The sequence below is a fragment of the Somniosus microcephalus genome, chromosome 6 (genome assembly GCF_052327205.1).
Source record: "Somniosus microcephalus isolate GS21.2 chromosome 6, FLI_Smic_1.0, whole genome shotgun sequence".
NCBI lineage: Eukaryota > Metazoa > Chordata > Chondrichthyes > Squaliformes > Somniosidae > Somniosus > Somniosus microcephalus.
The window spans coordinates 254876404-255020582 of record NC_140992.1 but is presented as its reverse complement, the minus strand read 5'-3'; the positions used below and the strand labels follow the sequence as shown (position 1 = coordinate 255020582).

Here is a 144179-nt window from a genome sequence, read left to right as displayed (position 1 = left end):
ATCTCCAGCACTCACTGGCAACTATAGCTTCCTCCATGGACAGGATGGCCACTTGCATGGAGGAGACACGGCGCCAGTCGCATGAGAACATGGTTTCTCTTCAAGATAGATGTTCATCTATGGAGGAGATATGGGCATCTAGGGAGGAGAGATGGACATCTATGGAGGAGAGAAACCAGAGGCTCATAGACGTTCTTTGTTGGACGGATGTCAGTATAGAGGTGGGCTCTCATGGCCCCACTGAAGTGCAGCAAGGTGCTCTCCAGTTGCTTGCTAGCAGGGAAGTGTGGGTGGCCCATGAGAGGGATGTTGGTGGGAGGGGACATGGAATGGGGGCTCCGCTCCAAGCACTCTGACTTCCAACCCCTTACCAACCTCTCGGTCAGAGCCCCAGTTGCCTCCCCGGACAATGATGGCCGAGTCTGCGCATGCACAGTCGCAGGAGGAGCAAACTTTGGTGGAGCCATCAGTGGCTCCAAAACTCAGAGGATGACCACCAAAGGCATCTAGGCAGGCGCAGCAAGGAGATGAGGAGGCTGTCTCTACCTCTGCTGAAGCCGCAGGGGTAGCATGACGTAGAAGCACCCAGAAAAGAAAGATCCCACACAAATAGTCACAAGGGTAGTCACTCAGGTGTCTTTTTCATTATCAATGTCATGTTAATATTCTATAAACTCTTTTTAATAAATCATCTAATTGTCACACTTGGAGGTCTTTGCCAAATGTGTGTGATCAAATGGAAGTGGCAGAGTGAAGGGTCGGGGCTCATTTCACATCCAGAAATGGTGCCGAAAGTCAAAACGAGGGAGTAATCATTGTTTGACTGCTCTATGGTGTTGGTGTCGGGTGATGCCAACCTGCGCATGTGTGTGGCAGCCACATGTATGAGCTGCATGAAGTTATTGAAATCTGCCATTGATTAGGGTATTCCTGGTGTGACAGGCAGCAACGTGCTCACGTACTGGTCGCAATAAGACCGCCGGGTCGTCCAGGTGTTCCTCATCCTCATCACCAACCTCATGGTGCTCCTCCTCATCCTCTGATGAGGCTGTGCGCTCAGTGCCATCTTCCTCATCCAGTGCCAATCCTCGCTGCTGCGCTATGTTGTGCAGGGCGCAGCACACCATGACTATTCGGGAGACCCTGGCTGGTGTGTACTGAAGGGCTCCTCCAGACCTGTCCAGGCATCTGAAGTGCATTTTGAGCAAGCCTATTGTCTGCTCGATGACATTTCTCGTGGAGATGTGGTTTTGATTATAATGTTCCTCAGGCTCGTTTGTTGGCCTCCTCAAAGGTGTCATGAGCCACGTCTTCAGGGGATAGCCCTTGTCTCCAAGCAGCCAGCTGCCAAGAAACTTGGTGCACACATGGATGATAATCTTCCTATGGTTGCAGACCAGCTGAACGTTGAGGGAGTGGAAGCCCTTGCGGTTGACAAATGCTACTGGGTTGTGATGGGGTGTCCTGATGGCCACATGTGTGCAGTCGATGACTCCCTGCACCCGTGGGAAGCCAGCAAGAGCTGCAAAACCAAGCGCCCACTCATTGACACTGCCTTCGTCAGTGGCAAAATGGATATCATTTGCGGACTTGTTAAAGAGGGCATCAGTTACCTGTGCAATACATTTGTGTGCAGCCGACTGCGAGATGCCAGAAAGGTCTGCTGCAGATGCCTGGAAGGAGCTTGAGGTGAAGAAGTTGAGGGCAAGGGTGACTTTGACAGCCACTGGTAAGGGCGGTCCACCCCTTCCTCTGGGCTGCAGGTCTTGCTCCAGCAAAGCGCAAATGTCGGCGACGACCTGGCGCGATAGCCTGAGCCTCCTTTGGCACTGCTGCTCAGTCACGTTGAGGAAGCTCATCCTCTGCCTGTATACTCTGTTCTGTGGGTATCACCTCCGGCGTGATGCAGCCCTGCGCTGATGCCCCCTGCCCTGTGCAGCATCAGGTGGTTGAGGAGAAGGTTGGCGCTCTTGTTGTTGCTACTGCTGCTGCTGCTGTGGCTGGTTCTGCTGCTGCTGCAGCTGATCGTCATCAGATTCTGAGGACCAAGGTGAGAGAGCATAAACCGTGCCCATTGTGATGTTTCAGATGCCAGATGAAGTTGAGATGACAGAAGCAATCTATCAAGGGTGAGATATGATGTTGCAAGGAGGTGACAGTGAAGAGAGAGTTTACTGCAAACACATCCCAACTGCATAAAGTTGAAAAATTTCTTCCAAATACTGAAGGCTGAAGCTTCTGAGATTGGAAAGTGACCAGTTGTAAAATGGTAGTTTTTATACCACCTTTGCAGCTGTGACCTAATGAAAGAAATGGAGAGTTGTTCAGAACCCGACATACTTACCTGGCGTGATCCCCGAGCGAAGGAAACCTCGAGGAAAACATGGGAAAATGCTTTGTAACTGGTAAAATGGTGATTAAATTGCTTTAAACACCCTCTTAACTAGCACAATTGCCTGACCCGCCGCTTAGTGCCGTGTCTGCAAAGCGCAGGCAGAGCCGACACTAGGGAAACTCACAAGGAGGCGGGTTCAGTGCGGGATACCGACCCGCTGTCAATCTTTTGGATTTTGACAGCGGACCCACCTCCAAACCTGCCCTCTGAGCGCCAGCAAAATTCAGCCCAGAGAGGGGTGTTAAGATCGGGAATGCACTATCTGAAAAGATGGTGGAATCAGATTCCATTGGAACTTTCAAAGGGCAATTGGACATGTACATGAAGAGGACTCATTTTCAGGGTTAGGGGGAATAAGCTGGGGTGTGGAACTAAATTGGCCAGCTCTTTCAAAGAGCCAGCACAGACATGACAGGTCGAATGGCCTCCTTCTGTGTTGTAAGTTTCTCTGGGCTAGAAATTCATGTACTCACCGCCACTCCATAACGCCATGAAATGGTGAGAAAATGGCGGCCGCCGCTCTTTTGCCAGCTGGTGGCGGTTCCCGCGGCGGCTGCCATATTGCTCTCCCCCTTTGTTCTGCCAGTAACTGGCAGCACCCTGTAAAAAAAAAAATGGCGGCATGGTGGCGTCAATCGGCGTGCAATGCCGACTTAACGTCACCAACGCGAACTTCGACCTTAGCACTGAATTTAGAGTTGAATCCTAAGCGCACCAGGTTAACCTGGCATGCAAGCAGGTTGACAATGTTTGCAGCTCTTAAAGGGACACACACATCATTCAGGTAAGTTTGAATTTCAGAGTTTGGACTGTTTTTTTGAACTTCTATTGCTGCAATAGATGTGAAAAGTTTTTAAAGTGTGTAGGGAGTGCTGCTGGACACTTGCAAGGGCTTGGATGGTAAATAAAGGCCTTTGAGAAGACAGAACATGCTGCGAATACTCAGCAGGTCACGCAACATCTGTGGAGAGAAAAACAGAGTTCATGGGCTGGATTTTCATTGGGCCGTGGAGGCAGGATTGGAGGCATGTGGGGTGTTAAAATCTCGAAATGGGGGGGGCACGAACCCATCCTGCCCCCAACCCGCCTCCATGCCAGTTTCAAAGGAGGCGGATACCCGACCTGTGCTGGGACCCGCCTCCCCGAGGCGGGAAGGGGATTAGTGCCAATTAACTGCCTGTTAACAGGTAGTTAACAGGCAGTTTTTAGCCTAATCCCTATTTTTATTCCTGAAGTGTGGGATTCCTGATTGCTCCAAACCACGGCAAGTTAGCGAGGCGGACCGTCGGGCTGAAGGACTTGGAGGGTTCGAGATGTCCGGTGTTCAAGTGAGTGATGGGTGCATGAGTGAAGAGGTAAGTGTGTTTGGTGTGTAAAGTGTTTAAAGAAGTTTTACTTACCTTTACAGCCTTCCTTCCTGTCTCGGGAGTCCCTCATCTCACCGGCACAGAAAGCAGAATGGCCGCGAGCTGTCAAAAGTTGCAGCATTCAGCTTTCTGTTCTGGAGAGACCTCTAAATCATCCTGAGAGGAAGGAATTAACTTAGAGTACAGATTGTCAGTGTTTGACAGCTTCAAAGAGCTGTCAAAAGCTGATATTTCATCTGTCAAAAGCTCTTGACAGATGAAATGTCAATCTGTGACGTCACCTGTTGCCGGGTGGCCCTTAATTGGCCTGCTGAGCCCGCTGGGCGGGCTCAACAAGATCAATCAAGTGAAAATCGCGTGGGTTGGCCACAACTCAATGGAGGCGGGGCTACAACCCCAAAAATTGTAGTCCCGCCTCCTACACACCTCCAGAATCAAAATCCAGCCCCATGTCTCTGGTCGACATGCTGCCTGACCAACTAAGTATTTCCAGCATTTTATGCTGTCATTTCACATTTACAGTATCCGCTTGCAGAGGGAAGAGGAAGACGCAGAAGAGGAAGACACAGAAGAGGAGGAAGCTGAAGAGGAGGAATCAGACAGAAGGATGATCCCAGACAGCCCATTTGTGGCCGAGATATCCGGGATGGAATCCTTTGCCTGTGGTCCCACTGGCTGGGCAGGCTGCCTCTTCTTGTTGACCCACTGGCTGGACAGGCTGCATTTCTTGGGTGTGTGATATGAGGAAGGCACAATGATGGAGTTGTGCTGACGGGAGGGGGGGAAAGCGAGATGTGCATGCCAGGAGGAGGATAACGTTCGAGGATACCCTCATCTTGTATCCTTTCAGCTGCTGACCAAGGGCTCAACCATGCCCTGCCAGGAATGGCCTGCACCGTCTACTCCAAGGGGGTGAGGTGATGGTAGGATTGGGAGATGTGCCTCGTCATTGATGCAGATTGTTGGTAGGTGAGTGATTGGGGGTCCTGCATTGAGCAATGTTTGAGGCTAGTGGTGCAGTTGGTAGAAGCCGGCTTTTGAAGATGCATTCATGGACCTTGACCAATCGTCTGAGGTCCTGAAGCTTCTTTGGGCCCTGGAGCCAGGTGGTGGGGGCAACACTGCTGGCAGTGACGGCCTTAGTGATGTGGTTCCACATCGTTCTTTCTGGAGGGCCTCCTGGCCCCTGTGAGCCCCCGCTCTTGCAGTGTCGACCCCCTGCACAAAGCTGGAGTGGTGCGTGTGAGACCCTTGGTGCCCCTTCCATGGTTTGCTGAGCCATTTGTGTTAGTGCTGAGGCAGTTTTCCCATTTGTTGAGGTTTGGAAGGTAATTCAGCTTTAACAGCTGAATATTCACATTTGGAACTTCTTTTAAATATTGAATATTTCATAAAAGGCAGAAAGGGCTGAAAAGTGTATTGATTCACAGCATTTTAATTTGATTTGCTTCAGTGTGCATGGCCCCTTTAAATCGCAGGCCTCCTCATTACCCACAACTCCTTGCAAGCTCCACAGCTTTGCTCCCAGAGGCTGTGGGAAGCTGCAATGCCGGATCTGGACAGGAACTTCGTCCCGGACCCTTCCAACAACACCACCAGGACGGCATTGCACAGCAGGTGAGCGCTGCGCCACCTATCTGCGTGCCCCCTGTTGTGTATGTACCTTTAAGAGAAGAACTGATTTTATACTGCAGTACCGGCAGTGACCACACCTGTATAAAAAGCCCTAGCAGGCTTCTGTACTTCAGTCTTGAGTTACCCTCTGTTCAGTAAATACCTGTTTTATTGTTCTCCTGCAGTCCGAGTATTATTGATACCCGGACACTACACTGGCGACGGGCAGGTTCGAACTCGCCTGCAGTACTGCATCACCTCACGGGGATCTTTTCCCTGAAGAGAAGCTTCATGAGGGTCATCTGGGAGGGGTAAAAATGAAAAGCCTAGCCAGGGCGTTTGTGTGGTGGCCGGGAATCGATAAAGAAATCGAGGATATGACCAAGAGATGCACAGGATGCCAGAAGGTCCAAAACGCTCCACCACAGGCCCCGCTACACCCATGGGAGTGGCCCTCATCTCCATGGCAACGGGTACACATAGATTTTGCTGGTCCATTTATGGACTCAGAGGCCTAGAAATTCATTGTAGCCACTTTTGGGGCGGTAAAGTCGGGCGGCCGCTAAAGTTTGCGCCCGCCGCCAAATCGAGGCCACTTCTCCGATATTCATTAGCTTCGCCCTAAGAGTTTGCTCGAGCGCTAAAACTGGCGCTGAACGCCTCTCTTTAGGCGGTAAGCCGGCGGGCCGGGGCACTAAACCGGAAGTTGGGCGCAGGGCAGGTGCGGCGAGCTGCTGATTGACGGCAGACACTCTGGCTCCGGTGAGCTCTTAAAGGGGGAGGGTGGATTTGTTTTTTTGAAAGGCCGACACTGGTGTATTTGTGGTTTTGGGGAGGGTTTCTCTCCATCGGTTTGTTATGTGTTCCCGGCACACCAGTCGTCGTCATCGTCCTCGTCCTCGTCCTCGTCCTCCCAGCCATACCATTTCTAGTACAGGAGGGCCCTTTAATTTGCGCTCCCCGCGGCCCGCATCGGCTGTGTACCGTTCCACTTCACAGTCGTTAGGGCCGCCCGGCGCACAATGGGCCGGCGCGAGTGAAGTTCCGGTTCGGGGCGCACAAAGGGCGTTGCACGACGAAATGACGTCATGATCTGCGCGCGCAGCAGGGCGCGCGCTAAGACTTTGCGCCGGCGCTAAATGTGTACTGAAGTTGGGGCGAGGCGCAGATCGCGCTGCGCCCGGGCGCTAAGCGCCTACGCTCGAGATCTACTCCTCCTAAGGCGCTAACGGCTGGCGCGCCCAACTGAATTTCTAGGCCAATGTTTCTAATCGCCGTGGATGCCCATTCGAAATGGCCAGAGGTCATCAAAATGTCCTACACCACCACGGAGAAAACTATTGCAGTCCTACGGACCATCTTCACCAGGAATGGCTTGCCAGAACAGATTTGCTCCGACAATGGGCCACAGTTTGTGTCCGAGGATTTCCGGAGGTTTCTGAGGAATAATGGGGTGAAACATTACACATCTGCCCCATATCATCCAGCCACAAATGGACTGGCTGAGAGGTTTGTTCAGACCTTTAAAAAGGCAATAAAGGCGATGTATAATGACGACATACCACTACAACACAAGGTGGATAATTTCTTGTTTGCTTACCGGAATGCGACACATGCAGTCACCAACCAAGCTCCAGCCATAATGTTCTTCAACCGAAGGCTAAGATGTCGCTTGGATTTGCTCAAACCAAACATAAGACGAGATGTTGAGGATAAGCAATTCCAGCACATCAATGAGAAGCCAACCAGGAGCTTCAAGATAGGGCAACCAGTCTTGGCCCGCGACTACCGAACAGAAAAATGGCAACCAGGAACGATATGCACACAGCAGGGACCACTAATGTACACAGTGGACGTTGGAGAGAGCATCGTGAGACGCCATGCTGACCAGATTCTAGAGTCACAGGAACAAGCCAAACCTATACCACGAGCATGTGCACCTGGTAATGAACCCGAAGTACAGATTGCGTCTACCTCAGAAGCAGTGGTATTGGAAGCTGATGAACCAACCAATGACAATGAGCCAGAATCGACTCCGCCACAAGAACAGGATACTCGAGAAAGGCGCTATCCAGTCAGGATCAGGAAGCCTCCTCAAAGACTGAACTTATAAATAATTATTTCAGTTGATGTATATAGTACAGAGAAAATTGTAATTGTAATTAGTTATTATTAGTTGTTAAATTAATGTTATGTACTGTTTATCTAAAAGGGGAGGAATTGTTGTGTATGTACCTTTAAGAGAAGAACTGATTTTATACTGCAGTACCGGCAGTGACCACACCTGTATAAAAAGCCCTAGCAGGCTTCTGTACTTCAGTCTTGAGTTACCCTCTGTTCAGTAAATATCTGTTTTATTGTTCTCCTGCAGTCCGAGTATTATTGATACCCGGACACTACACCCCCCAGACCAATTTCACTTGGTTAGCGCTGCGGCCATTTCCAGCAGCTGTTAACTGCAGTTGCCGGTGACACCAGCAATTTTGCTGGCGAACACAAAGGGCTGGATTTTCATTCAGAAGTCGGGAAGGAGGCGGGACTACAACTTTCGGGTTTTAGTCCCGCCTCCATCGAGATGCGGCCAATCCACGCGATTTTCACCTGATTGACCTTGTTGAGCCCGCCCAGCGGGCTCAGCAGGCCAATTAAGGGCCACCCGGCAACAGGTGACGTCACAGACTGAAATTTCATCTGTCAAGACGTGTTGACAGATGAAATATCAGTGTTTCACAGCTGCTTGAAGCTGTCAAACACTGACAGTCTTACTTCTAACCTGAGTCCTTCTACACAGACTCAGTTAGAAATCTCGCCGGCACTGAAAGCTGCAGTCTGTCACTTTTGACAGATTGCAGCCATTCTGTTTTCTGTGCCGGCTGAATGATGGACTCCCGAAGCCTAGAGGAAGGAAGGCTGTAAAGGTAAGTACAGGTAATTTAAACTTCTTTAGACACACCAAAAACACTTACCTTTGCACTCATGCACCCATCACTCACCTGAACACCGACATCTCGACCCCTCCAAGTCCTTCAAACCGACGGCCCGACTCCTCTAACCTGGCGTGGTTTGGAGCCGTCGGGAATCCCACACGACAACCTTCAAAATAGGGATTAGGCTAAAAACTGCCTGTTAACTACCTGTTAACAGGCAGTTAATTGGCACTAATCCCTTCCCGCCTCGGGTTGGCGGGTCCCAGTGCGGGGCGGGTACCCGCCTCCTTTGAATCTTACATGGAGGCAGGTTTTGGGCGGGATGGTGTTGGGTCCCCCGAATTCGGGATTTTAGCCCCCTGCCTGCCCAAAAGCCCGCCTCACGGCACACTGAAAATCGACCCCAAAGTTTCCCCCCTATGAGTCTAAGCTCTTGCCTCCCCACAGCAGCATGTCTGATATCAGAAGCTCGTTATATGGGAGCTCCTGGGTGCAAGCACTTCATTGAACAATACTTTGAAGCTGCAACACCCGCTGTCACTGAGACATCGTAGAAAAACTGCTGTTTAAAATTAAAATATAAAACCAGTTTCAACTTGTCTTTAGTCTTTTAAACTTAAAATAAATGATAATAGAAATGCATTATATAAAAAGCACTGAATCACATGATATTTAACTACCAACGGCACTTGTTATATTTGCTCAACTCATTGCACATAGAGACACGGATTGCAGATACATAGAAGTGACTAGAGCTGGGATGAATTTTAATATTCAAAATTTACAGCTTCCATAAGTAAAATCAAAATCACAGAAAGCAAACAATGAATACATTCAGCAGTCTTGCATGTATTTTAATAGTACACACAAATAGCAGGATTCTGAGCCGATTTTCATCGTAGGGGCACTGAGCCCATTTGTCGGGCCTCTACTGCTATTCTAGCTGAGGTCAGCTATCTAGCCATAGAGTCATTGGCCTAGAAATTGGGTTGAGGTGCCAAACTGGCGCCAAGTTCGCCTGAGCGCAGGATTTAGCGCAGCGTTCGAGTCTTCAGCGATCGTCCGATATTCAGTTTCATTGCCCCTAGAGGGAGACGGGGTGAGGCTCGAGGCGCTCCGCGTCCCTCTTAGGGCGCTGAAACTGAATATCGCAGCGCAACGTGCCGCAGCGCCACACGCTGCGGCACAGCACGCTGCGGTACTGCAGGCCTTCCTCCCATTGTTAAGGGGGAGGGGCCTGCAACAGCGCGATCCCCGATCGCGAATGCCGGCAAAAGAGCCCGGCACCGAGGAGAAGTGCTGGGCTCTCGGGAAACAGCCGACAATGCCGCGGGGGGTGGATCAGGAGGCCGGGGACGGAGGTGCTGGCAGGCGGCCGCCCCGCACCTCCACCTTAACTTGCGCCTCTGCCGGCGCAGCAAGGCCCCGTGAACCGGGCGCGGGTAGCGAACGGCACTACAGCGGCGTTTGCAACCAAATATCGTGAACGGGGCGCGAATGGGGCACTGTGCACACCGATGACGTCATCGGTGGCGGCGCAGCGCAAAAGGCTAACGCCACCATTAGCGCCCCTGCTCAATATCGCGGGAGGCGCAGCCAGTGGCACTACAGCCACTGCCTGCCTCTTTAGGCGCTAACAAGTGGCGCTACTCACCCAATTTCTCCCCCATAGAGTTATACAGCACAGAAAGAGGCCCTTCGGCCCATCGCATCCGCGCCGGCCATCAAGCCCTATCTAATCTAATCCCATTTTCCAGCATTTGGTCCGTAGCCTTGTATGCCATGGCATTTCAAGTGCTCATCCAAATGCTTCTTGAATGTTGTGAGGGTTCCTGCCTCTACCACCCTTTCAGGCAGTGAGTTCCAGATTCCAACCACCCTCTGGGTGAAAAAGTTTTTCCTCAAATCCCCTCTAAACCTCCTGCCCCTTACCTTGAATCTATGCCCCCTGGTTATTGACCCCTCTACTAAGGGGAAAAGTTCCTTTCTATCTACCCTACCTATGCCCCTCATAATTTTGTATACCTCAATCAGGTCCCCCCTCAGCCTTCTCTGCTCCAGACTAGGAATCAAATTTGGCACCTTCACAACCTATATGGCTCAATACCACAGCATACAGTGTAGTTATTAAGTGTGCCATATCTCACATCAAGCATTATACTCAATAAAATTTATAATTTTACAAATTATCAAAGAGAATTAAAATAACAAACTGAGCAGAAAGTCAGTTTCCTGTTGATAAGTATCCATTGAAGTTTAAATCTTTGTGTAGGATTTGGACAGCTTTGAGTCCAAAAGCAATTACGCAGACCCTTCAGAATGAATCACCTTCACTTGTTCGGTTTGGCAGTATGTTCCAGTGGGTGGTTTTACTTAAGGAGTTGGAGTTTAGAATTTAATTGTTTTCACATTAAACAGGGCTGGTTGTGCATTCTGTCAATCTTGTGCTCCCCTTGATGCTTGGCTTGTTTGACTTGTATGGAGGGGGAGAGGCAGTAGAATGATTGGCCTAAGTCCAGTTCTAAGCTGCAGCACGTCGGCCGGCAGCTCCATTTTGGGTCACTCGCAGTCCGGATGGGAGGAGAGGAGCCGGGCATGGTGGCCAGAGCAGGAGAAGCAGGCCACCACACGTGGAGCCGGCAACAGTGAGGAGGAGGCCGCGGTGAAGAGGAGGACGGAGCGGCTGAGGGACATCGTGCTCCCACTGCCACGGGAAGCCATTGTATTGACTCTGAACGCAGCGCTGTGTGTATAGCTGACGCGTCCCTACGGGGAACAAGCATTCCATTGTACTTGTTACATATGGCAAATAAATCTAATCTGATCTGATCTGATCTAAATGCTCCAAACTAAAGAGGACTTTGGCTTCAGGAGGGTCAAAGGATACACAGTTAGATTGAATGCTACATGATTGTTATATCACAATAAACCATACTCTATAAACAATGAACACATTTGCGAGTTGGTTGAGGTCATGGGATGTATTATAATCATAATCAGTTGTAGGCTGCTGGCCGCTTCATCCCATTTCTTATTTTCAAAGGGGGAAAATTTCGGTTGATTAGCACCTCCTGTTAGCGCCCTAGGGCGCTAACGGGGCGCAAAGCAACTAGCGCCCGAGCGTGGCAATGTTTGCGCCGCTCGTGATATTAACCAGACATTTTGCGGTGGCATTAAACACTACCGCCACGATCTCCTGCGCCCGCAGATCGTGATGTCAGTCACGCGTGCAACGTCCCGGACCGGATATTGAGTCGCACCCCCTGTCTTAACGCCTGCCGCTAAGAACGAGAGGTAGAGGGGAACGTTTTCAAGTCAGGAAGGGGCTGAGGGAGCGCTATTTAAAGGTGGGTTCTTCCTGCCTTTTCTTGAAGGCAAAACTTTTGATTTTAACGCTGTCCTAAGGAGTTTTGGCCCTCAGCACCACCTTAGAGGTTCCTAAGCGCCGAGCTCTTTCCCTGGGCCTATCCATTAGTGCTTCCAACACAATTGCTTTAGAGGTCTGTCCAGGCCGAGATTCAAGGCTGCAATGAGCAGGGTGTGGCTGGCCAGCAAGATGGCCCCTCCCCTTTAAGAACTGGATGGCGCCATTCTGTCTGGCTTCCATGGTAACTGACATCGCCTGAGCTCCCTGACGTTTGCGCCTTAAGAGAGATGTGTAGCGCCTGATTTAACGCTCAAATCACCTCCGGGGCGATAGAGGCGAATTTTGCAGTCGGAGGTGATAATTAGCGGCAGGTGTTAAACTTTGTGCCCGGCCGATATTAGCGCCCCAAAATGGGCGATACCCAATTTCTCCCCCAAATTTCTTTAACAATAGTTTCTATTGAAAGAAATCAGTATTTGTAGGGAAACGGTGTTAAGGAAATTGATGGGATTGAAGGCCGATAAATCCCCAGGGCCTGATAATCTACATCCTAGGGTACTTAAGGAAGTGGCCCTAGAAATAGTAGATGCATTGCTGGTCATCTTCCAACATTCGATGGAATCTGGAACAGTACCCATGGATTGGAGGGTAGCTAATGTTACCCCACTATTCAAAAAAGGTGGTAGAGAGAAAACGGGGAATTACAGACCGGTAAGCCTGACATCGATAATGGGGAAAATGCTAGAGTCCATTATAAAAGATGTAATAGCAGAGCACTTGGAAAACAGTGACAGGATCGGACAAAGTCAACATGGATTTACAAAGGGTAAATCGTGCTTGACTAATCTACTGGAATTTTTTGAGGATGTAACTGGTAGAATAGATAAGGGAGAACCAGTGGATGTGGTGTATTTGGACTTTCAGAAGGCTTTTGATAAGGTCCCGCATAAGAGATTAGCGTGTAAAGTTAAGGCACATGGGATTGGGGGCAAGGTACTGACTTGGATAGAGAACTGGTTGGCAGACAGAAAGCAAAGAGTTGGAATAAACGGGTCTTTTTCCGAGTGGCAGGCAGTGACTAGTGGGGTACCGCAAGGATCGGTCCTTGGACCCCAACTATTCACAATATATATTAATGATCTAGACAAGGGAACTAGATGTAACATCTCCAAATTTGCAGACGACACAAATGGGCGTGTGTGCTGTGAGGAGGATGCCGAGAAACTCCAGGATGATTTGGACAGGTTGGGTGATTGGGCAGAAGCATGGCAGATGCAATATAATGTGGATAAATGCGAGGATATCCACTTTGGTAGCAAAAACAGGAAGGCAGATTATTATCTGAATGGCAATAGATTGGGAGAAGGGGAAGTGCAACGAGACCTGGGTGTCCTTGTGCACCAGTCGCTGAAGGTAAGCATGCAGGTGCAGCAGGCGGTTAAGAAGGCAAATGGTATGTTGGCCTTCGTAGCGAGAGGGTTTGAGTACAGGAACAAGGACGTCTTGCTGCAGTTGTACAGGGCCTTGGTGAGACCACATCTTGAGTATTGTGTGCAGTTTTGGTCGCCTTATCTGAGGAAGGATGTTCTTGCCATGGAAGGAGTTCAGTGAAGATTCACCAGGCTGATACCTGGGATGGCAGGAATGATGTATGAGGAGAGATTGGATCGATTGGGCTTGTACTCGCTGGAGTTTAGAAGAATGAGAGGGGATCTCATCGAAACTTATAAAATTCTAACAGGACTAGACAGACTAGATGCAGGAAGGATGTTCCCAATGGTCGGGGAGTCCAGAACCAGGGGTCACAGTCTAAGGATAAGGGGTAGGCCATTTAGGACAGAAATGAGGAGGAATTTCTTCACCCAGAGAGTGGTGAACCTGTGGAATTCTCTACCACAGAAGGCAGTCGAGGCCAATTCATTAAATATATTCAAGAAGGAGTTGGATATATTTCTCAAGGCTAAAGGGATCAAGGGGTATGGGGAGAATGCAGGGACCGGGTACTGAATTTGGATGATCAGCCATGATCGCATTGAATGGCGGAGCAGGCTTGAGGGGCCAAATGGCCTACTCCTGCTCCTATCTTCTATGTTTCTATGTTTCTATTCTGCAGATGGCAGAACAATGTCCAATAGCTTACTGCGATGCCCACCTGTATATATGAATATAGACAATGAAGGAGAGCTACTTACTGCTAAGATATGATAGATGCATGGGGGTCTACATTATGAGTGTGTGAATAAACAGAAAATCATGAGAAAAACCAGAGCCGCGAGAGACCTGAGGCTTGGGAAGAGCTGGCTGATGAAAGGCAGGTGTTTTTAAATGTAACCTTGTACCTTTACTAGGCTAATGGATTTGTTTTGTCATTTTGGTGATACTTTTAGTTCATGTGAGTTTAGAAGAATGAGAGGGGATCTCATTGAAACTTATAACATTCTGACAGGACTGGACAGACTAGATGCAGGAAGGATGTTCCCGATGGTCGGGGAGTCCAGAACCAGGGGTCACAGTCTAAGGATAAGGGGTAAGCCATTTAGGACAGAAATGAGGAGGAATTTCTTCACCCAGAGAGTGGTGAACCTGTGGAATTCTCTACCACAGAAGGCAGTAGAGGCCAATTCATTAAATATATTCAAGAAGGAGTTAGATATATTTCTTAAGGCTAAAGGGATCAAGGGATATGGGGAGAAAGCAGGGACAGGGTACTGAATTTGGATGATCAACCATGATCTCATTGAATGGCGGAGCAGGCTCGAGGGGCCGAATGGCCTACTCCTGCTCCTATCTTCTATGTTTCTATGTGAACAAGGACCGTGGAGGGAGGGGAGGGGAGGGGAAGCAAGTTAAGTGTAGGGGGGTAGTTTAGATTTTAGGAAGACTGCACAGAGGGTGGGAGGTTGTGGAATGGTATTGACTGTCTGTGAAAGGAGTCTGGCTTTAAAGGGAACTATACCCATGGGTGCCTCACCAGCCACAAGTAGTTCAGAAATAGTCCCAGTCAATGTGTTGTATTATCAGTGCTATACCATGGTTGCCATGAACCAGAACCACAGTAAAATGTATCCTTCTGACTAACAGCAGAGACAGTGGGGGCAATTTTAACCTAACCCGCTTGCCTGGGAACAGCTGGGTTCAGGTGGAATGCTGATTTTAAACCTCACCCATTTTACTCTCCATTTAAGTCATTGGAGAGCAATACAACAACAACTTACATTTATATAGCATCTTTGATGTAGGAAAATGTCCCAAGGTGCTTCACAGGGATGTTAGCAAACAAAATTTGACACCGAGCCACATAAGGAGATATTAGGACAGGTGCCCAAAAGCTTGGTCAAAGAGTTAGGTTTTAAGGAGCATCTTAAAGGAGGAGAGAGGGTAGAGAGGCTTAGGGAGGTCATTCCAGAGCCTAGGGCCCAGGCAGCTGAAGGCACGGCCACCAATTGTGGAGTGATGAAAATTGGGGATGCGCAAGAGGCCAGAATTGAAGCAGCGCAGAGATCTTGGAGGGTTGAAGGGCTGGAGGAGTTTACAGAGATAGGGAGGGGTGAGTCCATGGAGGGATTTGAAAACAAGGATGAGAATTTTGAAATTGAGGCATTACTGGACCAGGAGTCAATGTAGGCCAGCAAGCGCAGGAGTGATGGGTGAGTGGGACTTGGTGCGAGTTAGGATACGGGCAGCAGAGTTTTGGATGAGTTCAGTTTATGGAGGGTGGAATGTGGGCGACCAGCCAGGAGAGCGTTGGAATAGTCAAGTCCAGAGGTAAAAAAGGAATGGATGAGGGTTTCAGCAGCAGATGAGCGGAGGCAGGGACGTAGACAGGCAATGTTACGGAGGTGGAAGTAGGTGGTCTTGACGATGGTCAGAAACTCATCTCCAGGTCAAATAGGGCACCACAGTTGTGAACAGTCTGGTTGAGCTCAGACGGTGACCGGGGAGAGGGATGGAGACGAATGGAGACGGATAGAGCAGGGTGTAAAGCGGCGTTCTACCCGATCCCATGGTTTTCCTGCTTGCGAGTTAGGTTAAATTTACCCCAGTACTTCTGTGATCCTCAAGAACCTAGAAAAATGACAGTTTGAGTCAAATTACTCAATGATATGATACTCAAAGTGTTAAATTAAAAACCAACATTGAATGTTTTATTAAGCAAGATGTATTGTTTATACATCTTTTGCCTCCCTAGTCATATTAGTCCCTCAGTAAAGCATGTAAACAGGGATGTTGGCAGTCAGGTTGATACTGATACGTTTCTCAAAGGGTGGAAAGTTCTTTCATAAAGGATATCAGTCTCTGTTGTTTCCTGTATGAGTTGGTAGGCATGCCATGGGGAATACAAGCAAGCAGGCTGGGGGGCGACGAAAGGGAAATAGACGAAACTAGCTTCAAAGCTGGAAAACATAAACTGACAACGCAGTTAGCAAGTGCAAGAGGAGTGAGACTGAATGCTTCTTAAGCTAATACCAAATTACTTTATTCTTTGATGGCTGTCAGATGAATCTTTAGGTTTAACAATAATTAAGTACTTTCCACAGCTGCGTGCTTTTTGAAATTTGAGAGATTTGAGTGTGTGTTGCCACTAAGGCAACACACACTTGAACCTACCACAATTTCTCATCTCCCACAAGATATAAGCCTGTCAATTTTCTTTGGGCCTCAGTTACTACTGAGAGAGCCAGGCTTCAAAGCAGTACTCTTTATATTCCTACACTTGACAATTGCTACATAGTTTTATGATTCGATCTTGCCGAAATTGAGATTATTGCTCTTTCAGCCTTGAGATGAATGTACTGTACAGTTTGCGCTTAGAATAATATTTGGAAAGCAGACTTGGGTTTTTTAGCAGTGTTCTGAATAAAAGCACTCATAATATACTAAATTCAGATTATTATCATGCATGTTAACCGTCAACTGCTTAAGTAAAAGGTCAGCATTCAACCCCTTTGTCAACTTGTGTCAGATTCATAAGAAAAATCATTGTTTTTCATTGGGATTGGAGATGCTCAATAATAACCAATCAGTTCACATCAGACCAACCAGAGAACAAATAAATAAGTAAATAAAAGTGATCAAATATAGAAAGAAAAAGACTTGCATTTATATAGCAACTTTCATGACCACCGAATGTCCCAAAGCACTTTACAGCCAATTAAGTACTTTTTGAAGTGTTGTAATGTAGGAAACGCGGCAGCCAATTTGCACACAGCAAGCTCCCACAAAGAGCAACGTGATAATGACCAGATAATCTGTTTTTAGTGATGTTGGTTAGGGGATAAACATTGGCCAGGACACCAGGGATATCTCACCTGCCCTTCTTTGAAATACTGCTATGGGATCTTTTACGTCCACCTGAGAAGGCAGACAAACCTCGGTTTAATGTCTCATCCGAAAGACGGCACCTCGGACATGGCAGCATTCCCTCAGCACTGCACTGGAGTGTCAGCCTAGATTTATGTGCTTAAGTCTCTGGAGTGGGACTTGAACCCACAACCTTCTGACTCAGAGGTGAGGGTGCTACCAACTTAGTTGGCGGACAAATATTGGTTATACCTGCAGCTTAAGTTATGACAAATCTGTGTCCACTACACGTTCAGTCTAACTCCTTGTCTTCATGTGTCAAAGGATATATTTTCAGGGCTCTTTTTGAGCTGTTAGGTTTTTTAGGGCTCCTGTCAGCTTTGTGGAAGCTGTTCCTTTTGCGAGTTTTCTAGATTGGCACCTATATATTATGCAGGATCCAGCTAGACTTTATAACTATCCACTATGGGCTATGTGCTCTCTCCAGCTGGATTTGTTCCAACATATGTTGTTGAAACATATCGAACACATTATTAACCTGACCAAGACATTCACAAAGGAAGAAGAAGAATAGATGAACATAGAAATTATTCAGTTAATGTATTTTTCTTTATAATCACCTCAGGTTCTTTTGGTCACGATGGGTTATATTTGCAGTTGCTTGTGCATTGCTACATGATTGTATCATGGAGGGGTTCGAAGAACTCGTAGATGCTCTGTGTTCTATGCTCATACAGATCACTAGATATTGCGAGGAGATGGCTTTTAGGGGTGCCATGCATGAGGCAGCCAATTGCCACTCATACCCCAATTGAGTATCTGTGTGGTCATCCAGCAATGCACAAATGAGAGCAGGCACTACCTTTGAAAGTAGTTAACCGGCAGGAACTCCAGGAAAGGAGACTCCTGTCCCTGATGCAAGTACATCAGGGACCACACTGCAAGTATCTCCGAGGAGTGATCCAAGCATTCTTTCTTCCTTTTTCAGGAGCTGTCTTTACATTTTATTTCCTCAGAATGAAAGTATTTTGTGTACCCCTGCCCCTCCTCTCCTCCAACAGAAAGCATGCATTATTTTGGAGCTGGAGTCACTAGTTTGCATAGTAATGGAATAATAACCCTCGCTCTTAGATATGCTACAGGATTGTTGCTGGGCACACAAATGGCTACATGCTCTAGTCAATGATGCTCTGTATCTTGATATAATGGCCCTGGAATTCCGTGCGGCTGCTTCCAGTGTAACTTTGGTGGGAGACCAGTGGAATTTGTCGAGAAACGGAGTAAAAAACATTTTCAGCCATTTGTGTTGTTTCTCTGGAGGTTCGGCAGTGCGAGACTGGGAAAATCCCTGTGGAATTTCAGGATCAATGTAATGGGCTAATTACAGAACTAATCAAAAATAACAATATTTAAGTTAATCAGTTGTACTTAGATGATGGTTTCTCTTATGGTTTATGTCATCTGAATGCCTTAACTGCCTCTTAACTCACCATATCTGTGTTATATTGTAATGTTCTGAAATGCTATTAGACTTGCCTTTTTTCTTCCAGTAGAAGACAAATATTTATACAAACATTGTACATTTGACTTTCAGCTGTCATAATATATTCAAGTATTCCTTTGATATTTCCCCACAGATAAAGACGGCATAAATATTCATCAAACTTCAAACTATTGACAACATGGTTGCTTATGGAGAACTAATTTGGTTGTCACTTTTTTTATTCAAAAAAGGTTTTCTTCCCCCAAAACATAAAAGCACATATATATTATACATAAAAGGATTTGTTCTACTGGGGAGCGAAAGAATCTAGATGAACTGCCCATTATGACGATGTTACAATATAATGATGTTCTCACAATGAGAATGGATTCATCAGCTTACGTTTATCAACAGAAGGAAAAACCTTTCCCAACAACTTTAAAGGGGCTACCATGCCCTTTATGTAGGGTCCAATGGTTGACCTGAAACATATATACATGCCATATAGCAGAAGAGGCACCAGTGATGGTTTTCAATGTTAAAATGTTACATTTTTAGCCAAATAAATAGCTTTTCAACAAATGCTATTTGATTTTTCTCCTCATTTTCCAATTTTTGAGCCTCTCCTGTTGTTTTCCAACCTTTAACCTCCACCATTTTTAACTGTCAGCCAGATATGTGTAGTTATAGTAAAACACGGCACTGTTTCACTAATATTGCTCTCTTTATATCTAACCAGATGGTTCAGGCTTGTTTTAAAGTAGAGGTGATTGAGTTAGTTCTCTTCCTGTGGGGCTGTTCCCTAGGCCCAGCCATTCATGACCGCTAACTGAAAATACTTTGTGTATCTCACTGCCAGAACAAGATATAAAATACACCCGTGTGAGCAATTAAAAAAAATATATGTGTTGCATTCTATTCTATATGCCAGCTAGAATATGATTTGTGTTGGTACATTAAGTACTTGTTGGAATAAATGATTTGTAAAAGAAGCCAATCAAGAAAGTGAAGAAACAAGTAAGAGAATAATTATCAGTTCTGACGAAGGGTCATTGACCTGAAACGTTAACTGTTTCTCTCTCCACAGATGCTGCCTGACCTGCTGAGTGTTTCCAGCATTTTCTGTTTTTTTCAGATTTCCAGCATCCGCAGTATTTTGCTTTTGAATAATTATCCCACACTGCGATGCAACTCTTCAAATTTATTGTAGATAAACAGAAGCTACAAGTAGACCCGACTCTCCTTAGTGAGAAACCAACACTTCAAGAGGTATCACATTCCTGTTAGCATTTAGAAGATTCGTGTGATATTTGCGGACAGGTCATCCTGAAAAAGTACAGAATTTGGCCTCTGATAAAATGGACTAAATTGTTAACTAAAAGTTGACCTCAAGCAGTAAAGTGATCTGATTAAGGACGATATTCTATTAAAAGTTAACAACAACTTGCATTTATATGCAGCCTTTAAGATAGGAAAATGTCCCAAGGGACTTCACAGAGATGTAATCAGATATAAATGCACGCTGAGACAAAGAAGGAGATGTTAAGAGGGGTGACCAAAAGGTTGGTCAAAGAGAGGGGTTTTAAGGAGGGTCTGAAAGGAGGTGAGAGAGGTGGAGAGTCAGAACGGTCTAGGGAGGAACTTCCAAATTAAAACTGGTGAAAAATTAATTTATTTTTTATTCATTCTCGGAATTTGGGTGTTGCTGGCAAGGCTGGCATTTACTGCCAATCCCTAGTTGGCCTGAGAAGGTGGAACTTCTTGAACCGCTGTAGTATGAGGAAGATGACTGTGTCAAAAGTAATTTTGTAAGGGGATGAAATTCAACGTAATGTGATGTTTCTGAGAAATGTGATATGGTGATATATAAATGGAAATTTTTTATTTATAAACCTCTGATATTTGCCATATGAAGGTACAAGTTACTCTCTGCTATTTTCTAATGAACTGGTAGATGTATTCGAATGAATCTTTTGTGTTCACTATTTTAATGAAGTCACTATCTGTTTATTTTAAATGGGTTAATGATTTTGTTAAACTATTACACACACAAATAAACAGATTGGTTGTAAATAATGGACAGAATAAGTTCTACTCCATACTGAACATAGCTCTGGCTTTTCAGGTGAGGTATAGTTCACTCTTGACTGTGCACACAGCAGTGTAAATTCAACAATCTCGTATTCCCACTGCTCTTGAAGGGATGTGGATTGGAGAATCAGCGCTACAGAGTTACAGCCCTATCTTCAATCTACGTTCTCTTCAAGCCTGGGATCATTGAATTTACCCCTAAATTTAACAGATACTCCTTCTCCCCACTAACTGTCTTGGAAGCCGGTCTATTTTCCCCTTCAACTTTCTCCTTTTACCCCCTTCTCTCCGAAGGCAGTGACACATTCTGAAACATGGCCAGCAGCAGCCCTTTAGTACCTCCCCCAGCCTACTGAAATAATTGTTGCATCTCTTCAGCAAAACCCGAGACTTCCAATATGATATTAATCATATAAGATGCTCAAAAGAGTCCCATAGGATTAAAAATATATTTAAGCTCTTACATGAGTTTTGAGTAAGGTATGGTGCATGAGGAGACTATTTTACTAAGTACATTGCAAACTATTACACTTTTTACTGGAGCAGGTAAGTAAAGCAAGCTTTCAAAACCTGAGTTGCCGTAAAGTATTTATCAACATTCAGACTGAACTGGAAGTGAAAATTATGCACAGTGGTGAAATTAGTACACCAAAATAATATTTAGTTAAGTTATATGGAGAAGGTAGGGAGGATATTTTAGTGAGAAATACTTATCAGAGTTATTGGACTTGAGTGCGAGAGTTGAATAGTGAGACATGATTCTGCGGAAGTGAAGAGCTCACTGTTTTGAGGCCCTGGTAATGCCCCTTGTTAAATTTGTTGCTGGCATCCTGTAGTTTTCAGCCTCATTATAACTTTGAAGTGTTCAGCCTGTGCGTGATTCTCCTGAGAAGCTAGCTGAACTCCTGCAGCCCGATTCCAGACCTTGTTAATATAATTTGCTGAAGATTAGCAGACCTTCATTCCGCCTGATTTCCTCCAGGAATATAATTGCTCCCTTTGATCTACATTTTAGCTGGGGTATTGTACAGTTTAGTTTAATGCTATAGTCAAAAGTTTTGAAATGCTGCAATGAAATGGTTTTCATTGCAATAACTGGTGTTTGATGGGTGTCCTTGACTGTAATTGATAATTATCTTACAAAACAGAAGCTTCTGAAAACATTTATTAATAAATAAAGTTTCCCAAATTTGTAGCAATTGCTACAAAATATTTTTTCCAGAACTATTGTGATTTAAAGTGTGGTTTGGTTTACCAAAAGATTCGGAACGACTGACCCTTTGCAACACTATGATACATGTACAGTTTTACGTAGTTTTAGCATCTTTTGTTCTTCTTTGTTCAGAATATGGGAGGAGGGATAATTAAAAAAGTAACACCAGAAAATACGTTGATGAAAAGTGAATAAAAATCAAAGTAAGCATTCATAATTTAATGGCCTTCATGAACTCGACTGTGGTTATCTGGGTTGTAACACAGTAGGGTAAAATGTAATACTTGGGTTTGCTTGCAGTTAAAACGGTACCATATGTACTGAGACCCCTTCAACTAATTGTGGACCATATTGCCTAGGTAATCTGTGTAAAGCTAGCTTTACTTCAAAACTTTCAGTCACAATTTTCAGACGCTTTTATGCTTTTTGCATAGAAATATAGAAGATAGGAGCAGGAGTAGGCCATTCGGCCCCTCGAGCCTGCTCCGCCATTCAATGCGATCATGGCTGATCATCCAAATTCAGTACCCGATCCCTGCCTTCTCCCCATACCCCTTGATCCCTTTAGCCTTAAGAAATATATCCAACTCCTTCTTGAATATATTTAATGAATTGGCCTCTACTGCCTTCTGTGGTAGAGAATTCCACAGGTTCACCACTCTCTGGGTGAAGAAATTTCTCCCCATTTCTGACTTAAATGGCTTACCCCTTATCCTTAGACTGTGACCCCTGGTTCTGGACTCCTCGACCATCGGGAACATCCTTCCTGCATCTAGTCTGTCCAGTCCTGTCAGAATTTTATAAGTTTCAATGAGATCCCCTCTCATTCTTCTAAACTCCAGCGAGTATAAGCCCAATCGACCGAATCTCTCCTCATACGTCATTCCTGCCATCGCAGGTATCAGCCTGGTGAATTTTTGCTGAACTCCTTCCATGGCAAGAACATCCTTCCTCAGATAGAACATCCTTCCTCAAATTAAACTGGCTACTTAACACTAGTTCTTGGATCTTTGAAGTGCCTTGTTGTGTTTCTACTGATCTACGCAGAATGTTGTCTTAAAATAGAAGCTCCCACAGACAGAGGTGTACTTTTCAGACAACCCTGTATCAAATTAGTTTAAGTAAAGCTACAATTCTTAACTGTTGTGTATATAATAATAAATTGGAATAAGTTAATTATGCATTTTTTTATTTGGTTAACTATTTCTGGTATTTAATTTCTATGAAGTCAAATTGATTTAGAAAGGAAGAAGTAGCATTCACATAACACCTTCCACGACATGAATGAAGTAATTTTAATTGTAGTCACTGTAATAACATAGGGAAATGCAGCAGCCAATTTTCACATCACAACATCCTACAAACAACAATGAGATAAATGACCAGGTAGCCTGTTTTCAGTGGATGTTGGTTTGAGGGATAAATGCTGGCCAAGACTCTAGGAGAAACCAAACCCAATTCTGTCCTCTCCTGGAATCTAAAGGCACACACGCACTCCAGAAGTTAAATAGTGACCAGGAGCATGAACCCTGGCTGATTTTCTCTTCCACAGCACAAGGGCTCTGAGGCTACTTACACTAAGGGTAGGGTCACCTAACCCTGCACTGACTGGCATTCAACCCTAGGACCTTCTAATCTGTATGGATCTGTCACATGTTGTCTTTAGTAACTCAGGCATCTTGTTTACTTACCACTCCTACCTTGCTCAAAAATCGGAGACATTTTCCCAGGTTATTTTTAAATCTGACATTTATCTACATTTTTAAAAGTGGGTTGTGTTTAGATACCTAACTTTTCTATCTCAATTTCCAATCAGACAGATTACTGCAAGAGCCATTTTAAGAAGAAAGCTTTTCTTAAAATCTGGGTGGTCTAGTTGCAGTTTCTGAAACCACAGAGGAAGGGTAAGTATATAGACGAACTGAACAAATGATTTATGTCCATTCAGCTCACACAGAAGAGTAAAAAAAAGAGGCTCCATGTGAGCGACAGATGAATAGTCAGTACTCATTCATTAATGTGTAAACCAGATTTGCAAAACACATTTTGTAATTCCCATAGGATCATGGTGCTGTCTCAGGAAAAGTAAATGAAAAGTGTGAACTTCAGTGCAGGGTAAATATGGCATTTTATAACAACAACTTGCATTTATATAGCACCTTTAATGTAGGAAAACATCCCAAGGCACTTCACAAGAGCGTAATAAGACAAACATTGACACTGAGCCAAAGAAGGAGGTATTAGGATGGGTGACTAAAACTTGGTCAAAGAGGTAAGTTTTAAGGAGGGTCTTAAAGATGGAGAGACAGAGAGGGCTAGGGATGGAATTCCAGAACTTAAGGCCTAGACAGCTGAAGGCATGGCCACCAATGGTGGGGTGAAGGGAGTGGGGGATACGCAAAACTCCAAAGCTCGAGGAACGCAGAGATCTCAGAGGGTTGTAGGGATGAAGGAGATTATAGAGATGGAGAGGGAGAAGGCCATGGAGGGACTTCAACATGAGGATGAGAATTTTAAAATTGAGGTGTTAGTGAAACGGGAGCCAATGTATGTCAGCGAGCACAGCGATGGATGAACAGGACTTGGCGCGAGTTAAAATAAGGGTAGCAGAGTTTTGGATGAGTTTAAACTTATAGAGGGTGAAAGATGGGAGGCTGACCAGGAGAGCATTATAATAGTTGAGTCTGCAGGTAACAAAGATGGATGAGGGTTTCTGTAGCCGATAAGCTGAGGCATGAGTAGAGACAGGCGATGTTGCGGAGGTGGAAGTAGGTGGTCTTTGTGATGGTGACTGATATGTGGTCAGAAGCTCAGCTGAAGATCAAATAGGACGGCGAGGTTGCGACAGTCTGATTCAGCCTGAGACAGCGGCCTGGGAAGGGGATGGAAATGGTGGCGAGGCAACGGAGTTTGTGGAGGGGGCCGAACACAATGGCTTTGGTCATCCCACTGTTGATTTGGAAAAAAATTGCAGCACATACAGACCTGGATGTTGGACTAGCAATCTAACAACATAGAGGAAGTGGTGGGCGAGAGAGAGAGAGAGAGGTGGTGGTGAGGTAGAAATGGGTGCCATCAGCGTACATGTGGAATCTGACGTCATGTCTTCAGATGATGTCGCCGAGGGGCAGCATGTAGATGAGAAATAGGAGTGGGCCAAGGATAGTTATTGTGGACTCCAGAGGTAATGGTGCAGGGGCAAGAGTAGATTTGCAGGAGATTCTCTGGCTATGACTGGATAGGTGAGAGTTGAACCAGGCGAGTGCAGTCCCATTCAGTTGGACTACGGAGGAGAGGCGTTGGAAGTGGATGACACGGTCAACCACATCAAAGGCTGCAGAGAGGTTGAGAAAGAGGAGGAGGGATAGCTTACCATGGTCACAATCACAGAGGATGTCATTTGTGACTTGGATTAGGGTCATTTCAATGCTATGGCAGGAATGGAAACCTGATTGGAAAGATTCAAACATGGAGTTGTGGGAAAGATGGGCACAGATTTGGGAGGCGACAACACGTTCAAGGTCTGGTCCTTGGAGAGGAAAGGGAGGTTAGAGATAGAGTTGTAGTTTGCAAGGACAGAGGAGTTAAGGATGGGTTTTTTGAGGAGAACGGTGATGATGGAAGATTTGAAAGGGAGGGGACAGTACCTTATAAATAAAGTTATGCTATTTGACTTCCAGACAAGAGAAAACATGCATCAAAGAAAACAAAAGATATATTTAATGTCAACACTTCTGATATGTTCGAGGCCAAAATTCATAAAAACAGTAGCCACTACTTACTATTTATGTTGGAAGTCTGACAAATGCAATACATGCATTCTGCTGGTACCAAGGCATTGCCATGAAATGAAAGACAAAGAGGCAAGTTTTCATAACCCCAGGGGCAGAGCGGATCACTTGTCCTCTGTAGAACCCGCCCGATTACTATTCCATTGAAATCCATTATCAATCATTAGAAATTTCTATTGTAAATATGGAGACAGGATTTTAAAATGTAAAAAGCTGACAATAGGAAGATGGATTTTGTAGACAGGAAGTGCGTGCAGACATCAAACTTTTAATATATTACTGATCAGTCTCCCATAGTGTTGCACACGATGATTAATAAGGCCTGATTAACATTTTTTTCTCAGTTTCCCCCTCACAGCCAGCCAGATTAAAAGGCTGGCTGGCTGTTGGGTGGGTAGGCCTGCGGGACTGGGAGCCGAGGAGCAGAGAGGAGGGAGGGAGGGAGGGAGGCTGGGGTGAGGGGTCAGAAGGCTGCAATCAGGGGTTTGGGGGGTGGTGCAGTCAGAAGGCTGGGATCAGGGGGCGTTGGAGATCGGGGGAGGAGTCGGAAGGCTGGGATTGGAGGGGTGTGTTGGAAGCTGGGATCGGAGGGATTTGGAGATCGGGGGAGGGGTCGGAAGACCAGGAGCTGGGGGCTGGGGGGATTGGACGGCCAGGATCAGTAAGTCAGAGTGGGGATTGCAGGCTGGAAGGGGAGTTGTAGACCTGGGATTGGAAGCCGGAGAGGAGTCGAAGGCCGGGGGCTGGGGATCGGGTGATGTGCCTCAATAATTCCGAGACTCGATGTTAGCGAAACAAAACAAGGCTTTTATTAACTTAGAAAGTAACACATAAGAGAGAGAGGTATCTTCCTTCTGGAGACTGAGGCCAGACTGAGCTAGCTTACAAAAGGGGCCAGGTATGGGCGGAGCCCTACACACAGCACATTCCAGCACATTCCAATAAACAATACAATGAGGACTGGGGGAAGGGAAATGACACTGAAACCGACCACAGTCACAGGCAGTGATGAATGGAATATTTCATCACATCGGGGATCAGAAGGCAGGTGGTGGGGGAGGTCGGGGGATCCTCTGGAAATTCCTCTCTTTACACCCTTGTCAGGCCGCAATGGAACTCATATCAGTTGAAACCTGGTGTGAGTCCCTTTGAGACCTTCTGAAAGCCCCAACCCTTTACTAGAATTTCCTCTATCTCTGGGGGGAGAAATTCGGTATCGCCCTGTTTGGGGCGCTATTATCGGCCGGGCACAAAGTTTAGCACCCAGCGCTTATTATCGCATCCGACTACAAACTTGGCCTCTATTGCCCCTGGAGGTGATTTGAGCGCTAAATCAGGCACTACACACCTGTCTTAAGGTGCTAACGCCGAGGAGTGAGGCGCTACCTCAGAGCGCTGGCGAAGCTCATGTGATGTCAGTTAGCAATGGAACACAGACAGACTTAAACCGGCCAGTTCTTAAAGTGGAGGGTCGATAGATGTTGCTGTCCAGCCACACCCTGCTCATTGCAGCCTTGATTCTTGGCCTGGAGAGACCTGTACATCAATTGTGCTGGAACCACCAATGGATAGGCCCAGGGAAAGAGCTCAGTGCTTCAGCGACTGGGCCTTGGTGGCTCTGGTTGGCGCTGTGGAGCGGCGAAGGGCACTGCTCTAGCCACAGAGTGGCAGGAGGCCATTGCCCCGTGAATACAGAAGTCTGGAGGGAGGTGGCTCAGCACATCTCCTCGAGGAGCCTGGTGCCGAGGACCCACACCCAATGTCGGAAGAAGTTCATTGACCTCACTCGGGTGGTCAGGCTGAGTGGCTGCTTTTCAATACCTTTACATCCCTCCATCTCAACCTCACTCTATGCCCAGAGGGTTTAAAAACCCCAAATGCCCAACACTCATCCAAGACCTATGGCCATCTCATAAAACACACGCGCACATTCCACACCTTGCATACATTAAGGGCTACTCAACTATGGGAGGCACATCAGGCTTGGCTGATACATTAAGGGCTATTTAACTATGGGAGGCACATCAGGCAAGCACATGGCTGCACATTCACTCAGACGCCGTCCTTTTTCTTGCCAGCCAGGCTATCTTATAACAGGCGGCAGCAGCAACGCACGGGAGGAGGACCGGCTGACCTACACACCCTCAGCGATTTGGAGGCGCGCGTCCACAGGATCGTTGCCAGCCAGATCATAGGTGCCGTGGCCACTGGAGAGGTCGAGCCCTTTGTGAACAGCAATGGTAAGTTCATCAGCTTTCTCTCCTCTCTCATTCTGTTATGTTCATTAATAAATAGACATTCTTATTATGAACACAGCTAGCTTTTGCTAGTTACTTTTATTGAGCACATGTGGACTTGTACAGCATCTTGTAGAGGCTTCCATCTTGACTGCTGCCTTGTGGGTAGCCTAGCCTCATGGGTAATGTAGTCTTAATATAATATATAGCTGGGTAGTGTAGTCTTATACATACAGCTATATACAGCTCTACTGCTCCACCTAGTGTCCACCACAGAATGACATGTTATTGATCACTACACATTCCACTTGCCCCTCATAACGCCAGCCTGTTACACTTTCAATCCAACTTACTAAATGTCTCCAGCCCTTGCTCCCTTACTGCCCCACTATCCTGACGCTAAAGCCACTCTTGTACCTCACTGCTTTCAGATAGTGAACCACCAGCTGACCAGCCTGTCCCTCAACCTACCAGTGGCAGCGACGCCCTAGGCGAGGAGGAAGAGGAAGCCAGAGCCTCACCGTCTGCGTCTCCCGAGGGAGCCCATGCCGACACTGGGACCACGCCTTCCCTGGAGGGGAGCAGGGGGATAGGGTCTGAATAGGGCGAAGCTCCAGGACCCAGCGGGCTGCAGCAATGCCATGGGGGTAGGGAAGCTCGGGGACTTTCTCCCCGGAGGGCGAGTAAGCAAGTGAGTCCTGCTGCACTGGATTCAGAGGAGGACCACGTCATCGTGGCCATGAATAGCCAGGCCTTGAGCATGCACACTGAGCTCATGGGTGCAATGGCAAGGGTGCCCGAAAGCATGGATGGACTGGCTAGGAGTGTGGAACAATCCGCTGCAGCACAGGCCGTCACAACGCAAAGGCTTAGTGCTGCAATTCAGTCATTGGCTGGTGCCATCCAGTCTCGGACTGCTCTCATGCAGTCTCAGATTGATGTCATGCAAGCACTGACTGCTGCCATCCTCGCTGGGTCGGGCACATTGCCCCGGGGCTCTCACGGTGCCACAGCAGGCCAGCAACCTGTGCTCCAGCAGATTGCTCCGGATGCTGAAGTACTGCCCCGTGGGAGTGCCAGTGTGTCGGTTGAGCAGGAAGGTGTCGTCCTCTCTCAGGATGACAACATTCCTGCTCCCACCACTGGCACTTCCCCATTGCACTTGCCACTGCTTGCAATAAAGCCAGCCCAGACTGCTGCTGCCCATGCAGAGTTGGTGCAGTCTCCAGCCGGGGCCTCCAGACCCAGAGCTGGTCGAGGGCATCCTTCAAGGGCATCTGTAATCTCTGCATCTGACATTCAGCAGCCTTCCACCAGCCTTGCTGCAGCCACTGGGGCCCCATTACAGAGGAGCAGTAGGGTGGGAAGGGGGGAAGTGCGCAGGGGATGGAGATCACCCTCGAAGGGCAAACAGTAGTAGGTCTAAATAAATGGTGGGAATGTTTGTAGTAAAGGCCGAGGTTCATGTGATTACATTTCTTTACTGTTTTTGCATTTTTCACCATCTTGTGAGAACCAGTTCTGTTATTTCATGATTTGTTGTGTTTGTTTCTAATTGCTTGTCCTGAATAAATGACACACACAGAGTTTGTTAAAGAAAAAAGTTGTTGTATTCAAAATTTACATTTTTGGCCTTTGCAATCATTCCAGTTTCGGCCGGCAATAGGGGGTGCGGGTTGCTTTCCACCATATTGTTCTCCAGGCCAGAAGCCATCTTCTGAGTAGGGGCCTAGAAGCGGCTTATCATCAGCCATTCATGGACTGCCCTTGCAGTGGCAACATTGTGCACCTCCCTTCCACATTGGTGCTACTGCTGATCATCCTCCTCATCCTCATCCTCCTCCTCCTCTTCCTCCTCCTCCTCCTCCTCCTCAGGTGGTGCACCAATCCCTGGTGGCATTGGCTGGGTCCTCAGGATTGCCAGGTTGTGAAGCATGCAGCACACAACTATGAACAGGGAGACTCGCTCAGGAGAGTACTGCAGGGCTCCTCCTGAGTGGCCCAGACAGCGGAACCGTTGCTTCAACACGCCGATCGTCTGCTCAATTATGTTCCTGATGGCGATATGGCTCTCATTATACCGCAGCTCAGCAGGGGTGTTGGGGTTACGGAGCGGTGTCATCAGCCAGGTGCAGAGTGGATAACTCTTGTCCCCAAGGAGCCATCCATTTCGGTGATGCGGTGCCTAGAAAAGGTCTGGCACACCAGTCTGGCGCAGGATGAAAGCATCATGGCTGCTGCCAGGATAGCGGGCATTGACGGCAAGGATAAACTGTCTGTGGTCACAGACCAACTGCACATTTACGAGTGGTAGCCCTTGCGGGTTTGGAATACCTTGCAATGCTACATGCGCGTTCATGCTGTTTGGCCCGGGTCATGGGGAAAGAGATGTACTGGCGTCTCCTTTTATAGCGGGTGTAAAGTCTGTGGGTTGTGCAGTTAATAAATACACAGACTTCAGAAGTAACAAACAAACAGGTCTTTACTATTCGAAGGTCCGGGCGAATCTGCCCCAGAAATCCTGCTACAACACTTATATACTGGTGTGGTCACTATCGGTATTACAGTATACAGAAGCCAAACAAATAGTGCCACACCTAAAGTAGTTCCCTTAAAGGTGAACGGTTACATTCAATAGTTCCCTTAAAGGTAGGCGGGTACATACACTACAATCCTCCCTTTTTAGCTTATTACTTACAGAGTCTCCGTTAAACATACATATCTTCAACTTCCTATAAACAAATTACAGATATAATCTCGGTGGAGTCAATGTCATATAAAACAATTTACAGATATAATCTCGGTGGGAACAGTTCACAGGTTCAGTCTCTGCGGAAACAGTTCATAGATTCAGTCTCTGATCCTGACTCGTTCCGAACAACATTTCTTTGGTGTAGCCGGTTCACCTGGCTAGCGTGACTCCTCCATAGCCTTTTTCTTGACGTAACAGCTTGAACTTTCGTCCTGTTGAACCAGCAGTGCGGACTTTTACAACCAACTGGCTGCCTTGACATTTTCCAGTTTTTCAACTAATTTAGCTCCTTTCGTAGTGCCCCGCCTGAGATGGTAGAAGTGCTAATATTTTAGACAGTTATTATCTTCTGCTTCTTCTTTTTCTTTTCTGCCTTTTTGAAACCCTCGGAGCTCCTTTCTCGGCTGCCAGCTGTAGCGCCACCAACTCTCTATGTTCCTTAGACCTTAAGTGCTTCCTCCGGATTTCAACACTTTGGGAGTTTTCATCACAAGCTGGGCAGACCACATCCTCGTAATATTCAGTGTCACTCAACAGGTCATGGTAATATTCGGGTTCGTCCTGAGTTAGGCCAGCGAGAGAGCCTTCTTCTTCCTCCTCACCCGTCTGGACATTAGCTGACGGTGGTTCCTTCCCTAGACATCTTTCTTGAAAAGACTTCTTCATGCATTCATATTCATCCCGCTCTTCCTGGGTTGTCTGCCATTCCTTCACTACTGACCTCATTTGTGAGTTCAATACCTTCCCTTCCACCGGGGATTGCGGTATCAGGCTATTTAATCCTTCTACTGAAGCAGCTGTTTCAACATTCTTCTGTTCACATTGACGTGATTCAACGAACTCTTCATAGAGTAAACTGTAACACAAAATCTGTGTTGCCACCTCAGTTATTTCCGTAACTTTTGGGAGCTCCGAATTCCTTCCCTTTGCAGATTGAAGCTCGTGTTCCCATTGTGGAGTCTTGTCTCTCAGCATGGGAAGGAGTTGGCTGACCATTAACTCTTCCACGGGGACTCTGTGGATCAGAGTCTTCACCATTTCATCCACCTTTCCCTCCAATGCTTTCACCTTCCTTTCCTCTTGTACTTTGGTTTCAAGCGCTCGAAGAAGTTGCGCCTTGATGCTCCCAAGCTCATGTTCAGAGCCCATTCTTACAGTCTCTGTGTTTCTTACAGTTTCCTTCCCTTCCACTGAAAGGATTCCCAGTTGACTCTGCTCTTCAAGTCGTTGAACCTCGGTCATTGCCGCCTCATATTTGTCTTGGGTTTCCTTCAATATTTTTATGAGTTCTTGGACATCTTGTCTTTCATGTTCTGCCATGTCTTTCACCTTGACTCTTATTTTTCCCATGGGGTATACTTTATGCCCCGTGTATGTCTGCAATACGAACTTGGTATCTCTTAAGGGTATGTGTGAGAATAGCCGGTGGTAATCCCCTCGGTTTATGACTGATACAGCTGATCCAGTGTCCAACTCCATTTTCACTTGGACTCCAGCTATTTTTAGCATGACCCAGATAGTTTGTAGGTCAGCTTCCTTACTCACATGGTGGATACTCAGACTACCCAGCTCCTGGCCGTTTGGATCTGAGTCTGGATTCTGTTCGTCTGAACTCTTCTCAGCCCCCTTGTATACCTTGTTGTACTTTTCTTGTGATGGCTTCCTTTGGTTGTTGGTCTTCTTCCCTGACCGGCATACCTTAGCGATGTGACCCAGTTTGCCACATTTCCTACATTCTTGGTTCTTAAACCAGCATTGATTCTGGTCGTGTGTTGTCTTCCCACAACGATAGCATTTTGTTGTACTCGAGGTAATTTGGTCCACCTCGAGCGCCGCCACCTTTAGTTGCATTTCCGCCGTTCCTTTCGCTGCGGCTTCATGTGATGCGGCTATAAGGACAGCCCTGTCAAGTGTAAGGTCGTTCTCTTCTAGTAGGCGCTTTTGCGTCCCTTCCTTGGACAATCCGCCTACGAACTTGTCTTGCAGTGCCTCTGTCAGATTCCCTCCAAACTGGCAGTATTTCGCTAGCCTACGCAGTTCGACCAAGTATTCTGCGTTGTTTTCGTCTTCCCGTTGCGTTCTTGCATAGAATTTGAATCGTTCAGCCAACATCAACGGTGTGGGGTTCAAGTGGTCCTTCAGAACAACCACAATCTCTTCGAAAGACTGATCCGCCGGTTTAGCTGGTGCTAGTAAATCCTTCAAGAGCCCATATGTCTTTGCGCCCATCGAGTTTAACAATGTTATCGCCTTGTCGTCTTCCTCTATTTTGTTGGCTTCACAATAGATCTCGATGCGTTCCACGTACGTGGCCCAGTCTTCTATCTCAGAATTAAAATCATTAATATTCCCTCGCTTAGGCATCTTTCTTCCCTTGGGAGCAGCACCAGTATTTCTTTAAGTATTCTTATTTTTTTTGTTGTTGTTTGTTTCTAAGATGCGGTTTTCCCGCGAAATCGGCGGTTTCCCGCTCTTTCCTTCTCTCCCCGCCCACTTCAATGGCGGTATGTCAATCAAGATGGCGGTTTTCCCGCTTCTGGCGTCTTCTCCGCCTAATGGCGGCTTCCCGCGTTTCTTCCGGTGGAAGGGGTACGCTTCCCCCACAGCGGACAGGTTCAGCCGCTGGCTGGCTACCGCACAGCTCCCCTTACTCGGCTATGTCTTTTCCTCCCGCTCGCACGGCTCTACCGGCGCTGGGTACACCCCGTTAACGGAGGACAGTTCAGCCGCTGGACTGGCTCTCGCGCAGTCTCTCTCTCCGTACCCGGCTCTGTCGCTCTCTCACCCGCACGTTCGGTGCTACCGGCCCTGGGTACCCCGTTGGTGGAGAACAGCTCAGCCGCTGGACTGGCTCTCGCGCAGTCTCTCACCCCGTTTTCGGCTGTGTCTCTCACCCACTCCCGCACGTTCGGTTTTGCCGGCTCTGAGTACCCCGTTGGTGGAGAACAGCTCAGCCGCTGGACTGGCTCCTTGCAGTCTCTCTCTCCGCACCCGGCTCTCACCCGCACGGTTCCCGTTCGCCTCCCCAGCCCTCTCGCAGACCGGTGTTTCCCTCCCCGGCTGCGGCTGGGTTTATCTTCCCGCGCCTACTCGCAGGCTCAGCGCTTCGTGGCTGCGGTCGCTGCCCGGAGTTTTCCCGCCGATCGCGGTCCGGCTGTCACCCGACGCCGTTGGACCCGACTTTTGGCCGACACAGCTCCCCCTCGACCGAGGTCGAGTGCTCTGCCCTTATCCTCCGGATACTTCTACACCTTCCCCTACTCACAGTCTCTTCGGCCACCTTGTTTCTTGCTGGTCGGCTCACTCCGCACCGTGGCAGAAGGGTAGTCAGTGCCTGTTGCTGATACAGCTTTTGTTGTTAGTCTTCCTGCTTTTCTCCTGCTGCAGCCTCGTGTTTTCTTCCGGCAGCACGACGAGGGCGGTTGCCTCTCTTCGACGCTCTTCTTGCTTTGGTAATCTTGCCGCAGGGTACGATCGGACTCGTCGCCACTGTAAAGTCTGTGGGTTGTGCAGTTAATAAATACACAGACTTCAGAAGTAACAAACAAACAGGTCTTTACTATTCGAAGGTCCGGGCGAATCTGCCCCAGAAATCCTGCTACAACACTTATATACTGGTGTGGTCACTATCGGTATTACAGTATACAGAAGCCAAACAAATAGTGCCACACCTAAAGTAGTTCCCTTAAAGGTGAACGGTTACATTCAATAGTTCCCTTAAAGGTAGGCGGGTACATACACTACAGCGGGCATTTGTCACCTCCCAGATACAACAATGGACAGTGAACTAGGAGATATTGGCGATGTCCCCAGTAGATGCTTGAAAGGAGACGCTGGCATAAAAATTCAGAGCCACTGTCACCTTCACTGCCACCGACAGAGATGTCCTGGTCCTCAGTTGAGGCTGCAGATCTAGTTGCAGCAGGTGGCAGAGCTCAGTGACCACCTCTTTGCTGAAGCGCAGCCTGCACAAACACTGCTCCTCAGACATATTAATGTAGGAGAACTGTTGGCGAAAAACCCTGGGAGGGTAAGGTCTCCTGTACAGAGGCCTGGTGGCCCTCCTCCCTCTGGCCATGTTTGCCACTCTTTCTCTGCGTCTCTGCTGCCTCCGATTCTGCAGGTGCAGGACGACGCCCCGAATCAGTGCAGCCCCCTTAAGTCTCTTCTAAATCACTGCAATGAAGGTCAAATCAAAATGAACCTGCAAAGTGCTGCTCAGTACCCAAAGCTCCTTCACACAATGTTGAATCTCTCCAGAAGCCTCTCTCTCTCAGAATCTCTCTCTCTCTCTGAATGCGTGGTGCAAAAATGTCGCCGACAAAAAAAGGCAGGAAGTGGCCACCGTTAAATAGCGCTCCCCCAGCCCCTTCCTGACTGCAAAACGTTTCCCTCTACTTGTCGTTGCTAGCGGCAGGTGGAAAGGCAGGGGGCGCCACTCAATATCCGGTTCAGGGCGTTACCGGGGCGTTGCACGCTCGAATGACATCATGATCTGCCGGCGCAGGAGATCGTGGTGGTAGTGTTTAACGCCGCCGCAAAATGTCTGGTCAATTTCGTGAGTGGCGCAAACATCGCTGCGCTCGGGCGCTAGTTGCTTTGCGTCCCGTTAGCGCCCTCTTAGGGTGCTAACGGGAGGCGTTAATCAACCGAATTTTCCTCCCCTGGCCTCTTGTCCATCCCCCACTCCACCTCACCGTGCCTTCAGCTGTCTAGGTCCTAATCTCTGGAATTCCCTCCCTAAACCTCTCCACCCCTCAAACTCTCCATCCTCCTGTAAGACTTTATTTAAAACCTATCTCTTTCCTGTCCTAATGTCTCCTTCTTTGGCTCAGTGTCAATTTTTGTCTGATTATGCTCCTGTGAAGCACCTTGGGATGTTTTACTAAGCTAAGGCTGCTATATAATTGCAAGTTGTTGTTGTAGAATAAGGTACTCTATCCTGGAGAGGATAAATTACCTTATCTAGTCAGAGTAGTAGATTCTTTTAAAATTAATTCTTCGGTTCACTTGGACCTCTTGATGGGCAATTGGCTTGGGATGCTGATGTACCCTTGCAAGCGCAGAAGTCCGTCACCACTTATGCAGGCGACGCCATCTGCGGGATTTGAAACGCGGTCTACAGTCTTGGACAAGGGCAGATGGGGAATTCCACTACAATCGCACCTATATCTTCTGTGTAATAAGTTGGGGGGTAGGAGCTGCTGAGATGCCCTGCTTTAGTTTGTTTTCCTAGACATTGCATTTTTCAATATAAAAGAGAATAGTCTTTTGATCAAAAAAGTACTTCCTGTACACTTTAGCTTAAGCTGTTGAACGAAAAATAATATAACTATCTGAAATCTCTCGTAACTCAGCTACTTATTTCTGAGCTTGAACTGCAATTTTGGATTTTTTACTGTCGTACAATTCTTCAGATCAGAAGCAAGAAACCTTTAATTGAGGCTTGAGTTTTTAATATGGGAACCACTGCTCCTCATTGGCTTAGCTTTACCTTTAAATGAGCTCTAACAGTAGTAAAACTTCAGAAAGCTACCACATGCCTTGGGGTGGGAGGATGTAATCTAATCTAATTATGATTGAGGGGATTGCATGGGGAAAGATAATCAAGGAATCTTCAAAGTGAATCAACTGTGGCTCCACATCACAAACTATGGGATATACCCTCTGTTCAGGAAGTGGAAGTAATGGCTAATTTCAATTTTGCTGTATTTCAAAGGAAAGTTATAGGAGGCTTTATATCTTCCTGTGTTGTCAGTGGTAATGTTTTGGTGGGCCACAATTCCTGTGGTATGGCTGGACCACATGTAACTATAAAGCTGCAGAGTTCAGCATTAGTGTTATTTTATTGTTTTCCTGTGGCCGTTTATTTTAATACGCTGATATAACGATCATTCGTGACTTCCTCGTTAATAGAGAATGTGCATTAAAAAAAAAGCCTTGATACAACATGAGAGAGAAGAAATATATTGTACTTCAGGCATAATGTTTAACTAGAACTATACCTGACTACTAAGCTCCAGTTCCTTTTCAAAAGGTGTTACCACAATCCCCAGTGAGAAAGACCGGTGAATCTTTGCGACTATGCAGGGAAACATACCTTCCCCTCATCTCCCCCGACCAGTGCAATGCACTATTTTTAAGGCATTCCACTATTTTTATATATTCCACACTGACTTTTTAGGCATATTACACCAGACAAGCATGCAAATATCCTCACTTTTATTCTTAGCTTTTAAGGGACAGCGCATGGTAACGGGGCATAAATAGGGCTCGATTGCCATTTTAGGTAGGAACTGGTCGCATAGGCGATGGAAGAGAAGAGGCCCTCTAAAGTTAAATGTTCAATTACTTTTGTTGTCCCCGGAAGATCAGGAGTGCCTCTCTGAATCCCACAAAAATAATCTAGGCTGCTGCCACTCCGGGAACCCCACACGCTATGATCGCGACCGCCCCTAACCCCAAACAATTCATCTTTAAGCTCCAGCCCGATTTTCAGGCTTCAATCTGGTGAGCTGTGTCGGTGCCCGTTTGGCGTCCTGCAGCTCGCCTGGTGGATTTAAATGAGGCCGGGGCCTCAAACAGACAGGGGCCTTTTCATCGCCAGAATGGGTGGCCGACCAAAAATCAGAATCAACCCACATGTGTTTTTTTTTAGCTAATTTCTGCCGCCATTTTTATCCATTGTGGTTTTTTGTATCGTCGACTCTTTTTAGAAGTCTAACTTTGGAAGCAAATTGGAAAGAAAGACGCAATAGAAACATAATAAAGACACACAGAGAATTCTGCTCCCTACTCCCCCTCCTAGTCGATTAAATTCACTAAAATTTCAACGGAGATGAAGATTACTTTGGTGTCTCAGTGCCTGATGTAGACCCTCTGTTTGCACTGGGGGCCCAATCATATTTTGTGCCCTTTATCCAAACTGTGATACCATTCTGTGTCAACTGAGGATTCCCTCCACCGTGGTTGACAGGGTCCTCGACTGTGTTTGTTCTGTTTCCCGCACTTCTGCCGTCACCCCTTCCCCTCCCTCCCAAAACCACAATAGGGTGCCCCTTGTCATCACATTCCACCCCACCAGCCTCCACATTCAACGGATTATCCTCCACCATTTCCGCCACCTCCAACGTGATTCCACCACCAAACACATTTTCCCCTCCCCTTTCAGCATTCCAAAAGGACCGTTCACTCTGCGACACCCTGGTCCACTCCTCAATCACCCCCTCCCCTTCCCACGGCACCTTCGCGTGCAAGTGCAGGAGATGCAACACCAACTTCCTCCCTTCCCACCGACCCGGGCCCCAAACGCTCCTTCCAGGTGTAACAGCAATTTACTTGTACTTCTTTCAATTTAGTATACTGTGTTCAGTGCTCACGATGCGGTCTCCTCTATATTGGCGACACCAAACACAGATTGAGTGACCACCTTGCGGAAAACCTCCATTCAGTCTGCAAGCATGACCCCGATCTTCCAGTCACCTGTCACTTTAATTCTCTGCTCCACTGACACTCTGACCTCGGCCTCCTACACTGTTCCAATAAAGCTCAACGTAATCTTTTGATTAGGCACTTTACAGCCTTCCGGACTCAACATTGAGTTCAACGATTTCAGATCATAACCTCTGCCCCCATTTTTTCAGATGGCAGCTGTTGATGATTCTGCTATTCCCATTTATACCTCTTCTAGACCCATCTTTTGTTTCTTTATTTGTCCCATTACCATCTCCTTTTGCCTTGCACCATCATCCCTTTTGTCTTTTAATCTTTCCTGCCCTCCACCCTATCACAGACCTTCCCTTTTGTTCTTTTCTCCCCTCCCCCTTTTCCCTGCCTCTGCACTTGCTTATGAACTGTTATATCTCTAACTTTTTCCAGTCCTGACGAAAGGCCATCGACCTGAAACGTTGGGGGGAATTTTAACAGGAAAAAACGAGTGGGTTGGAGGAGGCGGGTTGGCAATTTAAATATTATAATACAGCCTGAAGCCTCTGCTTTAACCTGCTTTGCAGATTTAACTGCTGGTGACTGTAGTGTATGTACCTTTAAGAGCCCCTGTGTACTGTAATACCGGTAGTGACCACTCGGGTATATAAGCCTGTATAGCGTCTTGTATCTTTTAGTTCACCTCCAGACTTTGTTCAGTAAACACCTGTTAAACCAACTCCTGCATTCCGTGTCTCCATTAACACACGGATACAACAGTGGCGACGAATTGGAAACGGACTTACCTGCAATTCGGCAGCACCTCAAGGAGATCGATTCCTCAGACGAAGGTCGAAGAAAAAAAACAACAACAAAAAACTGTGGTTTCACCAGCTAGCCGGGCTGGTGGCAGGTACTGCACTAATCCTTCCTGGGCGGCGGGCTGGGGCTCGATCGGGTGGCTCTGCAGCGGGGCCGAGCAGCGAGTTGGAAGGCGGAGGCAAACAGAGACGGAGGGTGGAGCACTCGGGAGACGACCGGCGCTGCAAAGCAGGTCGGCGTTCGGACCAAGCAGAGGGAGGGAAAAGTCCCAGAGAGTCCGGCGGGAATGAGTCTCCAACTATTAAGAATATCTGTGTAAATAAAAACTGCGGAGAACAGCGTTGTCAGCAGCGGCAGCGGCGGGAAAGCGCAGGAGGCGCCATTTTTTCTCGGCAGGGAAGAAAGGAAAGCGCGGGAGGCGCCATTTTTGATTTTCAGGATGCCTAAGACTGGCAATATTACTGCTTTCGATAGTAATATAGAGGATTGGACTACATATGTGGAAAGAGTGGAGGTATATTGCACAGCGAATGAAGTAGAGGATGATAAAAAGGCATCGGTACTTCTAAATCTGATGGGCGCAAGGACATACGGGCTGTTACGAAACTTAATCACTCCAGCCAAACCGATGGACAAGAATTTTAAGGAGATTGTTGATACCCTACAGGAGCACTTAAACCCAACACCGCTGCTGATAGCGGAACAATTCAAATACTTCAGGAGGAATCAGCACAAGAATGAAAGTAACGCTGATTACCTCACCGAATTAAGAAAGCTGTCAAAGCACTGCCAATTCGGGGCAGGACTGGCAGATTCTCTACGAGACAAATTCGTCTGCGGTCTCCTAAGTGAAGGAACACAGAAAAGGCTACTTTCTGAGAAAGATTTGACGCTGGACAAGGCTTTCAGTGTAGCTGTATCATACGAAGCAGCAGCAAGAGGAGCTGCAGAGATACAGCAAAAGCCACAGGACTTCGGCACCCATGAAATGACACGGGGTTTCGAGAGATGTTATCGCTGCGGCAGATCCACCCATGACCAGAGGGACTGCTGGTTCAAGGACAAAGCATGCAGGCAATGCGGAAAGATGGGACACATTGCACGTGTATGCCGATCTGGAAACAAAAAATCCACTGACAGAAAAAAAATCAATAAGGAAAAGTACAGAAAGGTACAAATGATAACGGACAGTAGCTCCGAAGAACAGAAGAGCGATAGCGACTCCGGAAACAAGTGACTAAGCTGTCTCAAATTACATGATGTAATTGCCAAAGAAGATTACCAGACCATTTGGGTTACCCTCACGATAGCGGGGTCCCCAGTTAAAATGGAGCTAGATACAGGATCAGCTCTGACCGTCATAAGTCGACGGGATTACGAGCGGCTATTTCCGCATATACCTTTGAAAGACACATCCATTATCTTGAAGACATATACGGGGCAGAAAGTATACCCCAGAGGGAAAATAAAGGTGCCTGTTGTATACAACGGCAAGGAAATACAGAAGTTGTATTTATACGTTCTGCAAGATGGTGGTCCACCGCTGTTGGGACGTGAATGGATCAGGAAGATACGTTTAGACTGGCACTCATTCAGGCACTGACGGTGACCAGTAAGAAAAAAAATGATGATGACGTCATACCTGAACGATTAAAAGACATCTTGGCCAACGCCAAAGAAGTGTTTCAACAGGAACTAGGAACCTTGAAAGGCGTCACCGCCTCAATAAAAGTGGAAGATGCGGCAATTCCCAAATTTTTTAAGGCAAGGCCGGTGCCATACGCAATTCATCCAGCAGTCGAGGCAGAGCTGGAGAATTTGGAAAAGGCAGGCGTGTTATCCAAGGTAGATTGGAGCGAGTGGGCAACACCCATCGTCCCGGTCATGAAGAAAACGTTGAATAATGATAAATCTGAAGAACAGAGAAAAATTCGCATCTGTGGGGACTTCAAGGTGACTGTAAACCCGGTCCTTCACATGGTACAGTATCCTCTTCCGAGGATAGAAGATATTTTCACCTCACTATCTGGAGGGAAATGTTTCACCAAAATTGACTTGGCACCGGCATATCTACAGATGGAGGTTGAGGAGGCCTCTAAAAAGTATCTCACGATAAACACACACAAAGGCCTGTACCAGTACAATCGACTGGTTTTCGGAGTAGCATCAGCTCCAGCTATCTGGCAAAGAGCTATGGAGCAAGTCCTGCAAGGGATTCCGGGGACTCAATGCTACCTAGACGACATCCTTGTAACAGGAGAAAACGACAATGAGCACCTTGCCAATTTGGAGCAGGTGCTCACTAGGCTGAGAGAACGGGGCCCACGAGCAAATCGCCCCAAGTGCGAATTTTTCCAGAAACAAATATCATATTGTGGCCATATAATTAACGAAGAAGGGTTGCATAAGTCACCTGAAAAAATTGAAGCGGTCATAAAAGCCCCAGCACCTGAAAATGTCTCACAATTAAGGTCGTTCCTGGGATTGATAAATTACTATCATAAATTTTTACCGAACTTGTCAACTGTTCTGCACCCTCTTAACGCACTGCTACAAACGGGAGTAATTTGGAAATGGAGCGAAGACTGTAAACGTGCCTTCCATAAATGCAAAGGCTTGATCACGTCCAAGGAAGTGTTGGCTCATTACAACCATCACTGCCAATCAGACTGGCGTGCGATGCATCCCCTTATGGCATAGGAGCGGTATTATCGCATAGATTCCCTGATGGCTCGGAGCGGCCAATAGCTTTTGCGTCACGCTCATTGAACTCAGCTGAGCGTAACTATGCCCAGATCGACAGGGAAGCACTCAGCCTGGTGTGGGGAGTGAAGAAATTCAACCATTACCTACACGGACAAAAATTCACCTTGTTGACTGACCATCAACCCCTCGTCTCCATATTCAACCCTAAAAAGGGCGTTCCCATTATGACAGCGCAAAGGCTACAGAGGTGGTCCCTTTTCCTAGGGGCACACCAATGTGACATAGAATACAAAGGATCAAAACAGCATGGGAATGCTGACGGTTTATCGCGCCTACCGTTGCCAACGGTAGAAGAGGCACCTACAGTGGACCCAGTGGAGATGTTCCACTCAACCATAGTGGAATGTCTACCTGTAACAAATTCTACCATTGAAAAGGAAACGAGAAATGACCCGACTCTCTCACGAGTCTACGATTTAACGGTGAAGGGATGGCCAGCACATGGCGAACCACTGTTGCCAGCATTCTCGCAAAGAAGAGAACAGCTGTCAGTGTGCCGAGGAACCTCGATGTGTGGATCCAGAGCGGTGATTCCACCCAAACTCCAGGATAAAGTGCTAAAGGAGCTTCACGAGGGGCATCTGGGTGGAGTGAAAATGAAGAACCTAGCCAGAGCGTTTGTGTGGTGGCCAGGAATGGGCTGCCTGAACAGATCTGTTCTGATAATGGACCGCAATTTGTGTCCGAAGAATTCAGGAAGTTCTTAAAAAACAATGGGGTTAAGCACTACACGTCCGCCCCATACCATCCCGCCAGCAATGGATTAGCTGAAAGGTTTGTCCAGACCTTCAAGAAGGCCGGGTTCGAATCCGGCCTCGGGTGACTGTCTGTGTGGAGTTTGCACATTCTCCCCGTGTTTGCGTGGGTTTCCTCCGGGTGCTCCGGTTTCCTCCCACAGTCCAAAGATGTGCGGGTTAGGTTGATTGGCTATGATAAATTGACCCTTAGTGTTAGGGGGATTAAATACGTGGGGTTACGGGGATAGGGTGGGATAGGTGTTGGTGTAGGGGTTACGGGGATCGGGTGGGATATGTGTCGGTGCAGGCTCGATGGGCCGAAATGGCCTCTATCTGCACCGTGGGGTTTCTGTGATTCTGTGATTCTGTGAAGGCCATAAAGGCCATGGGTAATGAAGACATAAATCTACAACATAAGGTAGATAACTTCTTGTTTGCATACAGGAATGCAACACATGTGGTTACAAACCAAACTCCCGCCATGATGTTTTTCAATAGAAGACTAAGATGCAGGCTGGATTTGGTCAAGCCAAACACCAGAAGGGACGTAGAGAACCGACAATTTCAAGGCATGAATGAAAGGCCAACTAGAACCTTCCAGATAGGTCAACAAGTTTTGGCCCGGGACTACCGTACCGAGAAATGGCAGCCTGGAACTATTTGCACACGACTAGGACCACTGATGTATACCGTGGACATTGGAGAAAGCATAATAAGGCGCCATGCTGACCAGATCATAGAGTCATCCGAAAAGGGACAACCTACACCACAACTCTATACGCCTAATGTTGAAGCAGAGATACCCATAGTATCTACCTCCGATCCGGTGATACTGGAACCAGATGAACCCGACACTGGCATTCAAGCCGAATCGACCTTGCCAAAAGAACCTACTACACCACCGAAAACTACTACACCACCGAGGCGTTATCCGGACCGAGTCAGAAAGCCTCCAGAGAGACTGACTTATAATTGATTAACTGCAGCAAATGTGTAGATTATTGTTCTTGTAAACATGTTAATTAATGATTACTTAAAATGTTATGTACTAATTATCTAAAAGGGGAGGAATTGTAGTGTATGTACCTTTAAGAGCCCCTATGTACTGTAATACCGGTAGTGACCACTCAGGTATATAAGCCTGTATAGCGTCTTGTATTTTTTAGTTCACCTCCAGACTTTGTTCAGTAAACACCTGTTAAACCAACTCCTGCATTCCGTGTCTCCATTAACACACGGATACAACAGTGACTGGGGATCCCGGGCCTCGGGACTCTCGGTAGCTAGAATGAGGCAAGCACGGCCTCGGGGTGCAATACTTGTGGGCCATGGGGGAGCACGAGTGCTTCCTCCCTGCCCGCCAAGCTCACCCACCAGCAGCCTGCCCCACCACCACCACTCCCACTGGGGTCGGGGATCAGACCGCACCCCCAAGATCGGGTTTGAAACCCCTCCTCTGGGGTGAGGGACCAAACACCGCCCCCCCCACCCCTCAGGATCGATCGCCCCCCTGGGGATCAGAACTTACCCCCGGGGTCGGGGATCGGATCCCCCTCCCTGGATCATAGAAACATAGAAGATAGGAGCAGGGGTAGGCCATTTGGCCCCTCGAGCCTGCTCCGCCATTCAATGAGATCATGGCTGATCATCCAAACTCAGTACCCTGTCCCTGCCTTCTCTCCATATCCCTTGATTTCTTTAGCCTTAAGAAATGCATCTAACTCCTTCTTGAATATATTTAATGAATTGGCCTCAACCGCCTTCTGTGGTAGAGAATTCCACAGGTTCACCACTCTCTGGGTGAAGAAATTCCTCCTCATCTCTGTCCTAAATGGCCTACCCCTTATCCTTAGACTGTGACCCCTGGTTCTGGACTCCCCCGCCATCGGGAACATCCTTCCTGCAGCTAGTCTGTCCAGTCCTGTTAGAATTTTATAAGTTTCAATGAGATCCCCTCTCATTCTTCCCGGGGTCGGGGATCGTACACCGCTCCCCCCGGGATCGGACCACCCCCCCAGGCTTGGAACCCCACCTCACTGGACCCCGCTGCACCTGCCTGGTCCTGCGGCATCCTGGTCAGCATTTCCCACCCGACTGGAAGCCAGCCGGTCAACCAGGCTGGCTTCTGATTTCCTGCGGGCTAAAGACAAAATCCAGCCCGTTAAGTCTGTTTCTCTCTCCATAGATGCGGTCTGACCTGCTGAGTATCCCCAGCATTTTCTGTCTTTATTTCAGATTTCCAGCATCTGCAGTATTTTGCTTTTGTAATACCATTCTGTACGTTTCATTATCTGAAAGCTGAACATAGGGTTTTTGCTGCCAAGTCTCATTTTCCGTTACTGCTGCAGTCTGCCCACTTGTTGGAGGGAAAGGAACATTTATGCATTCTTTTCAGTCCCGATAGAATCTGCATCATTTTATGTGAAGGGGAAACTGTGTTGGAAGTAAATAGCAGTTCTGACAAAGCACCTTCATAAAATTAATAATATAACATTGTGCTTGTGGAGCACCAGTTTAAAATGTTACAGGAATTTTATGCAGGTTTTGTGGGAATACAAAGATCATGTTTTCCAAAGGTTTCCCGATTGAGAGTAAACAAATTTTCACTAAAATCAAGTTCTACACTAAATTACAAAAAATTCAACCATGTAATTAATTAGCTAATGATAGTGTTCTAATGCCAATTTCCTCTCCCCTCCCATTTACTCCTGTAGCAGGTTGTCTGTCTAGAAGTTAACTTTCGTAAATAGAAAGATTAGAGACCACTTAAGAAGGACAGTACACCAGATATTTTCCATTGGTTTGACAATGTATATAGCAGCCTAGGTTGGAATTGGCCAAGTCTATCGTTGATGTTGCTATTTTAACTGGTTGTTATTACGAGCTTTGTTAGCACTTGACGTTGGGACTGCAGTTGCGTTCCCAACTGAAATATCGCCGGCACTCTCAAGTTAATCAACTGCATTGACTGATTAAGCTTTTAAATCATTGCAGTATTACTGTCCATTATATTCTGAGTTAAGAACTGCACCATGCAGTGTTTATAGTTCCTTGCCAAAATACAATTGTTATCATTCCCATTTTCTCGGAAAATCTTAATGTGCTGTTGAATGTCAACTCTTGGCCCCATTTAGTTATTTTGATTTCTTGGTGATTTAAGCCAGCTGTTTGAGTAATATTCTCCTGAAAAGATTTTTGACTTGCGCTAGGGAGCAAGCAAACCTTTTTATGAAGAATATGGCAACTTTAAGAACTCTCTTAATGGAATAGTAGAAAAATGCATTGTGTGACGTGGCATTGACCCCTACCGATATGGACCATCCCAGGCTTGAATAGTGTTTATGATGTTAATTAATCTCAACCAAGGCAGCAGTGACAGTTCAGCAATTGGTTTCACCGTCCCTGGGATAAAATTGGCAGAGTTCCTGGCAACTATATCATCACCTTTGCGGAAGTACCATGAGGGGATGTCAGATGAGGACAAGATGCTCTTTCACCCAATCCAGAAGGACACAGTGGCTACAACCTATAGGGGACTGTCAAGCAGTGAAGCGAAAATTCAATTTTTATCAGATGCAAGTAGTAAGAATACATAAGAACATAAGAAATAGGAGCAGGAGTAGGCCATTTGGCCCTTTGAGCCTTCTCCACCATTCAATAAGATCATGGCTGATCTTCTACCTCCTCTCCACTTTCCTGCACTATCCCCATATCCCTTGATTCCTTTAATATTCAAAAATCTATCGATCTCTGTCTTGAATATACTCAATGACTAAGCCTCCACAGCCCTCTGGGGTAGAGAATTCCAAAGATTCACCACCCTCTGAGTGAAAAAATTTCTCCTCGTCTCAGTCCTAAATGGCCGACCCCTTATTCTGAGACTAACCCCTGGTTCTAGACTCCCCAGCCAGGGGAAACATTCTCCCTGCATCTACCCTGTCAAGGCCCGTAAGAATTTTGTGTGTTTCAATGAGATCACCTCTCATTCTTCTAAACTCTAGAGAATATAGGCCTAGTCTACTCAATCTTTCCTCATAGGACAATCCCCCCATCCCAGGAACTAATCTGGTGAACCTTCGTTGCACTCCCTCTATGGCAAGTATATCCTTCCTTAGGTAAGGAGACCAAAACTGTACACAATACTCCAGGTGTGGTCTCACCAGGGCCCTATATAATTGCATATATATAAAAAAAGCTATCAAAGGAGAGTATTCTACTTTACACGTTATCGTAGTTAGAATAATAAAAACTACAGCACAGAAAGAGGTCATTCAGCCCAACATGACTGTGCACGCACTCACTCTTCTGGAGCTTTCCATTGTAATCCCATTTCCATGCACTTTTCCTGTCTCCTTTTATATTTTTGCCCATTCAATTGCTCATTCAATTCCATTTTAAGTTATGTTGTAGTCTCTGCCTCAATAGCCACTTGTGATAAAGCACTCCATATTCCGATAACTGTCTGTGTGAAAACATTTCTTGTAAGTTCCCACTTCATTCTTCCAGTGATAATCCTCAATCTATGTCCTTTTATTACTGATTTGTCAATGAATGGAAACAATTGCTCATTGTTTACTGTCTCAGCTTGGTTCAGTTGCCTTTGAGCTAGAAGGCTATGTTCTCAAATAGCACTCGAAGGACTTGAGCACCGAATCTAAGTTGATATTTAAGTGCCGTACTGAGAAACTTGAATGATCAGAGGTGCTATTTTTCAGATGAGACATTAAACTGAGGTCCTACCTGTCCCTTCAGGTGGACGTTAAAGATCCCATGGCACTATATCAAGGAGAACAGGAAGTTCTCCCAATGTCTTGGCCAACATTTAATCCTTTAAACACCACTACCAAAGCAGTTTAACCGGTCATTCATATCACTGCTTTCGTGGAATCTTGCTATGCGCAGCAGTAACTGCACTTCATCATAGATATATTTCTTAAGGCTAAAGGGATCAAGGGGTATGGGGAGAAAGCAGGGACCGGGTACTGAATTTGGATGATCAGCCATGATCTCATTAAATGGCGGAACAGGCTCGAGGGGCCGAATGGCCTACTCCTGCTCCTATCTTCTATGTTTCTATGTTTTTATAAATAATTTGTATTAACTGCATTGAGATGCGATAAGAAACTGTATACATGTAAGGTTTTTTTTTACCCTCTTAAAACCTTTCATAAGTTTTACAAGACCTCCTTAACCTTTTCTGTTTATTTCAAATAAATACTGAGAAACATAATTGTGACGGTTTCACATGAAAACACATTTTTTACATCCAGTCATAGAAATGGTAGTTTCAACCCAACCTGAGGCTTCAGCACATTCTGTGATGAATCTTAATGGCAGCACAAGAAACTTCAGTTCCATGGGTGGAACTTTCAGCTTTGGCAGGGGATTTAAACGAGCGATATTGGATCGGACGCCCGTTATATATCCTGCCCGAGTTGCCTTTTCCAATGTATAACATGTAGCCAATCTGATTTCACCCATTTATATGCACCCGCCAAAGTTGAAAGTTCAAAGTTCAGGAGATGGTGCTGTCATTATCAGGACTAGTATATGAAAAACATGAATAAAATGACCCCTCTGTTCTTGCCAGCTACTGGTTCATCTCCAGCCTCCCTTTCTCATTCAAAGTCTTTGAATGTGTTGGCGCTTCTCAAATCCATGCAAATCTTTCCCCCAACTCTCCATCAAAAACATTGTCTATTCCCACTTCCGTAACATTGCCTGCCTTTTCCCTACCTCAGCCTATCCGCTGCTGAGAACTTCATGAATTGTCACCTCTAGATTCGATGATTCCAATGCTCACCGGACCAGCCTCCCATTCTCTACCCTCTGTAAATTCCAGCTCATCCAAAGCACCGCTCCCCATATCCTACTGCACAGCAAGTCCCATCACCTCTAACCTTGCTGATCTACATTGGCTTCCAGTCTCCCAATGCTTCAAATTTAAAATTCCCATCCTCATGTTTAAATCCCTTTATTGCCTTGCTCTTCCCTATCTTTGTATCTTCCTCTAGGCCTACAACCACCCCTGAACTCTCTGTTCCTCTGACTCTGGTCTCTTGTGCACCGTCCCCTTTGTTCACCACACTACTGTGGCCATGCCTTCAGCTGCCTAGTCTGGAATTCTGTTCCGAAACCCTTCTGCCTCTCCACCTCCTTAAACTCTAATGCTTGAACTAAGTTTTTGCTTACCCTTCCTAAAATCTTTTTTGGCTTGGTGTCCAAATTTTTCTTTTTGATTACAGCTCTGTGTAGCACCTTGGAATGCTTTTCTGTGTTTAAGGTGCTTTACAACTGCAAGTTGTTATTATTGTTCTTGTTGATTTTTTTGGCTGCGCTTTAAGATAAATGAGACAGCACTCGCACCTCTGGTTGAGTACCACCTTGAGAGGTGTTTCATCCTTCCGAGTCATCAGAGATACAGTACAACTATTGGCAAACACAAACAGCTGCCAGTTGTGGCACTGGAATCCACAGGCCTTTGGAATCCACTGGTAGGGTTGCTAACCTTCCAAGATTGCCCGGGAGTCTCCACGAATTGAAGTCTAATCTCCAGGATACAGCTGCGAGCAACCCAGGAGACAACTCATCGGGGCAACAAAACATAGTATTTACTAGTTATAAAAATATTGGACACGGGGGAAAAAAAAGTCTGTTTGACTGACAGTCAAGAATCATCCAATGGGTTAATGAAGAGTCTATTCGCTTTCCAATTGGCCGTGGGAAGGCGGTGCACCACGAGAATGGACATGTTGGGTGACCAATGGCAGGAGTGTGGGGGCGGGGTGGTTGGAGGCAGGCGTTCATGTGATACATCCAGGACTATGGCCATGTTTGGGTTGATCACTCCGCCTGCAAGTGCAAGTAGGGGGAAACTGCCGTGTGGTTTTTGCAAAGTAAACAGGGTGAAATCCACCCCATCGGCAGCCAAGGCTAAATTCAATTTCGTGCAGCCCTGTATAATGTACATGTGGCATAAGACTGAACGTAACCAAAAAGCTGTAAACTGAATACAAGAGAAAGGTCAGTAGCTGCAGCTGTATAACCCATCGCTGTGTACACAACGCTGTGGAAAGGAATGTTTTTTTAACTATCCAGGAGGAAGACTAAGAACAGATCTAGCAATGGGTCCATTCAGGTTGTCAGTACTCTTTGGCCGCAATATTTAGCTGAACTCCAGCTGGGGGAGTAAGCTTTCAATTAGTCTGTACATTTAACCGAGTGAACGCTTCAGCAGCCAGCTATTTGCCTCTACTTCACATTCTTTTGTAAAACCATGTTGGCTGCCTTGTCTCGTGTTTGGTTCTTTAAATCACTGCTTAAACTGGAAGGGATATCGAAGAAGAATTGAAAGAGGGTATTTTCCATCAATCAGCTACCAATGTTGCCATTTACATTAGATTAGTACAACTTTCCAAATATTCTTTTATTATTATGCGAAAAAATGTTTTGTATAAGTTGCGTGTCCAATTAATGATGCTGTAATGGGAACATTGTACTCCTGGGAGAAGCTAATCAACAGGTGATAAATGTTCCCTCCCTCCAGTTATCCAAGCAACGCAAATCACAGCAATAGAGAGCCATCTGGAGGCTGTGTCTCTATCATTGCTTCTCTGGTCTCTGCAATCTCTGTACCCGCCAGCTGCTGCTTCAGTTACTCATGCAGTCCATAGGGAAGATAATCAACCCCTGCCACTCATTTACAATATTTTCATCCCCGACTAAATTCTATGAGAAAACGCTTGGCATATTAGTGTAGAAATTCTAACTGGCAAAGTTCATATACAAACGCTTAACCTGCATGCAGAAACGTGGGACACATTATAAATAAATAAACTTTGCTGATTGGAAATTCTACCCTTTCTTTAGTGTGTCCTGTAGCACAACACATTGTATTCCACAGTTAGCCTCAGGTACTTATCCAATTCCCTTTTGAAAACCACGGTTGAATCTGCCTCCACCACCCTCTCAGGCAGTGTATTCCAGATCATAACCATTCGCTGCATAAAAAAGTTTTCCCTTATGGTTCTTCTGCCAATCACCTTAAATCTGTGCCCTCTGGTTCTCGACATCTTCCGCCATGGGAACAGTTTCTCTCTATCTACTCTGTCGAGAACCCTCATGATTTTGAACACCTCTATCAAATCTCCTCTCAAGCTTCGCTGCTCTAAGGAGAACAATCCCAGCTTTTCCAGGGGAACTTTTAGCAGGCATACTCATTGTTGTGGAAGTTTGGAGCCTGACACCCATCTCCAGTGTGACGTCCTGGGAAACCCCTCTCCCCACCTTGACTGAGCGCTTCCTCAACTGAGGTATATACCAGAAGCATGGGAACCATTTATTTCCTTTCCTCCTGGACATCAGATTCGGACAAAGACCAGCCACGGCAGCAGCAGAACCCTGAACAACAGCAGCAGCAACAGCAGGAGCTCCAAGCTGCTGCTCACCCACCTGAAGCTGCACAGGCCAGAAGGCGCCAGTGCGTGACCACATTGCTGCCCAGGGTGCAAGGGACACACTCATGTTGGCCAGATTTGCTTAGCCTGCACAACCAAACAGTTTTGCCTCGCACCTTCTTACCAGTGCATCAACAATGGACAAGAACCTCCGGATTCCTATCACTCTGACCGCTATACTGACAATTGCAAGTCGCCCTAAGCCCTCAATGTGGAAGTCCCATTTGCGAAATGACACAAGCCACAACTTCAACAGCGCTTGCCATCAAATCTGTTTATCATAACAGTTCAAGGATGGCTTGTCAAAAATCAACACAACAGAACACCCAAGTGTCTACCCTTTTGACGACTTGTGCTTTATCTTCCTCTTACGCGTGCTCCTACGTGGTGCTTCCCCCATGGCTTCAGCTGATGTGGAGGCCCCTTGCTCACTTTCTTGCTGCTCCAGTCTCAACACCTTTGGCGGCCGTCCTCTGGGGTTGCGAACCTGTGAGGGCTCGGCAGCAGTCTGCTGCTCCTGCGGCTGTGCAGGGGCTGAGACGCCGATCTCAGTTGGGTGAGGACTCTGGTGGAGCTCTGACCGAGGGCTTTGCAGTGGCATGGTCATGTGAGTGCTTGGAGAGGAGCCCTCACTTGTTGTATGCCACCAATATCCCTCTCATGGACCAGCCACACTTCAGAGCTAGCAAGTGGCTTGACAGCACCTTGCTGCACTTCAGAGGGGCCATGAGGACCCATTTCTGCACTGGAAGTCCTACTCCAGAGGACTTCCATGAAGGTCTGGTTTCTATGCTCAATAGCTGACCATCGCTCCTCAAGAGATGTCAGTCTATTCTGAACAATGACCACGTTTTCAATACCCTGGCGACTAAGCTCCTCCATGGCCGTAGCCATTCTCTCCTCTACCGTAGCCATCCTCTCCTCTACAGTAGCCAGCCTTACCATGGAGGTATTCATCCTTTCCACGGAGGTTGCCATCCTTTCCGTGGTGAAGCGTTCAAGTGCCAATGCCTCCACAAAGGCCCTCCTCCTGTCCTCGCTCTTTCCTTATTGTGGTTTCTCTTTTCCTGCAATGAGGAACACAAGTGGAGTTTGAGTGAGAATGAAGGAGTGAGTGTAGAGAATCCATAGCATAGATGCTTAGAAGGAGACAAAGGGCCCTCCCTGTGTGTTGTAAGTTGTTGTCATTGCATCACAGTGATAGGGAGTGTGAGGGCTGCATGGTCGAATAGTTAAGTGAATGTGACCATAGAGAGAGAGGGAATGGGTAAGGGTGCAGGGATGTAAGTGTCAAGAGGGATGTGGAGGAAGAGGTTGGCAAAGCAGAGTGCTGGTGATAAGATGCGGATCAGATTGAGGGTGATGGGAAAGTCATACTCACTTTTCCTGTGCGGAAAAGGTCATGAAACCTCGTCCTGCACTGCAGCCAGGTTCTGCTGCACATAGAAATTGCGTTTACCTCTTGGGCCACTTGCAGCCACACAGCTTTAGTCTGCTGGGGAGGCTTTTTCCTCTCTGAGGAAGGGAAGAGCACCTCCTTATTTGCTCTTGCTCCCTCCACCAGAGCTTGGAGGGAGGCCTCATCGAATCTTGGAGCACACTTTGGTCTACTGGTGGACATAATTGGTGAAGGAAGCGCTCAGATGAATGGGCATAAAGTTTAAAGGCTGGAAAAGAAGCAAGGCTGCTTGGAGGCCTTAAATCCAGCAGCATTGATGACGTCATCAGAGGCGACTTTCTGTTTTAAAAGGCTCATTGGGCCAAGGGTTTCCACACGCTGGAAATCAAGTGCCCAATTAGGGCAAAATCGCACTTTTGTTCCACTTTACATCGAAGTTGGGATCCTGACACGACAACCACCTGACACACCCCAGCCCGCCCCCAATGGCAAAATCGAGCCCATTAGTTACGGAAATTTCTGCAGGTCCTTGTTGAAATTATTTTAAAGGAACAAACAGCCCTCTGATTTTCCTATTTGCAAATCTTCGCTTGCCATTTGTAATCCAGTATAAACCTAATAATTACTGTTAATGATATTTGCATACAAGTGCTTAAAGTGTTTAAGGGACATTTCTCTGCCTTGTATTTTAATGGAGATGTTAACCTATTTAAACTAAACATGATAACACTTCTGTTAAAAATAATGGACAGAGAAATGCCTTAAGAATGTATTTGGTGTTCTTTGGCTAATATCGCCAAGGGTAATTCTAGGCTTATAGTCTTTATTCAAAGAATGTTGACAGATAAACCCAAATGTGAAAGATAGTTTGGGGTTCTCCTGATCTCCTGCCAGAACTTCAGCAGAAGAGAGGCAGACCCCCCCCCCCCCGCCCCTCCACAGAGACAAGCACAAGTGGCCTTCTCTGGGAGTTGTCAATCTTCCACTGGAGAATCCCTGTGGAAATTTTTAGGCAACTGTTTTTAATATATTTGGTATAAAGTGATGGAAGAGATAATTATTATTTAGAATTAAAGAGTCATTTTACTTCTTCCTGAGCGATTGTGGTCAGAGCACTGCCTTGCCACTGATAATCTACAAAAGGGAAAGTTCAATGGGTCCATATGCTTTCATTATGCAGTTGAGCTACTACGATAGGCAGTTTGAAGAATCTCTGGAATGTTATGCTTCCTTAACATATAAAGGCGACCAACATCAACCCAACCACCATCAGTCCAGCTTCTGCTAACTGGTTCAATAGATGTCAGTCTTGACTTAGTTGTAGCACTTTCGCCTTTGAGTCAGAAGGACGTAGGTTCAAACCCCACTCCAGAGCACATAATCTAGATTGCCACTTCTGTGTAGTACTGAGAGAGTGCTGCACTGTTGGAGGTGCTGCCTTTTGGCTGAGATGTTAAACTGAGGTCCCGTCTAGTAAGAAGTGCTTCTTGTTTTCACTCCTGAATGACCTGGCTCTAATATACCTCACTGGACCCCTCCACTGTCTTTGCTTTGCCACACTGCTTGTCTGACATCCAGTACTGGATGAACAGAAATTTCCTCCAAATAAATATTGGGGAGACTGAAGCCATTGGGCAGGATTTTCATTGGGCCGTGGAGTCGGGATTGGAGGCATGCGGGGGGTTAAAATCCCGAAATCAGGGGTCCCGACCCCATCCCGCACTCAAACCCGCCTCCATGCTAGTTTCAAAGGAGGCCGGTACCCGCCCCGTACTGGGACCCGCCTACCCGAGGCGGGAAGGGATTAGTGCCAATTAACTGCCTGTTAACAGGTAGTTAACAGGCAGTTTTTAGCCTAATCCCTATTTTTAAGTTTGAAGTGTGGGATTCCCGAAGGCTCCAAACCACTCCAAGTTAGAGGAGGCGGGCCGTCGGGTTGAAGGACTTGGAGGGGTCGAGATGTCGGTGTTCAGGTGAGTGATGTGTACATGAGTGCAAAGGTAAGTGTGTTTGATGTGTCTAAAGTGATTAAATAAGTTTTACATACCTTTTCTTACCTTTTCAGCCTTCCTTCCTTTAGGTCTCGGGAGTCCCTCATCTCACCGGCACAGAAAGCAGAATGGCTGCGAACTGTCAAAAGTGACAGCCTGCAGCTTTCTGTGCAGGAGAGATTTCTAACTGAGTCTGTGGAGAAGAGTCATGTTAGAAGTAAGACTGTCAGTGTTTGAAAGCTTCAAACAGCTGTGAAACACTGATATTTCATCTGTCAAAACCTCTTGACAGATGACATTTCAGTTTGTGACGTCACCTGTTGCCAGGTGGCCCTTAATTGGCCTGCTGAGCCCGCTGGGCGGGCTCAACAAGGTCAATCAAGTTAAAATCGTGTGGATTGGCCGCATCTCGATGGAGGCGGGACTACAATCCCGAAAGTTGTAGTCCCGTCTCCAACCCGACTCCTGAATGAAAATCCTGCCCATTGTCTTTGGTCCCCACCACAAACTCTGCTCCCTAGCCACCGACTCCATCCCTCTCCCTGGCAACTGTCTGAGGCTGAACGAGACCGTTTGCAACCTTGGTGTCGTACTTGACTCCGAGCCGAGGTTATGACCACATATCCGCTCCATCACCAAGATCGCCCACTTCCACCTCCGTAACAATGCCCGACTGCGCCCCTGCCTCAGCTCATCTGCTTCTGAATCTCTCATCCATACCTTTGCTACTTCTAGATTTGACTATTCAAATGTTCTCCTGGCCGGCCTCTTATCTTCCACCCTAGATAAACTTAAGTTCATCCAAAACTCTGCTGCCCATATCCTAACTCGCACCATGGGCTGGATTTTGCCAATGCGGAGCTTTTGGAGGCGAGACTCCCACTTGTCGGGTTTTAGTCCCGCCTCCATTGACGTCCGGCCAACCCACGCTATTTTCCCTCGATTGACCTTGTTAAACCCGCCCAGCGGGCTTAGCAGGCCAATTAAGGGGAAGTCGGTTACAGAGAACGTCAGCGTATGACGTTTCATCTGTCAAAAACTTTTGACGGATGAATTGTCATCGTTTGACAGCTCTGTGAAGCTGTCAAACACTGACAATCTCTGTTCTTTGGTGAGTTCTTGTATTCAAGACCCATCAAACCTCTTTTGTGAGCAGAAATTAGATGGTTGTTGCATCGGAGAATGCAGCAGCCGTCTGTCACCTCTGCTGGTGAGATGCGAGACTCTCTGCATCCCCAATGGTTGAAGCCTGCAGGAAGAAACAAAGGTAAGGAAACATCTTCTATCACTTTCCACTCACCTCACATACTTACCTCTCCACACTTACACCCATCACTTACCTTCACAGCGCACTTTTGCACCCCTCCGACCCCCGCAGACCCACTACTCGCCTCGGTGACTCTGGCGGGGTTCGCAGCCTTGGGGAAGCCCACACTTGTGTGGGTAAAATGGGGATAATCCTCTTATCTGCCTGTTAACTACCTTTTAACAGGCAGTTAAATGGCTGTAATCCCCTTCCCGCCTCCAAGGAGACGGGACCCAGCGCAGGTCGGCTACCCGCCTCCTGGCAAGATGGCACGGAGGCGGGTTGGGGGCGGGATGGGCACCCACCCCCAGATTCTGCCATTATCACAGCAGTCCTGCCTCCATACCCGCCTTCCCAGGGCTGGCAAGATCGCGCCCAAAGTCCTGTTCACACATCATCCCTGTGCTCGCTGATTTACATTGGCTCCTGGTCCGGCAGCGCCTCAATTTTAAAACTCTCATCCTTGTTTTCAAATCCCTCTATGGCCTCACCCCTCCCTATCTCTGTAGCCTCCTCTGTCCCTATAAACCTTCAAGATCTCTGCGCTCATCCAATTCTGGCCTCTCGCATATCCCCGATTTTAATCATTCCATCCTTTTCGGCTGTGCCTTCAGCTGCCTAGGCCCTAAGCTCTAGAATTTCCTCCCTAAATATCTCTACCTCTCTACCCTCTCTCTCCTCCTTTAAGATATTCCTTAAAACCTACCTCTTTAACAAAGCTTTTGCTCACCTGCCCTAATATCCCCTTATGTGGCTTGGTGTCCCATTTTGTTTGATAACGTTCCTGTGAAGCCCCTTGGGACGTTTTACTACATTAAAGGCGCTTCACAGGAGCGCTAAATGCAGGTTGTTGTTGTTGATGTTGTAGACACTCCCTTATCCACCAAGTTAGTGACCTTTGAAAATTGAACTAGATTAGTCAGACATTACCTATCCTTCACAAATCCACGCTGACTCTCTGATCAGTTCAGTCACTTTGGGCTAGAAATTCATTATAGCCCAGGAATGGGCGGTATCATTTGAAAAGTTTGAAAATTAGCCCTGCACACAAAATTCATTCTCACTGCTCAAAGAAATGATTGGAACGCTAAATCAAGCCTTAAAGTGGCGTTACACTTAAAGGCTGGACCAATATCGGGTGCAGTCTAATCGCAACTCATCATTGCCACAGGCTTAAAGGGGAGGTTCATTGATGCTGCAGCACTTCATTCTCAGCATTGCTGGCTGTGCAGCTGCCTCAGCAAGGAGAAGCACAACAAGGAGAAGGAGCTGGAGGACTGAAGCAGGTGTGGTCATGGCAGAGCCACCTCAGTCAGGTGGTCAGGGTGATTGAATGCTTCAACAAATACTACATCACCAACTGTACCACGAGCTTCACACACTGCCCAAAGCACCACACCCACAGTACTCACACACCAACAATCTCTACCTACCAACACTCACACCCACATCTCATGCCTTGCACACAATGACAGCTATTCAACTATGGCAGGCATTAGGGTAATCAGTTATTAGAATGAATCACAGAATCACAGAAATCCCACTGTGCAGATAGAGGCCATTTCAGCCCATCGAGCTTGCACCGACACATATCCCACCCGATCCCCGTAACCCCTACACCAACACATATCCCACCCTATCTCCGTAACCCCACCTATTTTAATCCCCCTAACACTAAGGGTCAATTTATCATAGCCAATCAACCTAACCCGCACATCTTTGGACTGTGGGAGGAAACCCACGCAAACACGGGGAGAATGTGCAAACTCCACACAGACAGTCACCTGAGGCCGGATTCGAACCCGGGTCCCTGGCGATGTGAGGCAACAGTGCTAACCACTATGCCACCGTATTGATGCAGAATGCATAGTATAACTGGCCTATTAATTATAAACAGATTAATGGATAGGGATTTATGACTGAGGACAGACAGTGTGTACAGACTGTGGTGTTTTTTTTAGAGCATATCCTGTTTCTGTTTTACACACATAGGCCTTGATATTAACGGAGGAGGCGGGAAGTGTGCGGGCGAGGCTGGTAGTGGACAATGAACCCAGCAAGGCCAGGAACATGGAGGCCCTGCCGATCCTAACGACGGGCCCACACTTAAACATAACAATGCAGAGTTCCTCCCGACACCCGGCCAAAATGCTTACCTGGCCGACGGGCTGGAGTGTGCATCTGGTGGCAGGAGGCTGCCACCATCGTGTGAACAGCCCCCAGTAGTCAGTGGGGTGGGGGCAAGGCTGTGGAAGGATCGAGAGGGGGAATTCTGTCAGAAAGTAGTGGGGGGAGCAGGGGGAAGAGAATCCTGTGGCAAGGGATCGGGAGAGGTAAGGCTGTTGACAGGTATCGAGGCGGCGGGGGAGAGGGAAAAAGCCTGTGAGAAGGATCGGGAAGGCGGGGGAAGGGGGGGGTAGGCTGTTGGAAGAAACTGGGAGGGTGGAGAAGCCTGTAGCAAGGGATCGGGTTGCGGGGGGAAAGGCTGTCAACAGGGATCGGGTTGGGATCAGAATGGGGAAAAGCCTGTGGGAAAGATTGGTGGTGGGTGGGGGAAGGATTTGGTCATGTGCCCCTCCTGGACTACAAGGAAACCTGTAATATAACTTTTAAGCTTACCTTCTGGTCCTCTTCTGGCCCAGGATCCGGCTCCTGACCAGTTTGCCCGATGGGGGGAACCAGCACTGGCCACACCCCCACTCCGCACAGGCTTCGGGTTAAAATTGCCGATCAGGTCTTGATGACATCATCTGATCTGATCTGCATATTTACAGTAGGACCCCACTTCCTTCCTGACAGTGTCCTGCTTGCCTGCTCAAAAGAGCAGGTTAATATCGGGACACGGCAACCACCTCACCGCCCAGTTCCTGCCTCGCGGGGGCAGTTAAAATTGGGGCGGGCACAATTTTTTTTGTTACATGATGAAACCATTCATAAACTGAACAATAATCGCTGCTTTGTTTGTGAGGTGAATCATTGATGGAAAGAGTTGGCATCTATATTTCCTTTCCCACTGCAAACAATGGATGTGTGCCTGTGCATTTTAAAGTCACCCTGCCTCAAGATACATTCTTTCCTCCCCCATCATGTTTCTTAATAGATACATGCTCATGGGGCAAGTTATTATTCCTCCTCTAGCCTTTTTAAAAAACTATTAAAAGAGAACATTGCCTAGTGAGAATACCTTCACTGCAAAGTTCTGCCTTCTTTTAAATCCTTTGAGAATGTTTCCTTTAAATCTCCTGCCAATACGAGAAACTCTCATTTTTATTCCTCCTCCAGCATGCCAAAGTTGGAAAGTCGTTGGGTAGCCCCGTGGCTGATATCAGCTGGGGCCTCAGCAAGTGGTTCCATTCAATCAACAGGGATCAGCATCCTTATCAGATTTGCCAAGGCTCTCTCATTAGGAATGGCGATCATTCATTTCGGTTTAAGAATGTAAACTATTTTAATGCACTTGGCTCCTAAAAATAAACAAAGCTTCATATGTTCAAATGAGTCTGCAATCTGTCCTCCTCTTGCCGATGATTAATTCACTCCTGGTGTATTTTTGTTGGGGGCGTCTACCACTGTGAGTTGAAGATAGTCTCAGTTCTGTCAGTCAAAATGCAGCTTCCTGAAGACCCGCCATGTCGGGTGTCTTATTTTGGAAAAGATCTGCTTAGGTGATATACGCAGGTCTGTCCCCAACCACTGCCGTTAAACAGAACTGATTGAAGCTGAACTTTTGAGTGGATTTGTGTGGCAGGCTTGGCAAGTAGGGTAATGCAGGATTGCTCAGCTTTTATCAAAAACCTACCAAATATGTCGCGGCTGACCTGCAAGAGTCAGTACATTGTGACAGTACTTTCAACTATTTGAATAGATGTGCAAGTCCCAACAATCCAGTCAGGTAGTCAAATGCTGAAACATCTACCAAGTTGTTGCATGGTCTGTTCTTTTATTCCCCACATTTTATTTTACGAAACTACAAATGACACATGTACAGGTTACAAACTGAAACAGGGAAACTGGCAAAATAAACAGTCTTGTGCAGAAAAAGTGACCCAAACCGAAACCACCCTGGAGCTGGCAGGCTAGCCCCTGTGTGGCACTGTCTGGTCTGCTGCCCCCACATTGTCTTGGATCTGAAGCGTGTTAACATACTTTAAATATGCACAATTAGGCTGCCATTGCACCCTCAGTAAATACCGTGTTGAGACCATACACCTGTATGGTCGCCGGGAGCAAGCGGAAGCCAAGCGCAGGGAGCACACGTCAACCCAAGCACCCCACCCACCCACCCCTTCAACCACCATCTGCCCCACCTGTGACAGAGACTGTAGGTCCCACATTGGACTCATCAGTCACCTGAGAACTCATTTTTAATGTGGAAGCAAGTCATCCTCGGTTCCGAGGGACTGCCTAAGAAGAAGTATGGAAAGCAATATAGAAATTTTCTTTTATTGTTAAAAAAAAACCTTAAAAAAATGTTAACCTTGAACATTTATTTATTTGCAGTGCATTCTCTTGGAAATAATTAGATCGGAGCTGAACAGCTTTGAAATTTTAATCAGAAGCCTATTTATTAAATTGGAAATATCAACAGTTGCCCTTTGACATAAATTAAGGAGGATTCTACTGTGCAAAAGGTGAGCTTTTACTTTTGGAATTAGTAACATTCAGGTATCTTGTGAAGTGGAACAGTGAAATTAGATACTAATGCAAGTAATGGGGGAAGATTTTAACTCTACTCGCCCAGTAGAAACCGGCAGATGGGCAGTTAAAATTGCCCAAGTTACCCACCCTGGAGCCACCTGGGGCTGACAGGTTTGTATTTTAATCTGCTCCCTGAGCAGGCAGCAAGGACTGCCACCCAAAGTCGGTTGGGTCCTTTTTAATTTATGCACGGTGGGTCCTGATGACATCATTGGGGCCTGACTGCAAATTTTATTAGGAGACCTGAGCGGGAAATAGGGGCCTGGATATTAACAGGTAGTGTTAGGTAGGCGGAGTTTTGGATGGGGGTCGGATCCCTGACTCCGGGTGTCTTTGTATGGGGAGGGCTCTCATGGGGGGAGCTTGGGGGGCCGGGGGGGAAACACTCCTGCTCCTCCTGGCCCACAGGCAGTGCAGTAAAGGCATTTACCTTCTTCCCAAAGCTTTCCTCGCCTCCCTTCAGCTGCCGGGTTTCCTGAGGCCTTGGAAATCTGGCCGGCCACTGTTAAACCTGTAAAGCAGGTTAAATCAGAGGCTGTCAGCCAAATTAAAATATATAAATTGCCAACTCGCCTCCTGGGAGTGGGTAGACTGGCTGCCCATGTCCCACCTCCGTTAAACCTGGAAGTGGACAGGTTGGGGCCGGGTTTCAGATTTAAAATTTTTTAACATCTGTCCCGACCCCCAATCCACCCGTCTTTGGGTGTTAAAATTCACCCTAGTGAGTTTTACACCAAGCCAAATCAACACGCAAGTGGATCGAAGCCAGAAGTGGCCTGAAAAGGTAAGCCAAGAGTAGTCCATTGCTTGTGAAGCATTTGGGATGTCCTGAAGATGTGAAAGGCACTATGTAAATGCAAGTTCTTTATTTATTTATTTATTTATTTTAAATTTCAGGCAATTATGTCAAACCAGGTTGCCCTTTATTTTTGCATCCATCATTTATCTGTGACTTGTGAGTGGATCAGGATCAAAAGAGTGAAAACAAATCTGATGTGAATAATTATACACTGATGAGTGATGATTTTCCAAAATGATATTTTTGGTATTTCACAGTTTGGACTGTTATTCCCCACTGAACTCTAATGGACCTTACACTTTCACTGCCAAAGTAACTAAACAAACTGTAGTGTCAGTCACTCATTGTACAAGGGGGAGGTTTTCTGTTCTGAGGACAAGAGCTGCAGGCGCATGGGAACACCACCACCTCCAAGTTCCCCTCCAAGTCACAAACCATCCTGACTTGGAAGTATGTCGGCCGTTCCTTCATCGTCGCTGGGTCAAAATCCTGGAACTCCCTCCAGAACAGCACTTTGTTTTTATTTGTTCATGGGATGTGCCCATCCCTAGCTGCCCTTGAGAAGGCGGTGGCGAGCCACCTTCTTGAACTGCTGCAGTCCATGTGGTGAAGGTGCTCCCACAGTGCTGTTAGGGAGGGAGTTCCAGGATTTTGACCCAGTGAGCTTCTTCAGTGTTGTTGGAGCTGCACTCACCCAGGCATGTGGAGAGTCTTCCATCACACTCCTGACTTGTGTCTTGTAGATGGGGGGAAAGGCTTTGGGGAGTCAGGAGGTGAGACACTCGCTGAAGAATACCTAGCCTCTGACCTGCTCTTGTTGCCACAGTATTTATGTGGCTGGTCCAGTTAAGCTTCTGGTCAATGGTGACCCCCCAAGATATTGATGGTGGGGGATTCAGCGATGGTAATGCCATTTAATGTCAAAGGGCGGTGGTTAGACTCTCTCTTGTTGGGGATAGTCATTTCCTGGCACTTGTGTGGTGCAAATATTACTTGCCACTCATTAGCCCAAGCCTGAATGTCATCCAGGTCTTGCTGCATGATGACATGGACTGTGTTCTGGACCGATGGACTATTTTATGTGCAGATAGCACCCTCTGGTGGTGGTTATGTGTTAGCAGTGTGTTTGTATGAAACAGAGGTCATTTGACCTTTGTTCCTTTCTTCCTGTGTGAGGTCATTTGACCTTTGTTCCTTTCTTCCTGTGTGAGGTCATTTGACCTTTGTTCCTTTCTTCCTGTGAGAGGTCATTTGACCTTCGTACCTTTCTTCCTGTGTAACCCAGGAAGTAGAATCCCAGGAAGTAGAATTCCAGGAAGAACCTGGCAGTAATGGAGGATTCCATGAGGGTTTCACAATCCAATGTAATCTGATTTCATATGTTAGGCCAAGCGCAATATCTGTGAGTATCTTTGTTTGTTAGCATAATAGCAACGTTGTCAGAGTAGTATTTTGACAATAATATGTTTATAAAAGGTTAATATTTGATAGTTACAGAAGTTAGTCTAAATGTTAGTTAGTTATACAATTAATCTATTCTACTGTTGTAAATATGTTATATCTTATGTAATATCGAATGTATAGTACTCAGTTTATGTACAAAACATACTTTGTCTTTGTTTACAGTTTCACAAAAATTGTTCAAGTAAAGGCTTCAAACAGCAAACGGCTTCACGAAGAATTATTTTGAATAAGTGTTTAACTTGCTGGATAACTAGATAGGAGCACGTCTAGCGCGGCCAGTACAGACTGCTTCATTGTCTGAGGAGTGGCAAATGGCACTGAACCCTGTGCAGTCCTCAGTGAACATCCCCACTTCTGACCTAATAATGGAGGGAAGGTCATTGAGGAAGCATCTGAAGATGGTTGGTCCTAGGACACTGCGCTGAGGAACTCCTGCAGCAATGTCCTGGGGCTGTGATGACTGACCTCCAACCACCACAACCATCTTCCTTTGTGCTAGTCATGATTCCATGTGGGAGTACCTTCACCACACGGACTGCAGTGGTTCAAGAAGGTGGCTCACCACCACCTTCTCAAGGGCAACTAGGGATGGGCAACAAATGCTGGCCTTGCCAGTGACGCCCACATCCCATGAACGAATAAAAAAAAGTAAGGTTGTGCAGTGGAGCATTCATCTGATGCACCATGCATGGTCGCTCCCACAAGAACTTTGGTCCCAATGAACTATTCATTGGAAGGTTTCACCTGTGCAGCAGGCTGCTTATGGAGCTCATATGTGTAGGCCATAGCATTGTTATCAGGGCCCTGGATAACCACTTGGGTGGTATCAATGACCCTCACTACTTGGGGAATCCAACAATGAAATTGAATGATCCTTTTATGCGACTGTTGCTTTCCAATGGGAATAGTGACAAATTCACTTAATTGAACAATTCATCAGTCAGCTGATTGATGCATCTATGTACTGTACTGCAAATTGCCCTACATTGCAGACAATCTGTGGTAGGCTGGAAGAAGCCAAAGGCCTAAATGTCAAGGGCTTTGGTGACCTTGCTACTCGTAATGTCGACCCCTCTACTGTCTCTAAATTGTCACACTGCTTGTCCGACATCCAGTACTGTATGAGCAGAAATTTCCTCCAAATAAATATTGGGAAGACCAAATCCATTGTCTTCGGTCCCTGCCACAAACTCCATTCCCAACCCACTGACTCCATCCCTCTCCCTGGCAACAGTCTGAGGCACCAGACTGTTCACAACCTTGGTGTCATATTTGACCCCAAGATGAGCTTCCGACTACATATCCACGCCATCACTAAGACCGCCTATTTCCATCTCCGTAACATCAGCCGACTCCGTCTCTGCCTCAGCACATCTGCTGCTGAAACTGTCATCCATGCCTTTGTTACCTCTAGACTTGACTCTTCCAATGCACTCCCAGCTGGCCTCCCACGTTCTACCCTCTCTAAACTTGAGGTCATCCAAAACTCAGCTGCCCATGTCCTAACTCGCAACAAGTCCCATTCACCCTTCACCCCTGTGCTCGCTGACCTACATCGGGCCCCGGTTAAGCAATGCCTCGATTTAAAAATTCTCATCATTGTTTTCGAATCCCTCCATGGCCTAGCCCTTTCCTGTCTCTGCAATCTTCTCCAGCCCTACAACCCTCTGAGATATCTGCGCTCCTCCAATTCTGGCCTCTTGAGGATCCCCGATTTTAATTGCTCCACTGTGCTTTCAGTTGCCAAGGGCCTAAGCTCTGGAATTCCCTCCCTAAGTCTCTCCACCTCTCTACCTTTCATCCTTTAAGATGCTCCTTAAAACCTACCTCATCTGCCCTAATATCTCCTTATGTGGCTCAATGTCACATTTTGTTTGATAACGCTCCTGTGAAGCGCCTTGGGATGTTTTACTTGTTGTTGTTGTCCCGGTGGTGGAGGTTGGCAAAAGTTCTCCTTTAGCAACTGGCACAGTTCTATAACTGCCTCCCTTCTAACATGTAGCCTACGAAGGCAGTTCTCTGCTGTCATTTCCAGGCAGCTATGCCTTGGACTGTCAGTGCAGCCCCTAGGGTAATGAGGGACAGCCACACTTTGCCTCTAGCATGAATGGATCTCCGTGACATCCTTTCTTCAAGCTTCTTCATTCTCATATCAACTCTAGTAGGAGCGCTGAATCCAATCCCCACGGAAACAAAATGAAGGAGCGGTGCGCATTTAATAAACAACATTTTGCTGACAGGCAATATTGCGGCTGACCTGCGATGCCATTTTAAATGGGCGAAATTAGACCTGGCTGGGACTTCTGCCCAGCTTGTGGAAAATGGTGGGCTTCATAGCAGTGCCCTTATTTACATTTATTATAAATAATATAGCTCTCGCACAATGAGGGCAGAGGAAACCAGCAACAAACGCGGGGCAGGAAATGAGGGGGACACAGCAACTTCAGTAGATGATAATTTTCTTGCACCACGCTTGCATGATTGCTGCTGGGATGTCTACCCTTAAATGTCAGCCGTTCTTGCCTTCATAGCATGTGCTGTCTCACCACTAGGTGGCACATAACTACTGCCGAGAGGTTAATATTAATATTTGTCAAATTCTCAAGGGGTCGGGATTTGCGGAGGGTAATAACGGCAAACTAACAGTGCTCGCCATTATTACCCCTTTCAAACTGATCGCAACTTCAGGATGTAGCGCATGCGCAGCTAATCGTGGAAATCCTGAAGTTACGGTCAGCCATTCACTGAGCGACTCTGTCAAACATCAGATGAGAGGCACCCTCTGCATTGTCATACACCTACACCCAGCCGCCTAAAGTCAAGGAAGAGCTTCATGAACAGTGTTGTTCCATTACAATCAACCTCATCTGAAGCCCGCATCGCCTTGTGGAAAGACCGGCTCGCCAGTCTTGAACAACCCCCAGCGATGGAAATTTTACCTGATGAAAGCCTTCCCCCAGGAGCTAATTGCAACTGGGCAATCTGGAAGTGCCTTAACAGACTTAGGACCGGTGTAGGTTGCTCAAAGGTGTCACTAAGCAAATGGGGATATTCAACCAGCCCGACAACTTGTGAATGTGGAACTGAGGCACAGACTATGCAACATCTCCTGCAATGCCCATCGTTAGAGGAACCCTGCACTGTTGCAGATCTTGCCGAATCCAACAACAAGGTGCAAAAATGTGTCCAGTTCTGGCTGGGCTATGTATAGACTGTCCGTGGACACGATAAGAAGAAGATTCACTGCTCCGACACTGGCTGCGCTGTGCAGATCTCTGAGAGATCTCTGTGGGCAGCTTTGTTCGGGATCAATGGCGAACGACTTTGCTGCACCACAGACCGCGAATTCCGGGCCATTGTGTTTAAACTCCGGTCACTTTAGATCTCATTATTACTGAATCCTGTGCCTTCTGCCACATCCCCTTTCTCTTGCTGAGTCTCCGTCTGTCTGCCCACCCTTTTACTCCAGACCTCAAGGTTATTTTGCACCATCATTGACCAGACGAAGCCTTCTCTTCCTTCAGTTTGCATTTGTTATAATAGCTATTTTCAGTCATACCTTGGTACTATTAGGATATGTGTGATTATATCCTGCTGTCTGTACATCTTGTTCACTGTAACCTTATCTCCATTGTAATACTCCAAAACAACCACCAATAAAAGATGTTTTTGTTTACCATTACAAGTTGTGTGCCAATACGCTTGGAGGGGGAATCAGATTCTGAATGACTTAATGGGCTCAGAGCTAAATCTGATCATTACAAACATGTGTGAGACAATCAAACATACAATACCACAACATGTGGCTGATAGATGGGCACAGAGAGGTCATCTTCTGCAGTGCTTTGTATGTACAAAATTGCTATGTATATTTACAACCACAGGCTGAAAGAATGTTTTTTTAAATCGTTCATGGGATGTGGGCATTGCTAGCAAGGCCAGCATTTAGTGCCCATCCCTAATTGGCCTTGAGAAGGTGGTGGTGAGCCGCCTTCTTGAAACCCAGCAGTCCGTGTGGTGAAGGTACTCCCACAGTGCTGTTAGGGAGGGAGTTCCAGGATTTTGACCCATTGACGATGAAGGAATGGTGATGTACTTCCAAGTCAGGATGGTGTGTGACTTGGAGGGGATCTTGGAAGTGGTGGTGTTCCCATGCGCCTGCTGCCCTTGTCCTTCTAGGTGGTAGAGGTCGTGGGTTTGGGAGGTGCTGCCGAAGGAGCCTTGGCGAGTTGCTGCAGTGCATCTTGTAGATGGTACACACTGCAGCCACGGTACGCCGGTGGTGGAGGGAGTGAATGTTTAAGGTGGTGGATGGGGTGCCAATCAAGTGGGCTGCTTTGTCCTGGATGGTGTCGAGCTTCTTGAGTGTTGTTGGAGCTGCACTCATCCAGGCAAGTGGAGAGTATTCCATCACACTCCTGACTTGTGTCTTGTGGAAAGGCTTTGGGGAGTCAGGAGGTGAGACACTCACTGCAGAATACCCAGCCTCTGACCTGCTCTTGTTGCCACAGTATTTATATGGCTGGTCCAGTTAAGTTTCTGGTCAAAGGTGACCCCCAGGTTATTGATGGTGGGGGATTTGACCGTTGAATGTCAAGGGGCGGTAATTAGACTCTCGCTTGTTGGAGATAGTCATTGCCTGGCACTTGTGTGGCGCGAATGTTACCTGCCACTTATCAGCCCAGGCCTGAATGTCGTCCAGGTCTTGTTGCATGTGGGCATGGACTGCTTCATTATCTGAGGAGTTGCGAATGGTGCTGAACACTGTGCAGTCATCAGCGAACATCCTCAATTCTGCTTCATTGGAAATCGGGAAGATGGGCAATCCCCTCCGCCAGTTTACCACCCAAGCTTTGAAGCTGAAAATTATCCTCAATGTGCCAACATGAAGAGGTTAACTGATTTGCTATAAGTAGGAAGCGAAACAAGTGAAAAGACTGATAAGTACCTGCTTGACAGTCAATATAATAATTTTATAATTCAGCACCTTGATGCCGTAGCTGCTGAAACTATCAGGCTGCATTAGGCCCAATTTTGCGATCCTGACTAAAAGTGAGGCAGCATAAACACCCGTTCAGCTGGCAAACCTGTGCCAGTGACATGGGAAGACACAGCTCTGCTGAATTTTGCAGTGGGAATCCCTCCCCCTAATTTAACTAGGGCAACAAGTGGAAAAAAAAGCTTGTCCAAAGAGCCTGGGGAGTGAAAATTCCTGCAGGGCAGCAGCTCTTTATAGGGAAAGAAATTCCTAAGAGGGCGCTAACGGGGCGCAAAGTAACTAGCGCCCGGGCGTGGCGATGTTTGCGCCGCTCGCGAAATTGACCAGACATTTTGCGGCAGCGCTAAACACTACCGCCACGATCTCCTGCGCCCGCAGGTCGTGACGTCAGTCGAGTGTGCAATGCCCCGGTAGCACTCTGGACCGGATATTGAGTGGTGCCCCCTGCCTTACCGCCTGCCGCTAGCAACGACAGGCAGAGGGGAGTGTTTTGCAGTCGGGAAGGGACTGGGGGAGCGCTATTTAAAGGTGGCCACTTCCTGCCTTTTTTTGTCGGTGATATTTTTGCACCACGCATTCTGAGAGAGAGAGAGAGACTTCTGGAGAGATTCAATGCTGTGTGAAGGAGTTTTGGGTACTGAGCAGCACTTTGCTGGTTCATTTTGATTTGACCTTCCTTGCAGAGTCTATAGGGGCTGCACTCTAAGCTATTTCCCTGGGTCTCTCCATTGTTCTTTCCAGCAGATTTGATGTACAGGTCTCTCCAGGCTGAGCCTCAAGGCTGCAATAAGCAGGGTGTGGCTGTAGAGCAAGATCGACCCTCCCCTTTAAGAACTGGCCGGCGCCGGTGTGTCTGTGTTCCATTGCTAACTGACATCACATGAGCTTCGCCAGCGCTCTGAGGTAGCGCCTCGCTCCTTGGCGTTAGCGCCTTAAGACAGGTGTGTAGCGCCTGATTTAGCGCTCAAATCACCTCCAGGGGTGATAGAGGTCAGGTTTGCAGTCGGAGGTGATAATTAGCGCGAGTGCTAAACTTTGCACCTGGCTGATCATTGCGCCCCAAATGGGGCGATAACAAATTTCTCCCCTTAAAGGCTGCAGTTTGCCATTAAAGGGAAGTTGTAGTGATGGTAGAAAAGTGCAGTAACCGTTCACAATGGCACAGCGGAGTCATTTAGATACTGGAGATTTGGAAGTCCTGCTGCTACAGGAAACTCTCTTTTAACCGGCACCTAAATATCCAGAAATCTCCCTTAACCAGCAAAATTCAGGAGTAGGTTCAGGTAAGTTTTACTATATATTAGTGGCCTTGTAACCGGGGTTCCTGCACCTGTGGCCGTGTAACCGGTGTTCCTGGATCTGTGGCCGTGTAACCGGGGTTCCTGCACCTGTGGCTGTGTAACCGGGGTTCCTGGATCTGTGGTCGTGTAACTGGGGTTCCTGCACCGGAGTTCCTGCACCTGTGGCTGTGTAACCAGGGTTCCTGCACCTGTGGCCGTGTAACCGGGGTTCCTGCACCTGTGGCCGTATAACCGGGGTTCCTGCACCTGTGGCCGTGTAACTGGGGTTCCTGCACCTGTGGCCGTGTAACCGGGGTTCCTGCACCTGTGGCCGTGTAACCGGGGTTCCTGGATCTGTGGCCGTGTAACCAGGGTTCCTGCACCTGTGGCTGTGTAACCGGGGTTCCTGGATCTGTGGCTGTGTAACTGGGGTTCCTGCACCGGAGTTCCTGCACCTGTGGCTGTGTAACCAGGGTTCCTGCACCTGTGGCCGTGTAACCGAGGTTCCTGCACCTGTGGCCGTGTAACCGGGGTTCCTGCACCTGTGGCCGTGTAACCGGGGTTCCTGCACCTGTGGCCGTGTAACCGGGGTTCCTGGATCTGTGGCCGTGTAACCGGGGTTCCTGCACCTGTGGCTGTGCATCAGGGATGCCTGGATCTGTGGCCGTGTACGGAGCTCTCGTACCTTTTACTATACCTCTCTGTAATCTGGACTTTTTGATCAACCGGCACCACGCCGGTCCCACCGGTGCCGGATAAAAAAGAGTTTCCTGTATTTTGTTCTGAAGCTCTGAAGTGTCAGCTGTGTCTCAGTTGGTAGCACACTCGCCTCTGAGTCAGAAGGTTGTGGGTTCACGTCCCACTCCAGGGACTTGAGCACATAAAGCTAAGCTGACGCTCCAGTGCAGTGCTGAGGGAGTGCTGCACTGTCAGAGGTGTCGTCTTTCGGATGAGACGTTAAACCGAGGCCCAGTCTGCCCTCTCAGGTGGACGTAAAAGTTCCCATTGGCACTATTTCGAAGAAGAGCAGGGGCGTTCTCCCTGGCGTCCTGGCCAATATTTATCCCTCAACCAACATAACAAAAACAGATTATCTGGTCATTATCACATTGCTGTTTGTGGGACCTTGCTGTGCGCAAATTGGCTGCTGTGTTTCCCACATTACAATAGTGACGCCACTTCAAAAGTACTTCATTGGCTGTAAAGCGCTTTGAGACATCCGCTGGTCGTGAAAGGCGCTATATAAATGCAAGTCTTTCTTTCAGTAATAACACAAGTGCCAACTAAGTGGATGGGGGTTGTCGAATGAGTCAATGATATTATCCGGAGCCCTTGTACATGGCTGCAAGTGAGGTTTGCTGGTATCGGGAGCAAGCTGTTTCTTATTTTTCCACATATTTGTGGGACCCATTAACCGAGGCCTAAGTTAGGATCTGCTGCACCCAGTGGGAGGTACCATTTGAAGCATTAGGTGCAACCATTGCACTTTTGTGAAAACTCTTTCATTGTGCCTAAGCTGCATGGCATACCCTTCTTGGTGGCAGCTCATTAACAACAGATAGATGGTGAGGTGTCAGGTGAGGTGCTCCTCTGCTGTTAAGGGTTTTCTCAGTGAGGTCAGCAGTCTTCTTTGTAGAGGATCACCCTGTTCTCCTTCAAATAATGTGGGCACCATAGATACCACCTGAGTAGTAATTGAATGCAAAGCTTTTCTCTTCATGAAAGCCATGGGGTTGATATGAAGAGCCCTGATGCCCACATGACAGCTATGTACAACTACCAAGTACAGATACAATAAGGTGCAAGCATCTACCAGAGTTATCATAGAACATACCATAAGAGTATTAAAACAACATTTCAGACAGATAGATCGTGGGAATCTTGCAATACAGCCCATCCAAAGTCTTTCAGGTCAACATGACTGCTGTACAACATTCAAAGAGGCATCAACATGGAGCACCTAGAGAAGAAAAGCAACAAGCTGCAGCAAGGCGACGACACAGAGAAGATGTAGCCGCCAAAGTACCTAGCAGTTGCTAGAACTATTTGCCAGGCTCTCATTGGCAAGACCTTCTCTTAATTACCCCATCCACCCATTACACACAGTCCTCCCTACATCTTCACCATGACCTCAACAAATACACCACCTATATTGTGTTTAGCCCCTAGTCAACTGACAAACATTCCATGCCTGTCACCTGATATATTATCCAAGACTATAACAAGATTATAACTGGACAACTTCAGTGCAATAAAATTGTATCACTCTAAATATGATGTGTATGCGTCCACGTACTGTTTAGCGACCCCATGGTAAAACTGTGTGGTTGATTTCCTCCATGACCTAACCTAGCGCTCCCTAGTGGCAGGAGTAAGTGAGGCGGCTAGTTGCTATGTGGCCATGAAAGGCTCTTTGGATTGAGGTGGTCCTTGACCTCTCTGAACTGCTGATGGCCCAGCTATTGACCTTGCCTCTTTCATGTCAGTGGAAGGGGGTGGTGGGACGTCTGGAAGTATTACCATTTTAAGCCACAACAAGATCATTTGTGCCTATCCCACCCAGGGCTCTGCAACTGATTACAGCCTCACTGTGCCACTGATCAGTATGGCAGGCGACCCGATGGCTGCAATGAGGTTTCTGAAACTCCAGTTAATAGTGCTCATCTTGCAATCTCCTAGACTGCTGCTCCGTGGAGCCCTAGACCTCTCTTGCAACAGTCTGAGTGTTCAGAAGAGAGGAAACAACTGGCCTCAAGGCCTGTAACATGAAAGACTCTGCTGCAGGTGTTCCTACAGTTGCTACATGCTCATGGGAGGACTGCAGTGTTTTGATTTCATCCCTCAACATAACACAGATGTAGGTAGTCTACTCTTCCACACTAGCTCATATGTTGAAGATTTCTTGACATAGTCTGTAATGACTGCAGCAATCTTTGATATTCAGAAGTACTTAAGTAAGTCAGCTGGAATAGCAGGTAAACACAGTGGTTAGTTTTTGAAATTACTGGAATCACTTGGAAAATATTATATTGCAAAGTAAAAATTGATTGACCACATTGATTTCAGAGTTAATTTTTCTGGTTGTATGCAACTTAAAAAGAAAGAAAAGGAAGAGTTGCATTTATATAACGCCTTTCACAACCTCAGGACGTCCCAAAGCACTTTACAGCCAATGAAGTACTTTTGAAGTTTGGACATTGTTATAATGTAGGAAACACGGCAGGCAATTTGTGCACAGCAAGCTCCCACATACAGCAATGTGATAATGACCAGTTAATCTGTTTTAGTGGTGTTGATTGAGGGATAAATATTGACCAGGACACTAGGGCTCACTCCCCTGCTCGTCTTCGAAATAGTGCCATGCGATCTTTTACGCCCACCTGAGAGAGCAGACAGGGCCTCGGTTTAATGTCTCATCCAAAAGACGGCATCTCTGACAATGCAGCACTCCCTCAGCACTGCACTGGAGTGTCAGCCTAGCTTTATGTGCTCAAGTGTCTGGAGTGGGACTATGAACCCATAACCTTCTGACTCAGAGGCGAGAGTGCTATAAGCTGGCTTTGTGAACTGAGTAGATGAAATGTGAGCATGTGAATTTTCTATTGTTGAGATAAAGGGCAGGATTTTCATTGAGCCGTGGAGGCGGGATTGGAGGCGTGTGGGGGGTTAAAATCCCGAAATCGGGGGGCACGAACCCATCCCGCCCCCAACCCGCCTCCATGCCAGTTTCAAAGGAGGCAGGTACCCGACCTGCGCTGGTTAGTTAATGGGCAGTTTTTAGCCTAATCCCTATTTTCATAGCTGAAGTGTGGGATTCCCGATGGCTCCAAACCACGCCAAGTTAGCGAGGTGGGCCGTCGGGCTGAAGGGCTTGGAGGGGTCGAGATGTCCGGTGTTCAGATGAGTGGTGGGTGCATGAGTGCAGAGGTAAGTGTGTTTGGTGTGTTTAAAGTGTTTAAAGAAGTTTTACTTACCTTTACAGCCTTCCTTCCTTCAGGTCTCGGGAGTCCCTCACCTCACCGGCACAGAAAGCAGAATGGCCACGATCTGTCAAAAATTGCAGCATTCAGCTTTCTGTTCCGGGGAGATCTCTAAATCATCCTGAGAGGAAGGAATTAACTTAGAGTACAGATTGTCAGTGTTTGACAGCTTCAAACAGCTGTGAAATGCTGATATTTCATCTGTCAAAAGGTCTTGACAGATGAAATGTCAATCTGTGACATCACCTGTTGCCGGGTGGCCCTTAATTGGTCTGCTGAGCCCGCTGGGCGGGCAACAACAAGGTCAATCAAGTCAAACTCGCATGGGTTGGCTAGAACTCGATGGAGGTGGGACTACAACCCCGAAAGTTGTAGTCCCACCTCCTACCCGCCTCCTCAATGAAAATCCAGCCCAAAGTATCTTTGGGAATGTAGGCCTTAATGAGGCACTTGGGTTCTGGAAATACTCAACAGTACATGTTTCAGATTTCCAGCATCTGCAGTAGTTTGTTTTTTGTTTGCGCTTTTGAGTCAGTCAATTTTTAACAGTACAGGTAGGGAATTTCCCTGAGAGTTTATGCTGTCAAATCACTGGGCAATTGAAGATTATATTTTCAAAAGTATTTTTAATATAATAAAAATTATTTTTTTAAAGTTTGTTTATGGTATTTCAGCTTAATCCCATGTGAATGTCCCAATCTGTATTTCACTCTCTGTAAAATTTAGAACAAGTGAAGGATAATCAGTGCATTTTACTTCCTGGTTTGCTGTCTGTGAGAATTCTTCAATGTGATTGGCTGCTTAGCCTGCTTGATGACATCATTTTTCCCGAACGCCGGAGATCCCCCAGAGTTGGTGCCAGAATCAAACTAATGTTGGGAAAGGTGAAACCCATGCCACAGAGATCGTTAGATCTCTGTGGGCAGCTTTCTTTGAGGTCAGCGGCGAGTGCCGTCACTTCACCGCTGACTGCAAAATCCGGGCCAATATCTTGCTTCATTTACTTCACAACGTTGCTATGAAAGATGGGCCTGATTTCACTGGTGGCGCAGTAAACAAGGCAACCCTGTTGCCTCTAAACGAACTGAAACCCACTTTGTCCCGACATTAGGGAGACTGCCAAAGTAGGGAGGTGGGTAGAAACAGAACACAAATTGCAACTTAATAATAAATGTTAAGTTAATGTACAAGGTACATTGCAATATAAGGCGTGCTCGCACAGCACTGGGACCTTGAGACAAGATCGCAGAACAGCTTCTGTAACTCCTTCTGACACTGTGGGTAAAAGTATTAATGACAGCAACCGGCCTCAGCTGGTTAGTCTATAGTTAGATTGATTTTTATCAACTCAGATAAAGGTTAGATAGAACGAGGCCTAAATTCAACTTTGTTATGCCTCCTTTATGGTGAACTTGGCTCGAACCACAGGGATGAGCAGCCTCTGGAAGAGTGACAAGCGCTGGCAGCTAACCCCGACTATTACAATGAAGCCTGAGGACCAATTTAGGATGCTCCTTGGTCCTCCTGGTTCAGGCGTGCCCTGGAAACGCACTGAGTTATGTGCCTGAAAAGGGGCCATAGCAAGTTTAGCCACCCACATGTCTGAACAGCTAAATAATAATCCATTCTGTGACTGACTGCATTGATTCATACAATATCAACATGAGATGGACTGATGTATAATCATCACTGCATTGTCTGCCATGGATTGATAAGGTGTGTATTATGTGTATTGATGTTATAAACTCAAATCCTTTGATAAATAAAATGTTTCAAATGCTAGGTAATAATGTCAAAGTATTAGAAGTGGATATTTTAATAAAACCTTTTTAGTTACATTGGATTTCCCTTACCTCGGCGAGTTAGTGGCGGGTCCCGGCCTCGCTGCTGGCTCCAGCCCGCTGTACAAAATGATTTTCCCCTGATTGGGCTTGTTAAGCCGCCCAGCGCGTTTTGTGGCCAATTGAAGGAAGCGTGTCTGATGACGTAATTTGATGACGCGTCATCAGTCGGTTTACTTAAAGGGGTCATACGCAAATTGATTTTGACAGTTGTGCTGTCAGTGTTCTACAGCATTTAGGTGCTGCAAACACTGACAAGCACTGCACAGAGGTGCCCGGCTGCACCCAGGCTCTCCCATGACTCCCTCCATATGCTTATGGAGGGAGTCACAGCATGTAGGGAGGTTCTCTTCCCTTCCAATGGGTGGAAGAGACCTCCCCAGGAGATCAAGACAGCCTGGTTGCACATTGCACAGGACACAAGCAGGGATGTCGTCAGGAGGACCTGGCTGCAGTGGCGTAAACCTTTCAAGGTATGTGAAAAGGAAAAGACTGGCAAAGGTAAATGTAGGTCCTTTACAGTCAGAGACGGGAGAATTTATAATGGGGAATGAGGAAATGGCTGAGAAATTAAATAAATACTTTGTTTCAGTCTTCACAGAGGAAGACACAAAAAACCTCCCAGAAATATAAGAAAACCAAGGGTGTGGCGAGAATGAAGAACTTAAAGAAATTATTAATAGTAAAAAAACAGTACTAGCAAAATAAATGGGACTAAAAGTCGATAAATCCCAAGGACTGGATGACCTACATCCTAGGGTTTTGAAAGAGGTGGCCATTGGGATAGTGGATGCATTGGTTGTCATCTTCCAAAATTCTATAGATTCTGGAATGGTTCCTGCAGATTGGAGGATAGCAAATGTAACCCCACTATTTAAGAAAGGAGGGAGAGAGAAAACAGGGAACTACAGACCTGTTAGCCTCACATCAGTAGTTGGGAAAATGCTGGAATCTATTATAAAGGATGCAATAACTGGGCACTTAGAAACTAATAGTAAGATTGGGCAGAGTCAACATGGATTTATGAAAGGGAAATCCTGTTTGACAAACCTATTGGAGCTCTTTGAGGATGTAATTAGTGGAGTAGACAAAGGGGAACCGGTAGATGTGGTGTATCTGGATTTTCAGAAGGCCTTCGATAAGGTCCCACACAAGAGGTTGGTGAACAAAATTAGGGCACATGGAATTGGGGGTAATATACTGGTGTGGAGATGCCGGAGTTGGACTGGGGTGGACAAATGTAAGAAGTCACACAACACCAGGTTATAGTCCAACAGCTTTATTTGAGATCACAAGCTTTCGGAGCGCTGCTCCTTCTTCAGGTGAAGTGGAGAAATGCATAAAGACACAGCTTATATAGTCAGAGAATCATGTCAGATGTTTACAGGTACCCTTTCCAACTGCCATTTATCACACCTCGGCAGAGAGATAATCACAGCAGTCAAAGGTGTGAATGGTGTCCAAACAGGTCAGTCAGGGAAACATTACATCAAAGAACAATGAGGTGGGGTCACAAGGGGTCAAATATTGCAGATGCTGGGGTCTGTATGAAAAACAAAAAAACAGACAAAAAACATTTTTTTTGGCTGGAAATAACAGCAGGTCCGGCCGCATCTGTGTAGAGAGAACAAGCCAATGTCAACTCGAGTCTGGATGACCCTGCGTCAGGTGGGGTTACATGTAGCGTGACATGAACCCAAGATCTCTGTTGAGGCCGTCCTCATGGGTGCGGAACTTGGCTATCAGTTTCTGCTCGACGATTTTGCGTTGTTGTGTGTCTCGAAGGCCGCCTTGGATTTTCTTCTTTGGTAGCTGCACTGCGGATCCCTCTGTCTGCTGTTCCGGATCATTGATTGTCTCATTGGGTTCGCTGCTGACATCTTGGGATTTGTGGAAGAATTCCCGGAGCCTCATTCTCCTGATGAATTCCTCTGTGTCTGCCGCGAGACCGATGGGGTCCATTTTGGTGGTGGGGCAGAAATTGAGCCCTCGGCTGAGAACTTCAATTTCATCTGGTTGAAGGGTGTGGTTGGACAGGTTGACGATGGATTTCCCTGTGGTTTCAACCGTGGTACCGGGGGAGGCTTGGTTGCTGCTGCTGGTGATGCCAAGTTTCTCAAGCTTCCTGTTCTTGGTGTGCATGTAGGTAGCGTAGTTCCATTGCCTTGTTTGTTTGGCGGTGTCTCATAGCTGGTCTGCTGCGTCCTGAGCACAGGCTGAGAACATGGACTCCATGTAATATACTAGCATGGATTGAGAATTGGTTAACAGACAGTAAACAAAAAGTAGGGATAAACAGGTCTTTTTCAAGATGGAAGGCTGTGACTAGTGGGGTACCACAAGGATCGGTGCTTGGGCCCCAGCTATTCACAATCTATATCAATGATTTGGATGAGGGGACTAAATATAACATTTCCAAATTTGCTGATGATACAAAGCTAGGTGGCAGTGTCAGTTGTGTAGAGGATGTGAAGAGGCTTCAAGGGGATCTCGACAGACTCAGTGAGTTGGCGAGAACATGGCAGATGGAATATAATGTGGATAAATGTGAAGTTATCCACTTTGGTAGAAAAAACAGAAAGGCAGAGTATTTCCTAAATGGTGAAAGATTGGGGAATGCAGATGCTCAAAGGGACCTGGGTGCCCTTGTACATGAGTCACTGAAAGTTAATGTACAGGTGCAGCAAGCCATTAGGAAGGCAAATGGTATGTTGGCCTTCATTACAAGAGGATTTGAGTACAGGAGTAAAGAAGTCTTACTCCAATTATATAGGGCCTTGGTGAGACCACACCTGGAGTACTGTGTACAATTTTGTTCTCCTTACCTAAGGAAGGATATACTTGCCATAGAGGGAGTGCAACCAAAGTTCATGAGATTGATTCCTGGGATGGTGGGACTGTCGTATGAGAGGAAATTGAGTAAACTAGGCCTGTTTTCTCTTGAATTCAGAAGAATGAGAGGGGGGTCTCATTGAAGCATACAAAATTATTACAGGGCTCGATAGGGTGGATGCTGGGAGAATATTTCCCTTGGCTGGGGAGTCTAGAACCAGGGGCCACAGCCTCAGGATAAAGGGTAGGCCATTCAGGACTGAGATGAGAAGAAATTTCTTCACACAGAAGGTGGTGAATCTTTGGAATTCTCTATCCCAGAGGGCTGTGGAGGCTCAGTCATTGGGTATATTCAAAACAGAAGTTGATAGATTTCTGACTAGTAAAGGCCTCAAAGGATATGGTGATAGGGCTGGTGAATTGAGTTGAGGCAGAAGATCAGCCATGATCTTATTGAATGGCGGAGCAGGCTTGAAGGGTGGAATGGCCGACTCCTGCTCCTATTTCTTATGTTCTTATGTTCTTAATGATCTCAGTAGATCATGAAACGTTACTGCAAAGCCACACTCAACCTCATCCTGCTGTGCCACTCATCACATCCCCATCACTCTGCCTTCCCTACCCTACTCCTGCACATCTTTACTCACACCAACTTACCTTGCACCTCTACCCATCCCTCTCTATCTACATCATAACTTCCCCATCTCACTAGCCTCATCCAAGTGCAATCATGCCAACTAACAACACACAAGGGTAGGCACTTTGGTGTTTTAGCCAATGTTCATGTAAAGTTTCTATTAATGTGATGTCAAACATTGAAACCTTTATTTTGAACAGTTTGCATTCTTGGCCAGATCTGTGTGCTTAGTGAGTTGCAGTGAATGGTGAGACATAACAGTACCCCCCGCAATGCTGATGAGTGTGAAAGAAATGGCTTGGGCATTGTAGGGATGCTTTATGCTGTTGGTGTGGTTTGGTGCCAACCTGGCACATCATATGGCAGCCAGGGTGTACAGCATGAAGTGAAGTAAATCTGGCCATGTTGAGGCCATCCCTGGCATCCCGGGCAGCAGTGTGGTCATGTGCTGATGCCCTCTATCCTGTGCAGTATCAGTTGATTGCGGAGAAGTTTGGTGTTGTTGGTGCTGCTGCTGGTGTGCCTGGTGCTGCTGGTGTTGGGGCTGATCGTGTTGGGATTCTGAGGGCCAAGGTGAGATAGTTTCAAGGGCACCGATGCTGATGGAATAGATGGCAGGTGAAACTGAGATGACAGAAGCGATCTGTCAATGAGGTGAAACTGGATACAGAGTTTGCTCCAAACACTTGCAACCTGCATAAAGCTCATTCTGTTTTCCAGGTGGAGGAAGCAACAGCTTCTGAGCTTAGAAAGTGAACAGCTGTGAGATGGGAGCTTTTATAGCACATTTGCAGCTGTCAAGTAATGAGATGATTCCATGGTCAGGCAACTCACGCCCTGCTTACCTGACATGATCCCCGAGCAGCGTGGACCCCATGGGCAACCTGGTAAACTCTGAAGGTGAGCTGAAAATAGTTCTTATTCCTCTGTTACCAAGGTCATAATGACCTGAATTGCCTCCCCCGCCGCTGCGTGTCAGGTCTGCTCAGTGCTGACAGACCTGACATTTGGGAAAGGCGTGTGGTGGTGGGTTGATAGCAGGGTCCGGACCCGCTGTCAAAAAAAACATTTTCCCGCCCAACCCGCCACCGATTGCCCCCACTGACCCCCTAGAAAATTCCCCCCTCAATCTCTATGCCAAATTTAGAACACTCATTTTCCTGTTTCCATGTATAAAATGAGATGTTGCCATTAGGACTATAGTGGTTCCACGAATCTGGGAACAGAAGAGTCTCCAGAAGTTAATCCAATAAGTAAGGACTCTGCCCTGAAGCATTCTGATCACATGGGACACATATTATTAGACCTTTAAACAAGCAGTGATTTTACTAACATCATGCAGTGTGCTGGCTGGTAAAATGTTGCCAGAGGTTTCAAGTAAATGGCTGTGTTCTTCTGAAAGTGCAAGTACAGAAGAGTTTGGAGATTAGTTATTTTTCTCATTCACAAGAAAACTTTTTTAGATGCCTGGAATTTTCATACTGCCCTTAGACACTGAAGATATTTCTATTTCCATGAATTGAAAGGTGAAAAATAAAAGCCTGAAGATTAGTTTTTGCAATATTAGCATGGGAACACTTAATGACTTCGTATAGCATTCCTTTCTTTGCAATTTAACAGAAGCATTAATTATATATTTTAACTGGTTTAATGATGTTGAAATGATGGACACTAAAATCACAAACAGTAATTTCTTGGCTAAGGAATGAATTTTACACTTAGAAGCAATTCTATTCTTTATTATCAATATGCAGCTCTAGAGCAGACTGTAGATGAATAATGACATGATTCCTTTAACAAGCAGCAATTAGAGGATTTGGACAGTGGATGCCTGAGTTATTTCCTAAACTCTATCCCAGAGGGCTGTGGATGCTCAGTTGTTGAGTGAGTTGGGAGGAGCAGAGAGTAGTGGTACAGTGAGTACTTAAACTCACTTCGTGGGCTTTTTTACAGAGGCCAGTGTCGGGAGGAGCAGAGAGCGGCGGTACAGTGTGTAAGAATTCGCAATAATTTACAGTTCTGAAGATTCATTTTTTTGATTAAAGGATCCCTGAGCGAGGTGCTTTTAAGTTTCCAAAGATAAAATGGCTGTCACACCACATGGACAAAAGAGGTTTGGAATGCAGCTTTCTGTGTCTGGAAGTAAGGTTCAATGAAGACAAAGGACAATGCTTTGTTTACAAAGCAACTGAATGCTATTAGCATTTGTTTAGATACACCTGAAACTGCAGAAGAGACGTTTGCACCTTGAATGGGAAGCGTTAACTTTAAATGGGTTTCCAATCACCCAGTACTGGACTATAGAGCAGATGTATCTCCCTTTTGTTTCAGCAAAGGGAGCTCTGAAAATCACATTAACTCAATCTAACCACTTTGAGTTAGCCTATCACAGCTTTGGGGTTAATTTTGCACACAGCCCTTGCAAGGCACGGATGTGAGGGGCTCACCAGGTATAAAAAAAGGGCTGAGCAGCCAGCTCTCTCTCTTGGCTCTTGGCTCTTGACTCTTGACTTCCTGGGACATAGGTGAGCTCTCTCTCTCTCTCTCTCTCTCCCTCTCTTCGCTGGACCATGTGAGCAGAGATTTTCTGACTCTCAACAAGGCAACCTAGCAGGAGTTAAGGGGGGGGATGGTGATTTAAGGGAATTGCTAAGATTGTTTAAATAACATTGTAGCCACTGTATCCCTCGTTTTTGCCGTGTGTACCCCCTTGTTATATAGTTTTACAATCTTACTGTGTTCATGTGGGATAGTTTGATATTGTGATTATAGTTTCTTTTAGTTAATAAAGATTGATATTTTTTTCTCTCATCCAAACCACGTGTTCCGTTAATATCATTAATTATAAGTTCCTCCACTCAGAACTAAAGGAGGGGCAGTGATTCGAAACCGTTGTTTTAAAATTGGTTTATAGTGCAGCAGCAAAAAGGACTGCTGGCCAGGTAGATTACCTTAAACCAGTTTAAAGAAACCCCCGAAATCCTTACAAGTGAGTACTGAAACTCACTTTCCCGGGCTTTCTTTCAGAGGCCAGTGTCGGGAGGAGCAGAGAGCGGCGGTACAGTGAGTACTTAAACTCACTTTCGCGGGCTTTTTTACAGAGGCTTACCAATCTCACAGACCGGCGGTGGCGTTCCGGAGCCACGTCACGATTCAAAAAGTGATGCGGGCAAGAGGAAGCAGTTGATTGGGTGAGTACGGCCAGGTGAGTATTTATACTACTCTATAGTTTGACAGTTAAGATTAATAGTTTATAAAATTTAGAAGGTCTTAATTTTTGTGGTTATAGTTTCTAAGGTCTCTGTTGTGTATCAGGGAGTGCTAGTAATCAAGGGCCCTTGAGTATATCATTTAATTGTAGTGTAATTAGTGGTATTGATTTGATTTAAATTAATTTAAATTAATTAAAGAGTAAGTCATGGCAGGACAGCTCGGCCCCGTGGCATGCTCCTGCTGCGCTATGTGGGAAATCAGGGACACTTCCTGTGTCCCTGACGACCATGTGTGCGGGAAGTGTATCCAGCTGCAGCTACTGACAGACCGCATTGCGGCGCTGGAGCTGCGAATGGATACATACTGGAGCATTCGCGATGCTGAAGAAATTGTGGATAGCACATTTAGGGAGTTGGTCAATTTCAATTTCAATTTCAATTTCAATTTTATTTCAATTTCAGTTTCAATTTTATTGGTCACATAACTAAATACAAGAAGTGTAATCTAGTCAGTGAAATGCTTTTTTCTTGACGAGCCGAGAGCACCAAGCAGCAAGAACACTTAGCTGCCTGGTACGCACGGAGCTCGCAAGGACGGCAGCCATCTTCATCGGCGCCATCACAAAAAAACACATACCGATATATACACGCATACATACTTTAAATATAAATAAAGCAGACATAAAATAAATAAAAGACATAAAAAGACAGCACATAAAATGAACAAGCAATAATGTTAAAAAAAAGTAATTTCTACAGTAATTACATTGCTATTTCTACCCAGGCTTCTAGAATATTCTCTGGTTATAGGGTGGCCGCACTGGGAGAGCATCGTGAGGAACTCACAACTTATAATTAAATAAATTCAATTAATAAATTAAGAAAATTAAATAAATAAAGTGCCCCCTCAGTCTTTCTCGGTGTTTCCATCTTGGTCTCTCTCGATGTTTCCCCTCTCTCTCTCTCAATGTTTCCTCTGTCTTTCTCAATGTTTACTCGCAGTTTTTCTCGATGTTTCCCCTCGGTTTCTTCCACACACCTGGCCTGCACATTACCCCTAGCTGTCCAACTTGGCGTCCTGGTAACCGGGTTCCGCTCCAGCTCTCGTCCTTCAAACTGTCTCTCCAGCTCTCGACCTTCAACCTGTCTCTCCAGCTCTCGACCTTCAAACTGTCTCTCCAGCTCTCGACCTTCAAACTGTCTCTCAAGCTCTCGACCTTCAACCTGTCTCTCCAGCTCTCGACCTTCAAACTGTCTCTCCAGCTCTCGACCTTCAAACTGTCTCTCAAGCTCTCGACCTTCAAACTGTCTCTCCAGCTCTCGACCTTCAAACTGTCTGCTCCAGCTCTCTTCCTTCAAACTGTCTCTCCAGCTCTCGACCTTCAAACTGTCTCTCCAGCTCTCGTCCTTCAAACTGTCTCTCCAGCTCTCGACCTTCAAACTGTCTCTCCAGCTCTCGTCCTTCAAACTGTCTCTCCAGCTCTGCTCCTTCAAACTGTCTCTCCAGCTCTCGACCTTCAAACTGTCTCTCCAGCTCTCGACCTTCAAAGTGTCACTCCAGCTCTCGACCTTCAAACTGTCACTCCAGCTGTCGACCTTCAAACTGTCTCTCCAGCTCTCGACCTTCAAACTGTCTCTCCAGTTCTCGACCGTCAAACTGTCTCTCCAGCTCTCGACCTTCAAACTGTCTCTCCAGCTCTCGACCGTCAAACTGTCACTCCAGCTCTCGACCTTCAAACTGTCTCTCCAGCTCTCGACCTTCAAACTGTCTCTCCAGCTCTCGACCTTCAAACTGTCTCTCCAGCTCTCGTCCTTCAAACTGTCTCTCCAGCTCTCGACCGTCAAACTGTCACTCCAGCTCTCGACCTTCAAACTGTCTCTCCAGCTCTTGACCTTCAAACTGTCTCTCCAGCTCTCGACCTTCAAACTGTCACTCCAGCTCTCGACCTTCAAACTGTCTCTCCAGTTCTCGACCGTCAAACTGTCTCTCCAGCTCTCGACCTTCAAACTGTCTCTCCAGCTCTCGACCTTCAAACTGTCTCTCCAGCTCTCGACCTTCAAACTGTCACTCCAGCTCTCGACCTTCAAACTGTCTCTCCAGCTCTCGACCTTCAAACTGTCACTCCAGCTCTCAACCTTCAAACTGTCTCTCCAGCTCTCGACCTTCAAACTGTCTCTCCAGCTCTTGTCCTTCAAACTGTCGCTCCAGCTCTCGACCTTCAAACTGTCTCTCCAGCTCTCGACCTTCAAACTGTCACTCCAGCTCTGCTCCTTCAAACTGTCTCTCCAGCTCTCGACCTTCAAACTGTCTCTCCAGCTCTCGACCTTCAAACTGTCTCTCCAGCTCTCGACCTTCAAACTGTCTCTCCAGCTCTCGACCTTCAAACTGTCACTCCAGCTCTCGACCTTCAAACTGTCTCTCCAGCTCTCGACCTTCAAACGGTCTCTCCAGCTCTCGACCTTCAAACTGTCTCTCCAGCTCTCGACCTTCAAACTGTCTCTCCAGTTCTCGACCGTCAAACTGTCTCTCCAGCTCTCGACCTTCAAACTGTCTCTCCAGCTCTCGACCTTCAAACTGTCTCTCCAGCTCTGCTCCTTCAAACTGTCTCTCCAGCTCTGCTCCTTCAAACTGTCTCTCCAGCTCTCGACCTTCAAACTGTCTCTCCAGCTCTCGACCTTCAAACTGTCACTCCAGCTCTGCTCCTTCAAACTGTCTCTCCAGCTCTCGACCTTCAAACTGTCTCTCCAGCTCTCGACCTTCAAACTGTCTCTCCAGCTCTCGACCTTCAAACTGTCACTCCAGCTCTCGACCTTCAAACTGTCTCTCCAGCTCTCGACCTTCAAACTGTCACTCCAGCTCTCGACCTTCAAACTGTCGCTCCAGCTCTCGACCTTCAAACTGTCTCTCCAGCTCTTGTCCTTCAAACTGTCGCTCCAGCTCTCGACCTTCAAACTGTCTCTCCAGCTCTCGACCTTCAAACTGTCACTCCAGCTCTCGTTCTTCAAACTGTCTCTCCAGCTCTTGACCTTCAAACTGTCCCTCCAGCTCTCGACCTTCAAACTGTCTCTCCAGCTCTCGACCTTCAAACTGTCTCTCCAGCTCTCGACCCTCAAACTGTCACTCCAGCTCTCGACCTTCAAACTGTCTCTCCAGCTCTCGACCTTCAAACTGTCTCTCCAGCTCTCGACCTTCAAACTGTCTCTCCAGCTCTCGACCTTCAAACTGTCTGCTCCAGCTCTCGTCCTTCAAACTGTCTCTCCAGCTCTCGGCCTTCAAACTGTCACTCCAGCTCTCGACCTTCAAACTGTCTCTCCAGCTCTCGACCTTCAAACTGTCTCTCCAGCTCTCGACCTTCAAACTGTTACTCCAGCTCTCGATCTTCAAACTGTCTCTCCAGCTCTCGACCTTCAAACTGTCTCTCCAGCTCTCGACCTTCAAACTGTCCGCTCCCGCTCTCGTCCTTCAAACTGTCTCTCCAGCTCTCGACCTTCAAACTGTCCACTCCTGCTCTCGACCTTCAAACTGTCACTCCAGCTCTCGACCTTCAAACTGTCTCTCCAGCTCTCAACCTTCAAACTGTCTCTCCAGCTCTCGACCTTCAAACTGTCTCTCCAGCTCTCGACCTTCAAACTGTCTTTCCAGCTCTCGACCTTCAAACTGTCTGTTCCAGCTCTCGACCTTCAAACTGTCTCTCCAGCTCTCGACCTTCAAACTGTCTCTCCAGCTCTCGACCTTCAAACTGTCTCTCCAGCTCTCAACCTTCAAACTGTCTCTCCAGCTCTCGACCTTCAAACTGTCTCTCCAGCTCTCGACCTTCAAACTGTCATTCCAGCTCTCATCCTTCAAACTGTCTCTCCAGCTCTCGACCTTCAAACTGTCTCTCCAGCTCTCGACCTTCAAACCTGGTCACACCGCAGGTAAGGGCTGCACAGGCAGGAAGGGAATATGTCACCACCAGGCAGAGTAGTAGGCATAGGCAGGTAGTGTAGGGGTCCCCTGTGGCCATCCCCGTCTCAAACAAATATACCAATTTGGATATTGTTGAGGGAGATGGCTTATCGGGGGAAGGCAGCAGCAGCCAACTTCCTGGCACCATGGGTGGTTCTGCTGCACAGGACGGGAGGAAAAAGAGCAGGAGAGCTATAGTAGTAGGGGATTCTATTGGAAGGGGAATAGATAGGCGTTTCTGCGGCCGCAAACGAGACTCCAAGATGGTATGTTGCCTCCCCGGTGCAAGGGTCAAGGATGTCTCGGAGCGGCTGCAGGGCATTCTGGAGGGGGAGGGTGAACGGCCATTAGTTGTGGTGCATATAGGTACCAAAAATATAGTTAAAAACCGGGATGAGGTCCAAAAGCTGAATATAGGGAGTTAGGAGGTAAATTAAAAAATAGGACCTCAAAGGTAGTAATCTCAGGAATGCTACCAGTGCCACGTGCTAGTCAGAGTAGAAATAGAAGGATATTTCAGATGAATACATGGCTAGAGGAATGGTGCAAGGGGGAGGGATTCAAATTCCTAGGACATTGGAACCAGTTCTGGGGGAGGTGGGACCAGTACAACTGGATGGTTTGCACCTGGGCAGGACCGGGACTGATGCCCTAGGGGGAGTGTTTGCTAGTGCTGTTGGGGAGGGTTTAAACTAAAATGGCAGGGGGTTGGGAACCTGTGCAGGGAGACAGAGGAAAGGGAAGCAAGGATAGAAGCAAAAGACAGGAAGGAGAAAAGCAAAAGTGGCAGTCAGAGAAATCAAGGGTTTAAATCAAAAATGGCCACAGTAAATAATAATTCTAAAAGGTCTAAGAGTGTTAAAAAACAAGCCTGAAGGCTTTGTGTCTTAATGCAAGGAGCATTTGTAATAAGGTGAATGAATTAGCTGTGCAAATAGATGTAAATGGATATGATATAATTGGGATTACAGAGATATGGCTCCAGGGTGACCAAGGCTGGGAATTCAACATCCAGGGGTATTCAATATTCAGGAAATACAGGCAAAAAGGAAAAGGAGGTGGGGTAGCATTGCTGGTTAAAGAGGAGATTAACACAATAGTAAGGAAGGATATTATCTCTGACAATATGGAATCTGTATGGGTAGAGCTGAGAAATACCAAGGGGCAGAAAACGTTAGTGGGAGTTGTATACAGACCCCCAAACAGTAATGCTAAGGTTGGGGATGGCATTAAACGGGAAATTAGAGATGTGTGCAATAAGGGCACTGCAGTTATCATGGGTGACTTTAATCTACGTATAGATTGGGCTAGCCAAATTAGTAACAATATTGTGGAGGAGGAATTCCTGGAGTGTATACGGGATGGTTTCCTGGACCAATATGTCGAGGAACCAACTAGAGATCAGGCCATCTTAGACTCATGTAATGAGAAATGATTAATTAGCAATCTTGTTGTGCAAGGCCCCTTGGGGCAGAGTGATCATAATATGATAGAATTCTTCATTAAGATGGAGAGTGAAGTATTTGACTCAGAAACTAGGGTCCTGAATTTAAATAAAGGAAAATACGATGGTATGAGGTGCGAGTTGGCAAGGATGGATTGGGGAACGTTACTTAAAGGGTTGACAGTGGATAGGCAATGGCAAACATTTAAAGATCGCATGGATGAACTACAGAATTTGTTCATCACTGTTTGGCATAAAAATAAAACAAAAAATGTGACTCAACCGTGGCTAACAAGGGAAATTAGGGATAGCATGAGATCCAAGAAGAGGATATATAAATTGACCAGAAAAAGTAGCAAACCTGAGGATTGGGAGCAGTTTAGGATTCACCAAAGGAGGTCAAAGGGATTAATTAAGAGGGGGGAAATAGAGTATGAGAGTAAGCTTGCTGGGAACATAAAAACTGACTGTAAAAGCTTCTATAGATATGTGAAGAGAAAAAGATTGGTGAAGTCAAGCGTAGATCCCTTGCAGTCAGAATCAGGGGAATTTATAATGTGGAACAAAGAAATGGCAGACCAATTAAATACATACTTTGGTTCTGTCTTCACAAAGGAGGACACAAATAATCTCCCAGAGATGTCAGGGAACATAGGGTCTAATGAGGGGGAGGAGCTGAATGAAATCAGTATTTGTAGGGAAATGGTGTTAGGGAAATTGACGGGATTGAAGGCTGATAAATCCCCAGGGCCTGATAATCTACATCCTAGGGTACTTAAGGAAGTAGCCCTAGAAATAGTAGATGCATTGCTGGTCATCTTCCAAAATTCTATCGACTCTGGAACAGTTTCCATGGATTGGAGGGTAGCTAATGTAACCCCACTGTTCAAAAAAGGTGGTAGAGAGAAAATGGGGAATTATAGACCGGTAAGCCTTACATCGGTGGTGGGGAAAATGCTAGAGTCCATTATAAAAGATGTAATAGCAGAGCACTTGGAAAACAGTGACAGGATCGGACAAAGTCAACATGGATTTACAAAAGGTAAATCCTGCTTTACTAATCCACTGGAATTGTTTGAGGATGTAACTGGTAGAATAGATAAGGGAGCACCAGTGGATGTGGTGTATTTGGACTTTCAGAAGGCTTTCGATAAGGTCCCGCATAAGAGATTGGCATGCAAAGTTAAAGCACATGGGATTGGGGGTAAGGTACTGACTTTGATAGAGAACTGGTTGGCAGACAGGAAGCAAAGAGTTGGAATAAACGGGTCTTTTTCCGAGTGGCAGGCAGTCATTAGTGGGGTACCGCAGGGATCGGTCCTAGGACCCCAGCTATTCACAATATATATTAATGATCTAGACGAGGGAACTAGTTGTAATATCTCCAAGTTTGCAGATGACACAAAGCTGGGTGGGCATGTGTGCTGTGAGGAGGATGCAGAGAAACTCCAGTATGATTTGGACAGGTTGGGTGATTGGGCAGATGCATGGCAGATGCAATATAACGTGGATAAAGGTGAGGTTATCCACTTTGGTGGCAAAAACAGGAAGGCAGATTATTATCTGAATGGCAATAGATTGGGAGAAGGGGAAGTGTAATGAGACCTGGGTGTCCTTGTGCACCAGTCGCTGAAGGTAAGCATGTAGGTGCAGCAGGCGGTTAAGAAGGCAAATGGTATGTTGGCCTTCATAGCGAGAGGATTCAAGTACAGGAGCAAGGATGTCTTGCTGCAGTTGTACAGGGCCTTGGTGAGACCACACCTTGAGTATTGTGTGCAGTTTTGGTCACCTTATCTGAGGAAGGATGTTCTTGCCATGGAGGGAGTGCAGCGAAGATTCACCAGACTGATACCTGGGATAGCAGGAATGACATATGAGGAGAGATTGGGTCGATTGGGCTTATATTCGCTGGAGTTTAGAAGAATGAGAGGGGATCTCATTGAAACTTATAAACTTCTAACAGGACTAGACAGACTAGATGCAGGAAGGATGTTCCCGATGACGGGGAGTCCAGAACCAGGGGTCACAGTCTAAAGGTAAGGGGTAAGCCATTTAGGACAGAGATGAGGAGGAATTTCTTCACCCTGAGAGTGGTGAGCCTGTGGAATTCTCTACCAAGAAAGGCAGTTGAGGCTAATTCATTAAATATATTCAAGAAGGAGTTAGATATATTTTTTAAGGCTACAGGGATCAAGTGATATGGGGAGAAAGCAGGGACAGGGTACTGAATTTGGATGATCAGCCATGATCTCATTAAATGGCGGAGCAGGCTCGAGGGGCTGAATGGCCTACTCCTGCTCCTATCTTCTATTTTTCTATGTATATTCAAGGCTGAGGTCGATAGATTTTTGAACTCTAAGGGAATCAAGGGATACGGGGATTGGGCGGGAAAGTGGAGTTGAGGTCGAAGATCAGCCATTGTATGGCAGAGCAGGCTCGAATTTCTGATGTCCTTAAACTCTTTGAATTCATTGTAACCTACTTTACCATTTGCTCTCTCATTCTTCACATCATTTAGCATAAATTTTAAGAAAAGGAATATAAACTGAAATATCTTGTGATCTTATGTTCAACATTCTGTTAAATGATGAAAAATCAAAGCATAATTAGTATAATGGTAAACACCACAAACTTAAACTCTGCTATTTCATCCAGTAATGCTCAACAGCTGGTTATTTAATAAAACATTAAAAAATTCTCAAATAGTTTTTCATACAATCATTTGCAGAGGCTCCCCTAATCCACAATGCTCCCAGCAACTGTTTTAGACACCAACTCTGAAACATTTCAGCACAATAACATTTTTATAATAGTCTTTAAGAGAATTAAGAAAAATGGCAATTAATTGCATAGAGACTAGGGGCTCGATTTTAATAGGAGGCAGCTCGGCAGCAAAAATCGGGAAAAAATAGGTTCAGACACCCAACCCGCCCCCACCCGATTTTCATGAGTGTCGGATCAGCCGCTCCCAAACTGACCCGACTGGAACCAGTGAGACAGATAGTTAAGGCATTGAACAGCCTGTTAAATGTCTTGCTAATCCTATTTTGATAGTGGTTTCCCATTTTCATGCTTCTGGCTCCTGTTTCCCGTCTTGTCAGAAACAGGCCAGATGCAAGGAGATGGGTTTCTCGAGGGCATGATTTGTAGTCATTGGTGCAGCACTTTAAAAGTGCTCCATGAAACATGGCTGACATTCAAATGCAACAACTTTGTTGTTGGAGGTTTGGGATACGATTTTACAAATCAACTGACCTTGTGACTGTTCAAGCTGACACACATCTGCAGTGTGACCGGATAGGAATAATTTCAGGCCACTTTGAGTGTGCGCTTGCAAGCTTCTTGCCTCAACTGAAATCTATAGCTACGGGATGGGAACCATTTACATCCTCTCATCCTGGTCATCAGATTTGGAGGAAGAGTAGCCGCGGCAGCACCACAACCAGCCACAACAGCAGCACCAGCACCAGGAGCGCCAACCTCCTTCTCACCTACCTGATGATGCCCTGGACACAGGGCATTAGCCACTGACAAAATTGCTGGCCGGGAGGCCAGCGATGGCATCACTATGGCCAGCTTTTCTTCACTTGATGCTGTAAACCCTGGCTGCCACATGATGCGCCAGGTTGACACCATCCCACACCAGCACCGTGAAGCATCCCTTTAATGTCCAAGCCGTTCCATGCACACACATCACTATAGTGGCTGGGGGTGGGGGGAAGTTATCACAGAATCACAGAATCACAGAAACCCCACAGTGCAGATAGAGGCCATTTCGGCCCATCGAGCCTGCACCGACACATATCCCACCCGATCCCCGTAACCCCTACATATCCCACCCTATCCCTGTAACCCCACGTATTTAATCCCCCTAACACTAAGGGTCACTTTATCATAGCCAATCAACCTAACCCGCACATCTTTGGACTGTGGGAGGAAACCGGAGCACCCGGAGAAAACCCACGCAAACACGGGGAGAATGTGCAAACTCCACACAGACAGTCACCCGAGGCTGGATTCGAACCCGGGTCTCTGGCGCTGTGAGGCAACAGTGCTAACCACTATGCCACCGTGCTGTATTGAACAATCACTGGCACTCAGTAAGACACTTCTCAATGTGCGCTCAGATCTGTCCAATAAGGGACACTTTTGGAAAAAGATATTACACTGTATGACAACACATTACCAGAAACTTCACATGGACATTGGCTAAACCTCTCAAGTGCCTACCCTTGTGTTATTAGTTGGTATGCTTACAGTAGGATGAGGGTGAGTGTGAGGGGTGGCTAGTGAGATGGGGAAGTGATAAAGTAGATAGAGAGGGATAGGTGAGGTGCAAAGTAGGTGGGTGCACTGGGGAGGTCTCTTCCCCCCATGGGAAGTGAAGAGAATCCATCCTGCATGCTGTGACTCCCTCCATAAGCATATGGAGGGAGTCATTGGAGAGCCTGGGTGCAAGTGTTCACCTTTGTGCAGTAATTGTCAATGTTTACAGCACCTCAATGCTGTCAAACACTGACAACACAACTGTCAAAATAAAATTGTGAATGGTCCCTTTTAGGAAACCGGCAAATGACACGTCATCAAATGATGTCATCAGACCCTCTTCCAGTTAATTGGCCGGTAGAGCTTAACAAGGCCAATCAAGGGAAAATCACATCTGCAGAGTGGAGGCAGCTGGGGGCGGGACCGGAACCCAGAAACCAGCTGACATGCCCCCATCCCGCCTCCAGAATTAAATTTTTGTCCTAAGGGGGGATTTTTAACCCCCAAAATGGGTGGGTTTGGGTCAGGTGAGATGTAAAGTTTCTTAAATCTCAAACCTTAACCCAACACGCCTCGGACCCGCACACTTCCGGTTTTAACGGAGGCGGGATGGTGGGGGTGGGGGGCGTGGGGGTCGGTGCTGTGACCAAACCACTCCCAGGAGCCAGGGTGCTCATTTAAATATTTTAATGAGGCTGCGTGCCTCCGATTTTATCTCTCTCCCAGGTTTAACTCCGGCTGGCCGGGTTTCCCAGGACACGGGATACCCGGCAGCTAAAGTCGGCGGGGACTGCTGTGTGGAAGAGCTAAGAACCTTTCCAGCACTGCTTGTGGGCCAGGATTTCTAGAAGTGCTTCCTCCCAGCAAACTAACCTGCTTCCCTCCTCAGGATTGGACACCCCCCGCGATCTGAACCCCACCCCCACGATCGGACCCCCACCCCCACGATCGGACCCCCTGCAACATCACAGACACCCAGGCGTTGACCGACCCACCCCCTCCCATGAACACCGATCCCCCCTGAACCTCCCCATCTCTGCCCGCACCCTGTCTCCAACCCCACCGAGATCACTCCCCAATCCTCCAAGCCATGCTGTACCCTCCCACCGCCCTCCCCCCTCACAATCTCCACCCCAGCAACAGAATAGCTACCTGCTCCTGGGCAGTGGCCTCTTCTGCAGTGTTCCCCGCCTGACAGGGAGCCAAGCCTGTCAACCAGGCTGGATTCCGTGCGGGGATCCTGTTGGGGGAAAAAAACACGCACGCTGTGAAGTTAAAACTCCACAGCGTTCGGGGAACCCTGGACTTCCGACGTGACTAGAAATCCTCCCCCTCACTTGGACTCCTGTAAGGATCGGGGCCTAAGGCCCTGAACTTCCACAGAGCTTCTCCCTTCTGTCATAACTTCAGCAGAAGACTGGCAGATTCCCTGAGGGAAACAGTTCATGGATAAACACAGCTGTTGAAGCCATTCCCCTGGAGAGCCAAACCCTGTGGAACTCCAAAGACTGATTTTCATAAAAACATAAGAATTAGGAGCAGAAGTAGGCCATACGGCCCCTCGAGCCTGCTCAGTCGCTCAATAAGATCCTGGCTGATATCCGACCTCAACTCCACTTTCCAGCCCGATCCCATAACCCTTGATTCCCCTAGAGTCCAAAAATCAATCTATCTCAACCTTGAATATACTCAACGACTCAGCATCCACAGCCCTTTGGGGTAGAGAATTCCAAAGATTCACAACCCTCTGTCTCAAACTGAGCTCTGAATCCACTTAATCGTCATATTCATAGAATCATAGAACCTTATAGCACAGAAAGAGGCCATTTGGCCCATCTTACACGGGCCGGCTCTTTGAAATGACTATCCAAGTAGTCCCATTTGTAGAATGTTTATATATTTTTTTTGCGGGGGCAGACCAATCTTCAGACCAGTAAGACGTGTTAATTTACACCACACTGAAGATGCCAGTCAGGACCTGTGCAGTGTTCAGCAACCTGCATGGCACTGTGAAAAAAGACAATCTATTTCCGGTTGACTGACATCGCCTGAAGGTTGCCCTTAGAATAGTAAATATGTGAGGGCCAATTTTCTGAGCTTGCATTGCCGGTGGGAAGCCTTGTCCACTGGCAGCACGTATGGAGGAATTGTGGGCGCATTGCCCGAGATTTTCCATCCATTCACTTTAATGGGCATAAATTCATGGGCAGCGAGCCTGCAAAATATGGGTGAGTCTCCTCACTGAAAGTGCAAACTCGGAAAGTTACTCCCAAGATGTAGCATACGCTAAAGTTTCATTTGGCTACAAACTCAGATCTGAGGAATATAAATCTGGAATACTATACACAGTCACCAAATTCCAGAAATTAGTTGCAGTGAGATTATCGGGTCATGTAAACCATTGCCATCCTCCTTCACCTCATCCTTGACTGATGAAAAACATGTTCAGGTGTTAACGACTAAAATCGTTGCCTCCATGCTTTATTGGGCTTCTGTCAGTAATGCATTTTACACACATACAATACAAACATCTGTGAAAATGCATTATTTACAGGGATGACAAATAACTATGAAATTTGGAATATTTTTTAACAAAACCAGTGAGAGCCACCAAGAATCAGTGAGAGTTGGCATCCCAACACAGGAGAGCCAGCTTCCCTCTGGACGAGAGTCATGGAGAGGTCTTTCGAAAATAAATGCAAAGAGTTTCAGTCAGAAATGGCGGGGGTGGGATACTGCAGAAAATAAAAACAAACTATATGCACGGTGGCATAGTGGTTAGCACTGTTGCCTCACAGCGCCAGGGACCCGGGTTCGAATCCGGCCTTGGGTGACTGTCTGTGTGGAGTTTGCACATTCTCCCCATGTTTGCGTGGGTTTCCTCCGGGTGCTCCGGTTTCCTCCCACAATCCAAAGATGTGCGGGTTAGATTGATTGGCTATGATAAATTGACCCTTAGTGTTAGGGGGATTAAATACGTGGGGTTACGGGGATCGGGTGGGATATGTGTCAGTGCAGGCTCGATGGGCCGAAATGGCCTCTATCTGCATTGTGGGGTTTCTGTGATTTCTTCTGTGATATAAATAGCTTGCATGTTTTGTGCGGTCAAGAGGATTGTATAAATATGAAAATTGGACAAAGAACATTAAAGTAAGAAGACCAGAGACACTGGAGTTATGTTGCTGCAGATACATCTTGAAAATGAGTTGGGGAAGAAGGAATAATTGTATCAACTCCTGAACTAGCACAGGAAAAGAGAAAAGTGACGATGGTGATTATAATGAGAACAATGACATAATATATCTTTTCACATTTGTTGTAGGGATGTGGGCAATGCTGGTAAGGCCACATTTATTGGCCATCCCTTGTTGCCCAGAGGGCATTAAGAGTCAATCATGTAGTATGGAACTGGAGTCACATGTAGGCCTGTAGGATTCGCAAAATTGAACTTTATATTATAAAGGGTCAAATGGCAGAAGTGGCCATGATTTTTAAAGACTGTTTTAAAAGAAGCCCAGAAAAAGGGGCATACAGAATGGCCGCCATACCATGTGACCGGCTTATTGGGACATTTTAAAATGGTTCCTGCGAATCCTCAGACAGCTTTGTGGATTCAACCCACAGTAAGTTCTGGAAGCCGTTTCTGAGAGAACGAAACCAGACCCCCACATATACATATGGATTAGATGCAGATCCAGTCAAGATCGGCCTGGAGACAGAGGCCATCTAAATGTTGACCCAGACAAAAGGGGACAATTTCATATTCATGAGAACAGCACCAAGGACTAGATAACGAGATCAGCAGGACATTAAAAACAATGAAGGTCATTCCAGACCAGAGATGGGCCTTTACCGGCCATCTAAAATATTTTAAAATATAATAACTACCCCACTGTGCTCCCAGCCCGCCAAAAGTTAAACAAAGACTAACCTGATTTTGGGCGGGAAGTGGAAGCTTCTGAAGGAAAAGTATAATTGGAAGAGGCTGGAGTGGAATTAGACAGTTGTCGAACAGGTGAACTCGGGGAGGAATTCAGTTAGTTGGTTGGCTTTCCAGCTTGCAGGCCTGCCCAGCTTTTGAGCTGGGTGAAGAGGAGTCGCTTCGGGAGAAGATCAGCGGGACTCCTCTCCATCGACGGAGAGGAAGGAGAAGAAGACCAAACCGCCATCAAGAAGACCATTCGAGCCGGCGTCCCGCCCCGGGGTCAAACATCGGGAGATCATCGACCAACCCCGGGCCGTTGACAAAAACGAGAGGCCTTCTCCCAACTCGGGAGAAGAGACAAAATTAAACTGAAGAAATGATGGGGGCCAGCCCAAGGCTCCTCTGACTGGGGTCGAGCCAACGATCCCTGACCCCACCGACATCCAGAACCAGCCGGTGTCCAGCCGCCCCCGACCCCCACCTCAGGAGAGAGGTGTGGCGCAGCTCGCTGGGGCTCCACGATCCACGTGGAGACGGAACGCCTGAAAGGACCAAACGCAGACTGATTCAAAACCTTGCACTTCCTAGTTGGATTGGTGAGCATGTTTCTGGCCCTTCACAATCAGATCTAGATAGGTTTAAGGGGGTGGATTTAAGGGTACAATTAACATGAGTTGTTGTCCCTCGATGTTCCGTGTGTTTCCTTATTTCATGATGATCTTTGTAGAGTATAAGATGCCTGTATTTGCCTTAGTTAGTATTGTGTCGTTATGATTTGTTTGTGTTTTTCCCTCCCATGTACTCTCTTATCTGCTTGCATTTGATTTATTTTTCCAAATGCAATAACATTTCATTTCGTTTCATCAAACTTGGTCTACAAGAGTTTTCTCTACATTGTAGTTCCTGCCCCCAAGTCCAGAGTACAGAATCTAAGGGGCGAGTGGGTCGAACCACTCAAGGTTTCACTGTGCAAGAGAGAGAGGCCTCTAGAGAGAGAAACCTCTGCGATCTAAAACCCCTTACAGGCCATAACAGGTAGGGGTGACAGGTTCTCTTCCCTGAAGGACATTAGTGAACGAGTTGCGTTTTACCACAATCCAGACGATTTCATGGTTATTTTGTTTGGTGCCAGTCCACAAATGACCAGATTTAATGAATTCAATGAATGTCTTAAGCAAGTGATCCTCAAAGGCACCACTGGAGGTCGCTCCAAAAATGGTGCTGGTAGGTTTTTCTAAGCGATTTTTGTGGCGCCAGAAGGAGCATTGGTGCTTCTATTAGCTCCATATACATCGGCCCGCTCAGTGCTCAAACCTCCGTGGTTCTCCTTTGGTACTGCCCCCCCTCTCCCCTTTAACTTAACTCGACTGGCTCGGTTCTTTAGAGTTGCCGCTGGATTTCGCACTGAAAATGGGACTGCTAAAGATAGGCTGATCACAGACTGGCACCATGGGCAGGATATTCATTGACCCGTGGAGTCGGGATTGGAGGCATGGGGGGGGGTGGGGTTAAAATCCCGAAATCAGGGGTCCCGACCTCATCCCGCACCCAAACCCGCCTCCATGCCAGTTCCAAAGGAGGCGGGTACCCGCCTCGCACTGGGACCCGCCTACCCGAGGCGGGAAGGGATTAGTGCTAATTAACTACCTGTTAACAGGTAGTTAACAGGCAGTTTTTAGCCTAATCCCTATTTTTAAGTTTGAAGTGTGGGATTCCCGACGGCTCCAAACCACGCCAAGTTAGAGGAGGTGGGCCGTCAGGTTGAAGGACTTGGAGGGGTCGAGATGTCGGTGTTCAGGTGAGTGATAGGTGCATGAGTGCAAAGGTAAGTATGTTTGGTGTGTCTAAAGTGTGTAAAGAAGTTTAAATTACCTGTACTTACCTTTTTAGCCTGCCTTCCTTTAGGTCTTGGGAGTCCCTCATCTCACCGGCACAGAAAGCAGAATGACTGCGAACTGTCAAAAGTGACAGCTTTCAGCTTTCTGTGCAGGAGAGATTTCTAACTGAGTCTGTGTAGAAGGATTCAGGTTAGAAGTAAGACTGTCAGTGTTTGAAAGCTTCAAACAGCTGTGAAACACTGATATTTCATCTGTCCAAACCTCTTGACAGATGAAATTTCAGTCTGTGACGTCACCTGTTGCCGGGTGGCCCTTAATTGGCCTGCTGAGCCCGCTGGGCGGGCTCAACAAGGTCAATCAAGTTAAAATCAAGTGGATTGGCCGCATCTCAATGGAGGCGGGACTACAACCCCGAAAGTTATAGTCCCGCCTCCTACCCGACTCCTGAATGAAAATCCAGCCCTATGGGAGAATTTAACTCCTGGGTGGGCTAGCCGATTTTAACGGCCAGGTCTCATTAACGTGCCACTGGCTGACGTCGCGACCAGAATGGCCAGCTGGCGGCTGGGCCCAAGATAAGTACAGGCACAGGGGGTTCCAGGGCGGTCAGCGCTTTGGGAAAGGGGGTGGGGGGAGTTTAGGCAAGAGAGGCCTACACTTCCCTTGTAGGGCCCAGAAGAGTACTTCTGCTCCTCCTGTTCCCACAAAGAAAAGAAATAAACTTACCTAGAGGGGCAGCTTCTCCTGCTGATCCTCAGAAATCTGATACACACTGAAAAGGATTTCTACTCCGTCAGACACCAAATGGAACCGTAAACCTTTCTTATGTTCAGTTCATCAGATTCATTAAAGCTGGTCAGTCCCCACAGCAAATCAATACGCTGCAGCTGGACTTTGAAGTCTAGCTGACATATTATGCCCATAGACATTCAGGGCATTACAACGCCAAATGGGTCAGCTCATTATTGTGCTTCCTGTTGTAATTTGAAAGTGTTAGTTGTAAGGATTTGGGACTTAAAGCCTACAGCCGATTCTTAAACTGTGACAAATTAAATGTTACAACTGAATGACATCTGTTCTGTTCACCCTCTGAAGTTTGCTGTAAATGTAATTAGTGATTAAACGGTTATACTTATTAAAGGTGGACAAACTGTTCAGAATTTATATGCACATCTCTTTGATGTAGTTTTACCCCAGTCCATTCTGATCAATGTGTTAACAAGAAGTAACACGATTTATGAACAAAATGAATGTGTCATAAAATTGGTTTGCTTTTTTACATTTTCTTGAATTTAAAAAATAAAATTATGGAAATAATGATTTTGGGAAAACAACAGCAATTTGGTTAAACTAATTGGAAAGATAAGGTGTAAAACTAGAATGCAACAAAGACTCAAAGCCTTAGGGCTTCATTTGTTCGGCTAGATTTCAAAGCTGAGCATTCAGCTTTGAAGTGTCCATCTTGATCCACTTCTGCTCCCCGCAGCTCTTCATCTTGTACCTACTCCCCCACTGGCCTCCGAGCACCATTTTGATCCAAATTAGGAGCTGGGATTTTAAAGTTAAAAGTCCCAATTTCAGTACACCTCCAAGAAACCCTCATTAAAGAGCGTGTGATTTAAAGGCACATGTAAAAGTGTGACAGTTGGATGGGTGGCAGTTAAATATAATCATTAATATAATCGGGGCAGATTGTAAGGGGCATTAACAGTGCCCTGGACCCATTAATGAGTGTCAGTTGTGCTTTTAGATTGCGAGTCGAACATTTTTTATTGTACTTATACATCTGTGTTTCACATTTGAATTAAATTCAAGAATACAGTTCACATAGGCATTTGCAAAACAAATATTTACAGATGGATAGCACAGCATTTAGCAACAGCAGCCTGCATTTTAATTGTAGTCAATTCCCCAGCACAACAATCTGGGGTTTTAGGCTGTGAATGTCCTCCAATGCAACAATGGTAAGAAAGGAGGGTGCATATTCTATCATTAGACCATCAGGAATTGGGAATCGCTTGCCCATCTCATCCCATCTCACCCCATTGGTGTTTCATGAAAATGTATGGACAATCACCAGAACCACAGGAATACTTGATAGTAAATCCACCCAGAAATGAATACCAGTCTTTACATTGCTAGGCAAAACAAATTGCACTCTGCTATTTGCAGAATAAACTCTGTTGTTGCTGTGTCTCTGGTTAGATCAGACATGCCAGTGGAAAATGAAAGGCAGGATGGTAAAATGGCAGTGGAAAATTTCCCTTGTTTATTTAAAAAATGCACACTATTTTGTTTAAAGAAGCAAACCAACTTGAGTATCAAGTGATCCAAATTGAGCAAAAAAAAGTTAGCCAAAGTCAACTCGATTCAGGTTCAGCTTCGATGGCTGTACTCTGCCTGGGGTTGCTCTTTGCTTGCAGTTGGGTATTATGCAGTCAGAGGCATGGGTATAATTCACTTTGTACTTATGCAGCTTTAACGAAGAAGCAAAATATATTCCATGACTGCTTCTCATACAGAGCCCAAACAAACTGTGTACTGTGTATTTAACGGGATCAAATCTGTAATAAAAACAGAACGAAAATGCACAGCAGATTGGTCTGCACTGGAAACAGGAAGAAAGATGAATGTTTTGGCAGTGATGCCTTCAATATTTCAAGCTATGTACGTGCCTGTAATTCAACTCTGACTATCTATTATTCTCACATATGTCTGAAGTACTCCATGGAAGAATATCGACAGGTTTTGCAAGATATAAACTCAGTTGAAATATTTTGAGGCTGATTTAAAAAAAACACTGACAGAGCAAGGTCAGTGTTCATTGCTTTATCATTACTTATCGATTGGTATTAGTATTAGCTTCTTACATAGGAATAATAAGACAGATGAAAGAAGGAAATAAAGCATCCCCGCCATAGTGAAACTGGACTATCCATGAATCCCAGTAACATAGCCAATAAAGCACTTCTAGAAGTGAGTTCCAAATATGCCCAGTGTCTCAAATCTTTGAGTATTGAAAGATCTATGCAGCTTTCAAAATATCCCCTTGGTTTCCATGTATAATTACAGATTTGGAGGTTTGAAGAAAATGATCATTGTTATGATACAGCTGCATAATTAAATAAATCACGTTAAATGGTGAAGCAGTATTGAAACTGTTAATGAATTCTCCGCATTTTTTTAAATTTTCTCACTTAAGTTTGATAAGTTAAGTACAAGATTAATAAAACAATGATCCAGCATCAGTATTGCGAAAACAAAACAAAGTATTTCCTTGTTACAGCCTAGGACTTCCTGATGTATTGTATGTACCAAAGTGAGTAATCTAGAAAATAAATGAGGATAACATGGGTTAATGGATTCCATTCTGCTGTGTTAAAGAGGTAAATGTAGTGCTTTGGAAAAGGGGGAGACCAGCTACTGCAGCAATCAATCCTGCTCCAGAACCACAGCTAGGTTCCACATGTTGGCTAAGTTCAGGCTAAGTTCAGGCTACGTTGACTGTTATACCCACTGCAGCATAAATGCTTCTTATGTAGGTTATTTTTGAAATGGTTTTAAATTTGCCTGGATAGAAGCAACTGGAAAGATATAACTACATTATTGATTATATCATTGCAACAGCAGTTTGCAAGCCTGGTAAAAGCCTGCTAAAGAAAATTTACAACATAATATCAACTCTTTAAATAAAGGTCCATCTGATTTATAATGGCAATTAACCTAAAATGTCACTTACCATTGAGAGACGAGGAGCAAAGGGATTTAGGTGTCTAGGTACACAAATCACTACAAGCTAGTGCGCAGGTAAAGAAAAGTAATAAAAAAGTCTAAAGGAATGTTGGCCTTTATCTCAAAAGGTTAGAATACAAAGTGAGGAAGTTATGCTTCAGTTCTACATGGCCTACACCTGTTCCTACGTAGTACTGAGGGAGTGCTGCACTGTCGGAGGTGTCCTTCGGATGAGACGATAAACTGAGGTCCCGTCTGCTCTCTCAGGTGTACGTAAAAAATCCCATGGCACTATTTCGAAGAAGAACAGGGAAGTTATCTCCGGTGTCCTGGCCAATATTTATCCCTCAATCAACAACACTAAAAAGAGATGATCTGGTCATTATCACATTGCTATTTGTGGGAGCTTGCTGTGTACAAATTGGCTGCCACATTTCCTACATTACAACAGTGACTGCGCTTCAAAAAGGTACTTCATTGGTTGTAAAGTGCTTTGGGGCATCCGGTGGTCGTGAAAGGTGCTATAGAAATGCAAGTCTTTCTTTTAGTTAGTGTTTGTGTGCAAATGAGCAAAGTAACTGATATGGGAAATTGCAGGTGGGAATTAGTGCAGTGTGTTGGCATTACAACATGTTTCACATCATTCCCAATACATCTGCTTCTTAATCTTAAAGTGTGAGGAATATAAGATCTGTTCGGAATACAGTAACTTATTGAAGTTCAAACAAAGTAAAAGTATATTGTTTGTCAGTTTTTTTAATGTATCTTCTTGTTAAAAGTCTTTGGGAGTAATTTTAACTTTTGCGAATAGTGTAAATGGGGCAATATTGGATCGGCTGCCCATTATACAGCTCTGACAAAAATTGGGAGAGGTCTGTAAGGGGTAGCGAATCCAATATCGCTCGGTTTGCACTATCAGCAAAAGTTAAAATTACCCCATGACGTTAACTACCTACAGAAGGGAATAAAAATCTCAAGTTCCCATGTGCCTTCTACAAACTTCCTCAAGGACAGCTTAGGAAGAGTTCTGATCACCCTCTTAGCTGATGAATGGTACAAGAACCTAAGGACATAAAATAAATATGAGGTAAGACAAAAGAACATGCTTAGTGCAGGCAAGTTTAGATACTGAGGGGGAAAAATTAATGTTTGCCAGCAAAGTTGCCGGTGTCACCAGCAACTGGAGTTCACGGCCACTGAAAATGATGGCAATGCTAATGGAGCAAAATTGTTCGGAGCGGGGGGGTTCAATGCTCACCTTCCATGCAACGCCATCCTGGTGACATTGCTGGAGGCATCAGAGTTCCTGTCCAGGAGCGACTCTGGAGCTTCCCACAGCGAGGCTGTGGAGCTCGCAAGGAATTGTGGGTAATGAAGAGGTCTGAGAATTAAAGGGGCCATGCACACTGAAGCAATACAAATGTAAATGACGTGAAACAATGCAGTTTTCAGCCCTTTCTGTCTTTTAAAAAATATTTAACATTAAAAAGAAGTCCCCAATGTCACCTCTTAAAGCTGAGTTACCTTCCTAACCTCAAAAAATAGGAAAACTGCTGTAGGGGGGTTTTGCTCTGCCCAATTACAGGGGTCTTTAGTGCCTGTTAATGTATTGGGCCTCTGTCTCCTTTATACCCTTGCAGCTTATGTTAGCCTGCAGGTCGGGTGTCACTAAACACCCTCTAAGGAGATAGAGAACAACAGCTTATAGAGGAGGACTAGAATACGGTGATGACCCGCACAGTTTATACCTAATCTGCGGGGTACTCCTGAGCCCAAGGGCTCCTATAGTCCTCTCTCTTTTTCCCTAGCCTGCTGTTCCCTTGTTTGGCGGGTTCGAAGCGCCCTAATGCCCCTATCTGGTTCTAACTCCAGAATTTGGATAGAGAACGATGCACTTTAAATAGACACTCGGAGACAAGTAGTCCTTGGAAAAAACAGGTGACAACCAATTTTATTTGGTTCTACCATGAACGTAATAAACACACACACTCTATAACTATAAATACAATATGGGAGAGAACGGACATAATGAGAATGTTTTACACTGTTTTAACTTTACCAAGTCCAATCCCACCAACCCACTTTCCTACCTAGACTAGACTGACAGTTGCAGGCCCTTGGATTATACTCACAGCCTATTTTGAGTGCGGTTGTTGGGTTGTTGCTTGGTTTGTGCTTGATGGAAAAGGCTCCCGAAATAGCAGGAGTGAATGCCGTCTTCCACAGCCACTTCGGCCGTTGGTGTCTTCTTGTTGATGTCCCCGGGACGGGAGTCGGTATACGGTGCGGTTTCTTGCGGTGATGTTGCGCCGTCTGGTAGCGGAGTAAACTTTCAGTATGCCGATTGAGTCTGGGGCCTGATGGTGGATCTTCTCATCAGCGTGGTTGGAGTTCTTTAGATGGTAGTTCGCCCCAGCTCGTCTCCCCCTCAGCTTCTTAACTCGCTCTCCTGCTCTTTCTTCTGGCCTTGTTAATAATCTCTTGGTTCTGTATTTTATACCCAATTCCATTCCGGCCTCTTCGCGCCCAATTAAATTGGTGTTTACAAGTGTGAGGGCAGGGGTATTGTTTTGAGTGCACAGCGGCTCCTCCAAGTCTGCTGTCCCATTGTGTCAGTCCTGGGACTTGATTATTTTGGGCCACCTCTTAACTGTAGTGATCCCAAAACTATTGTCCCTAGTCCGAGTTGATTAAGGTGATGATGGCCTGTACTCATAGCTCGATTAGGGGTGAGTCACATATCCTTGCTTCAGGCCCGACTCAGTCCCCTGATTGGCCTTTGAGAATGCACTTTGTTTCGATTGGCCGACATCTATGGCTCGCTTCTGAGCCACAGTCCCCTGTATTCAGATATCCCAGCCTGCTTTTCGGGACCACTGCATTGGCCGAAAATGTTGGTTTTAAACTGTATAGGGCAATCCAATTTTGGTCACCTTGCCCTTAGAGGGCTCCACTAAAACGTGGTTGTGGATTTTCAAACCCTACACTGCCTCAGCACTAACACAAATGGCTCAGCAAGCCAGGGAAGGGGCACCCAGGGCCTCGCACGCAGCGCTCCAGCTTTGTGCAGGGGGTCAACACTGCAAGATCGGCCCTCTATCCACAAGGGTCCTCCAGAAAGAACATTGTGGGAGTACATCACCAAGGCCATCACTGCCAGCAGTGTCGCCCCCACCACCTGGCTCCAGTGCCCAAAGAAGCTTCATGAGCTCAGACCACTGGTCAAGGCCACTGAATGCAGCTTCAAAAGCTGGCTCCTACCAACTGCACCACTAGCCTTACACACTACCCAATGCATGATCCCCAATTACTCACCTACCAACAATCTGCACCAATCACGAGGTACATCTCCCATTCCTAGACTCACCTTACCCCCCTGGAGGAGACGGTGCAGGCCATTCTTGGCAGGGGCATGGCTGAGCCCTTGGCCAGCGGCAGGGCTGAAAGGATAGAAGATGCTGGAATTCTCATACATTATCCTCCTTCTGGCATGCACCTCATGCTTTCCCACCCTCCCCTCACCACAACGCCACCCTTGTGCCTTCCTCATTTCATACACCCAAGAAATGCAGCCTGCCCAGCCAGTGGGTGACCAAGAAGTGGGAGAGGAGAGTGAAGAAGAACGAGAATTGAAGAAGATTAATTTGACACCCCCAGCCACCAGCTCCTCAAGCTCAATCAGCAAGGCCATTTGCAGTGTCCTCCACTGAAAGACAGCAGCCTTCCACCAGCCATGCTGCAGGCACTGGGTAGCACTGCAGCTTCAGTAGGGTAGGCAAAGGCACACACAAGACAGTCATTAAGGGAATGCATACAGGTGATGAGTTGATTTCTTTCTGTCACATTCGATCACTAGACATGTATAGGTGGATTGGAAAGTTTGTTTGGTGGTGGCTTTTATTTCAGCATCGTGGCCAAGAGGACATTGTGATGGTCAATAACAGATGGAAGGTAAGGTGTGGGACTAATGTTGAAAGGGGAATTGGGGTTGTGGTCACTGGGACTGCAGGCAGATGATTCCATCCCAGTTATCCTGGCCACAAAAGGGCTGTCTGGGATGCATCCTTCCATCTGCTTCCTCCTCTTCTGCTTCCTCCTTTTCTGTGCCTTCCTCTTCCCTCTGCAAGCGGATACAGTAAATGTGAAATGACCGCATAAAATGCTGGAAATACTCAGCTGGTCAGGCAGCATCTCAACCTGAGACATTAACTCTGTTTTTCTCTCCATGGATGTTGCATGACTTGCTGAGTATTTGAAGCATGTTCTGTCTTTTCAAAGGCCTTCATTTACCAGCTGAGCCCTTACAAGCATCCAGCAGCATTCCCTACACACTTTAAAAAAAACTTTTCACATCTATTGCAGCAAGCCACCACTTCAATAAAATAAAAAATACCCAGTCCAACACCAGGTTAACCTGACGTGCTTAGGACCCAGTGATGAATTCAGCGGTGGGGTCGAAGTTCGCATTGGTGACGTTAAGTCGGCGTTGCACACCAATTGACATCACCATGCTGCCATTTTCTTTCTTTCAGGGCGTTACCATTTACCGGCAGTGCAAAGGGCGGCATGAATATGGCGGCCGCCGCAGACCCACCACCAGCTGGGGACAGAGCGGCAGCCGGCATTTTATGGAGTGGCACTCAACAGATGAATTTCTAGCCTGAGGTTCTAAAATTTTTGTACCCAGAAAGCCCCTTTAAGTCATTTCTTGTGGTGAATAAAATTATATTGTAAATATTTCTTTACTAAATGATTTCTTAACATGTCGAATGTGCTTTTTTATAGTCCCATTGTCCTCTAATACGATAACGGTCTGTACTAATGGACCACTGCAAGAGGAGGACCTTCAGATCCAGTGACCAACCCCTACAATTGGACACTTACCTCATCATTGAAAAAATGGACCCATCCTAAATTTGAAGAGATACATAGGGGCAGTAATAAGTTTTGAATCTATTTATTGATAAAAAAATACATTATGATTAGAAAATAATTAATCAGATCCAACCAGTCATTAGACCATCTAAGTTACATATACATATCTGAAATTTACACTTTAAATGTTATTATGCTCAGTAGTAGGTTGTTGACCTAGAAGCAATGACAATCCTTTCCTTAGGGGAAATAGAAACCGCACTTTTCAAGAGCAAACATGAATCTCATTTGTAATGTTTGTTAAAATGCTTTGAATGCATTTATGATTTATAACAGCTGAATAATGGATATTACTTTTATAATACTAACAGAAGGTATTTGCCTGCAGTGAATTCACTTGGCTCTCTCCCTCAACACAAGATTGCATCTAACTAATATTATGACCTGCCACCATTTCATAATGTTCAACCTTCAGACAAATTTAAAAAAAAATTATGCTTGTGTTAAAAGTAAGTTTCTTTACAAGTAATTTATGTTTTTTTACTTTTCTTGTGGGGCCCGGAGGAGCAGGAGTGCTACTCCTGGCCCCACAAGGAAAGCTTCGGGCTCCCCTGCCGCAATCTCGCCATGCACCCCCCCCTCCAACCCCTCCCTGATTGCGGGACCCCCGTGGGACAGCCCAGCAGCTGAAGTCACTTACCTGTAAGTTAAAAATCTGCCGCGCCACATTCTGCCACGGGCAAGAGCGGGAAATTAACTCTCCAGCACGGTTTCCCCCCGAAGTGAAAATCCGGGCCTTTATCTCCTGAGCCATCAGGGCAGCGTGTAGTCCCACTTTTTCTAGACTTAAAATTCTTCAATACTTGTGTTAAAAAACTGAAGTCCAATGTGAAGAAATTAGGCTTTAGATTGATTAGTTGGATTTATAAGAACATAAGAAATAGGAGCAGGAGTCGGCCATTCGCCCCTCGAGCCTGCTCCGCCATTCAATAAGATCATGGCTGATCTGCTACCTCAACTCCACTTTCCTGCCCGATCCCCATATCCCTTGATTCCCTTAGTGTCCAACAATCTATCGATCTCTGTCTTGAACATACTCAACGACTGAGCCTCGACAGCTCTCTGGGGCAGAGAATTTCAAAGATTCACAACCCTCTGAGCGAAGAGACTTCTCCTCATCTCGATCCTAAATGGCTGCCCCCTTATCTTGAGACTATGACCCCTAGTTCTAGACTCTCCAGCCAGGGGAAACAGCCTCTCAGCATCTACCCTGTCATCATTCACATTTAGTTCCAAGGCAGCTTTAGTTCGACTGGCCAGTATACCCATCCCACCACCACCAAAAGCTGCAGATGAGTCCAGATTTCAGACAGTTTAATAGTCAACCCAATCAATGTACAGTATAAAGAATAATAGAAGGTAAAAACACCTGAGAGACTAAAATCATATCAAACTAGTTACAGTCCAACATCGATAGATTTACTGAAATATGCTTTAAAGTTTTGTCATCTGCAAAGTTTACACAGCTGGGTAAGTTAAGGGTTACACAGTACTGACAAATACATAGAAAAGACTATATCGGTGGTTACGTGCAGTTAGGAAGCAGTACACACTGGCAAGATTGAGGTCGCATTTTGACAGGTGGCCATTGGCTTAATGAGAAGTGGCACAGTCACGGTGTCCTGGCCATTGACAGCAAGGTGGCATCGTGGAGTTTATTGTGGTGTAATGGGTGGTTGGTTAGTCTGTATCACTCTTGACCTTCATGAGATGAGAAGCTGGAGGAGCAGGAGACGAGGTTTTGGAGGGAGTCTGCGGGAAGGAAGCTTACACATTTTAGCACTTTTTCAGCTCCAGGCACAACATGTACATTACTCATTACTGAAATATTTTTCACAGATTATTCTAGTTGGGTCGTAGTTTTTCCACCATTCTACTTGTCAATTATTTACAACACAGTCATGATGACATTATTAAGCAACTATTCTCTTAAACATTAGCTGTCAGTTTAAAGTGAACATTTGAGATGAAATGTTTCCAGACACTCAACAGGATCTCATGGTTGTTTGTTTAAAAAATTTATGAAGCATTTTTCGAAAGAGGCCCAGTGAGGTAAATGAGTTCTACCTTACGTAACTTCTTTTTATCTTAGAACAGTGACAGATTCGGTTGACAGATACATTGAATACTCAACCCTTGCTGTACAAACTTTCTGACTTATAGTTTTTCCATCAACATAAACATAGTGGTACATTAAAATGTCTGTTTCTAAGCCTGATTGGCACCATACAGAGACCACTTAACCTTATAAATGTTTTTGGCTGCAAAATTCAGCTCCGTAGCACTCGTTTGGGTGCGACAGGAAATAGCATCCGTGGCACACACGCACACTTCTGGCATTAGCGTGGACCCAGGGAGTGCGTGCCTGAAGTATGCGGAGTAGGCAGATCGTAACGTCAATCCGCATGCAATGCGGATTTGACGCCAGTGCTGCCATATTGGAGCACAACACACCAGCTACTGCCCTCACTTAAGCTCGCACAGCTGAACACCCATTCAGCACTAGGAAAGCCCCCCCACTAGCGCTATTTAAAGGGATCATCAACTACTTACCCGTTAGTTGCTGATTGATTTCTACTGGCTGTCGCTGAGTTTGTAGAAGTGTTTGGTGGTTTGTACTGCTATTTCAAGTTGCTAAAATTTACAGGGAGTGGTGTGGCAGGTGCTGAAAGACTTTGTCCTGACTTCAAGGATTCTGCACAGACCACTTGCTCCAAGACATGGGTGCAGTAGTAGGCATTCATCTTGGCCTACAGCATGTCGGGGAGAATGGGCAGAGGTGACACAGAGCAGGACAAGCAGCTGGCAGAGGGAGGAGGAGGAGGAGGGGGAGAAGGGCTCTCAGCAGGAGGCCATATCCGCCCAGGGTGTTCAGTGAGCAATTCTCCTACCTGAACCTCAGCGAGGAACAGTGTGTCAGATGTCTGAGCTTCACCAAGGACGTCCTCACTGAAATCTGCCACCTGCTGCAGCCACAACTGCAACCTCAGAGCAGGGCTTTGCCAGTGGCTGTGAAGGTGACCGTGGTCATAAACTTTTATGCGTCAGGCTCCTTCCAAGCTGTAGCAGGAGATAATTGCAACATCTCCCAATTTGCTGTGCACGGTTGCATAAGGGAAGTAACTGAGGCTCTGTATTCCAAGAGAGCTGAATACATTTCCTTCTCCCTGGCCAGAGCAGGCGGAGCGAGCACGCAGCTTCCCGAGAATCCGTGGTCAGGGTGCCATCGACTACACATGTGTCGCTTTGCAGACCCTGCAAGTAAACTCTGAGATGTACCGCAACCGAAAGGGATTTCATTCCTTCAATGTCCAGCTGGTGTGTGACCATACTCGGTGAATCATGCAGGTCAATGCCCGGTATCCTGTCAGCAGTCACGATGCCTTCATTCTGCAGCAGTCCGCTGTCCCATCTGCATTTGAGACACCTCGACAAACCAGAGGGCTGCTACTGGGTGACAAGGGCTATCCGTTAACAACATGGCTCATGGCTTCGGTGCGCAACCCACGCACCCGTGACCAGATTCATACAACAAAAGCCATGCTGCTACATGAAATATCATTGCGCAGACCATTGGCGTGCTGAAGCAACGCTTCTGCTGCTGAACTGCTCTGGAGCAGTACTCAGGAGAGCAGGTGTCGAGATTCATGGTGTTCTGCTGCAGGCTTCACAACCTCGCCATCATGAGGGCACAGCCCTTTCACCAGCCATACAGCAACCAGCTGAGGAGCAGGAGGAGGAAGAGGAGGAGGAAGGGGAAGGGAGAAGATAACCCAGACAGCCCCTTACTGGCTGGGCTGTCCGTAACTGACTCATTTGGCTGCAATACCAGTAAACGCATCCCCAACTCCATGTTCACCAAGAGTCCCACACCTTACCTTCCCCCTGTCACTGACCATCACAGCATCCGCTTGGCCACAATGTAAAACTAAAAGCCAACACAAAATAAACATTCCAAACCAAATTTATAAACTAAATCGTGCCATATTGCATACAAACGTAAACTAATCACCCTTGTGCATTCCCTTAGTGCCTGTCTTCCGTGTGCCTTTGTCTGTCCTAGTGCTCCTACACAGCGCTACCCCAGTGGCTGTAGCATGGCTGGTGGAAGGCTGCTGACTTTCAGTGGAGGAGACTGCAGATGGCCTTGGAGGATGACCTCGAGCAGCTGTGGACCTAGAAGGCCCAGCTTTAGGCTGCACCACCTCGGCATGGGCGGCAGGCAACAGCAAGGGCACTGGCGGAGTGGCAGGGGTGGAAGGAAGAATGCTGACATCCTGAGAGAGGACAGCAGGTTCGTGCTTCATGGAGCCACTGTCACTCCCCCAGGGCAGAACCTCAGCTGGACTGCTGTGACACCCTATCCCTTTGAACTCTGGTAAGCACAGCCTTGATGGCGGCAGTATGAGCTTGCAGGATAGAAGTCTGAGCTTCCACTGCAGCACCTAGATGTTGGGTAGCTTCTGTTTGTGCTGCAATGGAACCTGAGACACCGCCCATCAGACGCTGCATCCTGGTTGGGTCCACAAGTGTGCTAATGGAATTGGCCATCACTTCCATGCTGGTAGGTCTCTTGCAGTCAGAATCAGGGGAATTTATAATGGGGAACAAAGAAATGGTTAACCAATTAAATACATACTTTGGTTCTGACTTCAAAAAGGACACAAATAACCTCCCAGAGATGTCGGGGAACATAGGGTCTAATGAGAGGGAGGAATTGAATGAAATCAGTATTTGTAGGGAAATGGTATTAGGGAAATTGACGGGATTGAAGGCCGATAAATCCCCAGGGCCTGATAATCTACATCCTAGGGTACTTAAGGAAGTGGCCCTAGAAATAGTAGATGCATTGCTGGTCATCTTCCAAAATTCTATAGATTCTGGAACAGTTCCTATGGATTGGAGGATAGCTAAAGTAACCCCACTATTTAAAAAAGGTGGTAGAGAGAAAACGGGGAATTATAGTCCATTATAAAAGTTGTAACAGCAGAGCACTTCAAAAGCAGTGACAGGATCGGACAAAGTCAACATGGATTTACAAAAGGTAAATCATGCTTGACTAATCTACTGGAATTTTTTGAGGATGTAACTGGTAGAATAGATAAGGGAGAACCAGTGGATGTGGTGTATTTGGACGTTTTGGAGGCTTTCGATAAGGTCCCGCATAAGAGACTAGCTTGTAAAGTTAAAGCACATGGGATTGGGGGTAAGGTACTCACTGGGATAGAGAACTGGTTGGCAGACACGAAGCAAAGAGTTGGAATAAATGGGTCTTTTTCCGAGTGGCAGGCAGTGACTAGTGGGGTAACGCAGGGATTGGCGCTAGGACCCCAGCTATTCACAATATATATTAATGATCTAGACGAGGGAATTAGATGTAATATCTCCAAGTTTGCAGACAACACAAAGCTGGGTGGGCGTGTGTGCTGTGAGGAGAATGCAGAGAAACTCCAGTATGATTTGGACAGGTTGGGTGATTGGGCAGATGCAATATAATGTGGATAAATGCAAGGTTATTCACGTCGGTGGCAAAAACAGGAAGACAGATTATTATCTGAACAGCAATAGATTGGGAAAAGGGGAAGTGCAGCGAGACCTGGGTGTCCTTGTGCACCAGTCGCTGAAGGTAAGCATGCAGGTGCAGCAGGCAGTTAAGAAGGCAAATGGTATGTTGGCCTTCATAGCGAGAGGATTCGAGTACAGGAGCAAGGATGTCTTGCTGCAGTTGTACAGGGCCTTGGTGAGACCACACCTTGAGTATTGTGTGCAGTTTTGGTCGCCTTATCTGAGGAAGGATGTTCTTGCCATGGAGAGAGTGCAGCGAAGATTCACCAAACTGATACCTGGGATGGCAGGAATGACATATGAGGAGAGATTGGGTCGATTGGGCTTATATTCGCTAGAGTTTAGAAGAATGAGAGGGGATCTCATTGAAACTTATAAAATTCTAACAGGACTAGACAGACTAGATGCAGGAAGGATGTTCCCGATGGCGGGGGAGTCTAGAACCAGGGGTCACAGTCTAAGGATAAGGGGTAAGCCATTTAGGACTGAGATGAGGAGGAATTTCTTCACCCAGAGAGTGGTGAACCTGTGGAATTCTCTACCACAGAAGGCAGTTGAGGCTAATTCATTAAATATATTCAAGAAGGAGTTAGATATATTTCTTAAGGCTAAAGGGATCAAGGGATATGGAGAGAAGGCAGGGACAGGGTACTGAATTTGGATGATCAGCCATGATCGCATTGAATGGCGGAACAGGCTTGAGGGGCCGAATGGCCTACTCCTGCTCCTATCTTCTATGTTTCTATGTTTCTATGGAAAGAATGGGCTTCAAGCTCTGTGCAAAGCCCTGTGCCAAGTTGGTACCGGACTCCTCTATGCTTCTTGACATTGCACGCAGGCTTTCTGGCAGGCTTACCAATGCACCAAGCATTTCGTTGTGCATGCCCATCAGCCGCCTTCTTTAGCCTGCTCCATCAAAGTGCTCATCTAACTCCTCTGCAGCAGAACTTGTGTGCAACCTCGTCCTCTGGGGAGTTGGCACCTGCGCTACCCCTACCCTGGCTGCAGGTCACTCATGCCCGGTGTCTCAGCACGTGCTGATCCCCCATCTAAGCTATTCTCTAAAGTATGCGGAGTGTCAATATCTGAGCTGGTGGCTGTGAGACTGAAATTGAGTGACGGTGTGTCTTCATTATCACTGCCTTCTCCCTCTTCCAGTTCTTGCTCCTCCACCACTGCATGGCCAGGTTGCAGTTCTTGGGTATCTGAAAGGAGAAAGGCACAAGGGAGGGGGTGGAAACAAGAGGTGCATGCTTACACTATCTACAGCTTGTAGATTAGAAGAGATTGTGGGATGAGGGAAAGTGGGATGTGAGAAGGAGGAGTAGGTATGAGGATACCATCATCTTCCATTGTTTCAACCCCGCCGCTGGCCATGGGCTCAGCGATAGCTGCTCCAATGATGACAACCGCTCCAAAGATGACGACTGCTGTCTCCTCCATCGGGGTAGGGTCATACAACCGTGCCTGTCCCCCGCCAGTTAACTCCTGCTGCCGCAAAAAGTTCAATGACCTCACACGAGTGGTCAAGCTGTGAGGTGTGGGTGTGAGGCTTGCAGCAGTGTTAAGTGTGTGAGTGTGAGGTGAAGCTATGAATATGAGGCATAAGTCCTGTTTGATAGAGATTGCTCAAAGGTGAGTGATGGGGATGTGGTGCATTGAGCAGTGTGAGAAGCTAATGGTGCAGTTGGTAGAATATGGCATTTGAAGATGAATTCACTGACCTTAACCACTTGTGCAAGGTCATTGAATTTTTGCTGCACTGGATCCAGGTCCTCGGGGCTTGACTGACCGCCACAGCTATCTGCTCCCACTACCTGCGCAGAGTTTGTCTGGCGGGCCTCCTGGCCCCCTATGGATAGAGAACCTCACTCCTTCTGTCCACCTCCTCCAACAAGGCCTCCAGCGCAGTGTCTGAGAACCTTGGAGCATGCTCGCTCCCCTGTTGCGCCATTAGTCAGTGTTCTTGCAGGTCAGACTCTCTTCCCTAGCCACTTCCCACACCTGCTCCAGCCAGAATGCACATAAGAACATAAGAACATAAGAAGTAGGAGCAGGAGTAGGCCATACGGCCACTCGGGCCTGCTCCGCCATTCAATAGGATCATGGCTGATCCGAACTTAGACTCACGTCCACTTCCCTGCCCTCTCCCCGTAACCCCTTATTCCCTTATCAGCTAGAAAACTGTCTATCTCCATTTTAAATTTATTTAATGTCGCAGCTTCCACAGCTCTCTGAGGTAGCAAATTCCATAGCTTTACTACCCTCTGAGTGAAGAAGTTTCTCCTCAACTCAGTTTTGAAAGGGCAGCCCCTTATTTTAAGATTATGCCCCCTAGTTCTAGTCTCACCCATCAGTGGAAACATCCTCACCGCATCCACCCGATCAAGCCCCCTCACAATCTTATATGTTTCGATAAGATCGCCTCTCATTCTTCTGAACTCCAATGAGTAGAGTCCCAACCTACTCAACCTTTCCTCATAAGTTAACCCCCTCATCTCTGGAATCAACCGAGTGAACCTTCTCTGAACCGCCTCGAGAGCAAGTATATCTTTTCTTAAATATGGAAACCAAAACTGTACGCAGTATTCCAGGTGTGGCCTCACCAGTACCCTGTATAACTGCAGCAAGACTTCCCTGCTTTTATACTCCATCCCCCTTGCAGTAAAAGCCAAGATTCCATTGGCCTTCCTGATCACCTGCTGTACCTGCATACTAACCTTCTGTGTTTCATGCACCAGGACCCTCAGATCCCTTTGTACTGTAGCACTTTGCAGTTTCTCTCCATTTAGATAATAACTTGCTTTTTGATTTTTTCTGTCAAAGTGCATAACCTCACACTTTCCAACATTATATCCATCTGCCAAATTTTTGCCCACTCACTTAGCCTGTCTATGTCCTTTTGCAGGTTTTTTATGTCCTTTTCACTCACTGCTTTCCCTCCCATCTTTGTATCGTCGGCAAACTTGGATACGTTGCACTCGGTCCCTTCCTCCAAATCGTTAATATAGATTGTAAAAAGTTGGGGTCCCAGCACTGACCCCTGCGGAACACCACTAGTTACTGATTGCCAACCCGAGAATGAGCCATTTATCCCAACTCTCTGTTTTCTGTTAGATAGCCAATCTTCCACCCATGCCAGTACAGTATATTGCCCCCAATCCCGTGATTTTTTATCTTGTGCAGTAATCTTTTGTGTGGCACCTTGTCAAATGCCTTTTGGAAGTCCAAATACACCACATCCACTGGTTCCCCTTTATCCACCCTTTTTGTTACGTCCTCAAAGAATTCGAGCAAATTTATCAAACATGACTTCCCCTTCGTAAAACCATGCTGACTCTGTCCGATTAAATTATGCTTATCCAAATGTTCTGTTACTGTTTCCTTAATAATGGACTCCAACATTTTACCAACCACAGATGTTAGGCTAACTGGTCTATCGTTTCCAGCCTTTTTTCTGCCTCCCTTTTTTAATAAGGGCGTTACATTAGCAGTTTTCCAATCTGCTGGGACCTTTCCTGAATCCAGGGAGTTTTGGAAAATTACCACCAATGCATCCACAATCCCTACCGCTACTTCTCTCAAGACCCTAGGATGTAAGCCATCAGGTCCAGGGGATTTATCCACCTTTAGTCCCATTATCTTACCGAGTACCACCTCCTTAGTGATTTTAATCGTGTTTAGCTCCTCCCCCCCATAGCCCCCTGTTTGTCCAGTGTTGGGATATTTTTAGTGTCCTCTACTGTAAAGACTGATAGAAAATATTTGTTCAGTGTTTTTGCCATCTCCATGTTCCCCACCACTAATTTCCTGGTTTCGTCCTCTAAGTGACCAACATTCACTTTAGCCACCCTTTTTCTTTTTATATAACTGTAGAAACTCTTGCTATCTGTTTTTATATTTTTTGCTAGTTTACTTTCATAATCTATCTTCCCTTTCTTAATTAATCTTTTAGTTATTCTTTGCTGGCTTTTAAATGCTCCCCAATCTTCTATCCTCCCACTAGATTTGGCTACTTTATATGCCCTTGTTTTCAATCGGATACTATCCTTTATTACTTTACTTAGCCACGGATGGCTGTCTTTTCTTTTACGCCCTTTTTCCTCACTGGAATATATTTTTCTTGAAAGTTGTGAAATATCTCTTTGAATGTACACCACTGCTCATGTACCGTCTTACACTTTAATCTATGTTCCCAGTCCACTTTAGTCAACTCTGCTCTCATACCTTCATAGTCTCCTTAGTACGCTGGTTTGAGAGCCAACTCTCTCACCCTCCAACTGAATTCGGAATTCAACCATGTTATGGTCACTCATTCCAAGGGGATCCTTTACTAGGACATCTTTTATTAATCCTGTCTCATTACACAGGACCAGATCTAAGATTGCCTGCCCCCTGGTTGGTTCAGTTACATACTGCTCAAGGAACCCGTCCCTAATGCACTCTATGAACTCTTCCTCAAGGCTGCCCTGCCCAATTTGATTTGTCCAGTCAATATGAAAGTTAAAATCCCCCATGATTATAGCTGTTCCCTTATTACAAGCCCCAACTATTTCCTGATTTATACTCCGACCAACAGAGTTGCAACTGTTAGGAGGCCTATAGACTACGCCCACTAGTGACTTTTTCCCCTTATTATTCCTTATCTCCACCCAAACTGTTTCACTATCCTGATCCTTTGACCCAATATCATTTCTCACTATTGCAGTGATTCCATCCTTTATTAACATAGCCACCCCACCTCCCTTTCCTTCCTGTCTGTCCTTCCTAATTGTCAAATACCCCTGGATGTTTAGTTCCCAGTCATGGTCACCTTGCAGCCATGTTTCTGTAATGGCCACCAGATCTTACTCATGTGTAGTTATTTGTACCGTCAACTCGTCTATTTTGTTATGAATGCTGCGTGCATTCAGATAAAGAACTTTTAAATATGTTTTGTGACAATTTATTCCTGCTTTTACCCCCTTTACTACTCTACCTTTATCTTTATACATTCTGTCCCTTCCTGACACGCTCTGGTTTTTAATTCCCCCACTGCTACCTTGCTCTATTGCCTTCTCCGCTGACATTTTTATTTTTCGCTCTCTTGAAACCTCCCCCCCACTAATTAGTTTAAAGCCCTCTCTACAGCCCTAGTTATTCAATTCACCAGGATTCTAGTCCCAGCACTGGCCAAGTGAAGTCCATCCCAATGGAACAGCTCTCTCCCATCCCAGTACTGGTGCCAGTGTCCCAAGAAGCAAAACCCATTTCTCCCACACCAGTTTTTGAGCCACGCATTTAACTCTCTGATTTTATTTACCCTAGCCAAATTTGCTCGTGGCTCAGGTAGTAATCCAGAGATTATTACCCTTGTGGTTCTGCTTTTTAATTTGGCCCCTAGCTGCTCATACTCCCTCAGCAGAACCTCTTTCCTTGTCCTATCTATGTCGTTGCGACCAACATGGACCACGACAACTGGATCCTCCCCCTCCCACTCCAAGTTTCTCTCCAGCCCAGAAGAGATGTCCTTAACCCTGGCACCGGGCATGCAACACAGCCTTCGGTACACTCGCTCTTGGCTGCAAAGAACCCTATCTATGCCCCTAATGATACTATCCCCTACCACTACAACATTTCTTTTTACTCCCCCCACTTGAATGGCTCCTCATTCCATAGTGCTGTGGCCAGGTTGCTCATCCTCCCTGCAGTCCCTGTTCCCATCCTCACAGGGAGTAAGAGCCTTGAACCTGTTGGACAAGAGCAAGGGCTGCGGCTCCTCCAACACTACCTCCTGGATCCCTGTACCTGCCTCACTCATAGTCACACCCTCCTGTCTCTGACCACAGAATACATCTGAATTAGTTAATCTAATTGGTGTGACTACTTCCTGGAACACAGAGTCCAGGTAACTCTCCCCCTCCCTGATGTGTCACAGTGTCTGAAGCTCGGACTCCAGCTCATCAACACGGAGCCGGAGTTCCTCGAGCAGTCAACACTTACTGCAAATGTGATCACCGTGAACATCAGTGGTGTCCACCAGCTCCCACATATTGCAGCAGTAACACATCACCTGCTCTGCCATTCTATGTAATTAATTAAATTTGTTATTATTATTTTTAAATACCCTCTGCCCCGATTCTAGATGATGAATATCACACCTCTATTTAATTGAACTTACCAACTTATAAAGGTTTAAAAGGGAAGGAAAAGTACTCACCAACCAGCCAATCACCTACCAGCTTGGCTGTGATGTCACTTTTGAATTCTGACCTCCCTTTGGAATGTTGCCTGTGGAGCCAGTTTAGGCTGCCTCGCCTCGCTGCTCCCACTCGACACCCGCTGCTGCTCCCGGCTGCCTCGACTGGGTCTTGCCTCGCTGCTCCACCTCCGCGATGTCTGCTAATCCTGAGACCAAACTCTCAAAAGGCACTCTCTGCTGCTAGCACCCCTTTAAGAGGTGCAGGCTAGCTTTAAGTGGTGATAGCCTCGCACGAACTTGAGCCCACTGCTGAGGTGCTCAGCCACTCAACAACGTGTCTAGCGCTGCCTCAACGCTGCAATCCTTTAAATTAGCAGGCAGCATGAAGTTTGCATGCTGCTTGCATCAGAAGCAATGGGCGTGAGTTAATCACGCATCACAATCCCCGTGTCCCTTTTTGGGAGCTATTGATTTTAGCCCCCCTTAACTTTCAGTTTAAGCATGTTATGGTTTAGAGGGTAAAGGTTAACAGTTGGTTAAGTCTTGCTCTTCAGAACAGTAGTTGACTTGTACCACAAAGTTGCAAACACCCATTCCCCTTCAGGAGCCATTTCTAATTTCTTCAAAACTTCTTTGTCACAAACATAAAAATGAAGCAGGGTGGAGGAGGTTAGTTTTGAGGATGAAATTATACTTCTAACATACAATGTGTTTTTTTTAAATTCATACCTATTTTTCTGCTAACTATGCCGCAGTCATCCCACAGTCCCCACACAGTATTGCATGCACCTTGCGAAACCCACCCCAAATCCCACTATTGGTAGGGCAAATGCTCACCTGTCCTATTGTTTCCAGCAACTTGTGCCAGGAGTACCGATTATAAGAGTAAAAGGAAGCTTCAGAATTTCAGGAAATGTTTGTTTTACCACTTCTGCTTAACATGGGTGGGGGATAGTCTCTTGGACCTTTCTTCCCTCGAGAATGATTCCTTGCATTCCCCTTTACTTACTTTCTCTCTGCTAATTTTTTAAGGTTCTATAAACACCTCAGACCTAGCACTCCATGGCAATGGAAGTACAAGTGACTGGATCCTTCACCTCTGGGACCACAGATTTTAACATAGCACCCCTATCCATGTAATCTTACTTCCAATTGGACAAGATTTTGGCCAGAAATGTCCTCGGAGCATATCCTGCTCTGTCACCATAACTTCGTCGGAAGTGCAGTGGAAACCAAGTCTTAAACCCTGAAATATAAATTGTACTTATTGTGCTTTAGATGACATGCTTGGAACAGTTTGGAATAATGTGCTTTAAAAAATTCAGCGGAAATTTTGAATACCCTGGAGCACAAAATCATACAATATTTTTTCCCCTCTTAGTTTTAAAATTCAAGCTCAGACATTTGTTGGGAACAATTTAATTGGTAGCATAAGGATGTCATTGCATCACCAATCAAACCATACATTAATTAATTTGGAAAAGCACTTAACAAGTCATTAGACCAGACTGGTAATGTCCCTTTAAATAATCCCAGGCTAATTTGTGGAGCCAAATGTTTAATAATTATGGTGGTTCAAGTCAGAGTTGGGTAACGCACAAATCTGCCATCCAACATGTGAGGGGTTCGATCAGGTGAGACACAAGCTGCTTGGTGCTGGAAGTAAAGCCTTTCACTCCGATTTGATAGGAAAGGAAGCACAGCTGTGGTGGGATTGATCCCTACAGTCAGTAGCTCTCCTGTCAGTTTGGTAGAATCCATACTGTTTTATAAATAGCACTTTAATTTGTTTCGGGGCAAAACAAATTCCCTTTGTTTAGAATATAACATTGGGTCCTTTTTTTTAATTACAATTTTCCATTTACACTTTTCTTATCCAAACAGGCACTACCCATTGCTGTAACTCTAATTTCAGTCTATGATCTAATGTGCAATCTGAGTTCTGACAAGCTGTGTAGTACCATCATCAAATCAAATCAAATCAACTTTTATTGTCATTGTTAGTGCACAAGTGCAGTACAACGAAATGTAGGCTTGCGGCTCCCGAGAGTGTACATTTAGATTAAGACATTTAAACATTCAACATACATTTGGCTTGTAATACATTAACATAAACATAACCATAATAAAGTGCATTGGCAGATGTGCAGGCTTTAGAGTTTATTTGTGGAGTTCAGTAGGATGACAGCCCTGGGAAAGAAGCTGTTCCTAAATCTGGTCGTACGGGTGCGAATGCATCTGTAGCGTCTCCCAGATGGCAGGAGGGTGAACAGACTGTGGCTGGGGTGGGTAGGGTCTTTTTGATGATGGACCGTGACCTCCGTAAACAGCGTTTCTGGTATATGTGCTCTATGGTCGGTAGCCGGGTGCCGGTGATGCGTTGGGCAGTTTTGACTACCCGCTGCAGGGCTTTCCGGTCATAGTAGCTACAGCTGCCATACCACACTGTGATACAGTTCGTCAGGATGCTCTCTATTGTGCAGCGGTAAAAGTTAGAGAGGATCAGGGGTGACAGGTTACATCCCTTCAGCCTCCTTAGGAAATATAGGCGCTGCTGGGCCTTCTTCACCAGAGAGGCGGTATTGAGGGACCAGGAGAGGTCTTCCGTGATGTGGACTCCGAGGAACTTAAAGCTGTCCACCCATCATACGAGGCTTCAAGCAGTATAACGGCAACCTGTGCAATTCTGCCTTTCTGAGCTTTACTTTTACAGTTTAAAAGAGATCCCAGACAACCTGCAAGACCACCATAATGATATTTTCTCCAGTCAATTCATTTCCGTCAAATTCCTCCCCTCGCTTTATCTCTTGCAGGCAGTACCTCTTCCTGAGGTACAGCTCTAGCATCGCCGATTGCTATCCTGTTCCTTCATCCAAGTGGCCATTGCTTATGTGAGGGCCTCGACAGTGATGGGTGGTAGGTCATTCGACTACAGTGGGCATCACAGACAAGCCCGGTCCTGCCTTCGCCCAATCTTCACTGGGCAGTGATCAGGGGTAGGAACCCTAGCTGATTCTTCCTTCCCTTCCCCAACTTAAATGCACTGAAACCAATTGCGGCTCCCCTACTGCTGTTCTGGCTGGGACAGTTTTAGGACAATGAAGTGACGGAATTTACAGCGCAGAACTGGGCGTCAAATTTAGGATCCCATCTGCAATCTTCTAAATCCTTCTTTACAGCTTGCCAAACATTCATTCATTCTTGAGCCGATGTTAAATCAATTATACCCCATTAATTCATGAGAGTTGTGACAAAGGGTCTACACCAAAGCAATAACCTATATTTCCTCGATATGCATGCTGACAGACCTGCTGTGGTATTGCCAGCATTTTCTGATATTATCCTCAGGATAAATCTTGTGTAGCTGTGCATGTGTATGGAGCTTGACTGTCCCCTCCACACCACTGAAGGCAGCCAGCGCAACCCAGCTGCAGATCTATTCTTGCAGAACTGGAGCCTCGGGTCGGGTTGAATCTGGCATGGTAAATGTTCACTGGCAAATTCTGCACTGGAGGGAACTTTTTTATGTTTAATAATAGAAGGTTACAGGACAATTCTGGAGATATTAGCCTTGAAATTACTGTCGGTGATATCAGCGGATGAACACTTAACATATTCGTCTGACATTCCTCTGTCTGTTATTTTAACACAGATACTAACCCGCTTATTTTAAATGAGCTAATGTCTCCATTAAAATAGCAAACAGAAGAACATGTTAAACGTTTATCTGCTAATATCACCAATAGTAATGTCAATGATAAATAAAATTGACTGCTTATATAATATTTTACTATACGATTTCTGTAGCTATAGCAAAGGCACATTTGTGCCGATCATAATTAATTGACTGTTTTTGTTCCATACAGCCTATAGTTTCCGATATTATGCAGAGACAACCGAAACATCATAACAATGAGGCTAACATGAGCTTTAAGGATTTCTTGATCCCTCTGTGTATTGATATATTTTACAATTTTCATATTGACCACACATTCTGTAATTCCTGCACGAATAATTATAGTACATTTCTATTCCTACCTAGAACAGAAATCTCTAGAAATATCAAATGCCACCAGTTTTTATTTGAAGTGTTGCCTAAATATTTTTTGCATATTAAATGTCCGTTGTAAATTTCAAAGTGCGTAGACATCTCTTGAAGTATAGCCCATATGAATTCATGTGTATTCTCACAATAAAGTCAAGCATATCTGTATATAAAAATGTTTTGAGACACAGACAGCACATTTCAGCTTATTGTAAGGCTCAGCTTGCAGCAGTTGGTACCTCTGAGTGAAGGAGTTGTGGGTTAAAATTTCACTCCAGGACTTGAGCTCATAATCTAGACTGACACTTTACTGCAGTATTCAAGGGTGAGCTTCATTATTGGAGGTGCTATCCTTTGGATGAGATGTTGAAGTTCAGGCCTCATCTGCCTGTCCAAGTTGATGTAAACTTGGCGTACCGTGGCTGCAGTGTGTACCATCTACAAGATGCACTGCAGCAACTCGCCAAGGCTTCTTTGGCAGCACCTCCCAAACCCCCGACCTCTACCACCTAGAAGCATAAGGGCAGCAGGTGCATGGGAACACCACCACCTCCAGGTTCCCCTCCAAGTCACACACCATCCTGACTTCGAAGTATATCGCCGATCCTTCATCGTCGCTGGGTCAAAATCCTGGAAATCCCTCCCTAACAGCACTGTGGGAGCACCTTCACCACACGGACTGCAGTGGTTCAAGAAAGCGGCTCACCACCACCTTCTCAAGGGCAATTAGGGATGGGCGATAAATGCTGGCCTTGCCAGCGACGCCCACATCCCATAAACGAATAAAAAAAAACTTGGCGGCCGCTGCCGGTGACCCATAGAAACGGTCTCCAACATTCAGGTAAATGGTTGGGAAGGGGGAACCGAAGGGCATCGCGGTCTAGGGAGGGAAGCCCGGGGTAGGGGAGGCCTAAGACTTCCTTCTGGGGCCCAGAAGAGCAGTCTTGCTTCTCCAGTCCTGCAAGGAAACTTGAAAAAGTTATTCTCCCATTATCCCTTTTGTCATGTAATCTCTCCTGCTTTCCACCCTATCACAGACCTTCCCTTTTGTTCTTTCCTCCCCTCCCCGCTTTCCCTGCCCCTGCACTTGCTTACAACCTGTTATATTTCTCACTTTTTCGCGTTCTGACAAAAGGTCATTGACTTGAAATGTTAACTCTGTTTCTCTCTCCACAGGTGCTGCCTGACCTGCTGAGTATTTCCAGCAGTTTCTGTTTTTATTAAAAAAATATAAAAAAACACTTGCCTATCTGAGCTTCTTCTGGTCCCAGCTCCTGTTGCCATCAGATTGGCCTGACAGGGAAAACAAAACCATTTCCCTGCGCAGGCCTCTGGTTAAAATGGGGTCATCCCAATTATGTAATCGGAGCCCGATCTGTATATTTAAAGAAGTAGCCCACTGCCTTCTGGTGGGTGTCCCTCTGGCCTGCTCACAAGAGCAGGTTCAGATCACAACCCAGGGGAAAATAGCGGGATCAGTGCGGGTACGTTTCATCCTGTGACTAATAGGAAAGGACCTTTTTAATACCATCTACAGCTTTACAGAGGAAACACGCTTACTTGGTAAACATCAGAACTGTTTTGATATTCAGCCAAACTGGAGCTGCAACCTTTTGTGCAGAAGATGCCATGATATGCGCTGCAAGTTATTCAATGTGTGACTTATCAACCCATTGTTTAGGTGGAAAAGAGCTACCTTATAGGAAGATATTAGGTAAAATGAACAGACAGGAGATTATCAAAGAAATCAGGAATTCTGCCATGTGTCAGCTCCTCTGATATTTTCAGACCATACATAATCTCTTCCAGCTGCCTGAATTGATATGATGAGCCAATTCACTCCCTCTCCTAATAACCAACTTGACGTATACACTTACTCTTATTAAAAACACATTAGAAACATAAATTGTGTCTATAAGTTTATTGAACTGCATTGCTGTAATCGTGTTATGTGGTCAGGTGAAATGGATAATAAAGACTTTAATGATATTTTATTACTTAACAGCTCTAACAAAAGATTACGGCATGTGTCCTGTAATAAGGAAGGCAAATGGCATGTTGGCCTTTATTGCAAGGGGTTTGGAGTATAAGAGTGAGGAAGTCTTGCTGCAATTGTACAGGGCCTTGGTGAGACCACACCTGGAGCACTGTGCACAGTTGTGGTCTCCTTATCTAAGGAAGGATATACTTGCCTTGGAGGCGGTGCAATGAAGGTTCACTAGATTGATTCCTGGGATGAGAGGGCTGTCCTATGATGAGAGATTGTGTAGAATGGGCCTATACTCTCTGGAGTTTAGAAGAATGAGAGGTGATCTCATTGAAACATACAAGATTCTGAAGGGGATTGACAGGGTAGATGTTGAGCGGTTGTTTCCCCTGGCTGGAGTGTCTAGAACTAGGGGGCATAGTCTCAGGATAAGGGGTCGGCTATTTAAGACCGAGATGAGGAGGAATTTCTTCACTCAGAGGGTTGTGAATCTTTGGAATTCTCTGCCCCAGAGGGCTGTGGATGCTGGTCTTTGAGTATATTCAAGGCTGAGATAGATAGATTTTTGGATGCTAGGGGAATCAAGGGATATGGAGATTGGGCGGGAAAGTGGAGTTGAGGTTGATGATCAGCCATGATCTTATTGAATGGCAGAGCAGGCTCGAGGGGCCGTATGGCCGACTCCTGCTCCTATTTCTTATGTTCTTATAAACAACGGGAAAGATTCTCAATGATGATTTCCTAAAGATTATGCCAAAGGTTCTCACATGATCAAATTGACTAAAATGTAATAAAACTAATTGTATTAAATATCAGAGAGTGGAATGGCCTATGCTGCCTGATAACATATAGACTACATAACTGTTAAGAAACATGCGTCTTGTATCAGATCATGGCTAAGTTGCTTCTGAAGTGGAGGTATTGAACTATTTAGTTATTTTTGCAATGCATTCTGTCTTCTTGAAAATTACTTTCTTCCCCTTGGTGCTCTCCCTCTCCATCAAGCAATGACTACAGAAACCTTCTTTCCAGAAACTTGTCAATCCTGCTTAACAACTTGCTGGCTGGATATCTAAGAGAGACACAGACTCGAACAAAACAAAAGGGACTCATTGTTGATGTAGAACTATAGACAGCAGTCTATTGGCCTTATCTCAGCTGGCATTTCAAAAATGGGAAACCAGGAGATGGTTCGAGTGGCTTGGCAATGAAAAACAGAAGGTTGTGGCGTACCAATCACAGAACGGACACAATCCGCTTTCTGGTCCGTAGACTATAAATCAGGGGTCATGCCTTTAAGAAGGATCACACCTTTAAGAAACTCGATCTGCAACATAGTTAAGCCCAGAGCGGGGCAGGAGCAGTCGAAGCTGTGCACTGATGAAAGGCAGTCGTACTTTGTGTAGTCTCTGACTCCATTTTGTGTTCAGCATGCAGCCTCAACAATTAAACCTTTTCTGTTGAACCTCTCCGAGTTCAGTATTTTTTGCTAGGAGTACGTAGACTCCTACATTGGTGACCCCGACGCTCAGGACGACTCCTAAGCGTAACCATGGCTGACACAAATGCAGTTTCTGTGAAGCTGCCGGAGTTCTGGGAGAACCTGGCCACCGCCTGGTTCCTTCAAGCCGAATCGCAATTCCGACTCCGCGGCATCACCACCGACGCAACGATGTACGACTACCTCCTCACCTCCCTGGGCAGCTCCACAATCACGAAAGTCTGGACAACACTACAAAACCCTCTGGAGGAAGGCAAGTACGCACATCTCAAGGCCGCGCTCATTAAAAAATTCACAGCCTCCCAATTCTTGCGCAACTGCCACCTCCTCGACTTCCCGGGCCTCGGTGACTCCACGCCATCAGACTTGCTCTCACACATGCTTGCTCTGACCGATGAGAAACCGCCTGGCTCCCTCTTCCGCACGCTCTTTATCCGCCAGCTACCTCCCAGCATCCGCCCGGCAATCGTGGCGTCCAGCCTCACGGACCTCAAGGCCCTGGCTGACAAAGCCGATAAGCTCCTGTCCGCTAGCTCCAACCACGCCGTCACCCCTGACCTGGCCTCCGCAGCGTCGGCGCGCGCTCCACCCTCTATCGCGTGGCCACACAGCTCGGCCACGAGGCCCCCACGTCCCCCAAGCCCTCCGACCCAGGGCTACTGCTACTTCCATACCCGGTTCGGCGCACAGGCACGCCGCTGCAGCCATCCCTGCACGTTTCCAACCGCCCCCACACCGGCCTACACGATGGCCGTGCGGCAAGCAGGCGCGCTGCTGTACGTTACGGACAGCGCCTCCGGACGCCGAGATCCAGCGAGGCGGCCGCGGCCCTGCACTGGCTGCCGCCAACGGCACCGACATCCGGACGTACGGCACCCGCACCGTCACCATCGACCTCGCAGGCCGCCGCTACCACTGGGAGTTTATCACCACCAAGGTGCTCTCCCCGCTCCTCGGTGCGGATTTCCTGTGTGCCCACGGCCTGTTGGTCGACATGCCTCGGCGCCGCCTCGTGGACATGAACACCATGTCACCAATCCCGGGCGCCATGGCCACCCCCAACCCGCCAAAATGGCGTGGCAGTGCCGCGCCCGCTCAACGGACGACTACTCAGCACTCCTGGCTGAGTTCCCAGCCCTCACCAACCCAACCTTCTCCGCGAAGGTTGCTAAGCACGGGGTAGAACACTTCATCCCCACCACAGGCCCACCGGTGTATGCCCACGCCCGCAGGCTGGACCCGGCCAAGCTGGAGATCGCGCGGGCCGAGTTTGCCACAATGGAACAGCTCAGCATCATCCGCCGCTCCGACAGCCCCTGGGCCTCCCCACTCCACATCGTCACCAAACCCGACGGGGGATGGCACCCCTCCGGGGACTACCAGCGCCTAAACGATGCCACCACGCCGGATCGGTACCCCATACCGCACATTCAAGACTTCTCGGCTAGACTGGCCGGCCGCTCAGTCTTCTCCAAAGTTGACCTGGTGCGCAGTTACCATCAGGTGCCAGTCCACCCCACAGACATTCCCAAGATGGCCATAATCACCCCTTTTGGGCTATTCGAGTTCCTCCGAATGCCCTTCAGCCTCAAAAACGCGGCCCAGGCCTTCCAGCGGCTCATGGACTCGGTCCTCCGGGACCTGAAGTTCCTCTTTGTCTACCTGGATGACATCCTGGTAGCTAGTTCCTCCAAGCAGGAACACATCGAGCACCTCTGCACCCTGTTCCAGCGGCTCAGTGAGCACGGGCTCATCATCAGCCCAGCCAAGTGCCAATTCGGCCTCAGCAGGATCGAATTCCTCAGCCACCACATCACGCAGGACGGAGCCATTCCCCTGCCCACCAAGGTGCAAGCCGTCCAGCAGTTCCCCCGGCCTACCAACATCAAAGGCCTCCAGGAGTTCTTGGGGATGATCAACTTTTACAACCGCTTCATTCCCGGAGCGGCCTCCCTCATGCAGCCCCTATACGAAGCCCTCCGGGGTAAGAAAGACAGAATGGCGATCGAGTGGTCGGCGGACATGTTGACCGCTTTCAACTCGACCAAAAAGGCGCTCGCCGACACCACCATGCTCGCTCACCCACAGCCCAACGCAAGGGTGGCCCTCACCACGGACGCCTCCGACCACGCGGTCGGCGCCATGTACGAACAGTGGGTCGACGGGGCCTGGCAACTGCTGGCCTTTTTCAGCCGCCAACTGCGCCCCCCGGAGGCCAAATACAGCGCCTTTGACCGCGAGCTCCTCGCACTGTACCTGGCAGTCCGCCATTTTAGATTTCTTCTGGAGGGCCGCCCCTTCACCGCGTTTGTCGACCACAAACCCCTGACATTCGCGATGGCGAAATCTGCGGACCCGTGGTCTGCCAGGCAACAACGCCAGCTTGCCGCGGTGTCCGAATTCACCACGGACATCCGGCACGTCTCTGGTCGAGACAACGTGGTGGCCAACTGCCTATCCCACCCCGCTGTCCACGGCGCCCACCTGGCAGTGGACTATGCTCAACTGGCAGCGGAGCAACGCACCGACCCCGATCTGCTCTCCGCGCCCACAACCCTCCCAGGGCTGCGACTGACCAACGTCGTCTGCGGCCCATCCACCGTCACAGTCAAATGGGACACCTCCTTGGCGCAACCCCGCCCCGTAGTCCCGGCGTCCTGGCGAAAACGGGTGTTCGACATCATCCATGGCCTCTCACACCCCAGCACCCGCACGTCCATTAGACTGGTGGCCAACCGATTTGTCTGGCGTGGCCTGCACAAAGATGCGCGCGTCTGGTCCAGATCCTGCATAGCTTGCCAGCATGCCAAAATCCACCAGCACATCAAAGCCCCACTCGAGGAGTTCACCGTGCCAGAAAGAAGGTTCGACCACGTCCACATCGACCTCGTCGGCCCCCTGCTGCCATCACAAGGTCACACGCACCTGCTGACAATCGTGGACCCTACCACCCGCTGGCCCGAGGCCATTCCACTGACGTCTACCACCACCGCCGACATCGCGAGGGCGTTCATCGGTACCTGGGTCGCTCGGTTCGGCGTCCCCTCCGACATGACGTCGGATAGAGGCCCGCAGTTCACCTCTGATCTGTGGGCCGCCATCGCCCGAAACCTCGGGGTGGCCGTTCACCGCACCACGGCTTACCACCCCCAAGCCAACGGACTGTGCAAGTGATTCCACAGGTCCATGAAGGCTTCCCTCCGTGCCAGCCTCGAGGGTGAGGCTTGGATCGACCGCCTCCCGTGGGTGCTACTCGGCCTACGCTCCACGGTCAAGGAAGACCTGCAAGCCTCGGCGGCGGAACTAGTGTACGGCCAGCCACTGCGCGTACCCGGAGAGTTCCTGCCCACCGCCACGACCCCCTGGTCGGCTGACCAGCAACGCCGCGCTTTCGCCAACCGAGCACAACAGTTCGCTCTGGTACCCACCGGCTGGCACGCCGAACCAGCAACCCGCGTACCACCTAGCCTGCACATGGCCAAATTTGTTTTCGTGCGCCATGATGCCCACCGAGGACCTCTACGGCCCCCATACGATGGACCCTACAAGGTACTCCAGACGGGGAACAAGTTCTTCCTCCTCGAAGTGGGCGGCAGAACTGACAAGGTGTCGGTCGACCGGCTCAAGCCGGTGCACCTAGAGCCCAACGAACCCGTTCAAGTGGGCCAACCCCCACCGCGGGGCAGACCGCCTAAGAGCCCGACGTGTCCGACCGCCCCGCTCCCGACACCAACCGCCAAGAGCCATTCCGGCCGTGCCATCAAGCCACCACGCCGGTTCGTACACTCCCTACTAGCGGATTCTGGGGGGAGCTGTGTGGCGTACCGATCACAGAACGGACACAATCCACTTTCTGGTCCGTAGACTATAAATCAGGCGTCATGCCTTTAAGAAGGATCACACCTTTAAGAAACTCGATCTGCAACATAGTTAAGCCCAGAGCGGGGGAGGAGCAGTCGAAGCTGTGCACTGATGAAAGGCAGTCGTACTTTGTGTAGTCTCTGACTCCATTTTGTGTTCAGCATGCAGTCTCAACAATTAAACCTTTTCTGTTGAACCTCTCCGAGTTCAGTATTTTTTGCTAGGAGTACGTAGACTCCTACAAGGTAATGATAACTGGATAAATGGCTCAATTTAGGGACAGTGATAAGTGGAAGTGTTGAGTGGCCTGTTCTGGGTCTTCTGCCGTTTACACAATTTAGAAATAATATAGGGAAGAAGGTATTTCTAACAACATAATCGAATTACAAAAATAGCACCTCTTCGCCCCCCCCCCACCCCCCAACCACACCCGCCCCCCCCCCACACACACAGAAACACACTTGGGGGAAAGATTCCTATTCGGCGGGACCCACTGTAGTACACTCTCCCCGGACTAGGTAATCAATGAAGGGAGATTAAATAAAATAGTAAAGATTCACAACATCAGAAATTGTACAAGATTCATTGAAAGCAGCAGGTTCAATTTTTGAAAGGCACTTTCTTGTTCCATAATTCAATAAGTTCTTATGCTTTATGAGGCATAGCGGGGCACCACCAGCGGCTTGATAGGAACAGAAAATGCTGGAAATACTCAGCAGGTCAGGCAGCATCTGTGGAAAGAGAAACAGAGTTAACGTTTCAGGTCGATGACCTTTTGTCAGAAGTTCTGGGGGGAAAAATTCGGTATCGCCCCGTTTGGGGCGCCATTATCGGCCGTGCGCAAAGTTTAGCGCCTGGTGCTAATTATCGCCTCCGACGGCAAACTTGGTGATTGGTGCGCTAAATGAGGTGCTTCACACCTGTCTTAAGGCGCAAAGGCCGAGGAGCGAGGCGCTACCTCAGAGCGCTGGTGAAGCAAGGAAGGGCAAATCAAAATGAACCTGCAAAGTGCTGCTCAGTATTCAAAACTCCTTCACACAGCGTTGAATCTCTCCAGAAGTCTCTCTCTCTCTCAGAATGCATGGTACAATAATGTCACCGACAAAAAAAGGCAGGAAGTGGTCGCCTTTAAATAGCGCTCCCCCAGTCCTTTTCTGACAGCAAAACGCTCCCCTCAACCTGTCGTTGCTAGCGGCAGGCGGTAAGGCAGGGGGCGCCACTCACTATATGCTCCGGGGTGCTACCGGGGCATTGCGCACTCGACTGACGTCACGATCTGCCGGCACAGGAGATCGTGGCGGTAGCGTTTAGCGCCCCCACATAATGTCTAGTTAATTTTGCGAGCGGCGCAAACATCGCCGCGCCCGGGCGCTAGTTGCTTTGCGCCCCATTAGCGCCCTCTTAAGGCGCTAACGGGAGGCGCAAACAACTGAATTTTTCCCCCCTGAAATTTCTGGCGCATACATGCAGAAATCCTGAAGTTGCGGTCTGTCATTGACAGCTCCGAAACAGGTTGCGCTATGCCCCCCACCGAGCCGGCAATCTGTGTAATCAGCCAAATCAGGGAAACTGACGAAAACTTCAGCTCTTCCGCAGTAATTACGCTGTTAAGTTCCCCACTAAAAGTTAGACCCAAAGGGATTAGCTATAACTGGGGTTTTAACAGCGTATTGATTGCTAAACAAAGGACATGGCCCTGTAAAACTAATTTTAAATTTGTGCATTGTCAAATTTATCCATTTTAATAAAAATCAAAATTTTTAAGAAACTTTAAAATTTTTTAATTTTTTAGAAGTTGTTTCATCTTTATTCCAGGTTTGCCTTTTCCCCATGTGAGAGCCCCAGTCTTTGTCTTACTCTCTCTAACATTTTTAAAAAGTTACAATTTTAAAAGCTTACCCACTTCCTTTGTTCGCTGTCTGTGAGAATTCTGCATTTTGATTGGCTGCTTAGACAGCCTGTTGACGTCACAGCAGCCCCACTATACCTTGTTGATTTGAATTGAATGTCGGAAAACCCGAAATTCTTGAATTTGCGAAATCTTTGCGCGAAGCTTACTTCAGGGCCAGTAGCAAACACCTTTGCTTCTCCGCTGACCTCAAATTACAGGCCAAAGTAAAATTGACGGCCCTGAATTCGCGGTCGGCAGCGTAGCTAAGGAGCAAGCCGCCGACATCCGAAGGAAATCCGCACTTACCTCGTGTGAACCCCCCTTCAAGAAGCTGCTTTCAAACGCTGCAGAGTAGTGGCCCACAGGTCCCGGGGCGCCACCGTTGTGTGTATGTGAACCTGGGATCATATGGGAAGGTGCTTTCACTTCCTGACTCTTAGCCAATCAGGAAACAGAGGAGGTTGCTGATTTGCCCACAACTCATTTTAAATAATTTCAGTATTTAATACACAAACCAAGTTTTCAACATTAATAGAATTCGATCAAACTCTGAAAAGTCTTGTGATACCTTTTACTGAAGGTGTCCTTAAAACCATAAAACTCGATTAGGATGCTTTTTGTACAAAGCATGCAGCTGAATTAACATTGGCCCTTTAATTCTAGGCCATGACGACATAAACCTATAATTATAGTCTTATAGTCCTATCAATTTATTTCTCCTCTATTAGACTAACTAACTTTTGATTAATTTAAATAATCAAAATTGAGAGTTTAAATGTCTCATAACATGAGAAAATCATGAGAGTGAATTAAATCCTATTTAAATAGAAGTTGGGTAACAATTAGACCGAAACTACAAAAGGCTTTTGGGCAGCCTGTTTTCAAACTCGAACAATTGAAAGTTTCTTTCAAAGTTTGTATCTGCTCAGACACGAACCAGTGCCTCATTGTTATGAGCCGTAGCATAAACCAAGCCCAACATTAATACCATTTTCTCACCCCCTCCCCTTACGCTGTGCAACAGGCTTCCTGTGCCTATTTGCACCAGACGTAAAAATTTTCATGGTAATTAATGCGCAGTAGGTGGGCAATTAGCCCAACTTTTCACCAGCACGTTGATTTGAATGAGGAGGTGAAACGTACAACAAAGCCCATGTGCAGTCGGGACTTGACAGATTGGAAGTTCGGGATTAAGCACATGCCCGAACTTGTGGTCAATTTCAAAGGTGGTATGACGGTGTACTCTGAGAGTACCCCGTCATGCCAACTGTGAATTCAGGGCCAATGAAACAAGAATGAACAACAATGATATCAATTTGTGGTGTTCATGTACATAGTGCATCCAGTATTGGAGAAGTCTTCTGATGATGACTCACACAACCCCTCCCCAAGTGTATTTTACAGCTTAAGAAGTACATCTGAAAATAGGCAATTCGTTACAATTTCAAGACAATTCAGTTAAAACACAAATTTGAGTCTGCCGCAGAAGTCAGAATTGTTACGAGTGAAGACAACATCCTTTTACCTACAGTGCCTTTGCCATCAAGCCTATGGATATGTCCACTGCATGTGCTCAGGCAGGTGAAAGGTACATCGCACAGCTATTTTTGACTCTGAGTAAAGAGTTAAAATGTACTTTGTCAGAACGTGTACAATACTACACAAAACATTTGTACTAATGTCAGGCTTCTAGTTTGAAGAATCCCTGTTTGAAGCAGCAATCTAGAAGTTGTGCAGCCCCAGAAAGGTCAACGATTCAGTGACAAGTATGTATCTATTTTTTGAAATGTCAGAGTAGAAAGAGGAATTGTCTGCAAGAACCACAAGGGGAGTTTCAGGCTCTTAATGCTAAATGGAACAAAATGCAGGGATGCAGAAAGAGATGACCTTTAAAATGTTTAAGTGTTTCCAATTCATTGGCCACCTACTTTTTGGTGGCAACTGGAGTAGGATTATTTCAGCAGCACAATTTTATCATTGTTAAAAATGGACCATCTTTGTGCAAAAAGTATCTAGCGACCTTTTTTCCCCTGGTTATAAGTGCATGATTGGGTCATTGTGGTGGAAATTATGCTGTCTTTTTCATGCTCCCAAAGTGACCTATTTTCATGAATATATGCTGGATGTGTGAGGGAATACACCATATTTCAAAAAGATACACCATAATATGAACAGAATACTGATTATTAATACATGATATACTGGGTTTAAAAATCTAAAGCCTTGGAGGCTGCAAACAGATATACAGGCTTTTGAGATAAAGATCAGTTGTTTAACAAAGTTGTAAAAACCAAACAAGCTTTGAAATGGGAATTAGTTAAATATACTAAAACAATTACCCTATTGAAGCAAACCATTGGTGCTTCCAAAAGGTCTAGAGTTTGGAGGGAACACAATGAAAATGCTCAGTTTAAGGTGTTACCAGCTAACACATTGAACAGAAACACAAACATTAAAAGAGGCATGTGCCCCTTTGAAAAGATGACATCAAGTAAAAGAAACACCTGCTGGCCAAATAGTTTTTATGTTAAACTTGGAAGACTGGAAACACGATTAAATATGCAACCAATTGAGATAGCTAGAAATGCATGAAACACTCTGGTCAAAGTGTCTTTAATATATACATAGTAAATATGATACCAACAAGAACACTTTGAAGATATGACTTCAATAGATACACCAAGCAATTACATTGTGTTTGTATTGAAATTGGAGAAGTAAGGAGACTCAACGTCTGCTAAAAACCAGTAAAGCCAATATTAAGAATTGAATGAAAGAATTTTGTAAGAATGGCATCAAACAGAAACCATAGCTGTCATATTGTTTTATGATGGTTTTTGAAACAGCTAAAGGTAGAGACATAATTATGCATGCAATAGTTGAATTGACAGTAAGATAGAAAGCATTCAAAAGAGAGAATGAATAAGACAATTAGCTGACATCAGCAGAGAACTTCAAAGAATAAACCACTGCAAAAAGGGTATAAAAATAAGAGCTTTTCAAACAGAAAGTCAGAACTCGCTGAATGGGCCAAGCGTTTCTCAACATCACAGGCATGCTCTATAAGTTTTTAACTTTGAGTCTCGGGTAATCAAAGTAATTGATTTTGGTGGATAATCTGGATTTAGAAATAAGTAAGAAAAGTAGAAATGTAACAAAGTAAAGATTTGAGAATAAGGATCTCTCAGAAATAAGAAATGTAAGATATTTGTATTTTTAATTGTTAATGTTGTGACTGATTCAACAGCTGTTAACTGAATGTCAGCTCTTAAATAAAATGATATATTTTTAGAATTGTCTCAAAGAGTATTTCTGTATAAACTCGCAAACCCAATTTCTTTACACTCTTTTGTAAGGAGTTGCAGAATTCTGGGGGGTATCCCAGACCCTCATAATATCCGGAAGGTTACAGTCTAGTTAAAATTATTAAAAATGCTATCTGGAGGACGGTAACATCTTCAGTCATTCCTTTCCTTTAGGGAGAGATAGCCTGAACCTTTAGACCCATTTAAGCGTCTTATGGAATTTGGCTATCTCTAACATAAGTTGAAGGTGAACGTCTGGGGAATACGCCTGTAAAGGGGTAGCCCGAAAGGGCTAGGACTTGTAATTATCTCTTCAGATGGTACTAACCTACAGGTAGGTTATGCTTTTCATATATCAGCATAAACTACTTACTGCAGCAATAGCAATTGAAGTAACTAATCCTCCCATTGAATGGCAGAAGACATGAAACATAGCATAACAGGGATCAAGTCCTGAAATTTTGTTAGAAGTAATCTGGCTGTTTCATAGAATTTCATAGAATCATACAGCACAGTTTCTCCTTATTTACTTTATCAAAACCCCTTATAATTTTGAACACCACTATTAAATCTCCCTTTAAACTTCTCTGCTCTAAGGAGAACAATTCTGCTTCTCTAATCTCTCCACATAACTGGGGCTTTCAACGCAGATTTTCTCTGATAGCACCAGAGACAGATCAGGGGGTAGACTTTCCCCATAGCATGTGTGCTCCTCTGGGTCCCACAAGGTAAGTGCGGGCCTCTGCTCCCCTGGTCTCCCCTCACCTCCCCCCCAAGCTGCGAGGCCTTCAAACGATCCCTCCTACTTACCTTTGTTGCTGGCAGCCATCTCTTTGTACTAGTGAGCGGCCTCTGGGCAGCTCAATTTTCATCCCCATCCCCTGCAAACCAGCTCCTGCTTTCATGCCCTGGATTGGTGCCATTCAAATGAGGCCCGGCAGTCTCCGACCAAGGCTTTAATGGTGGGGGGGTGGGGGAGATTGCCATGGCGCATTGTACATGGCAAGGAGAGGAGAAACCTGAGGAAGCACTACTCTTGACCGCTGTTCCACATCAGAGATTGACTTATGAGCAGCTTGAAGGCAGTCATTACTTTCTGCTGTTATTACTACAATGCACCATGAGACCTAAGGAACAGGTCAAAAATAAACAAGGTGAAAACAAATTAGGAGGTCAACAAAGAACATTTCAATGACGTGATAAATGAGTGCAGTTAGGGCCGTAGGACACACTTTCATTCATCACAATGCAGAGGGAGTTTAAAAATGCAAAACAAGTCAAACAAGACAGAATTACAATATGTGGTGATTGTTATAGTGTTGAATTATTACCTTGTACAAATATATTGATCCATCAATCAATGGTTTTACAGTTTTGTTGCAGAGTACTATAAATATCATATATTGTAAGCAAAACAAAATTAGTGATTTATTTTGCATGATAGCTATATTCAAGGTCCATGAAATGGTACAGTATGGGAAAAAATGTATGTTAAACATTTTCAGTTATTGTCTGCTTATTTATATAGCAATTTCAATCCGTGTTGAAGCATGAGCGCCTATAATTTAAAGATCCATTCTGATTGATTGGATATATCCCAGGACTCTCATAATCCCATAAAGATTGATGAAATGTAACCAGTCATGGGTGAATCGAATTTACTAAAAAGCTTTCAGTACGTCATTAAGTCTTGACTCATTCGTAGATTTATGTGGAAATCTTAGTTTTCCTTATCACTTGACTGAATCCTTATAGTCAAAGCTGTTCAGGCTTTGAAGTCTTGTGGCATGATTGTAGTGTTTCAAAATACTGCTCACCTCTATGCAATACAAGTCCGCTTTTACACTGTGCGGAGACCAGTCAGATTTGAGAAGAAGAGTGGCTTTTTTTAATCATATAATTTTCATATTTCCACAAACAAAATTGAACACAAGCATTTCATAGAACCAAAGATGTTTACAGCACAGAAGGAGGCCATTTGACCCATTGTGCCTGTGCCGGCTCTTTGATCGAACAGTCCAAAACAGATCCCTGTTCTCTCCCCATAGCCTTGTATTTTCTTCTGCTTCGAATGTTCATCCAATTTTCCCTTAAAATATGCAATGGTGTTTGCTTCAACCACCTTCTTTGGCAAAACATTACCCTTAAAGGCTGCATAATCCCCATGCTCTGTGTCTGCTTCCCTTCATTATGCATCTTGCACAAAACTCAGGCTAGATGAGGAGCATATGATGAGGTTTGTGAGTTTGACTTAGCAACATCTGGCGAGGCCACTTCATTAATCTGCTGGCATGGGATTAAAGCCGCAGTGCAGAGGTCGCAGAGATTTTTTTAGCCAGGATCATTGAATCAGCCCTTATTCTGATATTTAAGTAACAACAGCAATCGTACTGGGTGCTGGAAAATGGATAAGAATCTAACATTTCTGTCCTTTTCATATTAAATGTTATGTGAGTTGAAAAGTGACATTTTCAGCTTTCACCGTTACAGGAATATTCTTTCTTTCTTTATTTAATACAGCTAGATTTTCTGTTAAAACTCTGCAGGGCAGAAAAACTTCCCTTTTTAAGTCACTTACCACCTCAGAACCAGCACAGAATTAGTCTCCCTCACCATTTCAATACTACAGGCTATTAAGGGCTGAATTTTGCCGGCACTCAGAGGGTAGGTTCGGAGGTGGGTCAGCTGTCAAAATAGCAAAGATTGACAGCAGGAAGGGAACCCACTGTCAACTCGCCTCCACGCGAGTCTCCCAGGTGTCGAGTCTGTCGACGCTGAACAGACCCAACTCCAAGTGGCGGGGGAGGCAATTCACATAATTAAATGGGTTGTTAACATCCAATTAACTGTTATTTTATGCCTACATTTCAATTTTACATGCTCCCCCACGGGTTACCCACTGTTCAGGGAACACGTCAGCTCAGCATGTCGTGAGTGGATTCAACATTGAATTATCTCATGACCTGATGGCTGCCAAAGTTGTATAAAAGATCCCATGTTGCAGCTGTTCACTTTCAAAGCTCAGAAACTGTTGGTTACTGCATTTGGAAGACCGATAGAGCTTTCTGCAGCTTGCAAGTGTTTGGAGCCAACTCTCTCTCCAGTGCCATCTCATTGGAACAACCTCTCTCACCATTGACAGATCGCTTCTGTCATTTCAACCTCACCTGCCATCTATTCCATCAGCATCATTGCCCTTGAAAATATCTCACCTTGGTCCTCAGAATCCCACCAAGATCAACCCAGCACCAACATCACCGGGTGCACCAACAGTAACAACAACAACAATAACAGCCTTCTCTGCAATCACCTGATGCTGCACAGGACACAGGGCATCAGCACCCGAGCACATTGCTGCCCAGGATGCCAGGAATGGACTCACTATGGCCAGATTTACTTCACTTGATGCTGTACACTCTGGCTGCCACATGATGTGCCAGGTTGGCACCACCCCACACCAACACCATAAAGCATCCCTACAATGTCCAAGCCATTCCTTTCACACTCATCACCATTGCAGGGGTTAATGTTATATCTCATCATTCACTGCAACTCACTAAGACACTTCCAAAGGTGCGCACAAATCTATCCAAGAACACAAAGTGCTGAAAATAAAGGTTTCAATGTTTGACAGCACATTAGCAGAAACTTCACATGAACATTGGCTAAACCCACCCAAGTGCTTACCCTTATTTGTTGTTAGTTGGTATGTTTGCAGTAGGATGAGGGTGAGTGTGAGGGGTGGCTAGTGAGATGGGGATGGGATAATGTAGATAGAGAGGGATGGGTGGAGGTGTAAGGTAAGTTGGTGTGAGTAAGGATGTGCAGGAGTAGGGTAGGGAAGGCAGAGAGATGTGAATGTGATGAGTGGCACAGCAGGATGTGGTTGAGTGTGGCTTGGCAGTAACGTTTTGTGATCGACTGAGATCATAGAAAGGTTTGCGCCACTGCAGCCTGGTCCTCCTGATGACATCCCTGCTTGTGCCCTCCTCTGTAATTTGCAACCAGGTAGCGTTGATCTCCTGGGGAGGTTTCTTCCGCCCATGGGAAGGGAAGAGGAGTTCCCTGTGTGCTGTGACTCCCTCCATAAGCATATGGAGGGAGTCATGGGAGAGCCTGGGTGCAGCCGTGCACCTTTGTGCAGTGCTTGTCAGTGTTTGCAGCACCTCAATGCTGTAGAAAACTGACAGCAGAACTGTCAAAATGAATGCGGTCATGGCCCCTTTAAGGAAACCGGCTGATAGTATTCGACTAAAAACAAGGGCATATAAAGTAGCCAAATCTAGTGGGAGGATGGAGGATTGGGAAAACTTTAAAAGACAGCAAAAAATAACAAAAAGATTGATTAAGAAAGGGAAGATAGATTATGAAAGTAAATTAGCAAAAAATATAAAAACAGATAGTAAGAGTTTTTATAGTTATATAAAAAGAAAAAGGGTGGCTAAAGTAAATGTTGGTCCCTTAGAGGATGAGACTGGGAAATTAATGGTGGGAAATATGGAGATGGCAAAAACACTGAATGAATATTTTACATCAGTCTTTACAGTAGAAGACACTAAGAATACCCCAACACTGGACAAACAGGGGGCTAAAGGGGGGGAGGAGCTAAACACGATCAAAATCACTAAGGAAGTGGTACTCGGTAAAATAATGGGACTCAAGGCGGATAAATCACCTGGACCTGATGGCTTACATCCTAGGGTCTTGAGGGAAGTGGCGGTAGGGATTGTGGATGCATTGGTAATAATTTTCCAAAACTCCCTGGACTCGGCAATGGTCCCGGCAGACTGGAAAACTGCTAATGTAACACCCTTATTTAAAAAGGGCAGTAGACAGAAGGCTGGAAACTATAGACCGGTTAGCCTAACATCTGTGGTAGGTAAAATTTTGGAGTCCATTATTAAGGAGACAGTAACAGGACATTTGGATAATCATAATTTAATGGGACAAAGTCAGCATGGTTTTATGAAGGGGAAGTCATGTTTGACAAATTTGCTGGAGTTCTTTGAGGAAGTAACATATAGGGTGGATAAAGGGGAACCAGTGGACGTAGTGTATTTAGACTTCCAAAAGGCATTTGACAAGGTGCCACACAAAAGATTATTGCTTAAGATAAAAAATCACGGGATTGGGGGTAATATTCTGGCATGGATAGAGGATTGGCTATCTAACAGAAGGCAGAGAGTTGGGATAAATGGTTCATTCTCAGACTGGCAATCAGTAACTAGTGGTGTTCCGCAGGGGTCAGTGCTGGGTCCCCAACTCTTTACAATCTATATTAACGATTTGGAGGAGGGGACCGAGTGTAACATATCAAAGTTTGCAGATGATACTAAGATGGGGGGGAAAGTAGTGAGTGAGGAGGACATAAAAAACCTTCAAGGGGACATAGACAGGCTAAGTAAGTGGGCAGAGATTTGGCAGATGGAATACAATACTGGAAAGTGTGAGGTTATGCACTTTGGCAGGAAAAATCGTAGAGCAAGTTATTATCTTAATGGCAAGAAACTGGAAAGTACTGAAGTACAAAGGGATCTGGGGGTCTTGGTGCACGAAACTCAAAAGGTTAGTATGCAGGTGCAGCAAGTGATTAAGAAGGCCAATGGAATGTTGGCTTTCATTGCTAGGGGGATAGAATATAAAAATAGGGAGGTATTGCTTCAGTTGTACAAGGTATTGGTGAGACCGCACCTGGAATACTGCGTACAGTTTTGGTGTCCATACTTAAGAAAGGACATACTTGCTCTCGAGTCAGTACAAAGAAGGTTCACTCGGTTAATCCCGGGGATGAGGGGATGGACATATGAGGAGAGGTTGAGTAGATTGGGACTCTACTCATTGGAGTTCAGAAGAATGAGAGGCGATCTTATTGAAACATATAAGATTGCGAAGGGGTTGGATCGGGTGGATGCGGGGAAGATGTTCCCGATGATGGGTGAAACTAGAACTAGGGGGCATAGTCTTAGAATAAGGGGCTGCTCTTTCAAAACTGAGATGAGGAGGAACTACTTCACTCAGAGGGTGGTAGGTCCATGGAATATGCTGCCCCAAAAAACTGTAGGAGCTGCATCATTACATAAATTTAAAACAGAAATAGACAGTTTCCTAGAAGTAAAGGGAATTAAGGGTTACGGGGAGCGGGCAGGAATTTGGACATGAGTCTAGGTTCGGATCGGTCATGGCCCTGTGGGTAGCGGAGCGGGCCCAGGGGCCGTGTAGCCTGATCCTGCTCCTATTTTGTGTGTCTAATTCTGTTAGATGCAGGAGATGGTTCTGTGATAGTGGATTGGCAGTTAGGATCAGATCAGCCATGATCTTATTGAATGGCGGAGCAGGCTCGAGGGGCCGATTGGCCTACTCCTGCTCCTATTTCTTATGTTCTTATGTTCTTATCAAATGACATCATCAGACCCGCTTCCTTTTAATTGGCCGGGAACCTCACAGGGCGGGGCTTAACAAGCCCTAGTAACGTAAAATCACTTGGAGAGTGCAGGCTGCAGTAGGCAGCGGGCTGGGACCGCGACACCGACCCCAGCCGCCCCGGACCTGCCTCGGTCGGCGAAATCGTGGCCTAAATATCGATCTCATACAAATGTCCCCTGATGCTTAGAATCATAGAATCATAAAAATTTACGGCACAGAAGGAAGCCATTTGGTCCATCGTGTCTGTGCCGGCGAAAAAGAGCTATCCAGCCTAATGCTCTTGGTCTGTAGCCTTGCAGGTTACGGCACTTCAAGTGCATATCCAAGTACTTTTTAAATGTGATGAGGGTTTCTGCCTCTCCCACCCTTTCAGGCAGTGAGTTCCAGACCCCCACCACCTCCTGGGTGAAAAAGTTCCCCTCAACTCCCCTCTAATCCTTCTACCAATTACTTTAAATCTATGCCCCTTGGTTATTGACCTCGCTGCTAAGGGAAATAGGTCCTTCCAATCCACACTATCTATGCCCCTCATAATTTCCCCTCAGCCTCCTCTGTTCCAAAGGAAACAACCCAGCCTATCCAATCTTTCCTCATAGCTAAAATTCTCCAGTCCTGGAAACATCCTCGTAAATCTCCTCTGTACTCTCTCTAGTGCAATCACATCTTCCCTGTAATGTGGTGACCAGAACTGCACACAGTACTCCAGCTGTGGCCTAACTAGTGTTTTATACAGTTCAAGCATAACATCCCTGCTCTTATATTCTATGCCTTGGCTAATAAAGGAAAGTACTCCGTATGCCTTCTTGACCGCCTTATTTACTATTATCAAATATTTTGCATCTGTCTTCACGGTAGAAGACACTAACAACATCCCAATAATGGATAATCAAGGGGCCACAGGGAGGGGGGGACCTAAAGACAATCACTATCACTAAGGAAATAGTACTTTGTAAAATAATGGAACTAAAAGATGACAAGTCCCCTGGACCAGATGGCCTGCATCCCAGGGTCTTAAAAGAAGTGGCTGCAGAGATAGTGGATGCATTGGTTGCAATATACCAAAATTCCCTGGAATCTGGAGAGGTCCCAACAGATTGGAAAACCACAAATGTAACACCCCTATTTAAGAAAGGAGGGAGACAGAAAGCAGGAAACTATAGACCAGTTAGCCTAACATCTGTCGTTGGGAAAATGCTAGAGTCCTTCATTAAGGAAGCAGTAGCAGGGCATTTGGAAAATCATAATGTAGTCAAGCAGAGTCAGCATGGTTTTATGAAAGGGAAATTATGTTTAACAAACTTGCTGGAGTTCTTTGAGGAGGTAACGACCAGTGGATGTGGTGTATTTGGATTTCCAGAAGGCACTCGATAAGGTGCCACATAAAAGGTTACTGCATAAGATAAGAGTTCACGCAATGGGGGTAATATATTAGCATGGATAGAGGATTGGCTAACTAACAGAAAGCAGAGAGTCGGGATAAATGGGTCATTTTCCGGTTGGCAAATGGTAACTAGTGGGGTGCCACAGGGATCGGTGCTGGGGCCTCAACTATTTACAATCTACATTAATGACTTGGATGAAAGGACCAAGTGTAATGTAGCCAAGTTTGCGGATGATACAAAGATGGGTGGGAAAGCAAGTTGTGCAGAGGACTCAAAGAACCTGCAAGGGGATATAGACAGGCTAAGTGAGTGGGCAAACATTTGGCAGATGGAGTATAATGTGGGAAAGTGCGAGGTTATAAACTTTGGCAGGAAAAATAAAAAAGCAAATTATTATTTAAATGGAGAGAGATTACAAAATGCTACAGTTCAGAGGGACCTGGGGGTCCTTGTGCATGAAACACAAAAAGTTAGCATGCAGGTACAGCATGTAATCAAAAAGGCAAAAAGAATATTGGCCTTTATTTCAAAGGGGTTGGCGTATAAAAGTAGGGAAGTCCTGCTACAACTGTACAGGGTATTGATGAGACTACACCTTGAGTACTGCGTACAGTTTTAGTCTGCTTATTTAAGGAAGGATATACTTGCATTGGAGGCAGTGCAGAGAAGATTCACCAGGTTAATTTCAGAGATGAGGGGGTTGACTTATGAGGAAAGGTTGAGCAGGCTGGGCCTATACTCATTGGAATTTAGAAGAATGAGAGGTGATCTTATTGAAACATATAAGATACTGAGGGGGCACGGCAAGGTAGATGCAGAGAGGATGGATTCTTTAGCACAGTCAAGACTGCCCATGGCCCAAGCACCCAAGGTCCTACCCCACTGCAGGCCAAGAACGGAGAGGTACTCATCAAGGACAGGGAGGCAGTCAGTGCCCGCTGGAAGGAGCACTTCGAAGATCTCCTTAACCGAGACTTTGTCTTTGACGCGAGCGTCCTCAACACCATCCTGCAGCATGTTACCCGCCACCATCTCAGCACAACCCCAGCCCGGCATGAGGTTGAAAAGGCCATCCGACAACTGAAGAACAACAAGGCCTCAGGAGCAGATGGAATCACTGCCGAGGCACTCAAGTGTGGCGGAGAAACACTACTGGCGTGAATTCATGAACTAATTTCTCTTATCTGGAAGGAGGAGTGCATGCCAGGGGATCTCAGAGACGCCATAATTGTGACCATCTTCAAGCAAGGTGACAAGTCCGATTGCGGTAATTACAGAGGAGTTTCCCTGCTGTCTGCCACAGGGAAAGTCATCGCAAGAATCCTCCTCAATCACCTTCTCCCAGTGGCTGAAGAGATCCTCCCAGAGTCGCAATGCGGATTCCGCCCGCTAAGGGGCACAATGGACATGATCTTCACCACGCGCCAATTACAAGAGTAATGCAGGGAACAGCGCCAACTGCTGTACATGGCCTTCTTTGACCTCACAAAGGCCTTTGACACTGTCAACCGTGAGGGATTATGGAGTGTCCTCCTCAAATTTGGCTGCCCTGATAAGTTTGTCACCATCCTCCGCCTGCTTCACGACGACATGCAAGCCATGATCCTGACCAACGGTTCCACCACAGACCCAATTCATGTACGGACCGGGGTCAAGCAAGGCTGTGTCATCGCACCAACACTCTTCTCGATCTTCCTTGTGGCAATGCTCCATGTCACCCTCAGTAAGCTCCCCGCTGGAGAGGAGCTAATTTACAGAACAAACGGGAAACTGTTCAACCTCCGTCACCTCCAGTCCAGATCCAAGGTCGTCCCTTCCTCTGTCATCGAATTACAGTATGCAGATGACGCTTGCGTCTGCGCACACTCGGAGGTCAAACTCCAAACCATCATTAATACCTTCACCGAAGCGTACGAGAGCATGGGCCTTACACTAAACATCCGCAAGACAAAGGTCCTCTATCAATCTTCCTCCGCCACACAGTACTGCCCCCCGATTATCAAAATCCATGACAAGGCCTTGGACAACGTGGACCACTTTCCATACCTCGGGAGCCTACTGTCAACAAGGGCAGACGTCGATGACAAAGTCCAACACCGCCTTCAGTTTGCCAGTGCAGCCTTTGGTCACTTCGGAAGAGAGTGTTTGAAGACCAGGACCTCAAACCCAGCACCAAGCTCATGGTCTATAGAGCAGTAGTAATACCCGCCCTCCTGTATGCCTCAGAGACATGGACCATGTACAGCTGGGGGGCTGGGGACTGTGGGGTGGGGGCTGTGAGAATGGGTTTCCCACAGGCCCTGCCAACTTTAACGGCAGGGCCTGATTTGCATCTGAAGCCCCTGTTTCTCGCCCGCAGCCAGCCAGATGGAGAGGCTGGCTGGCTCCGGGTGGGTAAGCCTGCGGCAGTAGGCCACACAGAGGAGGAAGGGAGAGATCGGGTTGGGGGGGAAGGAGATCGGGGCCTCAGGATGATCGGGGCGGGGGTGGGAGGGAAAGAATATCGGGGCCAGCCACCGGAGGATTGGGGCCAGCCTCAGGATGTTCGAGGGGTGGGGGGTGGGGGTGTCTGGGAAGGCGATCGGAGGCCTCATGAGGGGGTCTCCAATCACGGGGGGTGGGCTAGGCAGGAACCCTCGATCCAGGAAGTAGATATAACGGCACTTACCTGCTGCATTCAGCAGTCCATGCCTTGCTGTAACTGCTGGGTTTTACGAGGTGTGTAAAACCTGACCAGCTACAGTTAAAAACAAAATGCAGGTTAAAG

General features: G+C 46.5%; 1 long non-coding RNA gene across 1 annotated transcript; it reads left to right on the top strand.

The window, feature by feature from the left end:
- Positions 1 to 23573: 23573 nt before the first annotated feature.
- Positions 23574 to 105052, top strand: LOC147116670 (uncharacterized). The gene is made up of 3 exons (XR_015078616.1): positions 23574 to 23662; positions 59941 to 60071; positions 104869 to 105052. It is a non-coding gene; the product is annotated as an uncharacterized LOC147116670 (long non-coding RNA).
- The last annotated feature ends 39127 nt before the right edge of the window (positions 105053 to 144179 follow it).